At 41.6% G+C, this 125,676-nt stretch overlaps 2 protein-coding genes across 4 annotated transcripts; one reads left to right on the top strand and one right to left on the bottom strand.

Annotated features, from left to right (window-relative positions):
* Positions 1-1,952: 1,952 nt before the first annotated feature.
* On the top strand, positions 1,953-10,209 carry LOC104621708 (rho GTPase-activating protein 21-like; the record flags this gene model as incomplete). The annotated part of the gene is made up of 5 exons (XM_010288257.1): positions 1,953-2,078; positions 2,279-2,320; positions 2,651-2,756; positions 4,527-4,558; positions 7,635-10,209. Coding segments are annotated over 5 exons (2,040 nt in total), but the record flags the coding sequence as incomplete, so codon positions are not given.
* A 7,056-nt stretch (positions 10,210-17,265) lies between these two features.
* KIAA1217 (KIAA1217 ortholog) lies at positions 17,266-117,579 on the bottom strand. Of its 3 annotated transcripts, XM_010288268.1 has the most exons (18): positions 117,390-117,579; positions 99,342-99,540; positions 93,878-93,971; positions 68,826-69,658; positions 60,577-60,681; positions 60,084-60,136; positions 52,867-53,027; positions 45,892-46,067; positions 38,172-38,302; positions 37,787-37,934; positions 35,619-36,120; positions 34,735-34,915; positions 28,898-29,052; positions 28,132-28,278; positions 24,261-24,380; positions 19,091-20,779; positions 18,507-18,629; positions 17,266-17,760 (listed from the first exon to the last, which is right to left on the bottom strand). In XM_010288268.1, the coding sequence occupies exons 1-18, from the start codon at positions 117,490-117,492 to the stop codon at positions 17,266-17,268; spliced, it is 5,415 nt and encodes a 1,804-aa protein (XP_010286570.1). In that variant the 5' UTR covers positions 117,493-117,579. The 3 variants fall into 3 exon arrangements, with proteins under 3 accessions (XP_010286570.1, XP_010286577.1, XP_010286584.1); XM_010288275.1 differs by lacking the exons at positions 17,266-17,760; positions 19,091-20,779; positions 60,577-60,681; ... (1 more) ...; positions 99,342-99,540; positions 117,390-117,579 and adding an exon at positions 20,915-20,970 and having other exon boundaries at positions 18,492-18,651; XM_010288282.1 differs by lacking the exons at positions 17,266-17,760; positions 19,091-20,779; positions 24,261-24,380; ... (2 more) ...; positions 99,342-99,540; positions 117,390-117,579 and having other exon boundaries at positions 18,492-18,629.
* Positions 117,580-125,676: the final 8,097 nt, after the last annotated feature.

Genomic DNA, 125,676 nt, shown 5'->3' on the forward strand with positions numbered 1-125,676 from the left:
CACTCGATCCCCTCATCCAGATCATCAATAGCCATTAAACAAGACCGGCCCCAGCACTGTTCCCTGGGGAACACCACTTGTGACCGGCCGCCACGTTTAAGTCCATTCACCACAACTTTCTGGGCTCGGCTGTCCAGCCAGTTTTTTACCCAGCAGAAAGTACACCTGTCTAAGCCATGAGCTGACAAATTCTTGTGGCAATAACTGCTTACATCCTAAATTTATCCCGAGACTGTAAATTCCATATAATCCCCTGTAGACACCAATAACAGTGTGCCTGGGCAGGGTACAGGTGTATGTTTGTGACCTGAATGAACCTGTTGACAGAGACTGTCACACCAGCTTTGTGCGAAGCCTGGCTTCCTGAACACTGGAGGAATTTTTAAGACTAGGACTTGCTGTAATTACTTGAATGTTTGATGATCGTATAGATGCTGGTTTGACTGGTTTTAAGAAAGAAAATTAATAATGTAAAGGGTGGTAGTTCACCACTCCACGGTCTTAGTCCACCACTAAGATAGCTTTTTGTCATTTTCATGGGATGGGGAGGAGTTAGATTATGTTAAGTGCTTCTGTGCCTGCTATAATCCCAGAGTAAATGCAAACAATAGTATTCCCTTTTTTTACCTCTCAGCTGAATGCAAAGCTGTGTACAATATGGGTGTGCTTATGGATGTGTACCTCAGGGCAGGTAACATGGTGACTTGTTACTTGGCTGCCAATGTGCAGGGTAGAAGGAAAAAAAGTATGTGATTAATGCTGTATAAGAGGAGCCTATGGCCAATTTTAAATAAGTTAAAAATAGAAAATGCCTCAGCTCAGATAAATATGGTAGGTTCCAACATCAGTTCTGTAAATAGTACTTTCTAGTTATATATACACACACATTTTTCTTTCCTATTTATATAAAGAAAATAAATAAACTATAACCTTTAGTGGAATTATAGCTGACATTATAAGGAAGTGATAGTAAATGTAATTTTTAAGTGCAATGCCTAAAGCATACTTATCATTTTATGGTTTTGGTGTGCCGTATAAATGTTGTTTAAATAATAATGCTATAGAATATATAAAGCTTGGTAAGTGAGGTGATAGTATAATTGTATGACTTGTCAAAGGCCACAATTGAAGTCAAAGTGAGCATTAGGGGCTTGTGTCATTATGTTTGCAACTCCCTTCTGGTAAGCACAAGGACCTTGCCTCCTATGTGTTATTGGTCCATTCTGTGTCACAACAGTAAGCTGTAAGTCACAGAAGTACGCAAAAATAGGAGCTAACTATTCTGCTGCTGCTTTCTTGGAATTTTTGTCAGAGATAAAATATTAAAAGTAAATTAAGTGGATGATTAATGTTGTGACCTTATCGGATAACTCTTGAGTCTGTCTCATGAATAGATGTGTTGGATCTATGATGTTGGTTGCTGCTGCCACCTCCGAAGTAGTTGCAAATTGAATGAGCTCTTTGTCAGTAGACATAATACAGTATTTGATTATCAGCTTAATTTTTTTTGTGTGTCATGTAAACATTTTCAGGAAAAAAAAACAGGGAACTACCAATGCATTTTTATTTAAAAAAAAAAAAAAAATCTTAAAACGTCAGTGTTTCTAAACAAAACGAACAGTCTTTATGGAAAGAAAAAAAAAAAAATCCCCTGGAAGTGTAAGGAATATATCTGAGTTTTCCGTGCTTGTGGAGCTGTTTACTTGCAATGGATTAGGGAATGTTAAATTCTGAGTTGCAGAAATGCTGGATGCATTTATTGCAGCTGTGTATAGGAGAGTTTTAGTGTAATGTAACGTTCACCTGAGTCAGTAATATGTTTTTAAAAACCTTTTATTTGTACTTATTTAAAATGGTTCTGAGATACTAATAGTGTAATATTAATGTACTTAGCCCATATTATTGTATTTTCTCATTATAAATATATGATGTCAAAATGTTTCATTTCTTAGATGGAACCAAGAAACCTGGCAATAGTATTTGGTCCAACACTCGTAAGGACATCTGATGATAACATGACACACATGGTTACGCACATGCCAGACCAATATAAAATTGTAGAAACACTCATCCAAAAAGTAAGTGGATGCATTTCATTATTTAAAAAAATAAGATCAAACACAGATCGACCAGCTTTTCTCTTATTGGGCCAGTTTGGGTCTGGTACTTATCCTTCAAACTCCAGGATATCATTTTTAGTGATGTCCATGTTTGATTGTTCCACGTTTGGGTTTTGTGTTTCTTGTGGGGTTTTCACCTTTTTTATTTTAAATTGTAGCATGACTGGTTTTTCACAGAAGATGATGCTGAAGAACCTCTTGTAAGTATTGTGTCATAAATATTTGTGTTCTAATTATCTTAGTTTAGAATCTGCTTCTGCTGCCTCTAGAATGTCTCTATATTTCTTACTATATCACTGTATGGTTTGCTCTTCAGAAGCACGTTTTTAGCTCTCCAGTCCTTGCAGTAATGATTTTTTTAATAAAATAAAGCCGTGCATTTGTTTTAAAAGTGTAAAACAAAACGGGAAAATAAGAACACGTGAGGAAAGCGTGTCCTCAGGTGAATAATGCAATTTTCTAAATGCTGTTGAATCATAATTAACTATTTGTGAAACGATGATGAAGAGATCTCTGTTTATTAACTATAGACAACAGTGCAGGAGGAAAACACTGTAGAATCTCAGCCAGTGCCAAACATAGATCATTTACTCACCAACATTGGAAGAACGGGAGTATCTCCTGGAGACGTATCAGGTAACTCTTGCCCGGACAGTGTTAGTCCGTAGGCTAGAATAGCCTACTCTGTTAACTCACTGTAGCTCTCTCTTCTCTTTTACTAATAAACTGTTTTTCTCTTTTCCAAAAGATCATTAACACTTCTTAGACTTGAATTGTTGATAATCATGCATGATATAATTTGGAAAACTTTGTTGTCTAACAGGAATATAATCGTTAAAAGATGAGGCTTGCACATACTATTTTATTTATTCACAGTAACCCATGCAATCATCATCGTGAGGTGAAGCAGATATGCTGCTGTAAAGTGGTTTGTTGTGATGGCAGAAAGACTGATCTTCAGTGGTATTCTAATATTGCTCCTTCCCAACGTTAGGAATGCAAAAAATTGAGTTATGTTTTCTTGCCAAATGATGGACACTTTTAAGTATGTTGTAGTATGTCTATACTAAAGCTGATTTCCTTCTGTTTATAAATGCCATCCTCTTGGTGTGGCTAAGGACAAGCGTTGCAGGCTCTTTTTTGGTGACTTTTCCCCCCCTCCCTTCACTATACTATTGCACTAACCCAGCATGTTGTATCCCACAGATGTTATCCCTTCACCTCTAGCTTTTGTTTCAGTTTTCAAAGGGTTGCTCAGCACGTACTGAAACAGTCACTTTATACTGATGTTGTAACAGGTGAAGTGGGAGGAGTCTATCACACGGTGATGTCATTAGTGGATTCTGTGATGTCACTGATGGACAGCTGGAACTGTAGGAAGAAGGAGGACTGTTGCCCACACTGTAGCTGCCTTGTCTGCAGAAACCCCCGTTTCTTGTAAATGGAAAAAAAAAAAGTTGATCTGTGCTGTAAATTTTCTTTTAAGAGTATTTTAAACAGATCAATGCTACTTTTTAAAAGTTTTTCTGCTGTTTCTTGTTATCTCTGAAGCAGACCCTGAGGAGAAATAGCATGGTATGGTCTACCAGTCTTTCTAGTCATAAAGCATTAGCCATGTGTCAAAAAGGGGTGTGGCAGGGGGCTCAGCTCTTTCTTCCTAGGGAGAAAGTCCCTAAAGCTGGAACACATCCCAGTTCATGTTTTTAGTCATTGTGCTAGCCCCTTCCTACCCCCTTTGTAATTGTATAATCTTGGGTTTTGCGAGACAGTAAAACTATGGTGTCCATTTTTCATTTCATAATAGTGCTTGTTATAGAAAAGAACAAAACTGGTAGCTGCTGAAATCTAGCTGATTTAAAAATAAAATTTTACCTATATGTAGTCAGAGGTGATAAGAGATGTATAATTGGGGTTTTACACACAAAATATGACTTAATTCCTTCAAAAGCTTACAAAAAGAATATAACTGCATGAACCATGATTTGTACCTAGGGCAGCCAACAGTACTGAGACATTCGATTTTGCTTTGTGTATCCTGAATCTCAGGAGAGTACACAGTACAATCCTGAAAAGGTCTCTCAGCTGCGGTTTTGCAGGGGCTGTATACTTAAAACATTGAATAAACGTTAGTATTTCTGTTTTTTATTTAGAAGAACAGGGCTCCTTTGCCATTCCTATCATTGAGCTGGTTCTGCCTACAATTCACAGCATCCTTTCATGGCGGTGGCTTTCTGTGGTGCAGCTTGCATCTTTGTGAGCTCTGACTATTCACTCTGTTCTGGTTTTTATTTGCTTCACATTTTGTTCTGTGCTTGTCTTTTTCCATAAGTCCAGTATTGTCTATAGCAACAACAAAAATTGCACAGAACTGAGCAGAATTGTGTTCTTTTTCTAATTTTTCCACAGATTCAGCTACTAGTGACTCAGCAAAATCTAAGGTAAATCATTTTGTGGTATGATGTAGTTATATGCTTCTGAAATGTTAGATATTTGCTTGCTTTATTAAATTGCTTATATGCAGAGGTACTACAGAGCTTACGTAGAATTTTTTGAATAAGTGGTAATACTGTTTTCTCATCAAATAGTTTTGAAGCATTACATTGGAGAAGTGTCACTTGTTTGCAGTTAGTTGCATCTGCCAAAGCAGTCAGCTGCACACATAAACAGCTTTGTTTCAAACTTGTAATTGTGAGCGCTTACCTCTTTTGTACCTCATTTAGTAGAGGTAAATGTATATAGTATGTTCCCTGTCATTGTTGGCATACTATTTACTCCCGGACATTACTTGTGTTTCCCTGTTTCACTGAGAAAAGTATATGTAGACTTCAGCCTTTTCTTCCTCGGAAGGTAATAGCTCCTCTAAAAGGAAGCCAAAGGTTGTGGTTAAAGGTTGCAGTGCAAAATCTCCCTAGGAAGTATTGCTGTGCTTGGGAGGGCAGCCTAGTAGTTGGGGGGATAAGACTGCAATGTGGGCAAGTGGTTCAGTCCTCAGTTTAACAACAGACTGACCCATGGACAAATCTTTCAGTCCTTAGGCTGTTGTTTAATAGTTGCTAACACTAGATGTCTGTAGCACTGTGTGAAATGCAGCATGCTCCTGACTTCAGTCAGCTGTGAGCGCGTAATACAGCTTTATGCTGTGCATAAATTATTTATTTATTGTGCATTAATTAATGCACAACATAATTGTGCACATTTATTATGTGCATTCTAGGTGTATCACTGATGCCCCCCTTTGAGCTGAGAACAGGACTTAATGCATCCTCCTGGTTCATTGTTGAGATGCTGCACAGCTGCTTTCTGAGGATGCTTGGTGGCTCAGCCACTGCCTCAAAAAATCCCAACTTCCAGGACACCATGTCGCATGGCCTGTGCCAGGAGAGTGCGCTGTTTGCAGGTTGCCTCTCACCGACCACCACCTGCGAGCGGCACAGAGCAACAGCATCAGTCAGGTCACGGTCATGGGCCTGCGAGCAGCAGTGTGGGATGCATGCAGCTTGCCTGGGCCTGCTTACAGTTCAGCCAGCCCTGCTTGCAGCAAGACACGTTCCAAGTGGAGCTCCAGCTGGCTGCATTGCTTGATATCCTTTGTGGTGAGAAGGACATGTACCTGTTCCCAACCCATGGAAAAAATGCGCAGAGCTCACCCGTCCTTTATGGGGACAGTAGCTAATGCAAGAGCACAATTTGAGTAGTGAGAAGAATTGCTGTGGTCACTTGGAAAATGGTAGGCCCCAACACCCAGTGGTCCATTGCCAGTCAGTTTTGGATTGGCACCTGCCTGCCAGCACAGTGGTTCAGAGCTGTCACCTGCTGTCCAGAAGGTGTCTGCACTGCCTGTGGGCAGTCACTGTGCAGGCTTCTCAGATGCTTGTTTCCCTGGGCGCTCTCCGCAAGACTTAATGTGTGTCTTCTGCCAACCCTGTCCTGATCTGAGCTCTGTATCAAGAACATGGGAGATTCTCTGTCATGCAGCAGGAGGTTCTGGATAACCATGAATATTTTTGTTACTGTTGGTTGAGTAGAAGTTTCTCCCAACTCTTCCCTGTCCACATTCACATGAACAAATTCGTGCACCTTCACTGAGGTTGTCATGGTCAATATAGCCACTGTATTATTGTATGGCTGTTTGACCTTGGCTTGTGAAGTTCTGTAGTGACAGTTTTCACCATTGCCAGCACCTCTTTAATTTCTGAGGAGATGGCAAATAGGAATGACATCTGCACCAAGAAGAAGTTGTTTGAGCGGAAAATACTAAATGCACTGTATCTGTTCAGTGCTTTGCTTTGTATGGTCAGTGCATTTATGCTACAGTAGTAGCCATCCTGCAACAGTTCACTGTCAGATGGGGGCTGTGATTCTGTGCTTGCGGAGCAAAGTACCACCTTTTTGGACAACAGCGGAGTAGTGAGATGGTGACTAGTGTGCATTAGCTTTCCCTTTGTCCTTAAGCTTGTTCTTTTATCTAGGTATCTGGAATTACTAGATGGTCCTTTCAGTAATGATGTCCCAGCTTTTTTTCTTAAAACTGTTACCATGATGATAGCTTTTCCCTCGACTTTTCCTCTCCCTCTCTGAAGTGCTGCAGAGTAACAAACAATTGGGATTTCAAATACTTTTTGAGCATAGCCCACCACTGCTGGTCTGCTTCCCTTAGGTCAGAGAGGCAGGCTAAACATCTGAACGTGGATGTTAGATCAGGTAGCTGACACCTAAGCTGTTGAGTTCTAGAAAGATGTCGGAATTCAGCCCTACTATGTCAGAGGCCTCCGATGAGAGCCACTTCCCTTTTCAGTAGATATCATTGCTGTGTTCTTTTCTTGAAGTCTGTAGTATGTAAACTGCACTGGTCAGCAGCCAAAGACGGGGTGATACCTGCCTTGAACCTCCCGCTTCTTTTAAAAGGTGACAATGGGGCAGTAAGCAGGAGAGCTGCATAGCTGTGAGGTGGGGCTAGATGGTAATGTCAGTGCAGTTGAAAAATACTTTAAAATTACTTTTATAAAATGGAATAATTGGGCTTGTCCCATTTTTTTATTCTGTGCAGTTCTAAAGGCAGATTCCTCAAAAGGCAGGAAGAAGTTTATTTCTGTTAATTTCCTGTATTTGCACCTAAATTAGGGGTTTGTATAGCTTTCGTTGTATTGGTTTTGATATTGAATCAATATGGTTTAAAAACTTAGACAGCCTGAAAGATAACTGAAAAACAGTTTGAGAAATTAGCCTTCCCACACAGGTAAGATGCCTTGAAAGGACGAACTGAAACCACGCTTTTGGGACCTCATCTGTGAAGCAGTTTCTGTTGCAAACCAATCTTGAAAAGGTTGTCTTGGTGTAATGGAGCCTGCTTTATTACTCAACCGCAAACCAAATAGCTGTATATACAGACTAGTCTTTGTCAAAGATAGGCTTTCTGCTCTGTAGCTTGGGATATGTTTTTAAAAAGTCTCAGGCTTACAAATGTTTCTTTGTGATTTCTAATCATGCCTTCTCCCTTTTTTCTTTTTTTAACAGGGTTCTTGGGGTTCTGGAAAGGATCAGTATAGCAAGGAACTACTTGTGTCCTCCATTTTTGCAGCAGCTAGTCGCAAGCGGAAAAAAACAAAAGAGAAACCACAACCAAGCAGCTCAGAGGATGAGTTGGATAATGTGTTTTTCAAGAAGGAGCTTGCAGAACAATCTCATGGTGACATAACAAAAGAGGACATAGCTAAAGGGGAACATGAAAGAGAGAGAGACCTAGGGAGAAAACAGAGGATGTTTGTCCTGAAGGAAAAAGAGAACAGCAGTAAAAAAGATGTGAATGTTGTAAAGGACGAAAAGAAGACATTAAAGAAAGAAAGTATCCTGTCAGAGGAAACTTCACTGCCTTACCATGACAAATGTACAAAATCACTGAATCTCAGCTGTCTGCAAACCACACAGAAAAATAACCCAAAAATGTCTATCTCACAGTCTTCTTCCCAGGTTGAGGAGACAGTGTCTGACTCCAGCACTATGCTTAGCACTTCCTCCCAGGCTTCCCAGCACAGATACTTATGCAAAAAAGTAGCCAGCCCTGAAATTAAACACAATGAGTTTTTAGCAGCTGATGTCAGTTCCATCACCTCAGATTATTCAACTACTTCATCTACTATGTATCTAACTGGTTTAGATGCCAGTATGCTGAGCCCTGAGGTGCAGTCAGTGACAGAAAGCAAGGGAGAAGATGCTGATGATGAAAGAAGTGAATTGATCAGCGAAGGGCGTCCTGTGGAGACGGACAGTGAAAGTGACTTCCCTGTCTTTGCCACCAGTGCTGCTGCTGAAAGGCTGTCCAAGGGGAAAGTTTCAGAAGTGGTAAAGACCAGTCGGAGGAACTCTGAAGAAAGTGAAGTAAGTTGTACTGAGGGAAGTTCAACACCAAAGTTAGAGAGTCGCAGACTTTTTAGCTCACACAAACTTATTGAATGTGATACACTGTCAAGGAGAAAGTCAGCACGGCACAAAACGGACAGTGAGGGTTCAGGGGATGCGAAGAGTGAGAAGGACTTGCCTACTGTGACCAAAATGTTTGACATAATGAAAAAAGGAAGATCAACAAGCAGTTTAGCTACATCAGTCAGAAGTGAGGCTGACAAACAAGAACCTACCTGGAGACTTAAAATTACAGATAGGTTAAAGCTGCGGCTCAAATCATCTGCAGATGACATGTTTGGAGTTGGGAATCAAAAAACTAACTCTGCAGAGACTGCAAAGAGAAAAAATATCAGGCGAAGGCATACGCTTGGAGGACAGAGGGATTTCGCTGAAATAAGTGTCCTGAATGCTTGGAAAGCTCAAGAGCCAAATCAAAGCAGAGAGAGAGAATCTGAGCTTTCAGCTGTGAATCGGTTGAAGCCAAAATGTCCAGCGCAGGACCTCTCAATCTCAGACTGGCTTGCACGAGAACGTTTACGCACTAGCACAACTGACCTTAATACGGGTGAAACTGGAAAGCCCAGGCTTGAGAACACTAGCTTAGCAGATGTATCAAAGGTAGATCTGCCTTTATCTGCAGATTTGCAGGCAGATGAAGGCAGTTCTTCCAGCAGCTTGACTTTAGTCAGTAGAACACCACCTTCGGGACCATTTCAGCCACCAGACCAGGTAAATGGTGAAAATTATCAAAATATGAACAAAAACAACTTCAGCCCAGCAGTTGATGCCCATCCTCATAAACTGTCTGGGACCCAAGTGGTTAGATCTCGATTCTACCAGTATCTTTGAAATGGGGAGATATGTCCACTACAGCAATTCATAACTTACTGTTACACTTCCCAGTAACTGTGTGTGTGTGTGTGTGTGTGTGCGCGCGTGTACATATATATATTTTTTCCTGTACTGTTGTTGTTAGCAGCCTTCATTTGGGCTGGTTTCATCAGTATGCTCTGTGGAACGTCTTCACAGTGCATTACCACAGCCAGAAGAACACTAAAGTTAAAGTATATATATATATATTTTAAGAAAAAGTATATTTGATGGCTGCATACAAATGTTGAACAAAGCATCTGATGCAACATGCTGTGTAGTGTATACATGGTTTTCTGGCTGAGAGTTGGCCTGGCATTAGTATGCAGAAAAATTGTTCTTTTGGTTTAGTCACTAACAAGTGCCTCATCATAAATTCATTTGGTTTGTTAGGGTGCCATATTGTTAAATTAGAGAAAGTTACTACAAACAAATGAATGCATTTTACTGTTAACGAGTTTCATTACATTTTACAAATGTTAACACAGGTGGCTACAGAGCTTCCATTCCTTAGGCATTCCAGTAAATATTGGAGTTTTATATTTCCAATTTTAATACAGATTTTGAGTTTTATGTGACTTGAATTTTTAATCTTTCTGTAAAATAAGTAACTTAAATGTACATATTACATGTGTATCTTTTCTTCAGATACCAGATTTGATATAAATGTTGTAACATAGGCGTGTAGATAGTGGATACTGGATGGAACTGGTTTCTTTTATCGAGAATATAATTCTGCATGAAGACCTAATGAGTCCAAACCTGTATCATGCCTGTGTGCATACCCACTTAAACACTGGAAATAAAATTGTTTTGGTGACTCTTTGCGTGATGCGAATTCATTCTAATGAAAAAATGTCACGTTTCCAAGTTACAGTCAGCAGCTGCCCTCTGGATGACAAACCTGCAGTTGCTCCTGGACAAAGGGTGCTTCTCTTCCAAGTCTGTTGTTTGTGGGACGAGACCATGGAGGTTAGCATATGAGAGGGGTTCAGCTGGTTAAATATTTTCATCTTGATACATAGTCTGATTCTGAGGTATGTAGCAAGTTGTTTTCTGTTTAATACGCTGGTTTTGTAGCACTGAAAAAAACATGTCCGTAATCAGCCCCAAGTCATACAGTGTAAATACCAGTATCTGCCAGTCAAAACATTACTGTAGGCTTGGGCTTTCTGTACTTTTAACTACAAAGATGAGTTTGTACCCTAAAAACCCTTCTGTGTGTGAACTCTCTACCAGTTATATTTTTCTTTTCTTCTATTTTCTTGCATACCTACTTGAAAACAAAGCAGCTATTCATCACTTTGGGTATTCCCAGCTCTTACACCGTCACTTGCTTGGCAGAGGATTAAACCTGTTATCTTTGGTAAATAAGCAATGAACATCACGAACATAGAAAAATTCACTCTTACATGGGTGTCCTGTTACTGAGAAGAGAAGGAATTACAGTAACTAAGATGCATAGGCTGACATGGTTGCAAGCAGACTTCATTGCTTTCCAGAGTGACTGTAACAGTCCTGTGCTTTCATCTGCTGTGTTCTTCATCCTTGTGAGAAATCATCATAAAAATTGGCTGTGAAGAAAAGCATCAGATGTGACAGTTGAGGTCTGTGAAAGTTCTCACCACAATTGCGTGCATCTAGTACCAGTTCACAAAAAAATGAATCATGTTCTTTTGGTCTCCTTTCAAAGTATAAAATGTCTTTTTACCCCCAGAGCAAAGAGGAAGCTGGCGCATCAGCAGCATTTGTGTGAAGTGCAAGGAAGAATGGGTATGTTTTTATGAAACAGACTAATTGATGATGATTTTTGTTTCGGTCCTAATAGTAAAGTGGATCTGAACAAGGGATTTCAAAATACGGTGTTGTGATGCCTCTGTAATCCTGTTCATCAGCAAACAACCATCATCTCTTACTGGAGGCATATTTTGTCCCATCATTAGCTTCAGAAGCTTGTTAAGAGTGTGTTGAGCATCCACAATAAATTGCAGGGGTCTTCTCGGTGAAGCTGTATACTTGCAAAGGTACATAAGGGGTCCTGGGGATCTGGTCTTACTATGAGTTGACAGCCATTTTGATGGATCAAGTTAATTTTCATTTTGTTATGGTTACAGATAACTAATGATTTTAACTCCTGAATCTAGATGCATCACTGCCAACTCATGCTTGAGAATATGGAACTTTCATTGTATTGATTGGAATAGAACACAAGATCTTTTGAAAAATTAGGAACTTAAAAAAAAAAAAAAAATTTAAAAAACACAAAACAGGAATTGTATTGGCCAACAATGCTACAGATACAAACTTAAGGCCTCTGCAGCCTCTGTATCTGCTGCTGCTGCACTGGCCGACTGGCCCACGGAAGCTGCAGAGCAGTTGCAGAAGGAGCTTGGACAAAAGTCAGGAGTATCTGTGGGGTGTACGAAGGGGATTATGGCAGTTCGGACCACCGCTGCCTGGCCCTTTCCGTGGAACGCGGGTCTTGGAGGACATAACCTGGCAGGCGGAGCGGGAGGGAGGGAAGTTCTGGGGAAGCACTTCACTTGACGGGGAGATGCAGGGAGCAATCTTGGGTGCATCGGGGAGAGGAGGTAATTACTGAGCTCCGCCTGAAGAAAGTGGCATGTGGCAGCGTATCTGCGGCTGGGAAACACTGGTACTTCTGCTCTTTGAAGACTGCCAAGATTTGGGGCCACCTTAAATTCCAGCTGGTGCGGCATTTGAGATAACAGCCATTACTAGGAGCCATTGCCATGCCCTGATCTTAACAGCAGCTACTTCAGACCCTTACCTGTGGTGCTTTTCTTTTTCTTTGTGAGGTTTTTTGGTTTTTACCCTCCTCTGGAAGAGAAGGGTGATGGTCTGACACCGGAAGGGAAATGCGTGTGTGCGGTAGCCTGCCCGCAGGTGAATACTGTTGGTGCCAGTATTTCCTCAGGAAGCTGGATTCAGTGGGATGGGCAGCTCCACAGGGTCGCGGAGCAGCGGAGGTGGGCAGGGACCTCTGGGGATCACCTAGTCCTGCCCGGGCTTGGGCAGGCACAGCTCGTCAGGTTTTGGATATCTCTGAGGATGGAGGCTCCACAACCTTCCTGGGCAACCTGTGCCAGTGTTTGACCATGCTTACAGTAAAAAGGGGCTTTTTAAAATATTTAAACAGAATTTCTTAACATTTCAGTTTGTGCCCTTTTTTTGTTTTTTATACTCATCATCAGAAGGGTTCAAACTGGCTTGGAAAGTACTTTTGGTCTGAGGACTTGCTTGGGGCTGTGTAGCTGCAGTCATCAGGAACATGGGTGAGCCAAGATCTGATGGAGAAATAACGGATTAACTGTGTCAGTAGCAAGAGCGTTGGGATTTTTAAAAAGGTTCCAAACAGCAGTTCCTGTTTCAGTGGGGATCAATGGTTTAGTTTGAAATCCCTTTTCTGGGACCTGGTAGCAGTCGTACAGTACCTTCCAGCTTTTTAAGACTCTCTGAAGGGCTTGTTACAGTCCCCGCTAGTATCGCTCACAGCACCAATAATGTGGAATTAAGACATGGCCACAGTCCAGGGAGTTTTAACTTCTTTCATGCTGCTGCAGAGCTAAAGGAGAATCCTTTGCTGAGCTGCGCATGAGGGTCTCTGCCTGTCTGCAGCAATCTGAGGAGAACCCCTCTCTGCTTTGTCCAGGCAGGAGGAAAGACTCACAGAATCATAGTCAATAAGGTTTGGAAAGGACCTCTAAGATCACCAAGTCCAGCCATCAACCCAACACCACCATGCCCACTAAACCATGTCCTGAAGTACCACATCCACATGTTTTTTGAACGCTTCCAGTGATGGTGACTCCACCACCTCCCTGGGCAGCCTGTTCCAATGCCCGACCACCCTCTCGGTAAAGAAATCTTTCCTAATATCCAATCTAAACCTCCCCTGGCGCAACTTGAGGCCATTTCCTCTCGTCCTATCGCTGGTTACTTGGGAGAAGAGACCAACACCCACCTCACCACAACCCCCTTTCAGGTAGTTGTAGAGAGCGATAAGGTCTCCCCTCAGCCTCCTCTTCTCCAGACTGAACAACCCCAGTTCCCTCAGCCGCTCCTCATAAGACTTGTGCTCCAGACCCCTCACCAGCTTCGTTGCCCTTCTCTGGACACGCTCCAGCACCTCAATGTCCTTCTTGTAGTGAGGGGCCCAAAACTGAACACAGGATTCAAGGTGCGGCCTCACCAGTGCCGAGTACAGGGGCACAATCACTTCCCTGCTCCTGCTGGCCACACTATTCCTGATACAGAAGAGTTTGAACTGTGGCCTCATTGCTATAAAAAGCTGTGTTCTCATTTTTAAAGCTGGGTCATTACACTGTCCTCATTAGATAGTAATCAAGCAATTAATTGTGCCAGCCTGCAGAAAGAAGGGTGTAGTTTGATGCATGGCTGAGAGGGGGAATGACTTGAAACAGTCATCGCTGAAGTGGTGCATGCACATGGGGCTCATGGTCATGAGACCATAAAAATCTGCCTTATCGTCTGTTGCCAAACCTGTGAGTTTTTAAGCGTGCAGGAAGAGCTGCCTTGTAGTGGGGATCATACAGATTTTGGCCCTGTACATTTCTAGGCAGAAATGCCCTGCACATGCCTACGCATCCTCTTCTGCTCTGCCTTCCCACCACTGTGGCCTGCCTATTGCAGGGACTGGGTGCTGTCTTGCTTCGTTTTTGCTGCAGCCCACATAGGTAGAGTCAGCTGGCATGCAGGGATGGCGCTTACTCTGCTGTGAAGTCCTGGGCTGCCTCAGACTACAACAAGTAGCAGGAAGGTCCTGCTCCTCACCTTCCAGCTCCTTCCACCTCAAAAGGGAGTTGTGAGGAGCTTCACTTCTGATTTTTCAGAGCAGTGAGGTCCCATCGCATCTGAACCCATGGGATCGCTGCAAACTAAGGAAACTAGATGGCTGCTCATGAAGAGACTCATACTGCAAACGCAACTGGTAGCAGGTCTGGTACCCTGGGGACATGGTGCCCTGCAGGGTTACTTTTTTCTGAAGAGCCTCTCATCTTTAAATGCCCAAGAGCTGCTGAGAGCTGGATCTGGAGTTGCGTGTGCCGGAGCGCCCTGGTGACAGCAAGGAGGCTGGGCTGCTTTTCCACATGTCCCTGCGTTCCTGAAAGCCCGACAGCTTCTTGCTGTACAAAGTGGGATGGAGAGGGTTGAACACGGCCCGGCTCCCGCTGGTTCCAGCAGCGGTGCCTGTGCAGTGGGTTATGTGCTGTCTGAGACTGTGGTTGATTTCCTGGCAGGTGCTGCACCCAGCACTGAGGGTGAGGCACGGAGGTGCACAAAAAGTGGTGGTTGCTGGAAGACGTGCAGGTCGCGGCGTAGCTGAGGCCGCGAGTGGGTGTTGTGTTTGCTCCCTGATGGCGACTCCCACATTCTCCACCACAAGCAATAATTTACCTCTCGAGTACAGCACTGCCTCGCTGCCCGCCGCAAGCCCAGCGACTGGTTATTCATACGACTACCGTCAGCGTCTAAACTAAACAGAGACGGAGAACGTGCTGCTGTAGCCCCTGGCCCGGAGAGGCCATGAGAAGCAGCGGTTGGAGCAGAGCCAGCGCCGCGGCCCGTGGGTGCGTGCTGCGGTGCTGCAGGGCAGAGGAGGGCCAGCACCAAAGCCTGCCGTGAGGGACCCTGCCTGGCTGTACAATGGCTCATGGGGGGCTGCTCTCGTGGACAATCGGGTATCTGGGAGTTGCTGTCTTTCAGTAAGTATTGACTCCCTGGGGGATGTCAGACCAACTGCTTAAGAACAAAAACTTGTATGTCCATCATTTACCTTGAACTTCTATTTTGGCAGTGTGCCAAAAGGAGAAGCATGGCACCCAGCCTCCTGGTGCTCTCTGCCTTTGCTGTCTGTTGTGTGGGGACATGCAACAGCCCTTCTTGGCAACAAGATACGGTATTGGGTCAGGCATGTTCCCTTCAGAGCAAGACAGTAATGTACTCCACGCTTGACAAGGTAGAAGGCACCCTTGGAAAGTGCCTGGTCCAGGGTGTGCAGCATGACAGAAGTTCTTCAGAGGCTCTTCCCACCCAAATCAGCTGCTCCCAGGCCAGGCTGCGGAGCCAGCGCTTTTCTGTACCGGCTGGAAGGGAACTGGCTTCACTCTGGTCGCTCAGCGTGAGCGCTCCGAGCTGCGCCTCACGCTTCCCTGTGGCTTTGGAGCCACTCAGCTTGTCCCGGGCTCGTCCCTCAGCCCGAGGCTGAGGCTCCCGTGTCCTGTGCCTGCCCGGGGCCTGGGCTGGCGCGCCAGCGGAGGCGGTGGCACTCGGCAGAGAGCTGCTGGAGCCAGGCTGCGTGTCACGTTCACCAGGTATGAGCTAACACCTACATTCTTTAATTGCTCCCACTGTAAGGGATGCCCCAGCTGAGGGCTCAGCCTTGAAATGACACTTTTAGGAAACTTCCTTTTTCACAAGGAGGAAAAAAGCAAAGAAGGACCTGCTTAAAGGTAGAAGAGATGATCCTGCATCCAATCAGTCAAAGGTTCGGGTGCTTTATTTTTTTCTTGCTAGTTTTCTAACCTGGAGTCCCAGCAATTAGCTTTTGTCCAGGCAAATTTGGAAGACACCACTTTAAAATCAGTACTTATCTATGGCCTTAATTGGGGGGAAAAAAAGTCAGTTTTTCTCCTGACTCTTTAATTCTTTCAGGTAAACAGCTTAACAGCTAATTGAGACCACTATAAAAGTTACTGTGACAAAATACAAATATATAAGCATGCAGCCCTTTATTTTTGTAAAGATCTTTGCTTATCATAGTTCTGTATATTACATTATGGTGTTATACAAATAAATTTATTTACAAAACCATGAGCTATGCAAGCTTCTTGCTTGTTTTCTTATTTGACTGACAGCCATCTTTTTCAACCCTTCCCCATATATGTTTTTAAGCATGCATAAAAATTAACTTTGGTGTGGTAAAACTACTCTATGTGCCCAGCCACATACAGTATTTATTTATTTATATATATTTATAGATATGTACAAAAGTTTGCCAGTATACAGAACAGTACAGAAGTGTACATTTTAAAATCCACAATGCAATACATTAATGGGTTGCCAGGTCTCAGTAAAATAAAACTGAAAGAAAAGGGTGGATTTAGCGAAGAAAAAAACTAATCGGCACCTACCTATGTGTAAAACAATTTATTTTTTTTTTCTTGGCTTGGCAAATTCTTAAATATAATCTGAACGGCAGTGCAATAGTTGTGTTGCCTCATACACGCTAAGATCAGTCTTGTTCTGTTTCTTGTGTAGAGGTTTACTGTCCAGCATACTACTTGCAAATGTACATTACAATAGTATCAAAATGTTTTGGCAAAAAGATCTCGAAAGGAACCATGACATTTGTTGACAAAAATAGAAATCTGTAACAAAGCTAAATAACACCAAAATAAAAGAAAAATATTTTAGTTTCAGTTTTACAGTTGTGTATAATCACACTTTAGTATATCTCTGTTCACTTCTAGTCCCCATAATGAAAAATAGCTTTATACAAAACAACTTACTAAATTTTTAACCATACATTTTCCCATGCTCAGTACACCGCTGTGCACACGCACTCAAGTTCACTCACACACCTTCACACTTTTTTGTAAGAGGTGCTGCCTATAGGAAGAAAATGCTCTTTTATCGTTACAACAGCAACAGAGTTTTACAAAAAAGCTTCACTCTAATCTAGTGTAGTAATTCAGTATTTAGCACGTGATTAGTATTAAGCCTCCAGCAATACAGCAAAATGGTTACATCCCCTGGTTAAAATATTGGCTGCGGACTCTTTGAAAATGAACAAAAAGCCTTGGTGAACTTGCACGCGTGCTGTGCTTAGCCTTTAGGATGGCTCCTTGGCTGTGGATGGGGTGGACTTGCCGGCATTTCCGTTCTGTGCCTTGTAGCTGGTGAAGCTAGGTGTGTGGATTGTCCTGATGCTCTTCATACCTTGGTTCAGTGAAGTGGGAGAGGTAGAGGAGGGGGGGGAGGTAGAGGAGGAAGGAGGGGGTGGCCGGCCGTTTTGAGTCTGTAGTGAGAACGAGAGATGGTGACCTTTCCCTGGGTAAGTGGGGCTCTGAAACTTGGAGGAGCCGTTAGAGACAGAGGGGATGAGGGAGGTAGAGTAAGTTATGCGACCTGTCTGAGGACCGAGAAGGTTAGAGGAAGGAATGGAGGGTTTAGTAGGTAGATTAAGAGGGTTAGAGCTGTCACCGCTAGAAGCAGGTGCTGAGCTGCTTTTCCCAGAAGTGGGAGAAAAGGCTGGGATCTTAGAAGCAGGTAGGGTAGGGGAAGTAGCCTTATAGTCCCCACCAGCTTTCTTAGCACTTCCATTAGCCTGCAAATAAAGATGGCAGGAGACAGTTTGTCAGAAAGCCAGTAACATGATAAACCATCAGGACCTGGGAAAACAGCCCTACAGAGAATAAGAATTAACAGTTTAAGGCCTGAGCTAAGTCTTGCAGCTGTGGACTGGACCTGGTAGAAAACCAAAGTGCCCAACGAAGAGTGCACAGAGAGAGCGAGCGAGCCAACAAAGCTTTTGTGAGAAGGTGCAACCTACGGGTTATAGACCAGTGACTACATTGGCCATGCTTCTGGGTTATTAACGTGAGAACAGACTTGTCCGGCCGGAGGGTTAATGTGCATCTACTGCCACCTATTACACCAACAGGTTAGTGTCCAAGGCTTCCTGTAAAGAGTCTCTGAACAGAAGCATTCCCAGCTCTCCTAAGAAACCGCCACATTTACCAAAGGGAAAGTAAACAGGTAGTTGTCATCTTAAAATTACAACTGAATACTACAGTTAAAACAAACAAAAAAAAACACACAAAAAACTAAAAAAAAAACCCCAAACAAACAACCAAAACAAAAAAGCGGCAGGTGTTTTATTGCAGACATGCATGCACAAGCATGGTAGAAAGATCAGTAGGTACTATCATGCCCCCAGGATCCAGGATGTCCAGTTAGACCTCACTCGAAAGACAGGCATCCGTTATTTGGTATAATCTCAGTCAGTTACTTGGAGTTTTTAAATAAACAAACAACATGTCCATCCAAACACCAGGTTTAGGGTAAAACTACCTGTCTGTATTGGCGTGGATCCTGCAGCTTGTGCTGTTTGCCTGCTTTCTCCATGTTTCCTTGTCTAGTTTTTGAAGCCATGGGGACCGGCATCCGGCTTGTCTGGGAGGCAGTGCTGGAGCCCTGCGGAAACGAGTGGAGGGGCAGGGAGGGGAGACAAGGAGAAGGTGTGATCAGTACTGCTGCGCTTGAAGAGGAGACTGCACACCATGCGCCAAAAAAAAAAGCCACAGTACTACATGCAGGGAAAGTTCAGGAGCTTCACACCGCAGGTGTTAATTTCCAGAATCAAATGGAGAAAACTGCTCAACTACTGATCAGCCTGGATTTCATGTCAGTGACGCTTGTCATTTCACACAGCGGGTTATTCGACCCAGCTCCCCTGCATTTGCCCATCACCAATCAGCAGCAAAGATTTAAAATAAAAAAACAACCCAACGGTCTATTAGCTGTTAGACACCTTGTGGGGAGCCCAAACAAGCCACCTGAAAGGAAGCAAACAAATCACAAGACCCTCTTGTTTAATGGTGATTATTGCAGATTTTAGAAAGCAGCTGGAGGTTTGATTTCTTGGACTAAGGTACCTTACGTGAAGTGGCTGGGACTGACGGAGGGGGCTCTACGCCAGCACGGCTCTCATCCAGCACTACAAGCTCTCGGGACGGGGTCTCTGGTACTATCTGGGCTGAGAAGGGGACAGTGCTTCCCTCAGAGCTGTATGTGCTTTCAGGGATAGATTTTGGACTCATTTCACTGATGGTGTTTTCCAGCTGCTTTATAGTCTGCTCAAGGCTGTCTAGTGTACGGTATGTACTCTGCCGAATTTCATCAGTCCTAGACAGGGGCACTGCAGCTCCTGGGGGTCCCTCTTGCTTCCCAGAAGCACTTTTGTCACTGTCCTCGGGCTGAGACCTGGTGATTTCAAATCTCTTTGCTTCCTTGTGCTGCTTCAGGGTCCCGTCTTCCTCCTCTTCTTCATAGACTACAACCTGCAAGGTCTTCTTCCCGGTCTTGGTTCCTGTCCGTATTGCCTGCGTCAGAGCAGCCAGCTGCTTTTTAGGGAATTTGAATTTAAATTTTTTCTTAGAATCCTGCCTGCTTCCAAACTGATCAGCAGAGTCCAAGTTTGCTTCTGTGTTTAGCCCATAGATCTGACGGTATTTGTTAAAATTCGTCTTTGTGCTTTCATCCTCTGCAGGAGGTCTGGTTTCTACAAGGTCAGAGGAAGACTGAAGGTTAAATATGTATTGCTTGTTAAGACTCTGAGCTGCTGAATATTCTGTGACTGCTTTTCTGTCATTAACTACTGGTGGCTCTTCTTTCTGGCTCTCAGAGATTTCACGTGCTTCATTTTCTTCCTCCTCTTCTTCCTCTTCTATCTTTTCCTCTGTCATCATTTTCTCCAACTCCTCATCACATTCCTCAAAAATCGTAGAAAGTCGCTTATATGCTGACCTAATATCCATCGGTTCATCAAAAATGATGATGACGGGTTTTTTGTCCAGACACACTACTGGCTCTTCGCTGTCTGCGTTTTCTGGAATACCCTTCTCCGACACCACATCCTTCCTCACGTCAATATTCACTGTTTGCACATCTCCGCCTTTCCGGCTGACTATATCATGAACTTCCCCACTCGAAAGGACCTGGACAGCTGTTTTTGTAATCATGAAGGCGATGTTTTCTGGGGGGGGGTTGTCTTCACTTGGAGAGCTAGCTGATGAGTCTGTCTCTTCAATGCTGTTCACACTGTTACTTCTGGATGCTCTGGGTCTTAGCACAACTTGATTGTAGTTGACTGCAAAAACTTCTTGCTCCTGCGAGGAAGGTTGAGGCCCCAAAGCCTCCTGCGTGTGCCTCATGAGAGGGGCAACGCTGCTGATGGGGATATGCTTGCCTGTGGCCTGCAAGGCTTCACCCTGCGGCAGGCCCTGGCGAGTATCTTGTGAAAGTCCGTAGTTTGGCTTTGGTTTTCCAGTTTCAACAGCTGGAAAATGGGATCCTAAAATATCTTGAGCCCCTCTTCGTTTGTCATCCTCTGGCAAACTGGCACCAGACAGGTTTGTGCTCATATTCTGGAGGTTTTTCTTACAATAGTCTCTACTGTCTACAAACAAACCCTTGCTAAATGTAGGACTGTCATTCATTGAAAAGCCAATTTTAATGTCAGCTGTGCTGGATGAATCAGAACCCAATTCTTCTTCAGTTTTCCCTTCCCTCTTCTCTTTAGGATGGTCACTATCTGTGGGAGATCCTGTTGTAGCCCCATACACCTAAGGGGGAAAGTCGGATTACTTAGTTATTCAGGGCTGTTACCTTTACAGGACTTTTTTCCCCCAAATTAATCATCATATTCTCAGGGGAATTGCAGACCTCATGAACTCACCACTCCGTTTACTGCTGCAGAGGCTTGTCTGAAGTTGTCATCTGATTCCTGTCTGTCTTTGGGGCAAAATTCCAAATTCTGGCAGAACAGCGCATGACATTACTGCTCTGGGCTATGCATGTGGCCAGCATGGGTTGTTACCTAGGGCTCCTATCTTAACAAGGCCTCCAGGATATGCAAAAGCACACTAGTTACCTTGTTTCCAACACAGTTCCACCTTGACCCGCTTACTTTCCAGTCAAAAAAATCCCTGGTTTGTGTAAGATGCAAGTTGAAAAGATTCACAGTATCATCTGATAAAGTTCTGCTGGGACACATCAAAGGGAGCCTGATGTGGGAGGGCTGACAAGCGCTACGGCTTGCTAGCTCACCGGAGAGCCAAATGCAAGAGTCTGGCTAGCCTCGGAAGGAAGTTTCGTACCAGTAAAAGCTGATTTTCAAATTATAACATTTTGCTGCGTCTAATGTTGCTCACACCTGAGCGGCATTGTTCCATTACAGTTAACATGATCTGAGCATTTCTAAATCCTTGTCCCTGTAGCTTAAAAGTATTCCTTCAAAATTACCAGTGGCACCCTGCAGCACATGTGGAAGCGCAGAATGAAACACTGAGCTACATTAATTTATAGAAGCAACTCCAAACAGCACACAGAGAGATCATCCACCAGCTCAAAAGTTGTATATTCCCAGCAATGCAAATTTAAGGGAATTTTTTTCTTTATTTTCAAATGAAGTCGCCTGGAGATGCAGTTTCGTAATACCAGGCTTTTCTTTGGGGCTTGCTTTGTTAAGTGCTAGTGACAGCTTAGGACAAACACCAGTCATCAGCATGAGGGACTGACCAAAAGAGACAACATGCCTGTGAATGAGCAAGAGAGAAATCTACAGTCAAAAGATGGCTTGCCAACAAGGAACGGAGTCTGGCCTCAAGTGCCTGAAGGCAGTGAGCCAAAAGTGTTACTGCTGACATTGCTTGAGACTAGAAGCTGACTCCTAACACACCAGAAGAGAAAATTATACTTATATGAGCATCAAGATGTGCAGAGTATCAGTCAGGAGAGTCACCCTCCCAGCTGAGATGAATGAGTGGTGGTACAGAAATCCACAGGTTGGCTAGTGCATGTACTCCCCATGCACACAGAGGTTCACAAGGTATAGTTTCTACATCTTGTGTGATATTTTCTTATACACTAAGGATTTTACAAAGAAAAACCTTACACACAATCAAAACGCAGGAGTGAGAAAGTCACCAATAGACCAGAGTCACAGTTCATCTCTACAAAGGCATATTAGCAGTAACAAGGCTGTGCAGCTGCTCCATGGATACCTTGACATCCTCGTATTTCTAAATAGGGAGGACCTATCACGCAAACCAGCCACAGCCAGCAAGGCACCAGTGGGCAAGCCGATGCTGTCTGCACTTCATGCTGAGAGCTGGTATCAGAACAAAACCAGGGCTCATGGTCACCTCAGGCCCAGACTCGCTCAGGGGTCAGTGCCTCCCAGGCCCATTACATGTCAGAGCTCCCAGAATTAGGCCAGGCCATTTAATGGCACTTGTTGCCTGCAGATATGCTGAGTTCCCATTTTTTAGCAAGTTCTACTTCTTGTTCCAAGCACCAGTGCAACACCTCATGGTCTCACTGTACAATATATCTCATTTTAGGAACTGTTGCCTTTCTACTAAAAAATAAAACCACAATAAAATTCATTTCCTCTATGAGTTTATCATGACCATAAGGCTCCATATTTAAAGCCAATAAACACTTTGTTATGTCAGATGACAAAACCAGATCTCATTAACCTTAATTTCGTGGACTCTGTGTTATTCCGATAAATAGTGGTTTATGGCAATTATTTGGCAGCACCTTTCAAAGAAACATTTGTGCTACAGGATGTTCAGTGTCTTGAGTGGTGACCCAGGTTTTTGCATAACAATACAATCGTCTCGTTCTGACACCAGTAGTAATGAGGATGAATAGAGATATGTCACACTTTTTTTTTCTCTGTAACACTGTCGTCATACTCTCCACAACAAAGCAATTTTTCCCTTTTACTCATGCCCATAAACTTGTACCCTCACCCAGCCTGGTGTTTGCAGCTTTAGACCAGAACTGCTGTTTGGGCAGCTCGAAGCCAAGTCCTTGCGTGCAGTGCCCTGACCTGGCAGCAGTATCTTCTGGGGGATGTATGGCTTTTGATGCTAATAATATATCAGACACCACCATCTAGGTGTCACCTTGTGCTTTAGAGGTACAGTGCCCTATGCAGATGCAGCTCACTGTGGTTCCAGGGCAGCTGGGTTCTTCTCTGCCTTGGGGACTTAGCAAAGTCATCTTCTCTCTTCCTGCCTCAGTTTCGGTTAAAAAAGCTGAACTGCAATGTCTCCCATAAAATCCTTGGGGAGCTACTCGTGATGCCACATCAGAGAAGATATTACTGCTATTTCCAATTTGCATACACACACAAAATGCATGACAAAATTGAAATGCTGTGCTGAAGAGCTGTGTTTTCTTCCCCACTGTATCCCCCTTCATTGCAAACTGGCATTTGGCTCACAAGCTGTCATGCCTGCATGACTCCCTAAGCCCAGCAATGATTCAATTCATTATTCTTAAACTTACTTAAAAGATATGTCTGCAAAGGCAGAAATAATTGTAGTTTTCTTCATCCTGCACACTGGCTGCTCACTAAGACCAGTCAACTCAACAGTCAACCTCAGTCCAGACAAAGCTGTGAAATTCACCCCAGCTTGGTTATGGCCCCAGACACAGGGCATCACTTCTAAGTCTCATGACCAAAGAGTGAATCTTGGACATTAACTTTCAGAGTAAGAGCAAATTTGGCCCATCCACCTTGACTCTGTCTTCCAGTAACCTGAATGGGTTTTCTGAATATCTAATCACTATTTCTGGGACCAACAAATGAAGCAAAATAAAGCAGAAATTCCCTACAGTGTCTCTTGAGACTGAGAGGAACCACTAATTCACCTCAAGAGACAAGAACAAGGCTTAGGAGAGATGCTTCACCATTCATCCATTCATTGCCAGAACGGCACTGAAGGATATTCTGAGGAGTATGAGCATCTCTTTGGTAGAAACTAATGGATCCTCTTTTAATTTTGATTTCACAGAGTCATAAAACTTCATGCAACCCTTGTATAGTTACTGATGAGACACATACGTAATGTAGATTGACGTAACGTTCCATATGAGCATTTCTGAGCCATACTGAGATAGAAGAAAGGCAACCATTGAGCAGTGGTAGGTGGGGGTTAGAGAGAACAGGACACAAGATATAAGATTAGTTTTGAAGGAAAGAAGGTTATGCCAAGACCGAGTGGCATGTTTACAAATGCCACTTGTTACCTTCTTTTCCTTGTGATGCATTAAAGTCCCAGGCCTTATGTCTTTAACATGTGTATCATTTCTGGACTGTTCAGCATGACTGTTTGAGTTTACATCCATAAAAGAGCACTTCTGGAAAGCCTAGGAAATAAATACTGCAAGTTATCAGAAGACCAAGTAGCTTTTACACAGAAATGTCTGGAGATGACCAACTACAAAGAGCATTTGTTTTTAATGTTCACAGCTCAACAATATTACCTACAAGTTCATGAGATAATAGAGATTTTAGACTATTAGACTAAGAGGAATAGGGCATCCCCTCCATTCTGCCAAGATTGCACTCTAACTCATCATGTTGACCTCAACATTCCCTGCACGGACATGAGCTTGACTTCTGTTTTTACAGATGGGGAGATGAAGGCATACTGAGATGCTGCAAACCATCCAAACTTAAGTAGGAAGCCCATGACAAACTTCAGGCTTGTGTTCCTGGTGACTGATAATGATGCAAGAGCTACATAACTCCACTTTCCCCACACAAACTGTTATTAAAACTTGAAGACGTGGGTCTTTGCCACAGCCCTCACTAATGCTCCAGATGGTGACAGTGTCAACATATAGGCTTGTGGACCACTAGCCTCCCACCGCATGTACCCCAGGGCATGGCCTGGACTTTTCAGTCCTTTATCTTGCTATCCTCTTTCCATTTCTTTTGGGTTTGTCTATCCATCTGGCTCCCAGATCTGGAGGAGCAAAACTGTCACTGCCACTACCGCACAGTGCTGGCTGCAAGTGTGCATCACTGGGATTTCTGCAGGCCTCTACTGGCACGGTCTACCTTCATGGAGATGTACAAGCAGGACACGTCTGCCAGCCAGAGGAATGAGGAACTGCTTACAGGAGTCAAACACACAGTGACATGCAAGAAGATTATATTCTTATACCATGTATTAGGGAAATGATTTAATTCCTGGTAACTCTCATGAAAGTAATTGCACTGATTACAGATTAGAATAGGGCCTGTTCTTTAAATATTGGACTCCTTATATGTATTGCATGTTTGTGCCAAATCAGAAAAGTAACAATAATGAAAAAATCCAGTGTAAAAATCAGGGTGTAGAGTTTCTTCTGGTTTCCCATTACATCCTATCTGTATGTGTTTATAGACCAGAGTACCTAAGACAACATGGAACTAATAGAAGAAGTAGTCTCCCTCCTCATAACACAGGGTATGGACTTTCCCCAGCTTACCCATTTGTGAGACCAGTGATGTATTCTTGAGTTAGACAATCTATAAAGGCATCGTCAAAGTCCTTCAAACTTTAAGTCACAAAGAATATGCAATTTCCCTTGGTAACTGGTTTATCACCTTTGCTCCAAAATATCTATAACAGTGTCCAAATACATTTCGTGCTATAGCAGCTGATTATCAGTATGCCTTTTTCTGAAAGATTAAAAAGGTACTTCCCATGCAAGTATCTCTACATTGTAGTCAAGTCTCTTCTGAACCTTCATATTTGCAACAGCTTTTTCAAATAGGGGACACATGCATACTTAATCATGGATGCAGCAGCCCAGGGCAGATCTCACTGATCCTGTACACAGAGGTAAAAACACTCCCTGTTCTCACATCTACATCCAAAGCAGACATGAACTTTGTAGCAACAGCACTGACCTGGGAGCTCCCATCTACTTGTTACTGCAACTCCTGTTTTTTTCCAAGACATGCAGTTGGGGTCTGGCCTGTATTCCGTTGTTCTTCATGTGGACTTTATACTTAAGTGAATGTGTATTGTGACTATTAAGTGATTGCTATCATGTCCTTGCTCTCATATTCACTAGTTTGAATTAAGCTGGATTAAACAATAAGGATTTTAAATGTATTTCCAGGCTGTTGATGAAAATACAGAGTGAAACTGGGCCTGTAGCTGATCCCTGTGGGACCTGACTACAAACATCTGCATCAAGGGCAGCACTTTCAGAGACAAACAGCTCTCAATTGTCCTATGATTTTTTTTTTTTAATACCCTGCGGTGCCAGATTTTTATCAGAATGTTACATGAAGTTTGAGCAAATAACTGACTGACAAAAATGTTTACAGGTATACAATACAGTATAAGCAAACCTGTTACCCGATCAAAGAGTGTTGTTCGCTTTGAAAGATCTGTGTTCTGTTCGGTTTACTAGCATAACTGTTTACATCTGTCCTTTAGTTCTTCAATGACTGAATCCCATACCTGATTTTCCATTATTCTGCCTGTGATTGGTATCAGTCTAATGAGCCTGCAGCTCCTGGATCAAGCAGTTTGCCCTTTCTAAAACATGGTACCCTGCCAACCTTCTAAAATATATCTGGCATTTTGGTATTTGTTTAAAATGAGGATTTCTTGTCCCCAAAATTAGCATTTAAGCATTCATTCCCTGTTGAGCTACTATGCATATTTCTCCTCCTTAGCTTCCCTCAGCCCCCTCTTTCCAGACCTTGACCTCCACTTCATCATCACCACTGGCAAGGCAGCTGGGTTGCTCTCCTGGGGACAGGAGACAGTGCAACAGTTTCACTGTCCTCAGCTCTCCTGTTGCACTAGCCATTAGCACACAAATGGGGGATAAGGGTAAACCGCTCCCTGCAAACCAGCTGTTTGGAGCACTGGTGGGTGAGAGCCGAGCAAAGGCACAGGGTGCACCTATCACACGTAACAGTTGCTGCTTAATATCCAGGTCTCCTGTGCTGCAAATACTCCCTGGGCAGCACCAAACCCACCTTCTGGCAGGTGGGCAGCAGGGATCATCTCATGTTGTGGCAGTGTTCTGAAATACCCCAACATCAGAAGTTACAGCCAGTTAAGCTGATCCACATTTCCTTTTCTCATATGGGCATGGAAGAGGAAAGAGGGTGCCCCTGGGAAGCTGGAGCTTGCTGGTGGTAGCTGGAATAGTTGGCTTTTACTGCAGCATCGCCATCACCGAACTAAACCGGTCTATGAGCTATCAAGCGAAGAACCTGCAGGAGAGCACTACTTCTACTACTGCTACTTGGGGTTGTACAGTCTGGAGAAGAGGAGGCTGAGGGGAGACCTTATCGCTCTCTACAACTACCTGAAAAGGGGTTGTGGTGAGGAGGGTGTTGGTTTCTTCTCCCAAGTAACTAGCGACAGAACGAGAGGAAATGGCCTCAAGTTGCACCAGGGGAGGTTTAGATTGGATATTAGGAAAAAAATTGTTCACCGAGAGAGTGGTCAAGCATTGGAACAGGCTGCCCAGGGAGGTGGTGGAGTCACCATCACTGGAAATACTCAAAAAGCATGTGGATGTGGTGCTTCAGGACATGGTTTAGTGGGCATGGTGGTGTTGGGTTAACGGTTGGACTTGATGATCTCAAAGGTCCTTTCCAACCTTAATGATTCTGTGATTCTGTGATTCTATGCCAGTGGCAGAGTAATGTACCAGTTATGCAACAGGGAACAGCAAATGTTTCAATGTTCAAACACTCCAGGAAACATTGGACCATAACACAGAACAAGTGAGCACAGCCTGCCAGTTCCCAACTCTGTTAACATAAATGACGGGCTCTCAGCACTGCGGTCTGGTACTAAGTGAGAAATGCTACGCCAGGGACAACCACACCAAATGCACACCAATATTTTACTTGTCCCATCTACACATGCAAGATTCTCCAGTGGTAACAATTGCATTCTTGACCACCCAGCTGCAGACCTCTTGAACAAAATTTGGGCAGTGCTTACAAAACGTGTACCACCCTGTGCAATGAAGTGGGACCAGGTGAGACCGGCAGACCTATTTTCCTTTGTGTGCTGAGCTAGAAATTATGCTGAGGCCCTAGAAGTGATATTGGGCACGGATGTCTTCACATGCAACATAAAAGGCATACCTGTAATTCTGCCATTATTTTATCTCCTTCCTCTTCCTCTTCATCTTTTGCAGCTGATGCTACAGCATGCCCTGTGCTCCGAGATAATGCCTGATCCTCTTTAGGGGGTTTGGATTGTGCTATTTGCCCCGCATCTTCACTGCATTCCTACAGGGGGATGAGAAAGCACGGACAGACAATATAGTTGAACCCTCCTGATGCAAAGCAAACACAAAAAATTCAACACTACTGCAATCCCCCTGTTGCAAGGTCCCTCTTCCTTTTTAAGGAGATTGCTACTTCATCAATTTAAAAGCAACCAATATTGCTGATGTGATAGCATGTTCCTAACTTGGACTTCCCTTCACTTCCTTCAGGAAACAGAACAGATGGAGAAAGGAAGCCCAAACAAACTAATTATTTGCAACATTTCTGTAAAAACACTCTCAAATCTGAGCTGATCTTCCTAATCTGTGTAAGGCACGCTTTTATTTTATTTTTAATCTTCTTACCACTCTAAATGAAAGCAGACTGTAACTTGCCTTCTACATTGCTAGGCGATAAGAGCAGCAAGACTCCTGTAAACAGAACCGATCAAACCTTACTTTTTCATTTGGCCTAACAGTAGTGTCTCCTGGTGAGCAGTTTCAGTAGCTCTCCAGGACTTAGCTCTGTCACAACTTATTTTGTGGTTTATAGACTTGGTTCCCAGGTCCAAGCCTAGGAATATTTCTCTGTGCCAGCCACTCATCAACAGTCGAATTGCCTAGAGTCTGAATCATCAAACCTTGACAGCAGCAGCCTCTTTTCTGGCCGCATAGATGACATCTCCTGATCTCGTTGTGGTTAGTCCTGAACCTGGCAGGTAACTGCGCCGCGGAGGAGGAGGAGGTGGAGACTTGGTCAGTTTGTCATTATCCTGTTCTCCATCAGGAACTTCTTCTGCAAGTAAATAGAGCAGCACAAAGTGAGCATAGGTGAAAGAGAGAAAAAAGCATTTGCATCTCTGCCTCAATTGGAAAGGGAAAAAATATCTCAAAAGGTTCTGCTGCTGAATATATATGAGTAGAAACACGTTTAGGATTCAAGTGGAAACGCCTTGAACAAAAGTAGGCAGTGCTGCACTTGCACAGAGAAACCATATCACTTCACTCAGAAATTTTCAGAAAAACTCTTGTCCCCCGTGTCACTGTGGCTGGGTTCTAGCCCTCGGTGTACAACTGTGACAGAACAGCACACTTCTGCAAATCCATCACTTGTAAAGAAGCATGTAACGTGCAGGTTAAGCTGGGTATCCTGTTACAGATAGTGCCCCTGTAACCTCCTTTGAAGGTGTGGCCACTCACGTGGCTACTAGCAAGACACCAAACCTGGAGGCTTCTTGTCATCCTCTGTAATTGCTTCAAAAACTGAAGCAACCAATGCACATTTCTGTTCTGCCTGGGAGATGCTGCCATCAAGGTGCTAGGAGAGGAGCTGATGGGTTTTGTCCGTCTTACAGTTGGACAAAACTAGCTACGTTCAGACAAAGGCTGAGAGGGAAAATGTGAACATTGCTCTGGAGATGCCACTTCTCCAGTTCAATGAGTCCTCTCATCCCTAAGCAGGGCAGGGGAGCACCACGGGCAACTGCACTTGCTTCTCTTCTAAGACAGCATTTGTTTTCACTTTGCTTACTATTAACTATTCCAGGAATGCACAAGTTGTTTGCCTTGGAATTATCACTTGTATATGATAAGAGGCCTATATGTATATTTTGCTAACCCACGAAGATTCAAATACTAAATTCAAAAGCTGAGAGAAGCTGGCCCTTGCTTTCTGAGGAGAGTCTTCCAAGAAAAAAACAGTTTCTCAAACTGGTATTTCTCCACCACAATGCCTCCCCACCCAGCTGCCATCTCCTCTTCCCCACTGTCACTGGATGACATTTTTTCCAGCAGCAGCATGACATTGGTCACGACCCGTCCCTGTGTGTCACAGGCTAAGCATCATACATGGCAACAGCCACCAAGTTCACACTGCTGTTTACAATGTTTGTTTTCAAGAGTGAGAGAACGACCTTTCTGCAGCTCCTCAGCGTTATACAAACAGCTGGAATAAATATAGCCCAGAAAGATAAAACCTCCTGCTTTTGGGATTACCCAGCTGTTTAGGGCTAAGTATTCCCTCTGGGCAAGTTATGCAATAACTGCCCACTCCCAGGGCTGTGTCAGGCTCCTCCGACGCGCCGGCTGGCCCCTGGGGCTAGACGGAGCCCTTGACTGACCCGGCCTCATCTTTGTTCCCTTCTTAGCTCAAATGTTCTTTGAAACTGCTTAAGCCCAAAGAAATGCTCTGTTGTATTATCTCCCTCCCTGCTTATCTGGCACTCACTTGCAGGACTACAAGAGGAGCGAATTTCCAGATGCATGAGACCACTTCTTTGGTCAATATGTACCACTAAGTTTTTCATGACATCAGATGTACTGCTGCTGTAAAATCAAGTAATTCTCTAAGATGGTGTTCAGCAGACTACAATGTCTCCTTTTAATCCCTACTCCTTTTAATGGGTTCAACCTGTTACCCTCAAACTGGTAGCAGCTCTGACTGCAAGAACACCGAAGATTTTCTCACACTTAATAAGAGCAAGACTGGATAAGAGACATGGAAGGCACAAAGATAGAATGATTCCTACCATCTCCTTCACATCTGTAAGACATTAATCCATCTCCATCTTCAAAATGGGAAATCAAAAGGAGAAACACATGCGAGAGAAACTGTCAGTGAGTGGCAGGTGCACAGGCTATCCAAGGCTAATCCCCTCACACCTCTTAACTGGAGTCACTAAGGAAAGGTTGTGATGAGGTTTGCTCACAGTCAATGCATCACCACCAGGCAAGATGTAAAACTTTGAAGCTGGATTTCTATTTTCTTTACTAAACAATTTTATTTCCTCAATCTAAATGGGAAGGAAAAAAAACTGGAGGAATAAAATTGAGGAAAAGACCTTATTCTAATACTTATTTTTTCTTATGGCTGAGTTCTTCTAGCATATTTACTGAGGGAGGAGTAAATGGACAATTCATGATCAAAACTGCTACTTTACAGAACCTTCTTTGGTGCTTTTGTGAACAAAATGGGAGTTGTTCACCTCCAGCCATTGCACTGGACTGAAGAATACTTCAACAGGCACAGCCAGATTGGAATTAATTTTCCCCACCATACAAATTTCTGCTTGTACCAAAAAAATCCAACATGTCATAAAACGATCTCGAAACAATAATGCCTGCCTTGAGGCAGCCTTTGTAGTCAAATAAGCAAACTGTCTTTAATGGAAGCTACTGATCACTCAGCACTTGCAAAAGTCAGGGCATTCTCACATGTGAAGGCACAAAGAGAGATGAAGGAGCCCAACTGCTAATGTACATGCCAGAGACATTCCCCATATTTTTCACTGAACAATCTTGATAACAAATATGAGTCAGAGTCAAGACATTAGACACAGAGTCATCTGCAGAATTGTGTAAAGTGTGTAATTTTACTTTGTTTTGTGCTTTGCAAGGAAAAAGAGTTTCTTAATTGGGTTCTGTGTGGAGAATGGCTGAGACAACATATTCTGGTAATGTAATCTCTGTGTCTTCTGCAGCAAAGACGACAGAGGACTCCTCTGCTAATTTATGGCCAAAATGTCTTATGCACTATATTAGTAGGTAGGTGGTCTCTCTTTCCTTATGTTGCTCAGTCTTCTAGTCTACAGCAGACTGATACTGAAATTTTCATCTTGAATCATAGAAAAGTTGGGTGGCATGTGAGACATTTAATCAGAGACTAAGGAAAAGTTTTGCTGTTCCCTTAATTTATGTTACTATTACAGGATTCATTATGCACAACAGAAGGCAAATGTCTCAGTCTTATCAAATTTCTCCTTAAATCTGCTGGCTACACACTGTGCAAAACTGTATTCTAGAAGTGGATTAGTTAACTATGTGAGTTACAAAACTTCTCTATTACTGTGTTCTGCACTTTTTAAGATGTCACAGCTCACTGCACCCATATGGTATTTATTTTCACTGACATTTTCTATTTATGCCACACATTATGCAAGATAATTGTGTTGATTGCCAGTAAGCTCACTGAACAGTGCCAGAATTCTAAAATTATTTTATGAGGTTCAACAGAATTTATTTTAAACATGTATGTTGTAAAACATCCAATAAGCCACAAATTGTCAGGGCTAAAGGTGCACCCAAAACAAAATGCTGGATCTTAAAACACTCTTCCCAAATTCTATATGAATTTGTGTACACAAGCACCACGGCATCATTTTGCAACTATTTACAACCTTGGCATGCCAACACCTTGAGTGCAGTGTGCAGCTCTGGTCTCCACAACTCCAGAACGACACAGTGGAGTTAGAGAAGGGCAACTGAAATGAGCCGGGGAAGGGAGCAGCTGGACTAGATGGAGAAACCAGAAAGTCTGCAAGATTGCAATTTGAAGCCCAAGGCACAAGTTGAGACCTCCAGGATATGATCAAGGTTTATCTCCTGCCTTTGTGATTTTATAAAGTGAATGCAGAGCTGTTGTTTGTCAAACTGCAGAACATTAGAACTGTGGGGAACTCAGTGAAGCTGGTGCAAAATCAGTTTAAAACAGATGAAGGAAAGCTCCTTCACAGGATGGGGAGTGAGCTACTGAAGCTTGCTGCCACAATAGTGGGGAACTGGTATAGAGAAATTAGTGGATGAAAGGTCCATAATGAATACAAAAAAAAGGAGGAGGTTGGGATATTCCCTCTAATATTAACTGGAGGTGCTGGAGGAATGCTAGCAAACTGCAGAAGGTGGCCAGGTTCTGTGCTGCCCCAGACTGTATCTCCCATTGCCTCTGTCAGAGACAGGCTGCTGAGCTGGGTAGACTATTGCTTAAGGAGCTGGGTAGGAATTTTGCAGCTGACTCATGTTTGGCTAATGAGGTAAATCTGAGGTTTGGCTGAGGCATCTTCTTTGTTCCTTGAACTTTGAATAAATTCAGACATGGATTTGTATGTTAAATTGTAAAAGAAATAGGACTAGAAGGACACCCCATCATGCTGTTATCACAAAGTAGCTCTACCTATATAATGCTTGATCAATGCTAGTCTAAGCTATTCTCTCCAGTGATGGAGATCTTACATCCTCCTCATTGCCTCATACAGCCTTCTTCAGTGTTTCACTTTCCCTATCATTATGAGGTTTTTCCCTAATACCTAACTTGGATCTTCCTGGTTGCAGTTGCCAACTTCTACAGCTGTTCTACCCACACAAAGAAAGTTGGTCTTTTCTTTTTTAAGCAGATTTTTATGTATTCAGAGATTGCTTTGTCCTTTCTCAGCCTTCACTTCCTCATGCTAAACAAAACCAATTTTTTCTTTTTTGCTTCCCAGAGATCATATTTTTTTAGAGCTCTGGTCATTATCAGCACTATCCTCTTGACTCCCTCCTATTTGTTCAGTCTTCCTTGAAGTCCAAAACATTGAGTTTGGCAATTTCTATGTAAGAGCTCACCACTGCTGAGCAAATTCATGTGTCATGTAGATGTTTCTGTTCATCTCATTATGATGTTTGCCTTTTTTTGCTGCAGGGTCACAGTCTGACTCATGTTGAGCTTGAAACTCAGTATATCTATATCACAGCTGTGGACGGCCAGAATGCTTCCTGTGAAAGCCACTCTCATTTATTCCTATGTATCCATCCACTCCCCAAGACAACTCAGTTATGTAGCATCACAGGTAATTTTCAGACCTCTCAGGGACTCATCCAAAACATTGGTTGTAATTGTAATTTAAGATTATGAAGTTAGCAATAGCAAAAGATCAAATAGGTTTTCCATTTAACATAGGCTAAAGGATTTCTTTAAGCAGATCTTGTATCATGTACAGAGTTTGTGCCTGAGCAGCCTTTCAGAAAGAAACATAGTATTGCTTGAAGACCTGAAATGGCAGAGAATCCCCTATGTTCATAATTAGACTTCAGTGATTAGTTACTCTACATGTTAAAATTTGACAGCTAATTTTTAATAAGGCTTTTTCTAGCTTTAGCTTCCAATTTCTGGAACTTGTCGGAACATATTCTGCTAAGTTCAAAGGCCTCCTTACCCTCAGAAACCTCAGGCATGTCTTGATCTTCTTTTGGTAACAAATACATCTACAAAAAGAGCTTTTTAGGTTTCTGATTGTAAGGTTATTTGTGCTCACACTCTCTGTGGTTCTTTCCAGAGCTCTCTGTAATGCTAAACTTTTAAGTGCAAAACTGAACTCAGTATACTAGATATAGATATAGTATAGTATACAGATACTCTCAGCTCTGTCAAAAGCAAGGTGTACTCTTACTCTCCTGCTCATAAGGAGTCCTTATCTACAGAGGACAAACTCACTCTCTCAGGTGCAGTACGGGGAAACTTGTGTTCAGCTAGTTACTCACACTGGCATCTGCAAAATCACTGCATCCTGTCCACAGGACCTGCATTATTCCTCAAGGACATACTCACAGGTATGATCAAGAACACAGAAATCTGTAAACAGAAACCATTCTAGAAAGTAGGAAAAATAACCTCTCTTTTCACAATATGCAATTCTTTAGCACCATTTACTCTAGCAAACCTTACCTGAGACTTCTAGCTTTTCCACCGCATCCCCTTTAGGCAGGACTGCTGGCTGGGGAGGCATCTCCAGGTTAGGAATTGACTTCATTATATTGGCCTGAGCCTCTTCCAAGAGCTTTTCAAATTCCTTTCCATTATAGTGATCGAGGTTTTGTCTTTTCTCTTCCCATTTCTTTTCAGCTTTCTAGACCAAAACAGTAAAGCACCTATTTATTGCTCTGATTTCTGTTATGATCACTTCTTTAAAAAAAATCCATGTGTAAACATCATAGGTCAACATGGATAGATTCGGTTCTAGTCAGCAACTAGAGGAAATATATTAACACTAATTGTACGCTGGTTCTGACTTCCATTGTGCTAGATATGTCACAAACACATGACAGACTGACAGTGGCCACTGCTCACTAAAGAAACAAAGGCAAAATTTAAATCTGGGTCACTGCCTTACTACATCACACTGGTGATTAAAGTGCATGCCTGTAATGAGACATGAGAGTTCACTTGTGGTTTTTTTCAGCACCTCTGTGTGAAATCTCTGGAACTTCACACTCTTTATGAGGGATATGGGGATTTAAAGAGTGAATGAAATCCACTAATGCAAGTGTTGCCAGAGAATCATATGTTATTGTTCAAAAATAAGGTATTTCAAAAAAGACTTTTTTTTTAATATATAAAGGTTACTTAAACACAGTTACTCATTTTGATTATACTTTATTATCCTGTTGCATTTAAAATCAGAGGGTATCTTCAGAAGTGCACCATGTAGTTAGGCGTTAAGCATATAAACCCCCAGAATGCATTTGAAAAATCCCACCTGCAGTCTCAGGAGTGAGACTGGGAGCTCACACCCAAAGAGAGGACAACTGGTTGAGTAGAATACACCGTACCTCAATTGATACAGCTCGGTTTCTGGTACTTGCACTGTGAATTTCCTCAATGAAAAGACTTTGCATGGTGGTGCCATTGACAGAGACCTGTGGTGCTGGTGTGGCTTGTGTGGGCTGGGATCCTGTTGCAGGCTCTTGCAGGGAGGCTGGTGGGGTGGCTGAGAGGTGGCCGCCTGCCGGCACACCTTCGCTGTGGCTGGCTGCAGTGGGTGAACCCTGGGCATGGTTGACCAGGGCTGATGAGTGCTGAGACTGATGGATGACAACAGGTGAGCTCTGCACATGATGGACTGTCATTGTTGAGAAGGGGACAACTTCTGACTTGACTGATGACACCTGGGACTCTGACGTGATTGCTGTGAGGTTTTGCTGTGCATGTCCCTGGGAATGCTTGAGCTCCTCCTGGTTTTTCAGAGCGTCAGCTGCAGTGGACTTTTCCATAGCAGAGTATTGCACGGCTTGCATTGGATCCACACCCCTCAGCAGTCCTTCTGTAACATGTCTGCTCAGCCAAATTGAACACAACAGCATGGCACATGGTTAGCATACAGGCGAGTATGAGCAATACTTAGCAATAAACATTTGCAAGGGAAAAACACCTATATCAAAAACATCAAAATGGTGGGTTTTGTTTCCTGATGCTCTCAGCTGTGTGATTTTATAGCTTTGTCTCAGAGTCAGGGTCTCAGAGTTTTAGAGAGGCCACTCTAGTTAGGATGTTTTTGCCTTTTGAAATGTTTACAAACCTTCATGGATGTACTGGCACTTTTTGACCAAACCATGTGTTACAGTGGGTTGATTTCAGAGGGAGAATGGAAATCAGTTCACTTAAATTTTATACAATGTATCTAGCTAAACAAGATGTTCCTGGACTACTAGCACAGAAAGTAGTAGTTACATAGAATGTGAGGTAGCAGTTTGGCAAATTGCCAAAACGAAGCTTTCAAATGATACATCACAAGATACTGTTTGTCAAGAGCTTGGAGTAGAATGAGCTGAGGACGTAGACAGTCAACTACTTCTGGCAGCTGGCTGTAAAATGGCTGAGTTTTGGGGTATAGCTAGCCATCAAATGCTATCAATTTTTCCATTACTGAAACAGACTTTATGAGGTTTAATACATAACTTCACTGAAAAAAGTTACTTTTGGTAAAACTTTGGCACCTGTAGCTTACTGGGTTTTTTTCCCAAACAGGGTGAGACAGAGAAAAACTGTAGTCATTTTTAAGAAAAGGAAACTAATATGAAACGATATAGATCTTTATCTACATGGAAAAATAAGTGACAGCTCTTAGACGACTTGTTACATAAACCATTTTATCCATCTGCCCGTACTGGGAAATCCATTTTACATATGCTCCAGGATATATGGAAACAATGTCAACCCTACATTCCTTAGAATAATGGTAGCCACAATAGGCTTATGACGTACATTTTCTTTTCATTGAAGTAAAATTGAGACCACCACTGACAGTTTGGCCTGATTCACTGGTTTTGAGTAGGAATTAAATCCAATGCCTATTGCCTCATATAAATCAGCAGTCCTTTGCTGCCCATATATTCTGACAAACATAGCTAAACACTGGCACTTAGTGGACACAAATTTTATCTAATATTTAAGCTTTCTCTAGCATACTTTCCTGGCAAAGAAACCAATAAAGAATTTGCATGAGTTCACAAACATACTGAAAAGTATTTCTATATTCCAGAATGTTTAGGCTATCTTTATCCACTTACAATCGTTTCCTGTTTTATTTCTTACTGTTACATTTTTGGGGATGTACATCTCAGTGTCAGAGAGTATTTCTACTAGCTTATATTGCTGTAAATGCCTACAGTTAATTAGCTCAGATATGGGACTGATGCCAGTCTGTAAGCTTTCTCATCCAGGTACTTCCCAAATTTGGAAGTGTTGAGTTCAGAGGGAGCTAGTTTCAATCATAAGATCTCGATGACTGGAGCTGGTGGTCAGAACAGAACCACTGCACAGAGTATAGGAAAGGCTAATTTGATTTCCCTTGAGAGGGCGCTAGGAAGAATTTATAAAATACTGCAAGCAAGTTGCATTCCTCAAAATTGCCTAGGTAGAGGGAGGGGACCCAAACCCAAAAGCTGTTCCATCCCTGCTTGAGGAAAATCTTTAGTTTTGAAGAAAAAAAAAAAATCACCTCCTGAGCATGGTAAGGATATCGGTCATGCTGCGCACACGTTTCAGCAAACTGTCTAGCTTGTGTGGTTCTTCCTTTAGGAACCTCACAGCTTCTACCTCAATCCGGAGGATCGCACGCATTTTATTCTGCAATGTCGGGAACTCTCCTGCAAAGACAACACCTGTGAAGCTCAAGAGGAAATGGTAAAAGCCCTGGGGAGAAACATGATGGAGTGAATGTTAAATAGCTGAGTGTCTACCTCTCTCCAGGAGCCATGCAACAAGCTGCTTAATCCCAACTTTAAATCTTTTTGGAAGTGAAAGTTAATGCCCCCAGATCAAAGGCAAAACTGTTCTCAGCCACTGTAGTTAAAAGAGAGTAACCAAAAGTGAAAAGTACATACCTTTCAGGGTGGCAACAGCTTCTCCCACTTGACGCAAAAGAAAGGCTCCATCTTCAACATCTTTCAGTGTAACTGTCTTGCTGGAAGCAGTGGAGTCCCTCTTCAAGTCTTCAACAAATGCCTCCAGCTCACTGGCAAAACAAAGTTAAGTAACTGTACATAGAATGTAAGCAGGACTTTCATACTACAATCAAATATATGCAAATGAATGGACTAAACTAAACCAGAAACCTCAACTGTGGAATCTTTAAATCTGCCACCACAGGATGAAAAAACAGCAGGGTACCATGAGGGGAGGTGAGAATGCTGCCACCTCAGGGCAGCTGCGCTACAAAGGGCAGGTGGGGTGGTGAAACACATCTAACAGCCAGCCCTCCGGGGATGCAAATCCTAGAAGGGTACAGACACACCGTACCACTACATCCAGTACTGGTTTGCACCTTGCATTTTCTCATTGCTGATGACATGCAAAGGAATGCCCAACAGTGAAGTAACAACCCAAAAACCAGCACCAATGGATCCTTGATGCAAACGCCTGTTTATCTGCCGGGTCCTGCTAGACAGGATACAGGGTCCTGTTTCCACTGACAGCCAGACTGAAACAGTAAGTGTGCATTGTGTGCAGCTCTTGCTCAGCATTTGGATTCCAGAATGAATCACTTCAGATGTTTATTCCAACCAGTGCTGTCCCGTATCTCCTCCCACTCCATCTCATGCTTCCTCATCATCTTTCCCAATATTTTTTTCCAGTGCTTGCATACTTCACATAAACTTTCACAATCCTTCAGACACATAAACTTCATTTTTGTTTTGGGGGGAAGCCACTTTTTCCATTTAAGGTTGAGACCACATTGCTTTAGTTGGAGTTTCCACACAGAAGCATACCTATTTCTCAAAAAAACCTGAAATGCGTTATGTGCAACTATACAAACACCCATGCAAATACCTTAAAAGGATCATCTCTTGAATATTTATTCTAAGAGAAATCTGTCTATATTAAGATACCAAGTTTACTAACAGGAATATTCTGAGAAGCAGTTTAATTGCATGGTAGAAAACAATGCAAAGCAAACTCTGAACTGACAAATCGGCTACTCATTTTAACCTAATTTTGGGCCTCATTTCTTAGATCCACTCAGTTTGTTAGCAGTTTTGCAATTGCTGTAAGACAACCAAGATATGGGCTGATTGCCTGAAAAGGGGTAGGGGAAGACTGCCTTCTGCACCAACCACAGGTCTTGCATTTCCACACATTTACCTTGTGCCAGCACTGCCATGCAAATCCAGCAGAAAATTACTTATTTTCAGCCAGGTCACCTCCTAGATCCATCTCTGTGGATAGGTGACATAAGGAGCAAGACAGAGGAGTAGGTGGCCAGTATCGGGATAAAAAGGAGAAAATCCCTTGCAGAACCATTCTGCATTTAGGTCAATTTAAAGTGGAAGCACAGACACACAGAACAATAAATGGCAATACAGTAGTACTTCTGATACACAGAGAAACGGAAATAGTATCGGGATCTGAACACCAAGTGCACACAGCAAAGAGTGCACTTCAATCCAAAGACTAAGAACTTTAGAAACTATAAAACAATTTTGAATTAAGAATCGTACGTTGCTTCTAAACAGATCACAAACAAAGACTGTGCCTTGAGAAAGACTGGGGGAGTCACGATTTCCACGCACAAGCATACTTGCAGGAAACAATCCCAGGGACCACACGATGGCAGCAAGGGAACGTTTCTCAGGATATTTTTCCAGCGGAAGAGGCCCCGGTAATACAGGTATCTGCTGTCTCTGTGTCTGCCTTTGCAATAAAGGGCACAGATACAGTCTAGGAAGGAGCTGGGAAAAGAATTCGGCTTTCTGTCACTCGCTACAATACAAAGGCTCCTGCCCTCCAGAACGGTGCTCTACAGCCATGCATCCTCCCTACACTTAGTGCCCTGATATGGGCACTCAGGCAACAAAAAAGATAAGGGCAGAAGCTCAAATTTGTTCATGAGTGGAAAGAAGAGAAAGGAAAAACCCAGAACAATGTTACAATGTTTTGGTAGGTTTATGATTGTTGGAAATGTAGCGATAAAGGAAAGACTTCCAAGTAGCAGAGAGTGGCTTGCTTTCCTCTTTGTTCTTTGAGCAGAAATGGAACGGTCGTCATAAACCCCTTTGATTCCACACAGTGATACTATCAAACAAGACAACTGATCCTGAAATTACTCAAAGGGTACCCTATTTACACTGCCTCATGTTGCCAACTACAAGGGAAAAGAAACTTCAGCCCTCCAGAGTCAAAGGTTGAAACAGATCCAGTGATCTCCAGAAGTTCTTTTCTGTAACTGGGGAAAAAAATTGGCTTTATAGATTGGACTGAGCAAACCCAACTAAAAAGACACTCATCTTAATGCAGTTTCAGAAGGCTAATACAAGATAAATTATTTTTCTGCATCTGTGTTTTACACAGGGGAGCCGAAGCAACCTCTTATGCTGAGATCTTTCTTTAGGCAAAAAAGCATCAGGGGATCTGTCTCAGATTGCAGTATCAGTAGAACAGGTTACAAAATAAACTGACAAAATTAATAGTAACAAATCACCCAGGCAATATGGTATTTGCCCTCGAGTTCAATAGCAGCTCGAGGGTGAAACAGTTGAATTATCAATGTTAAGTGTCTAACTTCTTGATTATGATTGCTTTGGCACCAGCGTAGTGGAAAGTGTCATAGATGATACAAAAACATTTTTTAAAAGAGGATGGGGCTATCCAGGGAACTGTACTCTGGTGAGACTGACACCCAGACTGGTGTGATTGATCAATAGATACCAAAATAAAGAATAAGCAATGAAGAATTAGTGGACCAATGGATAAATATGCTGTCTTAGGGAGGAATTAATGTGATTTGTGTAAAGAGAAGGTTAAGTCTCACAAATGCATAAAGAAACAACAAAAGCACAGGGGAAAGCTATAACCCAAAAGGCTTTCAGCAAGGTATTTGAGCAGCAGCTTTCAAGAAAGCAAAGTTGCCATGGGACAAGAGAAGAAATTCTCTCATGGATAAAGTACTGGAAGGGAAGGGATCAATGAACAGCTTACTCCATGAACGCAGTTTGCTGGTGGGTTCCACAGGGATCAGTGCTAGGGCTGGTGCTTTTCAACATATTATAAATTATTTAGAAAAGAGGATGAAGAGTATAGTAAAAAAATCTCAAAAAGATATTAAATTATTCAGGTTAATGAAAATGAAAGGTGACTGCAAAGGGCTGCAGATGGACCACCTGATACTAATTGACCAGGAAAAAAAAAAAAAAGATTAAATTAACTCCTAACAAATGTGAAGTAATGCTCATGAGAAAAGGAAAAATAAAAACAAACACAACCCCACCTAAATGCAACAACCTCCTAAAACCCTAAGTTTTTATACACAGTAATGAACTTCGAACTAATACCATCCCTTGTGAGTGAGATGTTGGATTTGTAATGGAAAGCTCATGTAGAACATGAGGACAGGGGGACCACCACCATGCCACTGCATGAAGTCATGGCACGCCTATGTCAGATACAGCCATTGCAGGGCTCTCCTCTCTCCCCATTCCCATCTCACACATGTACAGCTGAGTTAGAAAGGGCATGTAGAAAGGCAACAAGGATGACAAAACATATAGAATGGCTCCTACAAGAAGAGTAACTAAGCAGACCAGGACTTTTCAGGCTGGAAAAGGCATGATCAGCAAATGGAGTGGGGGAGCGTCTGTAACATCACGACTAGCATGGAGAGGGTGAATATTCTGCCATGCATAATTTAAGAGTTTGGGGATTGACTGACAGATGAAAGATTCAAAAACAAACAGAAAGAGGTTCTTTCTACCCTAAAAAGAATTACTCTGTAGAATTCATTGCGGCTAGATGCTGTACACAATCAAGTGTACACAGATCTAAAAAAATGCCTAAGTTAACAAAAAGTAAACAATCCATGCAGAGTGTTGTGGTTTAGCCCCAGCCAGCAATTAAGCACCATACAGCTGCTCGCTCACTCCCCCTGCACAGTGGGACAGGGGAGGGAATCGGGAAAAACTTGTGGGTTGAGATAAAAACAGTTTAATAGGGCAGCAAGAGAGGAGGAAAAACAATGATAACAACAATAATAATACCGACAAAGGAATGTACAAGAACAAGCGATGCCCAATACAGCAATTGCTCACCACTCAGTGATTTATAGCCCGTCCCTGAGCAGCAATACCCATCCCCAGCAAACTCCAGTTTATCTGCTGGGCGTGATGTTATATGCTAGGGAGTATCTCTTTGGCCAGTCCGGGTCAGCTGTCCCAGCTGTGCCCCTTCCCAGTTTTTTGGGCACCTCCTCACTGGCACAGCATGAGAATCTGAAAAGTCCTTGACTTTAGCCACAACTAAAACTTCAGTGTGTTATCAACATTATTCTCATACCAACTCCAAAGCACAGCACTATACCACCTATCGGGAAGAAAAACCAACTTCATTCCAACTGAAACCAGGACACAGAGCTTTTGCATATGAAGATACCATCTCTGACTTGGAAAATCCCTGAGCTATGAGTAAGCCATTAAAAGTGAGAGATGCACTCTGAGCATTTTGCCATGTTCTTATATCCTTTCCAAAGTATCAGCTACCAGTGGCTCTCCAAGACTGCTAAGTGGAGTTTTGTTTTTACTGAGCACAGTTATTCTCCTTAAAAAGTCTGATACTTTTCATTATTTTCTGATAATGTTGGTATTATCATTGTTGTTCCCTTCTTTCTTTCTTTCTGTCCTATTAAACCGTGTTTATCTCTCAATCCACAAGGTTTTTTTCCCAATTCTCTCCCCCGTCCCACTGGGGGAGGGGGAGTGAGTGACCGGCTGCGTGGTGCTTAGTTGCTTGCTGGGGCTAAACCCCAACAGGCCTTTTTGGCGCCCAACAAAGGAATGTACAAGAACAAGTGATGCCCAATACAGCAATTGCTCACCACCCACTGATCGACAGCCCGTCCCCGAGCAGCGATTTCCGCCCCCCGGCCAACTCCAGTTTATGTACTGGGCATGATGTCGTATGGTAGGGAATATTTCTTTGGCCAGTCTGGGTCAGTTGTCCTGGCTGTGTCCCCTCCCAGCTTCCCGTGCACCCCCAGCCTCCTTGCTGGCAGGGCAGCACGAGAAGCTGGACTGTCCTTGACTGCTCAGCAACAACTCAAAACATCAGCACATTATCAACAGTTTCTCATCCCAAATTCAAAACACAGTCTCACGCTAGCTTCTGTGAAGAAAACCAGCTCTATCCTGGCTGAAACCAGGACAAGTAGCCATACCTGTAATATTCCTCACAACATAAATACTTCATTAGTCAATGTGTCATATCATCATAATTTGTCCTTGGTCTGGTAAATTTTAAGGCTAGTACCTACAACCCCAAACGTGTCCTATATGACATCTCTAATGTTGAATCAAAAGACTAGATAGAAAAAAACCTACCCAGTTAATTCTGAGTATGTATTTCACTGTTACAAGTGTGAATAAACACTACATTTAAGAGTGTTGCTTAGATTTCATTAGGTATCTCTGAACTGTAGTCCTGCTACAGCTGTGACACACATGGGCACACTTCTGTAGGCACCATCATGAATAGCTGCTCAGCTGAAAACTTGCTCTGAAATGTACACCAACATTTCTGCTGTTTACAACATGAACCCACCAATATTTTTATTTTTTTATTTCCCAGTGATAATCTTCAAAATTGCAGAAAGGAGAGCTTTTTAAGATGAGATTTACCACTTCAGAGTAGTAAATACACTTTCTCAAGTATTGCAGAAATCCTTAAGCTCCCCTGTCTCACATGAAGCCAGTCTACTGATTTAGTCCTGTGATTTACCAAAGGTCAAGAGGGCAACAGTTGAAAGACTAAGAAATGGTAGGGTTTTTGCCCTGTTGCTTTGTATTTGTTTATACATCTGAACTGGGATCAGCTTAATTGAAATTGCCTATATAGAATGTTAACCTTTTTCTGAATACTGCCCGTGGCATTTGATATGTAATTTTGTGATGTATGCTCTTCATTATTAAGAGCCATCAGCTGTTGAACTGAAAGCATTGTTGTCAGATGTGCTTTTTCTTTTGGGCTCTGATCCTGCAAACGTGCAATTACACAACAAAGAAATCTCATTGGACACAACTGATAAAAATAATTGTTTGTGGTTTAATGTTTGTTTCTAGCCTGTCTCTAAAAGGGTTGAACTAACATTTACAGCCTATGAATGATCAAAGAAAGACACTGTCTTGTAATTTTAAGAAATGAGGTAGCACAGAAGTAGCAGAAACTCTGTGAACAGAAAAAAATCCAAACACTGATAAAATAGAGACATATTGCAATCAAAGTTGTATCCTAAATGACCAGCTGTAACAATTAATGCCATTTGCACTTGACCTCACTCAGTATCCATTTTGTGAGGCAATGCGATAAACAGCCACCACACAAATTGTTCTTTCCACAGAGAACAAACAATCTAGAAACTAGGCAATGAGGTACACAGGAATAAAGTGATGAACAGGAGGGTGATTACTTATGACTACAACACAATGCTATTTAAGACTACAAACCAGCTAAGAGGGTTATATATACCAGCATGGACTATTACTACACGTTAAACTTTTCTTCACAGAAAAAATACACTCCCTTGGTAACATTCTCCTTTGTAGCTGCACCATTTTTATTGCAAATCGTATTCATGTGACAACACATTAATCAACAGGAAAGATTTATTCTCCTTAGCTGTCAATAACTGTACTCCTATGGCTCTTCAATCATCATTTCCAATGATAAGATGACTATAAAATTTCGCCCTATTATGGAACAATTCTTCAGGTGTGAACTAAATGTGGTAATGAAAAATACAGTTATATAGCATCTTACAAATGTGAGTGTTAGAACTAGTTAAATTGTTTATTGATTTCAGCTTCATCTTGTCTCCTGCTGACTCTGAACATAGGCTAAAACAAACAACTGGATCCCACCAGTCTTGGTAGGCCAAAGTTTTTTGGAAAAAAAAAAAATCTTACAAAGAACCTTTACACAACAACAACAACAAAAAAAGGGAAGTATTTTTATCTGCAGTTAAGTGTATGGAAATGCCAGTGGGTAAATTTTAGATGGAGACTGGCATTGCTGACTGTAATTAAACTTCAACCTTCATTTATGAGCTTCCTCTACCTCTTCCATGCAATAGCTGATGCACTTACTATTGAAATCTGACTTTCATACTTAAATCCAAACTCATTACCTTCCTTTGCATCCATTTATTCTTGAGGAAATTCCTCCCTTCCTCCCTCAAGTGTAATACATAAAGCTGAAGGTGAGAGCTAGGGTAGAGGGAGGCTTTCAGAACATGGAGGTGGTCACAGTTCTTACAGTCATCCGTACCTTTACAGAGGACTTCTGAAGCGGTTGAAACTCTTTATATCTGGGTACTCACCCAGTGGGCTGTGCTTAGAAGGACTGCCAGTCAGGACCAGTGATTTGTCAACACAGGCACAGTTTTACAGTCAATATGACTGCAAGGAAACACAGCTAAAACAGCATATGCAGGTGCAGTTTCACTAAAGATTTACTAGTTTTAAGTTTAAAGTTTTAGTAAACTAAAGTTTTCACTAAAGATACTACTTTATGGAAGAAAAAGCCAGGCAAAAGCAACGAATTCTAAGAGGTTTCTCAACCCACCATAACTTCTTTACAATCTTTTCTTCCTCGTTGAGGTATTTCTGCCTTTCTTGTTCCACCAGGTTGCGCTGTCGCTGCACAGGATCTTCAAGCCTCTTCACTGTTTCAATCATTTTGCCACTGATTTCCAGCTCTGCTTTCTTCACCATTGCCCTCAGCATCTCCTGGTTCTGCAGCTGTTGCACAAAAGAAATCAACTTCAATTTTTCCTGCTTGACTGACATCCCTGGCAACTGAATGCACTGCAGAGCTCAGAAATAGGTTGGGATAAACAACCCTACAGCATGAGAGAGTTTTCACCTTCTTCTTTCCCTCTTTAACTTTATCTATAAACATTATTCCACGTGGAAGTGTTGGAGGTGAGAAAAGCCTAAATCTGATTAGCTTCTAATGTGTGTATCTAACTTCCCAAAAGATGTTGGCATCAGTACACCACCTTCAGTGCATAACTTCTGCAAGGATTGTGGCCCCTCTATTCTGCACAGTCCCATATGAATCAAGAATTAATCACGCCTCACAAGAATGCCGGAAGCTTGACTTCCACTTTGCGCTTAGCTTGTAAGCTTATGCATGGCACTGCCCATACATGCCTGGTGGATAATCCCAGACATTAATGACACGGCTGGAACGCACTGCTACTCTCAGAATGGAATTTTTCAGTCTCTCAAGTGTCAGAGGAAAGACTGTGCCATACAGTGTAATTTGGTATAGACATTCAGCTCATCTGCAATACATAAAACCTCCCTTAGCCACCAAAAAGACCCCCTTTATAATACAGTAATTTTCTGAGAATTGTAAAAGCCACACCTTTCTTGTCTTAGCCTTATGTTAAGTATCTAAAGCATTGATTTTCTTCCTGATATTAAGTTTGCAGAGCAAAACACAGCTAAGAAAACAAACTGGACTGTACTCTTCTGTGAGTAGCCCTAGAGCAGCCATGCCCCACACTCACAAAACCAAACCTGTTTGTCTCTTATGCAAATCACAAGATTCAAAGTGATAAACAGGGCTCCATCTAGTCGCAGCTTTAGGATATAGGCAACATAAACACAACTCTGCTAGCCCAGCAGCCTTCTCATACTGTAAGATTTTAAAATCTTAACACCTGTGTCAACTGGGAGATGAAATTCCAGTTTTAAAACCAGCAACTGAACAGTTCTTCTAAAGACATCCTTGATGTCTCCTAAGCATATAGGCTTTACTGCCAAACCACATTTAACATATAAAGTAAAAACCACTACCTAATAGGAAAAATCATAAAAATGGGTTACCTACAAGAGAGTATAATGTATAATGCAACAAAAATTCTTTTTAAATTAATTTAAGAGAACTCAAAGAAATCAGAGAAAAAAAAGCCTTTGCCCAGGTCATTCTTTCCAATCAGTATGGGAATTAGAGGAATAAACTCAACTGTCCCCTCCCAACTCTTCAGTCCTTGTGCCTGACTCTGCCTTCTCCAGCGACACAACTGTGATGAGAGGGAGGGTAACACTTCTTTGAAAGTGTGTGGTGGGGTCTGAGCTGTGACAAGCAGGAGGTGTTAGCTCAAAACTCAATTGAAGATAAGTGTTAGCTGTTAGGGAAAAAAATGAAGCTGGAAAACATTTGAAACAGCACAAAGTTATAAACATTGTCAGTTGCTTTACACCAGACTGGATTCTTTTGAAGATAGTGCATATGTCTGTTTTTCTCCACTATGGGATTAACATTTGGGTTTGATAAATTAAAACCTCTTACAGTGATGTCAGACATCTGAGACACACATCTCTTACATTGTGCCATATTTTCAAGAAGGAAAACATAAATGAATGAATAAATGAGTGAATGAGCATGTAACGCTTCAGTTATACAGTTTGTTCACAGCTCTTTAAATGTGGGGAAATTTCACACAGGGAAGTGACTTGGGAAATGTGAAACAACTGATCTGAGGTCAGTGAGAAGGTCAATAACGGAGTCAGACTTAAATCTCAGATGTCCAGAATTTGTCATCTATGTTCCTCATCCGGTAACACCAACTGCCAGTAATACTAAAACTGAGTATGTGTGTGGTGGGGGAGGTTATGCAATGGCAGGTACACTTTTTTTCCTATTATGGGGATATATAGGGGATCTATATTTATTGTAGTGACACCTACAACTAAGGTGCTTGTCACTTTCATTTATGCAGTGCTTGAACAGTATTAGAAAGTTTCAGTCATAAAAGTTCATCCATTTCTGATTACAAGATTAGGGAATAAAAATATAACTCTGCAATATTTCAAAAAGCTTGTATGTTGAGGACTCCCAAGCCTCAATGTTTAGACTGAGCTCTTGAAGTCTGGGAAATGACTCATCTTGGTATCAAAGAGATGTTTTTGCCATTTCTATGAAAATTCATGCAACACTTGGCTAGTTCTGGAAAACATGGTTTTGTTCATGCTTGGGGAACAGGGACAGAAGATGAGAAGGGAGATGTACAGGTGGGTGCAGAGAGAGAATAGATGGAACCAGGGGAGAGGAGTAATTGTGGATTTAAGCAGGGCAGAATCACCAGGCAAAGGACCACATGAGGCAGGGTGAGACGGAGCAGAGGGGAAGAGTTGTGGGTGAGGAAAAGGAGGCAGTCTCTGGCCACTACAGCACATTTGCCTCCATGTTCTGGAACCAAATTTGATTCTTACTTTTCTTCTGCCACCAGGTATCAGATCTGAGACGCCCTGGTTAAGTGCACACCCCATTTGTCCCTCAGACCACCTCTGCCAGTTACTCTACCAAGTAGAAGAATTTTATGGATTTGCCAGAGTTATGCTGGTTCCACAAGTGGAACTTTTTCTACTTTAAGTTTGCTTGAAAACAAGCCAAATAAACAATCTTAGACATTCACACTTGAAAAGAAACTTTTTTAAAACAGTGTTCAAGTTCCAAAGTCAAGTGCCCAAAGGTAAGGAAAAGCAATGCAGGCTTTCCTGCCACCACCAAAATACAATTTCTTGCTAATTAGAGTTAACTTGACTTATAACTGTAAGCAGCAATCAAACAGAAAGAAATTTAAGATGGTTTTTTAGAATTTTAGCATCCTCTCCTACATGCATTAACCTTGGCTCTCACTCCCAGCCTCACCAGACTCTCCAGATAGCCACCTTGTCCCTCTTCTTCAGCTACTGCTCCAGCCATTATCTATCCCTGCTCTCTTGCAAGTACCCCAGCACCACCTCTGGCACCCACTTCAAGAATAATCTGATAACCAGTTCACTTTGAACCAATTCTTATCTACGAGATAGATAGGTAACTGGAAAACCAAGTATTAGTTCACAGCCCTGCTTCTCATTAGGAGACAAGCATGACCTGTCCAGTGGGAGCCTCCCAGGCCCTGCTGGGAGAGGTTTCTGGGCCACCCACGTCCGCTCACACAACAGTGCACAGCCACAAACACCGACTGACTGCCTGCAGCTCAGGATCTCTGTAGAATCTAATGATCTAATTCCTGAAGTTTGTTACCATACATATATTAAATGTAGTCTCACCAGTTCTATAATGCAGCTCAAAACATATTTGATTTTCTAACTCAAAGTTACACTTGTGAGACTATCATATACCATTTATGACAGTATTATTACTACATTTTCTACCCTTTCCACAGCACTCATTTCCCTGCAAATAATACATTGACTGAAGGAAGAGCATGCATGCATACACATTCCTAATGCTGAAATTTAATCATATCTAAATGCTTTCTCTTAAAGAGTTCAATTAACTAAAGGAAGGAATAGACAAAAAAATCCAATGTACACATAAGCTAATGATATATACCATGAACACATACCCTAAGGCTTGCTTCAAACCTGCCACTAAGTGTTCTCATTATCTGGGAGTGCAGAATGAACAACCCCACTGAATTCATCATGGGCTCCAGTCTTCCCAACAATAAATGCATCCAGGATACAGGCTTGGGTTATAGCCTATCTCTGCCAATGAGGAAACCTCCATGGCATCATGAAACTAGTCTTTCTTGTGTATCCCTGAAAATCAGAGCACTTAAGGAAGATGCTAGTGGAGTAGCAAGAAGTGTACCTAACCTCGAACAACAGCTATGATGCAAATGTCTTTATTTCAAGAATCTCTGGTTAAAATCCAACCACAGACTGAAACAGCCTTAACTTTTTCGTTGCATCTGGTAACTTACACATTTAACTGGTGTGTGAATCAATCAATTGCTGCTGGGTATGTTTAAAAAGAGGACTTTGCCAGCACAGACAAAGGCTACATGAATGAACGGGTCTTTTCCTTCATGTGTTTCTCTGATTCTATTAAGCAAATGAGTAAGAACTTATAGTGATATTACAAATTGAAAACTGAACTATCAACAGTATTAAATATAGTTTTATGTCCTGCTCCTGTTTCTTAGTTATCCTGCCAACTTTTGTGCCTATGCAATCATCATTTTCAGTTCTTTGAAATTGTTTCTTTTAGTCTGTCACTGTAGGAAAAATTCACACAAACAGGAACAAACTGACTGCCAACCCAGGAGAAACAGTGAAAGTGAAAAATATGAAGTACTGTCAAACCTATTATGCAAACAACCTGGAAAAACAGAAAAATACTTTTCCCTTTTATTTAGAATTATTCTCCAAAAAACATAGTGCAAACTTTTTTCATTAGAAGTGTGATATTTCAACACTCTTCAGTTTAAAACACTACCTGTTTCACTTGCTGCCCTACAAACTGTAAGTTCTTTTTCAAAATAATTCCACCCATTCAGGAAAGCCATGACAAAAACTCACTCTCATGAATGTAATTTATACGTAATATACCAAAGTTTCCCTTGAGCTACAGGTTCTTCCATCCGACTATCACAAATTTGCCCACTTCCTACTGGCACGATGCACCAAATTCGCTATCATTTCTGAAATAAGGGAAACCAGCCAGAGTTAATGACCACTCTCAGGATATGTCCTTTTTTGCTTCTCAAGACTTCCTTGGCAGCATTGATTTGTGCAGATGGTACAAGTTTCTTCACTCCTGTGTGCCATAATGCTATATCTGATCAAAAGCAAGGTTACCACCCTGGGCAGGCCATGGAGACAAGGTGCAGCTGGGGAAATGCCACCTCCTCGGTGAGCAGGCCCTGTGAGAACGATGCGCTCACTGCCTCCAGCGCAGCACTGCAACCTCCATCCCACTTTACGAGGCCACAGGCTAAGCACAGCTGGTGGCCAGACCGCAGGCGTTTGCCAAGAGCTGCGTTTGGCACATGGGCTTATAGGACAGAGGGGCTGCAGTGGTTTGTGGCACAAATGTGGAGGAATATGCACTTGTACATAATGTGCCAGAGCAGAGAACCCAAGCCAGAGTCTCAAAATTAGATGGGACCATGATGGCCGGCATGTAGGCAGCACTGCTGGGAACAGGTTTTGAAAGATACATTTGCTACAGGAACATATGGAGAGTTTTAGATTGGATATTAGGAAAAATTTCTTCACTGAAAGGGTTGTCAAGCATTGGAACAGGCTGCCCAGGGAAGCAGTTGAGTCACAATCCCTGGAGGTATTTAACAGCCATGTAGATGTAGTGCTTAGGGACATGGTTTAATGGTGGACTTGGCAGTGCTAGGTTAACGGTTGGACTTGATGATCTTAAAGGTCTTTTCCAGCTTAAACAATTATATGATTCTATAAACATACTCATCCTAAACTGAAAATGTAAATACATGGGTGCTGTATCACAGGCAGAGGTCCCCTGGCTGGCACAACCGTTACCAGCAAACTGAGCACAGGACCTTGCCACAGCATCTTCAGTCTTGGCCACATTTTTTTTACCCTGATGTTTACCTCACTGTTCTGCTCCTTTGCCTCGTGACTGGTTCATAATTCAATTTCCTTTAGTTAAGGAAGTGAAGGCAAAACATGCTCTGAATTCTGACCTGTATTATCATTATTCTGTTGTAAAATTAATCAGCAAATCAATGAAGATTGACATAGTACCATTCCCATATTCAAAACCACCCTGGTCATAATAGCAGTAGCTGCAGCCCTACAATACCAAACATGTGATGTCACTTTCCAGGCAAGGAGGACTGGCAGAGTACTGAAGTTTCCCCTGCTGTCTACTTTGTCTTACAAGAAATTGCTTTACCTCCTTTTACATCTTCTGAGACAATACACAGTGATCTTCAGTTTCCAATTAAGTGAAGGGCTGAAGACCTGTACAGCTGCATACGCTTATTTTCACAGTCTCTGAGATGAGCAGCATATATTTGCATTTGCAGTATGACGGTATGTGTCAACAGAACATTTTGGTTAACTCTTCATTGTTCTTACTGTTTCTTGCAGGTTTTGAGGTATTGATGGGTGTTAGGAAGGTACTGGTAAAATGTACATAAAAGTAGGGCACAACAAACCTTTGCAGCAGCTTTTGAAATATCTATTTTCCTTGCTGCTCAAGTTGTCTGTTCTTCTAGATTCTGTAAATACAGGACTCAAATTCTGGCTTAATGCATATCTACTGATCCTCAGCTACATTTGGGTTTCCTGGCATCAAAATTGTTTATTCACGAACTTAAAAACTGTCTCAACTGTAAACAGTATGGAGCAGGAACATGGCTCTTCCAACATGTTTATACAGCACATAGCAGGGTCCAAACTGTAATCACAGACTTGGTATTACTGTAATATAAATACTGCTTTAATGTCTAAAGTCATCAAACGAAGCTAGAAATGAAGTTATTTCTCAATTGCTGAGCAGCAGTAGTTAAACTGACCTAATTCTCATACCTCTAGGACTATGCAAGTGGCGTATGCCAGAGCAGAATAAGCTTTTGTGTCTGTAATACTTGGATCTTCTCTTTGCTAAAACTTTGCTACTGAGAATCACTCCTGCACAAAAAGTATGAGAGAGAAAGAGGGAGAGAGGGAGAGGGAGGGAGGCAGGCAGGCAGGCAGGAAGGAAAAGGGCATTTGCTGGCAACCCACTTTCCTGGCATTACCCAGATAAGCATACCTGTAGCTGCTTCATCTGATGCAGCTGCAGCCGCAGATCCGACACATTGCGTTTCATACCATGCAGACTGACTTGCATTGATGGGGCTCCAACAGGGTAGTGCATGACAGCTGACTCCAAAGTTCCCAATGCATTCTTGCCCCCAGATAGACTAGCAGCACCTGCAATAAGCAGCAGCACAGGTTGAGCTCACCAGTAAAGAAGGTGCAAACATGAATCCTCTGCCCACTGAATCCACATGTATTTCACACAGATGGACAAGAAAAGAAAATTACAGCTGCCAATGCTCAGTATTAACAGGGGACTGGCACCTTCTTATCCAGTATATTTTGAGGGAAGACGTACAATAACAGAGTGTATCTGTGCTGGAACCTCAGCCATATCTGAGCACTGCATTACCACAAGACTGCTTCCTACCACATGTAGTAGAGACAGGATAATAAGTTATAACTGCAGATTACACAAAACAGAAGCAAATCAAATCGGTGCTGAAAGTAGCTTCAGGATTCTCCTCCCAGGAGCCATCCAAGACCAAGTTGATGTAAATTCACAGGACTCCTGAACTGCGTATTTGTTGATTAATTATCACTGGAGAGAGATTCAAACTGCCAAGTGTGGGGAAAAGGTTCCTATGGAGAATCTTGCCTTGCTGCTTGAAGTACAATTGCATTACTTCTATCAGCTGCCTCCAATAGCTAAAGCATGAAAATAGGAGAAGAGAAATGAAATGATGGTGTGGCAGAGAACTGCTCTCCAGCCATGTGGCATCGACCCACTCCCCTTTAGTCTGTCATTTATTCAGGACTGCATTTACAAGGGAATACAGCATAACACAAGGAAGTGAGCTGAGCCATACTCTGAGAATAACTGTCAGTGTCCTCATAAGACTTTCTTCATTAAATAATGCTGTTTCTCTACACAGCATCCACGTCAAGCTTGTACTTTTCAGTCTCAACTACCTGGCAAGAAGCTTTATTTACAGGGCACTAGCAAATTCCAGCTCATCAGCTAACAGTTGTTATAGCTACTTCTGGCAATTTGTGCTTACACACCCATATTCTTCAAATTTTCTTTCTAATGTGTCCCTTCCCCTCCCCACCGCCAACAGGCAAAATGACAGACTGTCAGTAGGACACACTTCATTTTCTAAGTCCAGCACTATGTAGCCCTGCATACTCTTCTGATCACAGTACCAGATCCACCTTGTCCCTCAGGCTCAGATGGCTCAGCCGGCTGCTGCTCCCTGAACTATTGCATTATGTCATTCCACACTTCATTTTCTTCCTTCTCTATGAATAAAAAAATCTGAGGAAACCAAAAATAACTCATCAATGGATCTGCACAGGGACTTTGGTCATCATTTGTTCCCACAAGCACACATTCTATCAAGTTAAAAGAAACCAAGCAGAAACTAGTGTTGCGAGCCTTGCTTTGCCTATTGAAGGCAAATTTTCAGTGCACCAAAGGGCATTACACGTTATTCTGGCTAGAATGATTATGAACCCAAGAGTGGTAAGTTTTATCCCCACCTTCTCATCCCTGATAGTCTTTTCAACTAGTAAAGTCTCCAAATGTGCCTGAGTGAGAACAGCTTAGCATAACAACAAATTGTTATTCTTTTGCCAACAGGTGTGTATATCTCAAACGTAGCCTTTGCAAAATTCATCAGGGCAAAGCATTTTTAAAGGATGGAAATTATGCCAGACTATTCTTCTTTAAAAATAGGCTAAAAGGTTTCTGAAGAATTACATTTCTTGCTTTACTTATGTTTGCAATTCCTATCAGTAAAAGTACAGGGCCCTCTGGCTGCACCCATGCTATATATGGTGTGCCATGCCATAGGCTACGGAGACATGCTCAGACAAAAAGCTGTTCTAGCCCGGTGCTGGCCATTGTAATGCTCTATCTTACCTAAATGTGCTCCAGCTAGATCTGCTCAGTGCTTCAACAACAGCACTTTTCACTTCTGAGCAAGCTGCTGCACATTTTTGCTATACTCCAGTTTGATTCAATGTTCTCTTGACTTTCAAAGAGCTGCTTAACAGAAAGCAATGCTCAAGAAATAAACAGTCCTTGTTCACTGCCATTCTGTACTCATTCCATGCTTCAGTCTAGTATACGTTAATACTCACCTGTCTATACGTACACTGCAGTTCTTCCTACAGTCAAGCATCTATTTCCCTCCCACATGTGCTATTTGTTGCATTTTTTTTAAAGAAAAGGGTATTTAGTTCATAAACCCTACAGACAGAAACTACCAGAGAGTCTGAAAAATGTGGGTAAGACTCCAAGAGTTCTGATCCCTAGCCACAAATCTGAACTATTTTTGAAAGCACATCTACCTTTCTGCTATGCTTTGCCTTAAGCAAAAGCTCCAAAACCTCAGCCCCCGGCCCTGTGATGATGCAGCCAAGGCATGAATCCCCACCAGTCTCTCCCCCTCCATGCTGGACCCCAATCAATTCACATATTTTCTCAGGAAGGGGTGCCTGCTTTCCTTTTAGTGTAGATGGACTGTGATATGCTTCTGTAACAATAAATGTCTCTGACTCCCCACAAAGCAGCTCTCCTCTTCTGCTGCCTTGGCCACCTCTTCTCACCGTTAGGTACCCTCAGCTGCCATGGCGTCCCTGCTGCGGAGTGTGCTCAGAGCCTGTGAAGCATGATGTGGGACTTTGGAGGGTGTGAAACACCACAGGCGCCAAGTGAGCATGGGAGCGCAGTAAGGATCACCAACTGATTTCTCAGAGATTTTCATCTAAAAGGAATAACAGGGCAGCTGAATGAGGGGCTGCTTCATCTAGGGAGTACAGCTCGCTTTTGGAAATAGTCCCAGGCTGCAGCTTTGCAATTAGATGTACAGCCAGATGGATTGAAGGGAAAGAAACAGTGTTGGCTCTCAGCTTTTTAAATAAACCCTTGCTGGAGCTAGGTAAGGGGGCCTGAATGCAAAAACCCTCCAGAATTCCCTAATACTCTGGACAAAAAACAAATGTTAGCTTTTTTTACAAAGGCTAATGAAACTAGGCTGCTATTTTTAAAGTACAAAGAGAACTGATGTGCAGAAAGGGGAAAGGTTTGCTATTTGCCCAGACTCAGGAAAGTAAGGAACACAACTTCCACTCTCTGACACTTGACCTTTGCTATGGTTGCAAAGACACTGTTCTCCTTCTGTTTTCTAGATTTTATTTTTCTTTCTAAAATGCTAAGATTTTTTTCTGAAGCAGGCTAGGAAAAAAGGCCATCAGAAAACACCCAGCAATGTTTCTTCACAAATTACTCATATCCTTATTAAAGAGCCACACATTTTCAAGCATCATTTGGGGAGACACGTGACAGTTACTTAGTTCTCTTTCCATCCAGTTAGAATCCACTAAAGAAATAGGCAAATACAATGTTACGGTTGCAATTCCATCATTAACAAGCTGTTATGGCCAGGCACTAAAACACCCTTAAAAGAGTAGAATATTCTATATATATTAGTGTGCAACTTCACCTCATTGATCCCAAATGAATTCAGGATCATGTTTTACCTGCAAATGCTGACAGAGTTCAAAGTCTGGCATTATCTATATTTGAATCTGAGGTAAGCAAGCAGATGTGGCCAATGTTTTAATTCACAGATCATCACAGCAAGAGTCACGCATGTGAAAAAGGCACACAGATACGCAGAGATGACAAGACAGTTCACAAAGTGTGAGGAATCAAATCTGAGTGCTACATGTGTAATACTTCTCCCTGCTGCCATCTCCCTCTTTTGGTTTGCACTGGTGGTGTTAGTGCAGGAAGACGTACTCCTTATTCCCTTTTCAGGAAATACTGAAATGTCCTTCTTCCTCTTCCAATAAGGCAGCAACCAGCAAAGAACTATTGCTTTTTTTGGTGATCTGTGATACAACTGATCTCAATTTAATCAATAAATTCAGGATTTAATCTATCAATCTCACCACTTAATGAACAAAATATGACAGAAAAGGTGAGCATTTCTCAGCATATTTGTTAGCAATCTCAAGGATACTCTTCCTAGTATGGTTTGTTTCTAAAGTGACATGTTGTTCCTAAGCAAAGAGCCCCCGATGTCATTCACTTTTGACGAACTGAAGAAGGTTATAAGGATTCAGTCATGGGATTTCTCCTAATATTAGTAGAAGAGACACAGCCAGTCTGTGGAAGGTTATTGCTCTTTGAACCCATGAAAGAACTGATCCTAAACCAATAAAACATAAGAAATGTAGACAAGCATGACCGTTACAGGCTCATTTTCCCAGTGAAAAAACATTTTTGTTTAGGCTCTTTAATATTTGAGGCTAAAGAATCCACTACAGACTGTCAAAGCAAAAACATGTTAAATACAACAATGTGGATTATGTGAAACATTAGAGTATTCACAATCAAGCTATATAGAGTTATCTAGGATTTAGAAAATTTGGGTTCTTTCCCTTCCCAAGTGAGCTAGTTCTCTATTTTTTGCATGAAAGTCTCCTATCATTGGAACACATACTATAAAATACAATGTTGGTTCAACATTGATGAGCCAATTTTATCCTGCACAGATGTTTTATTGTTCAGGATGGGAAGCAATTCAAGTTTCTGCTTACCAGTGCTCTAGAAAGGACTGCTCAATCAACATTTTATACCACTTTTTCTTTAAAATAGATTTTGAAATTGCTAAAACTGGTATCTTAGTGCACAGTTGTCAAGTGGAATTGTATACTAAGAGAGTCAACTTTCTAAATGGCTATACTTAATAAGGATTGGGGTGAATTGAAGAACAAAACAGCGGTCAGCAAAAGTGTTTCTAGACGCTGCTGGCACATTTAAAACCAAGCGTATTTAGACATAGTAGAAACATTTGGTAGCATATTCTGGCAGATTGCTTAATTTTCAAGTAAGCAGGGAAGGCATTGACTTATTAGACTCTGTCACATGCAATTTCAAAAGCAGTTGCAAAAGCAAAATATTCTATTATACAGGAATATTCTGTTATACAGGACTATTCTATTATACAGCAGTCTTCAATAATAGCTGATGTGAGTTAAAATATTGTAGTATATTGGGGTGAGTATCACACCTTGTTTCTCTTACCAGCTACAGTTTAATTTTGTGTCTGAGTCATGCTGGAAGGACAGGATTTAGGGGTGCAGATGCTGGAGTTACAACTATACTTTACAGCACTGATAGAGATCCTTGCAGACAGCTGGCTGCATGACTGGCCCCACTGCTCTATCCCCATCTTCCCAGTGATCAGAAAGGCATCTATTGCACAACCTGGATGCTGGTATCCTTACTCACATGCTGGATATGGGCATCACCATGTGACAAAGTCAATGTTTCTGTCAGTACGTGACAGATGCTGATCTGGTCTTTTGACAGTAAATTACACACACACACCCCTCTGCCCCACCATGCTTGGACATGCAGTTGTTACACGTAATTTTGCCATTTCAGGGACAGGCCTTCTGTCATATGACAAGGTGAGGAGTCTTTGAGAACAACAGTGCCAGGAAACGGCTGCTGGTCAGATGAACCACGCTATTCTGGTGGGCTGGGCATGACTCCCACACCAAGGAATCCCTAGCTGTGCTTTGTGTAGGGCTGTTTCCCCAATGAATATTATTTCATTTCTTATTTCATTGAGAGCACATTCACACACACACACAAATCACTGAATAATTTAGGTTGAAAGGGCCTCTGGAGGTCATCTGGTGCAAACTCTCACTCAAAGCAAGGCCCACTTAGATCAGGATCTCCAACTCAGTGCTCCCTGCAAAGTACTTCTCTGAATTAGTACAAACACAGGGAAAGCAGAAAGGCTGAACAGCAATACAATACAAAGAGGAAAAAAGGCAACGTGTGTGCAGATTTTGGTGGTTTCATAAGTACTTTGTATGAGACAAGGCCAGTGGAAGAGGGAAATACCATAAATTCTCAGTGTATAATGACATTGAAATAAGGAAATGCCTAAGAGCATTTTGAGGCTGTTTTGAAAAATGATAGACTTTTCAGTAAGTTGTCTGAAACTGATAAATTACAACTTATTTCTTCACAGCCTGATGTATCGCTCTCCCCATCCTGGGCCAGCAGGAAGGGAAGAGTTGGAAGGGGACCAGAGAGTGGCTTGGGAGCAAAGCTCCAGCACCAGAACTTCAGCTCGCTTGCTCTTGCATATGCTTGATAATTTCCAGGTCTGGTTTGGTTTCTGTCGGTTAGAAGGACGTACTGCAATTCCAGATAAACAGGAATCCTGAACGTGAACTAACAGCTCCAACAGAAAGGCTAGTTAAAAGCATAGTAGATTTGCTAATAAATGTGTGTGGTTTACTACCTGCCGGAACACAGACCTCCCTGTGGGAACAGCATTACCAGGAAGCAGGGAACTGCCTTTATTTGCATTCAGTGCATGACAAAGGGTGAAGAGGAGGCATATAAACACAAGCACACCCTGCAGACATCTCCAGCAGCAGCCCATACACAAAGAGCTCCAATCACATGGAGATTTTCTCTCACAACAGCCTTAACTCCATCTTTTAAACACTTAACAGCTCTCCAAGTGGGAAGCTAAAATAAGACCAGTTCTTATTGGCTTCATAACTGATGCTTGCTCAAAACAGTTTAGCTGCATGCTAATAATTAATAACAGAACAATATGGCTTAATTAGGGAAAGTGCTATTTTGCTGACTACTAAATTCTTTAGTGCCACTTCAGGATATGGTTTAGTGGGCTTGGTGGTGTTGGGTTGATGGTTGGACTTGACGATCTTAAATGTCTTTTCCAACCTTAATGATTCTGGGATTCTGTGATTACATCCATAGCTTCCTACTGACAGAAGAACCTTAGAGAAAAGTTCAGGTGACCAGAATAGGAATGAAATATTTAGCCTTCTACAGCAATTCGGATACATCTGGGGTTAGTGACAGATATATACTACAGGCGGGATGAGTCACTGGAAAATTCACCATATGCAGAGACTCTGTATCTCATTTAAACCATCCAGCACAGGTGTGAAATTCATTCCAAAGACCACCTCAACCTATCAGAAATTCCTCTCTTTAACAAAGATGTGAGCAACTCTCATATCCTGAACTTGAACTTCAGTTCTGACAGTACAGCTATGGGAATTTAAGGAAATTTGACATTTCCATAAGTTGGGATGGTAGTAATGTTGGAGCTATTCATACACATGAATAATTTGTACATTAAAAGTGAATTATCTTACCTGCAGTGTCAATGCTGCTCTTGCTGGACACAACTTTCAACATCATCTTCTCACTAAGTAATAAAAAGAAAAAATCATAATTTTAACTTACTAACAACAAAATCGTAGTGAAGTTTATAATCAGCAACTTAAATGGCCTTGTCTAGCATATATATTTTTTTAATTTAAATCACCAGTAGTTTGTCAGTTGTTTTTTTTTTTAAATCAGCTTTTAATACAAGTTAAGCAAGGAATGGAGTTTAAGCAGTAGCAAAGTACAGAGATGTAGCTACATTAATTCTTTTTAACACAAAGAAGAGTAATGCAGTTAATCTCCATCTATCATTTGGCATATTCTTCCTCTCTGCCTAGCATTCTCATGGGGATGATAAAGATATTTTAAAATGATTGAGCATTCAGTGTTTTTTTACTATTACATTCAAATATTATTATTTTTGTTGATTGATGACTAAAATCATTACAGAGAAACAGATTTAATGAATTCTTTTTTTACCTAGAAGCATCTTTGCTATTACTTGTATTTGGCCCTTTAAAAAGCGCAGACTGAACAAGACCAGTTAAACTGGCAATCTGTTTCTCCATGGCTTGTATCCTCTCTCTGTAAGACAAGAGAACCGTTTGTTAAAGCCAGATATATTTGCTTTCAGACTTGTTTTTCTAGGTGAATGATTACCACAGGATTGGAAAGACACTACAGAGTTTGTGCAAAGGCCCATGGGTACCAGTTTGCATATACCTTGTTGCAGCAGCTTACCGGATCTCGGTTTGGACAGCTTTTGCATGGTAACAGACAATAAAAAAGATATCTGCTTGGTTAAAAAAGAACAAACCAAACAACCACCCAGATAATAAACTTCTAATGATCTCATGAGACAGGCACCTAAAACAATCCGTTAATGGCTCTTGGAACCAGTGAAAATATTTTTTCTCAGCATTACATATATTTTTTGTCTTTCACTTACACTGGGCCAGTAGTTTTTCCTGTGTATAAGGTTTCAGGATTAAAGACTTTACACTTCTTGTTGTTACTATTTTTACTTTCCCCAAACTCAGGAATTTTGTCTGCAAAGCATTTAATCTGCCCAAGCTGACTACTTCCCAGCCCAAATCCTTTGCACCTGACATCGCAACTGTCCACTTTGGAAAGCACAGCAATGTGACAGACCAGGCTCAGGACACCAAAAGCAGACTGTACAGCAACATTAACGTAAAACAGATTCGATTTTATGCACATATCCTTAGAAATTCCTAAAAAGCAGAAGAAAAGAGATGAAGAAGAACTGTAGTAAGTATGGTCAGTGTTTTCCATAGGTGCCCAAGGCCACTAAACAACACTGACTTTTTTGGGATAAGAAGGTTAACATTTGTGCATGTATTAGTCAGGTACCAGGTGACTTCCTCAGAGGGGTCCAGAACAGCCCTTTGCTCACACAGGTGTCTACTTTCACATGCCTATATGTCAATGACACATCACAACACAGACACACATCAATAGGGACAGGACCTTCTGAAAATGCATCCCTATACGCCAGCAGTTAAGTGACTGGGGACACACACAAAAGCAAATCCTAACAGTGGGCTGTGATTTTTGGAAGATGACTGGGAACAAAACTTCTCAAAAAGCAAGTGACTAAGACCAGCAGTGATGACTGATGAAAGAAGATGGGACAGACACATGCAGCCCCAGACTCGGCCTGCTGCAGGGGCCATCCAGCCACCCTCAGCTCCGGTTGCCATTTGGTGGCCAAAGCAATAATGCCAATAAATAAGGGCCACAGAAACTCAAATGTAGGTACCAATACCAGGCAAAAGCAAGCTGACATGATACAAAGCAAGTAACCAGCCCAGCTTGTAGCCAGCCAGATTATCCAGACTAATTATTTCATTCACATTCAGGGAATGAAATGAGGTTTGCTGGGATAGCACGCAGATACCATAGCCAGGAGCAACTCCAATACACCCAGACATTGAGAAAACAGGGTAGCAAAACAAGTAATGAGATGCTAACAGACACAAGGAGGGAAGAAGAGACATGGAGACATCTCCAGCCGGCAGACATGTTCTTACTGCAATTTAATAGAGCGTGTGCGTCTTACTTTTCTGTCTTCATGTTGAAAGGTATTTTGAATGGTGATGAGAAGACTAGTGAATCTGACCTAATTCATTTCAAACCAAAAAATATGTTACAGAATTTTCACTATTGTAAGTTTTAAAATAAGAAACTGGTTCAGGCTACAGTAACCTTTGGAACAAAAACAAGTACTAAAAGCCTGGGATAAATATATTCTAACAAACTTTAATGCAGCATTTTTGACACTTAATAATGAAAACATTTTTTTTCCCAGATAATCATCATAAACCCTTCCTGGAACTAAACTCAATTGAAAGTCTATCTGTTTTACCAATTCATAAATATGATGTTTTTTCCACCCCACATTCGATAATCTGGAAACAATTTTCTGCTTCAAAAGAGATTATGGCAACACAAAGCTGATCTTGTCCTTTGCCATGAAATCTAGGAAAATATGTTGTTAAAAAGGAGAGGGATGTTCCAGAGATAGGAGATGATGAAAAACGAATGAAATACTGGAATCATTTGCACAGAGCACATTATTTTTCATATGGTAAAAGCATTAAGAATGTGAAGAATCTACATGTGCTCTGGAGTTACTCCATTAAAGACAAGGCAGGATTTTTCCTGTAACCGTTTCATTGCAATACCCAGACTCGTTATGGCCATCAGCACCAAACATTTCAAAAACAGGTGTCTGAAAGGAGGCGCCTGTTAGGCATTAAATAAAACGACCTGATTTTCGGAGACCTGGCGGTCTGACTGATGGTGGTGGGAGGCAGCGTGCTCCAGCGCGGGCAGGGAGGGTTGCGGCCAGCCCAGTGGCAGGGCCATGCCCTGGGCTGACGTGGCTGGAGGGCTTGTGGCCCAGTCTTGCTGCCTGCTGCATGGCCCCAGAGGAGCAGGGAGAGGCTCTGCAGCCACCCCATGCCCTCCAGCTTCCCTGTGAAGGGCTGGAACAACCTCGGTGCCAGAGGGAGAAAATGAATGCTTTCCTCAGCCTCTGCCAGGCCGGAGTCTATCAATCAAGGATGCCGGCAGTGTCGTGACAGTTGTACATTTTTGGTTTGCAAGACTGTATTCTCTACCTCTCGCAGTGCTCCCTGCAGTGGAGAGGGAAGGTGGGGGGAACAGCCTGCCCTGCCATCCCTTCCTGCACCAGGCAGCCCGAGGTCGCTTGGGTTGGGCAGGCCGAGGTCCCCACAGCACGGGGCAGGCTGGCACTCTGGTGACGTGGGGCAGACCAGGGTCCCCAGGGCACAGGACAGGCCGGCACTCTGGTGACAAGGGGCAGGCCAGGGCCCCCAGGTATGGGGCAGGCCGTAGAGGGGGGACTGCACTAGGAGAGAGGGGCAGGCAGAACAAAATGCAGTGGTGCCTCTTTGCCAGCGGTGGTAGCACAAGAAGGACAAACCCCGTCTCTGTTCCCAGATTAATTTCCCAGATAAATCTGCATCTCTCCACCACCCAGGAAGAGCAGGGAGGGTCCCTTCTACAGCAGTTGGGAAAGAAATGGCTATTTTATCAGCCTGAGCACGGAAGGGCATTGTTTCGCATTGTTTTCCTGTGAATGCTGGGAGAGTCAGAGGTGGTAGCACAGTGGGGGAGGAAAGGAGGGAGCAAGGTCAGAAGTGACTCCCAGCTCCAGCCGGCCTCTCAGTCAGACTTGGCTTTGGCTTCTCACAGACCTTGGCCAGCAAAGCAGGCACAAGCCGCTCGCCAGCCCTGCTCCCCCGGCAGCCTGATACCAGCCAGCCCCAGGTACATCTGGGCACTCGGGCCCTGCCTCAGCATCTCGCTCCCCACATTCAGCAGAAGCAAAACCAGCCCTTGCTTCTCCAGGATCTGTGTACTGAGACATCAGATTTCATCACCAGATTTCCTCCTCACAGTCTCACAGAGGTTTCATGTCATTCCCTCTACTGCAACTAACTGGAAGTAATCCCAAGCAGGCTACAGCGTGTTGCTGAATTGGTGCCCACTTCTCACTGTGATGCTATTTAAGTGTGACTTGCATGTTCCTTCCCTTTCCTGGGGACATCTTTAATATTCATTCATCGCTGAGAAGTTACTTCACACAGACACAAACTAGAAGTGGGCTGTGTAACTGTTCCTGCCCAATCCCAGGCTGTGCAGTGCATCATCCATAACAGACATACTCAAATACCATCCGACACCATGAACTAATTGGCACACTATCCTGGAGAAAGATTTTCAGTGACTTCATATTTTATAGTTAAACCCTGAGTGAAGTCTGTATAGTAATCAAAAGGAGGATCAGAGACAGGGAAAAATACATTTCTTTCTATATTACCCGATGAGAGAAACATGTCGTTAGAAACTTTCTCATCTCACTGGGAAAAAATAGGAAACAGGAGTAGGTTGTCTTTCCCAATGGCTTTCCTAGAAGCACGTGAAAGTGGCACAGTCAGACTTTACCCCAAAGTCCCCTCAAAACATCAGAGGGAATATCCTGGAAGAGTGTGAAGCAAAGAGCAGCAGAACTCTTCTGTACTTTTCTCCCAAGGGAAACATACACACAGGTGAATATTTCAATCTTCTAAAAATAAAGTTAAATTCAAACTTTCTACAGCTTGATGCTAAAGGGAAAAGGGAAGCTCTGAAGTACTGCCAGCTGTGATACTATTTGACAACTCTTATCCAAGAGCCTGCATCTCATCTTCCTATGCACAGTTCCCTCAACAGAAGGAAGCCGAAGCACAGTTTACCTTTCCTCCATGCTCTGTTGGTCACCTGCGTTCATCTTTTTCTGCCTGGTTATTCAACATCTTTCAGAAATTAAGATGCAATTTTGGCCCTGTGGAAAGTGTCTGAGAGGGTATATCTGCTAAGTCCACCCTTCTTACACAATTCTCAGTGCATTGCTGATGAAGTCTCCCACTGTCCACAGCTTTACAGAGCATAACCATTTTTTTCCTAATGCACAGCAAGTCCATCCACACTTTAACATATCAAACAATAAAGTGGTTTTGTGATGGGAACAATATCCAATAACCTACATGTGGTCATTACACTTTAGCCTTGAACTGCAAGCCACAAATCATGAATGTGATCACATTTTTTGCTCAATTCCACCATCATCTTTTCTCACTAATGTGGCATAAAAAGAAGAGGACAAAAGTTGTGTTCAGGCAGAAGAGAACCACAGTACACTCCTGAAATGCTTTTGGAGGAAAAACTTTGTATAGGTCTATCTTGGTATTCTAAAGATTGTATTTTAGTGAGTAGCAGCATTTATTATATACTTATTCAGCACTATCAAATAACCTAGAATTTTGCAACACAACGTGTGTTTTAAATGCAAAGAATGTAATTTAAATGGCATTTAATTTAATGCACTTTTGGGTAAACAGCTTCTTTTCCAGTTTATCAACATTTAAACATTTGCTTTGCCTGTAGTAACTTCCAGAACTGTCCACCATAACTACATGAATGGGCCATCCAAAAATATGATAGCAAATCACTGTTTAAACAACTTATACTCACTCACAAAAATTTCCTCATTCTTCCTGTAAACCTCAGATTTAAGGGATGATGACCCCCTGAAGATGAACTAATGCACCCTGCTACAACTTCTAAAGTTTTCGTGCATATGAATACTAGCATATTTTATTTTTTTAAATCTCCATGAACTTGTTTCTTCTCACTATTGTAAAAGAGCTTTATATGGAATGCTCCTGGTAAATTAATTACTGTGAGAATTTATTCCATGCTTTATACCACAGAAGTAGCTACCTTGAAAATACCCGAGGTAAAACAGATACAAGAAAGAATTACATGAAGCAATTAAATCCCCCTCAGCTCTAGCTTAAATAACAGGCTTGATGAAACTGACTTCCGCAATGCAAAACTAAATGGGAAACTCCTAAAGAAGAGATCTGAAATACCGGTTTTCATCTTTTGTAGACCCAAGTCTGCTGCAGTTAACATTCCAAAGGTAATGAACCCATTTTCTTCAACAAAACCAGAATATGGTCAATGAGAGGTCTGATCTGCTATAAGTACCCAACATATTCTGATAAAGCACATGCATATCCTACTTCAGCCCTGGACTGGAAAAATTGAAGGAGAATTAACAGGGGAAGAGAGATTCAGTTTAACTTCTGGCATTGTCACTATCCATTTTAATCTTTTCTCTGACTTACACTTAAACTATGCATTGTCCTGAGGTTGTGACAGTGCTACTTTAAGGTAATTTCCACATAGAGATGGCAGAAGAGGTGTTTTCTCTGTTCTCAGCACAGTCCACTAGGGACTGAAGGAACAGTGCTAAGATGATGGGTTTAATGCTTGCAGGATCCTTAACCCACTTCTGAATAAGTCAGGACGGGGAGTCTGTCTTGTCACAGTGCACAAATGCAGACGACCTCCCTCCTCAGTACCCCCAAGGCTAACATACTCCATCTGCCCTTTTGCTGCTACCCCCCCACAGCTGACACCGTCTGCATGCAGGCTGACCGAACACACCACCATTCGCTTTCCGTGGCCTGGTTTTAGGCTCTTTGCACAGTCACCAGCAAGTGGATAATGTGCACGACAGAGCAGCACACACCTCATTTCTACCACACCTGGAAGAAGATAAACTTAGCCCCAGATCTCCAATCTCAAAAAACATTCTTACTCACAGAAGCAAACCCAGCAGAACTGCTTATGGGTAAGTCCTACACAAGAAGGTGCAGGATACTTTTCTGCCATTCTATACATCCTCATTCAGGTGCTCATAAAAACCTTGTAACAGCTCAGCCCCTGCTGAAGCAGAAAAAGAGCACCTCAGCCTGAATATCCTTAGTGTTCCTTGTTTAGCTTAGTACAATCTCAACACTGTTTGCTTTCAAAGTTTTTGAAATTATTACAAAGGTGAAATAAGGCTTAGAGCATTTTGTATCTGTAGAACTCAAACCCAATTCTTAATATTGCAGTGGTTAGAAAACAAATCAATTTGCATTAATTGCTTTTGGCATTTACAATTATTTTTTAAAACACAACCCATAAGGGCAGCTTTCAGAATGATTTTTTTTCAGTGCCATGTGGCTAATACACACCATGCTGAATTTTAAGGTCATGTATTTATTTGGAAGTGTAATTATGCAAATGCTATTTTCATCAGTGTAAATATATTCTGGGACCAGAACTAAAACTCTTGGTGCAAAGCTCGCCTTAAGAGCCTGCAGAACTGTCTGTATAGTCGTTCTTTATATATTCACAAATACACAGCCTTGTGCCTGTCTCTGTAGCTGAATGAACACATGACATGCCCAGAGAGGAGAGAGAAAGTCACACAGACTGGAAAGTTGAGAAGTTGTTGGTGTCTTCCCTTATTTTCAACCCCGCAACATGAACCTTGTAAAATTTTTGATCCGCAAGCTCTCTCTTGGATTAGAATTGGCAAATATAGTTCAAATTATTTTCTAGTTGTAATAATGGAAGCTTGAAATGAAATTTCAGGTACCTGCATCTTTTTCTTGGAAATAGATACAAATCAGGTTTCACTGACCCTAGATTGCAACATGCCCTAACTCATATCCTTGTGTCAATGTAACTACAGAGCTATAAGCCTGTAATTTTTGTGGATGGCTGGTTTTCTTCTGTCTTCCATTTTCTCCCCACCAATGGACTTCACAACACATTCTTTTTTCTGGCTAAGCATGGTCAGAGGCAACTAGTTGTTAAGCAAGTTGCTCAGGTGGAAGGGAGGTTTGGGGGCTGTACGAAGCTCTGTATCTCCCCAGTGGTTAAGGCAGTCAGCAGTTACCTTTGGCCTCTGTGAGCTCAGCATTTTCCAGCTATTCATCTTCACTTCCCTAAAGAGCTTTATAAAAGTTAACAGCATAAACAATACTCTACGGATTAGCACAACTCATACAAATACAGAGCAAGCAACTGGCAGCATAATGATTTTTCTCTCCTAGGGCAGGGTCTATGGCAGGAGAAGCCTTCACAGACCTTTGTGTAAATCTGGTCCTTAAAAAGACAGGAGAGATCATTGTCATAATTGTCAGTGCACAAAAGTTAACAACAGTCAGGTCACCAACTATTTGTGATGATGGAAAAATCATTGGCAACAGCATTTGCGTTTCAATTTCATCGCTGGGACAGACTTGCTCTTCTCAGCAGTCTCCCCTCAAGGAACAGTATTACAAACAACTGTCCTATTTTAATGCAAATTCATGTTTTACAGGAGATAAGACAGTAATGATAAATTCTTCCCATTTCCTAACACTAGATGAGAAAGCTCCACTCCATAAAGAACCAAAATTGTAATATCAGAGTGTCATTCTTAATAAGGGTGAAATATATTCCCTTATTAGCAGGAACAGAACATCATTTGTTCTTGTAACATGATCTGGTTGTCTGGAAAGAAAAATCATAGTTAATCATTGTATTTTATTATATTTTTTCCAATGACTGAAATTTACACAAATGAAAGTAAGTAGGGATTCATTCTGGGTTGACAATACTTTTGGATTAATAATGGGTGGTGCCGCATCTCCTCTAAATTACTAACTACCTTGACAGACGGCTAATAAACGCTGCAGCCCAGTGCAGCAGCCTCCTACACATCACATTGTCCCCTGGGTGTTAAACGACACAAGATGCACAGATTAGGAACGTTTTCCATTTGCATAAATTAAGCCCCAGCTCTGCCTTACCTTGTCTCCTTGTCCTTGGGCATCACAGGTGACCCATAGCCAAAAGCCTGCTTGTCAACTGGGGAGGGCGCCACTTCGGCCATGCCTGGAAGGCCGAGGGCACTCCGTGCTTTCGCGTCCACAAACACAGGCGGTCCCGGCTCCTTTTTGAAGGACTGGCGGCTGGGGGAAGACCTGTCAGGCTGGATGGTGTGGGGGGGAATGTGAGCACTATGGTGAGGATGAATATCGATCATTCTCATGTCAGCGACCCTGTGGGGTGACGCTGGAGGCGTCTTAGAGCCGAGAGTGGGCAAGTGGCTCTCCGGGTACTTTCGTGACTTTTGTCTGTACAAGGACTGCTCCAGTATTTCGGGCTGCATAGAGGGGTTGCAGTAAGTGCTTGATGACCTCATGGCACTGCGATGGTAAGCTACAAAGTGATCGGGGACATCAAGGGGGTGTCCGGAGTGGGGTGCAGCCACACTCATCCTCCCCTCGTGAAACAAGTAGGGGTCACCGTACAGACCTTCATTTCGGATCAGGGCAAGGTTTTTGTTACTCATGTCCTCATCTGGCTTCACGTCCCGTCTCTCCAAAATGGCGCTTGGGCTGGGCGATATCGAGCGTGAGGCTGGCACACTGGAGAGCCGGTCCCTGGGGATGGTGGCGTTGCCGGGCACACCCATGGGCCGTCCCCCACCATAGGGAATCCTGGACGGAGAGGGAGGCATGGAGTGGGGCACCGGGGTGGAGGGCGGAGAGCTGGGCATCGTGTGCGGAGGGTGCGTGGCAGAGCCGGGGCGGGAAGCACTTGGGCCATCTCGGCCCGTATAAGCAATTTCCCTCTGCATCTGGAAAGAAAAGGAAAAATAAGATATAAAATTACTGAATGAGCAAAACATGATGTGGGTTGTCACAACCTTGGCATCTACAGCTTGAAAAAGGGGAAAAAAATAAACCCTCAAGACCAAATAAATTGTCACATCCATAAATAAAACACTTTGGGACCTCAGTGCCTAAAGAAAGTAACACCTATAAACAGCAATAAAGTGGGCTGCATGTAAAAGGAATATGAGAGTTTTAAAAGTGCTTTTACTTACACAAATACCATCTTACCCTGATCTGATATTCACAGTTACTGAAGCTGAAATCAGGGGTTTCAAAGTACGTGTAGCCAGTGACAGACTTAAACAGTTTATTGATCAGACACACAGGCTACAGTTCACCAATTCCAAACCAGGAGGAAAATGGTGATGCTCTGGCATCACAAATAGGCCTGAAGTCCTTAGAAAAGAAAAATAAATATTACAACCAATTGGCCATTTGTTTCAATGTGGGATTTAGCTTTTTGCTAATGATTTGATGTGGTCTTTGTTACACAAAGGATACACAAAAGAACATAGAAGAACAATACACACAAATATTTATTGGCTGTAAGACACTCAATTTGCATGAAAACAGTTAGCCCCTATAAAACATGTGCCATGGGTTTCCTTCATTGCAACCAAAGATAACTGAGCTTCAGACAGTCTGTGGAGCATGCGTGCAAAAAGTCACCGAATATTTGATCATAGTTTCATAAGCAGCAGCATCAACTGCCAGCAGTAAGGAATGAGCAAGCAAAGACAAGACAGGGAAAACTTCCATACCAATGTACCAGTGCTTGGTTAACTAAGGCGTTGGCAAAAAAACCTGTAATGAATACATGTGCTTCTGAGTCTGTAGCATCTCACTCTGCCCAGCAATGAGCTCTGTAGATGGCTTAACACTGTCAATGACAGACACAGGAGAAATTCTCCCTCTAGCAAGCATCATGTGCCTGCTCTGGTGTTGTTAGGGTAAGGTGGATAAACAGGAAGATGAAAAAGTCAGCTGGGTTCCATCAACTACATAAGAAAAAAGTCACAGCTTCTAAAATTTGTTTTGGCAATTTCAGTTACCCTATCACTTCCAAGGGATTGTAGAAAGTCAAGTTTCATCAAGCCCAACTACATGTTCCTGAAGTTACGCAGCACATGCTCAGTGCAGTGGAAGTTGCCAATCTGAAATCTTCACCATTTTTCTCCCTTCTCACTCTTTGATTTGACAATATGACTGGATTCACTGCAGTTACAGTGATCCACGGCTGATGAAGCAAGAAATTATATTATATTCCTGCCCCACCACAGGTTTTTCCACTGGTAAGGGAACTGCAACGGCGGTATATAAACAATAGCTGTTCTCATCACAGCAGGCTCCTCACTTGGGAATTACAAATGACGTTCCCCAGGGCCAAAGATCAAAAGTGTGGAGTATCAGGTATCAGAAAGAAGAAAGGAGATAACCTGATTGTGGCAGCAGCAATAACAAATAAATGTAACAGAACAAAGGAGCGTGCTGGGGTGGGTCATAAATGAGCCAGACAAAAGCCATCCAGCCAAAGGGGAACATGGGATAATTTTTTTCATTTACACAGAGAATTACTGTAGTCTGGAATTGAAAATAAAATATAATGAAATAGTATTAATAAAATTATCAGTGGGCGTTCAACATAGTTTTCTATCGGCTTGAAGAAACACTGTGACATACTGAGCTGCATTGTGTGTTCAGACTCTGGACCTGGGCCAGGAGAACAAAAGGACTCCTACTGACTCTGAGCGGCTTTGGGATCATGCCTCCAGGGATAGGCAGCCATAGTCATTTTGCACTGAGAGAAGAGCCCAGAGAAAGAAAATCCTCCTTGGTTTCTATTGTACAAGCTATACCATGCCCTGTTTAGTTTCTTCAGCTAAAGCTACAACAGATGCAATAGTATCTGGCACAGAAACCATAGGCACTGGGATATGCAGGGTTGCAGTGACAGGAAAATTCCATATTACCTTGTACAGAGGATAAAATTTCCATGGGAAGCTTTGAAAGCAACAGGTTTAATTTCCCCTAACTTCTGGACTTCGTATTCCTGTATATGCTTATTCATTTCTCATAAGTCTAAGAAACCTGTCAAAGAAAAATTCCTATTTTCCACCTTAACGTATTGCCATATGTTAAGATGGACATGAGGAGTTCAAATATGGGCCTGAGCTATTGCTCAAAACCCTGTGTCAGAGTACTGACATATATAATGCTATTTACTTCTGCTTTAAAATAGCATTTGGAGTACACAGCCTGAATCAAGACCCCATTAGGCTGGGCAGGGCACTAACGCCTGGGCAGACAACCCCTTCCTGAAAAAGCTCACTTTCTATTTTAAGCCATGACTCAGCCCCTGGGTGGAGCGTGCAGAAGGGGAGAGTAGTCGGAGACACAGAGTCCAGGGTGCCCAGGGCAGGTGCCCAGGGCAGGGACATGAGCTGGTGCTCGGGAGCCAGGCAGCCTTACCAGCTGGGTTACAGTGTCTTCTGCCACCTGGTCAATACTCTCTCTTTCCTCTTCTCTCTCTTCTCCAAAATCTCCAGATTCTTTGCTAATGGCAACTGTAAAAATGTGAATGATGGTCTCTCCTTGCTTCTCTTCTATACATCTTTTGTGTGATAGTCAAGGCACACTACTCTCTCTCATATATACCCTACTTTCTGTGCTGTTCTTCTTCTTTTGTCCTCCACCACAAAACTCCCATGTTACTCAAGGAAAACGTACTCTAATATGCAGGCTGTCTTGAGCCATGTGTTCTTGGACTTCAACTGCATGACTCGGGGACAGAGAAAGAGGATATTGGGCCTTTCTGAGCCTCTAAATACTAGGTGCTACCACAGTCAATTGCTTTGAGGGCAAAAGGAAGACTATTTTTTAGTGCAAGCACAGGATCATGTGCTTTTTGACTGCAGGCATGTAGTACCTTTGCCTGAGGGTGTGGTTTTCTTTAGCACATAGCTCTTCCTTATTCTTACTGCCTGTAGACTTTACATCCTTGAGATAGAAACTTGTCTTGTCAATCCTTAGGTTAAAATATGGCAAATGGCTAGTAACAATATCTGTATAAAACATTTGAAGAGAAAAGACATCACTGAGAATTTTTCACTTTCTGTAGTAAAAAAGATCACACCATGTTTAAACATCTGTGGAGGTTTTTGGTCAGTCTAAAAACATTTAAGTCTATTAACATACAGATTTGAATTTTTTTTTTAAACAGAATAATAGAGACGCTGAAGAGTGTCTCTATATACTAAAGAGTGAACTTCATATAAAACCAGTTATGTTCTTTATTTCAAAACTAGTTGGCATACTCAATAACTTGCTATATTTTGACTATGACTATATGCAGAAAGGCAGCAAGCCAGCTATCCACCCACCCAAATAGATGACCTTACAAAGACTCTTGCTGCTGGTGGCTCACATTAAGGGTAAGCAGACCCAGTGTCTCTGTGTAGAGCAGAATACAAAGCTTGCGCCAGCTCCTGGCCTCTCAAATAGCACTGAAAGGACAGAGTCATGGTATCACAAGCCTTATGGATGGCAAAAAGCAAACTGCAGTTACAGTCGTTCAACTGCTAGTGATTTCTGCAGTTCGATCCAGTCTCTCTTGTCATCCATCACCAGGACTAATACTACACTATGCTGATCTTTATTCTAAATTTGTTACAACTGTCCTACCTTATAGGTCACTCTTGTGGTCTGTCCCAACATGGGCATCTCACAATGAAAAAAACATCCTTACTTCTCTCTCTCCAGTTGCCTTCAACACATCATTTGCACCTGCGGCGCACACCAGACAAGGCACGTGGAGCCGTGTCCGCACGCACACCAGGGCAATGCCAGCTAGCACTAAGCACACCACTGATTCATCGGCACCACACCAACCCTTCACCTCACCACACAGCTGGGTACCAGAGGTACAGCCTGACTCACGCCATAATCTGCTAACATCTCATGGCAAAACGCGGGCAAAGGGAAAAGTGGGCCAGAGTTTCTGACCTGGCAGCCCTTCCCATTGCTCTCCCAGGCCTCCTCTACATCAACAGAGAACATAGCAACTGGCTTTGCCCCAAGGATTTCAGCCTGCCAAAATACCTACATGGAGCATGTTCCCTAGATGCAGCTTACCCATACACACTCTCGGAGACACCCCAGAGTCCCCAGCAGACTCCATTAATCACCTCTCAGGCATGTGAAGCTATTACTTTTCTTACTCTCCTGTTGACACCCTGTGTTTCCCTGAGGAAACTGCACCTATGCTCCTCACGCTGGCTCACCCAACAGTAAACAGAGGACACCCGCAAAGAATTTTACCGAGAGCTTGGAGAGTCTTTGATGAAAAAGCTACGGAAACGCTAAGTACTGATACAAACTGATAAATTAATGTGTCTGGAAAGAGACCTTTTATGGAACTTACTCACCAGAAGAAAATCCCCTAAAAAGTGAGGCAATCCTTCACTTTTCTAATCAGGAAGGACTTAATTAATTAAGAACCCCAAATCCAACAACAATACAATCCATTAGTTTGTTTATTCCTCATAAAAATAAATTGACAGCTTTACTTTTGGGCTAGTTGTACAAAAACCTCAGTTTAATCAGTAGTTGCACTATATGATACCACTTCTGTTATGACTGATCTTTCATTCATGTTGGGTTTGGACAGCTGAAAGCACAAATCTGCTTTTGCAAAAAACCTGTCATATACAGTTTTAATATTTCTAAAATAATATAATTTACAGTAAGAAACAGTGCAGTTGAAAATTACAGAATTGGTAACCAGTCTAAAAACAAAATTTTTAAAGTATCTCTACCATGACTACCTGTCTGAAGCAAAATCCTTATGCTATCAGACATCACTGAGAGGTTGTCACACTTGTCTGTTCTTGCCTTCTCATACTATGCCTTTTAATTCCTATAAATTTCCCCATTCTATTGGGTCATTGCAGAAAAAAACCCCAGGCTGGCTGCAGCTGCAGGTTCCTTCAGCTGCCCAATGCCATATTTGAAAACTGCAAACACATTAGCATGATTTTTAGCTTTTCTGGTCAGGAACTTTCCAATGAAAAATACTTTCAGCAGACAATGCTAATCCAAAAGACCTGAAAGGTTTGGTAAAAACATCAGTGAAGACAAAAGTTGGAAAAAAACCACCCAGCAGATTTAAGTCAAACACTGACATTATTTTTTATCAGACATCCCTGTAGTGCTCTAGAGCTTTGGCTTTCCAGATTTGTGGACCTGGAGCAACTTGGTCAGAGTCTGCCCCAGGGTAGGGACCCTAGCTTTTCCACGGTCACTTCAGCAGAGTGGGTACTTGGTAGTTTTGGGGTGATCTTCTAGAGCAAGTCATGCCAGGTGTTTCAATGTCCATCACTCCTCAGTAGTGCTTCCAGACTAGAAGTTTATTTGGCAATTTTGGCTAAGAATGGCCCCCCCAATGCCCCGAAGACAGAATTCAGACCATGAAACAGCTGATCTAGCCTAAGTTAGAGACTTAGCCTCAGCTAAGTCTGGGCCCACAGTACAAGGCTCTAGAAGCTCCCAGGGTTCACAATTGTTTTTCATTATGGGAACCACATGCTGGTAAAATAAAACTGATTTCAAATGTTCAAACTTCCCATGAATGGGGAACTCTAAGACCCAGCTAGCTGCTCTTAACATGTCCCAAATATTTCCATTGTTTTATCCTGTATAATTTTCCAGACAAGGAGTTGCAGAACCCCCTGAGAAATCTCAGCATTTATTATAATAAACTTCCTATTCTTACCATGCATCTAGGTTTCAGTTCTTTAGCTCCTTTTGCAGTTTTGGTATATGCCCAGCTGTAAAATCTCTTTATTATGGTAAAAGGAGAGTTGAGCTAAAAACTCAGAACATCCATTAAACTGCAATTTTCTGGTTCTTGTGACTGATTACACCAGAACAGAATACTTAATTTGACATATATGGACATGGGCAAGAGAATCACTGGATTTTTCTTCTTCCATTTATGCGCTCAATACTATGATTTTTCTTTTCCTTGATCAACACGCTGCAGTCAGCCAATATAAGATGTTTCTTAGGATGAGCCTGTGATGGTAAGTGATGGTGAATCCACCCAGTCCTCCAGTTTCTATGTTCATAGGCTTTTTTTTTTTTTACCAGGCTCAGCTTGGCTAGAAGCTGACATGAACAAAATAGGAGAACCAGAAGATGATGTTCACCATCCTAGAAGGTGGAATTTAGAGCACATAAACATGACCCTCAAGAAAGGAGGCATCCTGAATGAATCGCAATCGGGTGTCATCACCATACTACTCAATATCACTGCGACATTCAGTCTCCACACCTTTCTGCCAGTTGTGCAGGTGTACACAAAGGTTATGGCATATGCACTATTTCATCCTCAAGAGCAGAATTTTTAGAATACCATATTGTAACTGCCCATACACTGGCTTGAAGGTCAGCCACAGCATCACTTCCCTTTCCATGCCATAGAGCATCAAACACATTCTTAACATTATTGTCCCTGATGTTATACCTGTATCTTTAATGCACACTTGTGCATGAACCCAGTCCCCACAGTGATCCAAATGTTTTACCTCAAGGTATTTTACATGTCTCACTATGTCCTTTTATATCCCTGACTACATATAAACTTAATTCATACCATATCCTGAAGTTCCCATGGGGAAAACAAAGAATACCTAGTTCACTTTTTACTGAATGTAAAACAGATCCATAAAATTCTAAGCTAACCACGAAACAAATTTAATGGTAATATCAAAAATAATATTTGATTCCTTCACCTTGCCTTTAAGTCAATGTGTATGCTGAAGATGGATCATGCAAACCAGCAGAAAGGAGATTTTCAGACCATATCCTACACAGTCTGCTCTTTCAGGCATAATTTCTTCAGCCATCCTGATGCTACTCTGAGTATTTGTTTCTACAGTTGAAAACACTAGCACTGGTATTACATCTTAGACACATTGTTACCTACGGACAAATAAAGCAATCTTTGGTAAGATTTTTGCTCTGAAATAATTAACGCCACTTACTGTTATTTAAGGAAATCACCTGTTTGGCTACAGCAGTGAGATGAACATTTGGTTCCACTTCTTCTAATAAAGCACTTTTTGTTTTCAGTCTTGAATCTAAATCCTCAGTCTATGGTATAATATTTTGTATATCCGTGCCTTCTGGGAAAAGGTTTTGAAACAGTAAAAATGTTCTTTCTTCCCTCTGCTCACAGCAAGGGCAGGCCATCTTGCTTTACCGGGTCATCTAAGTAATGCTGCTTCAATAGACTGAAGTACTTTTCCACATGACAAGCCTGCAATTTCTCCTCCCCTTCGAAATTAGTCACTAAATAACCTCCTTGGCATGTCACCCAGTCACAAACTGTGCAACACTATGTGATTCAATCGCTCAACCATTTTTCAGTGTGTGCCTATAAGATGTATAGAACGAGACTAACATTATGGAATGAAGCATAAGAGAGACTCACAAAGGGGAAATCCATAAATAAAATAGTGAGCAATCTCCATTAGGTGAGAGACTGCATTTCAAAGGCAACAATATGAAACACATACATATTAATTCCCCAACAGGTGAAGACCTCCAACAATTTAGTAAACTCAATACATACAATTCTAGTAAAAAATACAGCAGTTAAAAACCTTAGAAGCTTTTCACATACACAGAGTGGCAGCAGCGTTTAGTAGAAGGAAGCGCAAGCCCCTCCCGTGGAGGAGGCTGTCTACTCATTAACCAGGCACCTGAGCCGTTTGGCTAACCTGAACTTTGGGGCACCCATAAATCGATCTCATTGTTATCTCTGCAGAACCCCACGGTAGCCATTATGATTAGGTTTTTGGGTTTTTTGTTTTGTTTTAAAAAGGGGCAGAACAGAGGAGACAAATGTAAAAAAAAAAAAAATTAGAACAGAAAGGATGCTTCCCTCCCTTCCATACCCTCACCCCAAAAGATGATATAATATAGAAAGTGTCTTCTTAAAAATACAGTATTTACAGTCTAAAAGAGATGGCACTTAATCATACGGGAAAATCTCATGACATGAGCATTTCCCAGTCCTGCAGTTATCTTCTGGTTTGGGGGGTGGGTCTTCTGCTGTTGGTTTGGGGGTTTTTTTGCTTGGTTTTGTTTTTATGCAAGTAAAAAAATTGCCTGTATCATCATGACTGGCATTCAAAAGAAGCAAAATACAATTTAAGCATATGACCATGAGCTAATATCACTGTAAGGAACCAGTTGTAACGGGACCTTACTGGAGTAACATTTCTGTTTCACAGTACTGCTCTCAGTCTCTCAGCCGTTAGTGAGGGAGGCATCATTCATTTCCGCTACAAAAGGGCACTCTGACACAAAGCATTTAAGGAACAGCACAAAGATCAGAGCAGATCCGGTAGCCAAAACTGAAAATCCAGGTGTTCCGCCTCTTACTACCCTCAGCCCAACAGCAGAGAAGTCCTCCAGCTTTGTAGACAGCTGCTGTATATTCTGATTTGTAATATACATTGTGAATTTGTATGCCATTATTGGTCTTGACCAGAACTTCACAAAATTTATACGTAGTGTAATATAAACATTTTTTTCAGAAACGTAAAAAATACTCATTTTGTCTTAAATGTTTAGTTTTCAGTTTCACTGTAAAATATTTGTAAACATTATTTTTAATAAATATTTGCAATAGAACTATAATAAAGTACTATTATGGCATAGAAACAATGTTAAACCTATTTATTTTTATTTCAAATTTAATCAGTCAAGGCTTGTTTCTTGCAGTAAAGGAGTAAAGCAGTATTTACCATTGAAGCATCTGGTTTATATTTGGCAGGTTTAACTAACCAGTCAAGCATCTCCTTTTAATGAATGGATGTATATACTTGACCTAGTTAAAAAGCTGCTTAAGTCTGCTGACCAACCAGACTCAAAAACATCAAGAGTAAAAAATATAAGCAAATTATCCTAGTATACTTTTATGCCACACATGCTTTCCAGCAGTTGCAGAGTATATTCTTCCATCCATGTTCTTCCTTACAGGCTAACAAACCTGCAGTAAGAAATCACATTATTATGCTAATATGCAGGATAAAAAAGACCACTATATTTCACTACAGCTTATCTACAATGAATTGCAAGCTGGTAGCATGCACATTTTCAGTAATTGGACTCTAGTATGATAAAGTATATCCCAGAACATCAGACATACTATAACTAGTTCTCCATACATCTGGCACTATATGCAAGAGTCTTCAAGCACATCTGATGCATACAAAAAGTTTTTCGTGAGAGGAATGAATCTTCTTTTAATTCTAAAATACATCAGGCACAACATCATAAATATTGCACAGATATATCATTACCAAGACTGTAATTTAATTTGTAGGTTCTAACAATGCATAGAAACCATTCAAGCATCACTTTCCATTTCAATTACTTTATCAGAGCCCTCAAGCCTTGTCTAACTAGCCATGTATTATCCCATGTTTAATTACTTGCCATATATTTGTTTCTAATGTACTGTACAGAACAAGAGTTCCTTTTCAGTTTAACCCCCTGTATAATAGGGGTTATTATACATGCATGCCCCTAAGAGTCACAACACCCTGTGCTTCACTGAGATCAAGCCTGGAAGTTGAGGTTAGCTTATTACTTTAAAATCAATGTTAATGTCTATGTTAATGATCGGCCCAAGTTACCACTGAGCTACATCGCCAGTCACCCTACTTTCTTCTACATTATTAACAACGTTCGTTTGTCAGACCTTTCCAATTTTCCCATCACATTAATTTATTTTCTGTTTGCTTCCCTCAGTTTTAAGTGGAAAAAATGTTAGAGACACAGCATCAGTAAAACACACAATTATAAAGCCAGAGAATATTTTGAAGTCTACTGTGGGGCATACACATGTGACATAGACATAACTTATTGCTTGACTGCTGATCAAAGTTCTTTCTGTTCCTGATAACAGCTCTTTTGGTTCCTATTCCCTTAATAATATTTTCATGGATGGAAATAATTAAGCAGTTAATGCCTTGTACTGCTGTAAACAACCATTTCCTTGACAGAAAACAGGGAAGCACTTACAGGCTGGATCGCTTGTCACTAACTCAGGACTTGGTTTCGTACTCAGCACCCTGGAGCAAAGCTTGTGATGGAACCTGTGGTGTTTTGCTTAAATGCAACAAGTTAGTTCAGTCCAGCAAAATCCAAATGGGAAGACAGTTTGCTGCTGATGGCTTTTACAGCTGTATTACAAAAGAACCATTATTTTCTCCTGGCTTTTTTTGGTTGGGTTTGGATTTTCTGGGGGTGTTTTTTTTGCCAAGGAAGGTCTCATGCCACCTCACCAGTCCTACAGCCCACCCAGCTTCTAATTCTGATCCAAGAAACCAACAGTGTAGGAGGACAACAACCTATGTATGGAGCTGTCTGCAGGACCTCCTAAATCACAGAATCACAGAATCTCAGAATCACTAAGGTTGGAAAGGACCTTCAAGATCATCAAGTCCAACCATTAATCCAGCGCCACCATGTTCCCTAAACCATGTCCTGAAGTGCAACATTCACACGTTTTTTGACACTTCCAGAGATGGTGACTCCACCACCTCCCTCGGCAGCCTGTTCCAATGCCTGACCACCCTCTCAGTAAAGAAATTTTTTCTAATATCCAGTCTAAACCTCCCCTGGTGCAACTTGAGGCCATTTCCTCTCATCCTATCGCTGGTTACTTGGGAGAAGAGACCAACCCCCTCCTCGCCACAACCCCCTTTCAGGTAGTTGTAGAGAGCGATAAGGTCTCCCCTCAGCCTCCTCTTCTCCAGACTGAACAACCCCAGTTCCCTCAGCCGCTCCTCCTAAGACTTGTGCTCCAGACCCCTCACCAGCTTCGTTGCCCTTCTCTGGACACAATCTTCAGCCTCTGATACACAAGACTCTTTGAAGGCAGCCAGAGAACCAGCAGCATCTTTTTTCCTTCTGCTCAGGCAAGCACCATGAGAAACCTCTCCGTGTGGTTACCCACTTTCTGCAATGAAAGGAGAAAGACTGACCTCTAGTTTTGCCTCCAAACATTCAGCAGAGGAAGAAAAAAGTGGTCATATCCAATCCTGATCCCAGTCTCAGATGCTTCCTCATAGCAAAAATGGGGGAGCAGAACACAGGCCCCCACGTTGCTGTCCTTCACAAAGGCACCGAGGTGACACACACCCCAGCACCCAGTCAGGCTGTGCTGGTGCCACCCTGTGCTCCACACTGCTCTCCATGACCCTGAAGACTCTTTCAAACTGGCCTCAACTTTCCCACATCAGGTCTCCAGCCCACTGCCCATATTTATACCTACAAGGATGTGTGTGGTGTTTCCCTGAAGACTGAAAATCCTACAGAAGCTTTTTGAATTTGAGAGGTCAAGCTAAACAAACAGGGAGAGAACAGAACAGTTCTGGCTGCCTGACACATACTGGATTTAAGATTATGTACAGACTACACTATCTTCTCCTAAACATACACATTGTTTGTTATTCCCTCTGTTTACTGATTCCAAAGGCATGCAGTGAGACAGATATGCCTTGGGGTAGACACAAGCACCATAAAGTTCTCTTATACTTATTCCAAACTCCCTGGTTCTTAAAAAAAATGCAAAACAAACAAAAAGCCCTCCCACACCACAGAGCACATAACTACTAGCTAGAATGAACCACTATAAAGGGGACAGGCAGCTCTACAGCTTCACTGCTGGCAAAGCAGCACACTCAGTAGAACAGCTGGAGCTTCAGTGTGGAGAAACCTGTACACGAAGCCTTTGAACGAGCACACACGTGAGCATCTGAGCTCCAAGAGAACAATGTTTTATTGTAACATGTATAGTAACATTACATATGCATACATACATATATATTTTGCATACCAGCAGTACATTTTTGGCCTATCCTTTGGTGATGGCAGATCAATATAATCAGGAATTTTAGATTTTTAGGGATTAAAAAAATTGAAGGCAAGCAAGTACAAGTGGGGAATCCTGTGCTGGAAACTCTATAAGCCTCTCAAAATTTATTTTAAGTTTACTAGAGCAAATATAGCCAAGTCTCACTGGAATCGCATGAAGAAGGTTCTGCAAAACTGAACTATTACGTCAGGTCTGCAGTCTGTCTCTCTACCCTATAATTTAAACCTCATGTTTCCCCCCTCATTTCTCTACTGATTTAAACAAAGATATTTTCCTAGCTATAGGAAAGTATCACAGTATGTATCACAGACATATATGCGTTAAGCACCTCTCAAGAGTTAAGACAGCACTATTAGTTGCTCTGTATCGAGGGTTTCTCTCACCTAATGTTGCATTAAAAGACAGTCAGCCAGGCACACTCCAGAGTCAGCCCATTCCCTCTACAGCCAGGTGGGAGAAGCTGCCTTCGGTCATTCCTACCTCCCTCCGCTGACTGCAGTGGGCGGCAATTTCTACCCTATGCTTTATAAGGGTTAGACTTCTTTTTCTAATTCTCTATAGTGAGCCTGCCCATATGTCTTTTCATTTAGCTCACTATGCTCTGGTTTTTATCCTATTTTCTTCCTTTTTTTTTCTTCTTTATAAGCCAAGCTGAGATACTATAACTAGAAGGGATAATGGCAGCTTCGTTCCAGCTGCTGCTTGCTAGTCCATGCAATGGACTTTGCGGTGATCCACCTTGGTGGATCCAATGTGGCCTGTGGTTCCTGTTTGACTAAGCTAAGGATTAAGGGTCTCTTATATAAGAGACAAAAAAGACAAAACAAACAGGACTAATAATAATAATAAACATTATTATTAATAATAAACATTATTTATTTATCAGACCAATACAGAAGCACCTCCACTTTTCATTCTTCTCTTCCTCTGTCCTACATTAGCACATTTACTTATGCCTAAACTTTTCAAAGCCTAAATGTAGAGGACTGAGTTTGCAGCATGAAATGTTTCCTGCTTAGTCCATATGTAATGCAGAAATATTAATAAAAAATAGAAAGAGTCATATGCTGCAAACATTTAACTAATACATAACTCATGACCTGGACCCAATGATCTTAAAGGCCTTTTCCAACCCAAATGATTCTATGATTCTATGACACTGGGAAGAGATAGAGTAGGTAAAGAAGAATTATATGGGAAGGTAGTAGGGAATTCTGAGTGAAGAAAGAGGAAAAAAGACTAAACAAACAGGGAATGAGACAGGGTGAAGGAGAGTAATAGGATTTTTTGAAAGAGGCCAAAGATGAAAGAGGGTAATATTGGAGATGGAGTGATGAGAATTAAATAGGGAAACAAGAAAGGGATAATAAAAAACAAAGAAACAAAACCAGGAGACTTAAGCTAGGAGGTGAGGAACTGATGAGAAAAAGAGGACTTAAAGAGACTATAGCATATGAAGGGAAAATCAACAAAAAATTCAATGAAAGAAAACAGAATGAGAGTGGAAAAATATGAACTAATGCAAACTTTCTTCAAAGCTAGAAGATTTTGCATTGGTTCTTGTTATTACAACACTGTAGCCCAGCACAGCAGGCACGGGAGGGAGAGGGAGAGAGAGAGAAAGGAAGGAGAAGAGGGAAAAGAAAGAAGAAAATACATCCAACATAAACTTTGGGTTAATATTCTGAGGTTTAGTGTGGGTTTTGGTGGTCAGAACATGATGGCGGTTTTTAGGAAAGAAGTGAGCAGCGCACTCCAGGTAAATGCCAGCTGGAGTGACTCATGAATGGTTGAGAACATGGGCAAAGAAGCTACGACCATCAGTTGCCTTTGCAGTCCACTCTCATTCAAAGCAACGATACTTGAAACGAACTTTAAAGCTACAAATAGCTTTTGAAACCTAGCACTTAGTTCATCCATTCCCAATGTAGATCTAGTTAAGGTTGAAAACAGCTTCATCTCCTTCAGACATTGCAGAAAATAACAGGTCTCTACAAGTCAGGCCTCAGTGCAGCATCTCCGAGACTCAATGTGCAGTGGGACTGAGCGCTGAGAGGTAACGCTGAGGTGGCCGAGGGGTAATGCTGAGGTGGTTGTTGCCCTTTGTACACGTCTGGTCATTAATGGGGGACAACAGAAATTCTGGTTTGATGAAATCATCACCAAGCTCTAACAAGTGGCAGGACATGTCATATGTGTGTACATGCACATGTGCATGCAGCCCCTTCTCAGAAAACTTTTTCCTGTGTCAATTCCATCATGTTACCAACCCCCTGACCATGCAGACTTATGACCCCAGCCATACCTGCACATCAATGAGCCATACCTGCACATCAGGCCATCACAATGAGCCTGACTCAGCGCAGTCCCATGAGAGCTTCCACTCTAGCCACGCTTTAGGCAGTCTGAGCAAAATGATGCGCAAGATGCAGCACATTTTGCATTGGCCTGACTGAAATCACAGTGCATCTGTGTGGAGGTTTATTCCCCCAGTAACATTTTATTGTTTGAGCTACCTCCCTGCTACCAGTCTGCATTACTTTATTCCTGCTTGGCAAGACAAACATCCAGATCAGTGAACCTAGCAGGCACTCATTTCTGTGTATTTATGAGTGTATTTCATTTCCTACAAACAAATGGAATGTGAGTTTAAAAAAAAAGTTAACATTATCCAATTAAGCAGAGAGAAGTTAATAAATCTCTCATGTTTGATTTTCCTATGCTTCCTTAGTGTACTTTCCAGACAGAATAGCGTGGTGAGTACACTAAGAAACCTCTTAGCATTTCAGCCAACATTTTTCAGGGTGTTATCACAAACGACAAAAATATAAACACACTGAAACATAACACATTTCAATCCTAAAAAGGTCGGATTTACATAATTACATCATTGGTTTGCCAATATCCACATTTATCTCATCAGTATAGCATGGCCCACCCATCCCATAAGCTATTAGACTGTTTGGACTGAACATATAAAAGCTGTTACTGATTTTTTTTTTTAAAGCTAACATTATGACACCCCTTGTAACTAGTGCTGTATTCAAACCAACTGTTTCTTTTGCTTTCAAACCAACTGCTTGTTTCTTTAGCTTTTCCACCACTGCTTTTTAGGTAAAATGTTCTGAGGACAAACAGGAGTCATGTAATTCAGGACGATGTAGAAAGCATTTCGCCCCCCCTCCCCATTCTCCTTGAAGAGATCAAGCACATCACGTACGTAACATAGACAGCCACCACCAACGCAGGGAGCCAAACCCTTCAGACCAGTCTCAATTTCAGCACTTCCTCAGGGCACCATGGAACTGATGGGGTCAACCCTTTTTTTTTTCCAAAAAAGGAAGAGTTTCAAACACGTACAGTTCTGGTACAGATCAGCATTTTTATTTGGTTTAAATATGCTGTGTATCAGATTTATGTTCTTTAAAAAAAGAAATACTGTTAGTAACTGCACTAATAAATCAAAATAAATGCATGGCTTTCTGACTCGCTGTCTAATGACTCAGTTCTTATTTTTGTTCCATATTTGTAACTCTTCTCACCGTACTGAAGCCAAATAAAACTGAACAAGTTGATATGGTCAAATGAACATAAAAGAAAGCATAAGCCTTGGTCTCATCTGGCATTACCAAACAACTGAGTCAAAGTGCAATTTCTATTACAGATATATGGAACAGGTTAAGATGTAAATAATATAAAAATGTTATAAAACAGAGCTGATGATAGTTAAAAGACCTAAGCAGCACGTTTACACCTGTAGCCAACCGTTTCTTCTAATATAAGGACATAGCAGATCAGAAGAAATAAGTTGCTGTGCCGAGTTTTGGAGTTTGCACTATCGGTAGGAGAAAGGGTCACAGAAGCCTTATATATGACTGGATTTTACAGTGTAGGTGTCCCAGCTTCACTGCATCTCACACCTAAAAGGCCCAGCAGTATTTGTAGTTGCAAGTACATCCTTTGCAATGTTAGAGGTGCTACGAATGCCTCAATCAAGAGTTGTCTTAGATCACAAACTTCTTCCTATACTGTTTGAGTCCTACTTTTTCTTTTCATTTTACTTCCTTCTATCAAAAAAAAAAATACAAATTGGTCAGCGTGACTGAAGTAAACAACCTAGTTCATCCAAGATCAAGCTATCTATAGTAAATATTAAGTGATTGAAGGACTAGCCATTTACCCAACACACCCTTTTGGTCTTTTCACTTAAGTCACATGGAGTTCTAATTTATAATGATGTAAGGAAGGCATATATTCACACAAAAAATAATTTCAGCATCACATCATTTCTCATGGAGTCCTGTTGCCTGCTGATACTTGTAACTGCCTTGCTTTTGCCAGCTGAGGCTTTTTTTAACCCCAGATCTTAACATTTATCCAAGAAAAGATATTTTTACTGCTCATATTTTCAGAAGTCTGATTAGTTTTCCAGAGCCCTTATTAGAAAACGTGCAATCCAACATGGAGAAGAATCAAGGTCCTCAGATACGTAGCTGTGTTCTCCTAGACACCAGGTACTGGTTCACCCCTCTTTGTTAAAAGGAAGATAGGGAAAGAATTAATTCTCTTTAGTATTCATTAGGCTTATCTAGAGGCAGGTAAGTAATAATATACTGAAGTGAACACTCAGTGAAAAGCAGAGAATTTGGGTCATGGTCATGGTCATGACCACTTCATGGTCATGAAGTATCACATTTTGGATTTGTGAAAAACTTCTTGGGAAAGCTAAGGTCCTGAATGACAAGCAAATGGCAGGTTTGAAGAAGAAAAAACATTGCTTCTAACTTGGGTTCTAGGAACCATGGTACCAAAACATGCCACAAAGTGATATTTAATCCCTGTTGGAGTAACAGCTCATTTGGAAAGATAACTGGAAGTCATAAAGCTTGTCTGGACTTTGGCTTACGGGACTCCAGCAATTCAGATAAGTCACCTGGTTTACAAAGGAGCTAAAGGGGGACCTCCCCCCTAGTAAGGGAGGTCACAGCCATGAGCATTTTTATCATCTGTCAAGGTGTTTAGGGAGCTCTGGCAACATCTGACTCTGCCAACTACTTAGGAATTTCAAGTAAAGAACCAAATTAGTGCAAATTGTTCTACCAAAAGCAGTGAAAAAAAAAAGCGTAAAACATCTAAAGATTTGGAACAAGGAAACATTATGTAAAAAGAGGTGGAGTAAGAATAAAACCAGAAACTAGTAGACAATAAAAATGGACTTAAATCTAATCCTTATGTTTTCATTCAGGGCAAGCTCCCAGTGAAGGCAGAGAAAGTTTTGCCTGAGAACCTCAGACTTATGTGAGAGATAAGTCTTCTAATTTTAATGAAGGGCTGAAGAGACCTTCACACAAGATGGATCATATGCCATTAAGTAACTTCATCAGCTCCAGGGCAAGCTCTAAGCAAACCTCAACATGAAAGGCAGGCTAGCTTGAATACAGGCCTGTTAGTGGGAAATAAAGAACTCTCCCCCTAAAAATTCCACTAAAACAAATTGTATTGTGATTGCAAGCTGATCTGTTTCCACAGATGAAACCCTCTGGGAGTTTCCAGGTAACTGGTTTGTGATATCTACCATATGACACTCCTCTTCGAGTAACCAGAAGATTATTGCATGGATGCGGCATGTTCATGTTCCTTAAATGTTTTAATATCAAGAACATGACACTTTCTTTCAACAGCCAGCTTGATATAAACTTAAAATCCATCCTCATTATTTGAAAATTAAAAAAAAAAGATATATTTCAGAATGTTGGTATATTAATAGGATCTACACAGTTATATTCCTTACACATAATGTTTGTGAAATAAATATAATACACCAAAGCACATAGCCATCATATTAAAAAAGCCACAATGCAGTATCCATCAGCTGTAACACAGGATCTGTATCTTTAAATAGATCAACTTTTTGCCAGAAAACATTTGAGATTTATATTGTTTTATATGTAGCTAAAATAAAAACATTGTTTTTTGCTTAAAATTCTATCCACTTTCGCACTAACTTAGGCTTTATACAGCAGTAGGTATTGTATATCAAAGAACATATGAATGAAAGAGAACAGGTACACTTACAGTCTTTCATCACAGTTTGATATGATGCAGCTACTTCTCAGTGTCTGCACCTCTGTAGTTGCATAAATAATTGGCAAATACTGACAATCCATTCAAAGCAAAAGTAGTAAAATCCGCATCAGTAAAAAAAAATCCAGAACATCAGAGACTTCTTTTATATATTTTGTTCAAATCTCAGCAAGATTTGTAATGGCAAGCTGGAAAATAACTGTCTATGTTTAATATGTGAGCTTGAAACTAGACATAAAATCTGAGAGTAGCTGGTGATTTAGAGAGCAATTAAACATTTATTTTCTCGTATAGGAAGTTTGCCTTACTGATCAGTAAGAAGAAACAGTTTTCATTGTTCATTCTTATTTAAATTCCTAGTTAATCTGAAAACACCTTTCAGTTTGGGGGAAAAAAAAGAAGAAAAAGAATTATACATCTTTCATTATTTATAAGCATCATCTTACCTTACATGTCTTCGTGAGTTCTGTTTCTAGATGACTTTGGCAGGTATTTTAATCAGAATTAGTTTCAGCAATACATGCCATTACATGTTCTCTTTAAAATAAACTGCTTTTTCTCTTTTCCTCAGACAAAGTATGTGGGCTGAAAGAGCTGCAGCGTCTCTGTTCAAGCGATTTCATGGACACTCAGAGGCTGTCCTTCTACTGTATGAAAGTTAAATCTCAGTAAGGAAGGCATTTTTCCTGTCCCGGAAATCAGTATAACCAAAACCAATGCTGAGCTAATGAGAAATGTTACTTCCATGTGTTCTGTTTGGCAGACACTGCAAGTCATATCAAGGAAACACGTGATGTTTATAAATACAATATGGCTCATGTTGTCATAACCTCTCAATGAGAAAAAGAGCATTAGAAAAAGCAGACAGCAAAACAGCAGGAAAGATGAGATTTGTATCATTTGGAAGGTCTCTATCAGATAATAGAGGTATTAGCGTTTGCTTTTTCTTTTTTCTTTTTCTTCCCAAAAGAAAACAAAGTTTTATAGTAATAGGATCAGTAAGGCAAACACATGGCAACTTGTATAAATTCTGTCCTATAGACATCCTCGCACTAAAATGCATTCACCCAATTTATTGCTTGAATTCTTTTCCAATAAATACTTTTGTTCTAAATACCCCTATATAGTTCAAGTATTTTTTTTAGCTGTAGTATGCAATGAACACATATAATTTTGGCAGCATTTTCAGCTTTTATGTCTGTTGATGTTAAGATCACAAACAATCCAATGAGAAGAAGTTAAACATCTCAGAGAAGCTGGATGTACGTTTACAGGTACCTTAAAACCACAGAAGGATGATCCTGCTTTTATTATCTATCTGTCCTGCAAACCAGCACTGACTTTGAGGCTCCTTGGATGCTTTGAATTGTTGGGGAGTTGTTTGAAGGAGTTTAGGACTTGTAAGGTGTTTTTAAGTTCACATACTGCATCTAGCTCTAGAGAGTTAAAAAGTTAGCAACCTGCTAGCCAGGCACTTTCAGGGGAAAAACGAAAAGTTGCTGTTGTGCAATTTCAGTTATAAAAGCTACTCGGCACAATCGTTTACTCAGCTTATTAAAGGACTGCCTCATTTTTACTGTACAACTCATTTTAACTCATCCCCTCTCACCTTGGCAGCCCAAACCCCCATTGCTGCCAGGAACATCATCACCTTTTTGCCATTCTAACTCCCAGAAAATGTGGAGTTTGCAGGTACTCCCCGCCCCCCGACTCAGCTCTGACTCCGCCTGCCCTAATTGGTCTTTCTCGGAGAAACGGTCTCTAAAAAAAATCCAAAACACCTCAAAGTGTACCTTGATACACCAGCAGCCACAACTAGCATTCTTTGGATATTCTGGCCTCACCCACCCAGCAGAGGTCTGGGATAAAACGCTGACCTGCAAAGGTCTGATGCAAGTTGGGGAATTAAGCAAAAACATGGTAGGTCTGGGGCATTTTCAAACAAAGTGTAACCCACAGACTTTATGGCAGGTGGTTAGGAAGACCAAGATTGCCAAGCAAAATAGCCACCAGTTTGTTATGAAGTAAAAATCCCCTCCTGATTCTCAAAATTGGCAGACAGATGAAGCCCAGAACAAACCACTGCATAAACCAACATTATTAGCATCCAGCTGTGCCACCAGAAATGCAGACAAGTTGCAATGACAGAAGGGTAAGATTATAATTTAGGATTCTTCCCCTCTTAGCCTCTCCATACGAGGAGGGTGTAGAGAATGAGGACAGAAAATACACTGTGCACATTCAGTGGGGGAATCACTTCCATTTGGAGTCACCAGGGGCTCACAGCAACAACCCAGGATAAAAGGAGCTATGACACTTCCAGAGAAATTCAATTCATTCAGTAACATATAAAAATCCACCATCAGTTTTTTAGTGTCATCTATTAACATTCAATCTATACACCACCACTAAATGGAAGAAGAGGAGCAACTTGGACACTACACCTAGTAAGCCTGAGAAAGGCTTTTCCCCTTTGAATCTATGCAAATCACAAATGTTAATTCTAATGGCACAGACCAGCATGGCTGTGTACATGCATTTGCACTGGAATGCAAAACAATGCCAGAGAGAATAAAAAGATCATCTAAATATTTCGATATGAGATGGTATTTTGTCAAAAGAAAGTACTGTTGCACAGAGAGCTTGAAAGTGCCGATAAATATTACAAGCTCAGGCAAAGGAATAAATTAATGAAATGCAGCAATGTGAAGATACATTTTTCCAAAGAAAACAGCTGCTACAGATTTTCAGCATACATTTTGGGAAGGAATAATAAAAAAAGGAAGAGCACAAACACAAATAGTCAGTGAGATGGCACTATGTGGCTACCTCCTGCTTGAACAGCATTCAGCATGGCAGACATGTCAAACAAACCATGCTCTTCCAAGATGCAAATGGCCATGGCACAGTATCAGCAAGCAAGGCAGGCACTCTGAAGGATTTCAGGAGAAACCGTCCTTTAGAGCTTGCTTAGACCCCAAGCAAAACTCCTTTTCTCAAACATCAATCCATTCAGAAAAATGCATGAAACGGAAAGAAGACCAGGAAAATTAGAATTAAGGGACATGAAAGCTGAGTGGTCTGATAGGAGACCTAAAACTCACAGATCCCACAATCCTCTCACATATTTTGAGTCTTCTTGTCCATATGGATAATACTTAATACTTCAAGTGTTACTGCCAAGTCTTATACAGGTCTCACATCTGTTTGGTAGTTAAAACAGGTGTCCAAGCTGGCAGCTAACATTATTTTCTGAGATTATTTTGGTTCTGTTACATGGAAATGATTATAAATCACATGAATAGAAGCCTGATCATCATCAAATCCAGGAAAAAAGGTTCCAAAGGGACAAGAAGGCAAACAGTAGAAAAATCTGTAAAGGCAAAACTTTCCCAAACCTCAAAAAACCAAAGCTTTAACTCACATATGGCAGAAGATACAATGACACTCACAGTATCACCATGGGAAAATGTACTTACAACAGCTAATTCATGATATTCTATACATTGTTCTTTCAACCAGTCTGACAATAAGCTGCTTTTCTGTAGGTTTGTTGAAACAGTTAACCACGATGCAAAGCACAGTGGTTACAACAGTTACTCCCTACTTACCACTGTATTGAATTTAGCACTCATATATCACACAAAATTGAATTTCAATTTACCCAACGCAAAGATGCACAAGTACAAAAGGAGAGATGAGAAGCAGAGGTTTTTGCACAATCTTTTGGGTACCATGTGAAACCAGCACATAAAATGTACATGTTTCTCGCTTCCTCCCCCTGTAGTCTTACTCCGTTTAATCTTGTTTGAAAAGAGGAATAGATAATCCATCTGCTTATTGCTGGTTGTCTCCCCTAACCTAATAACCTGTGAACCTGTGGCCAAATTTCAGATTTAACCAAAAGGTAGAAACCATTAGACTACTATGTCCCTACAAATCTTGCCAAATTAGAGATTTGCGAGAAGATCCTACAATACTTCTGCCAAACAGAGGAAAAGCTGCAGTGTGTGCTCCAGCTTTTTAGACTCCAAAGGATGAGCATTGGAGAGAGCATTATTACAACCCTCTGCTTTGGGAAAAGCCTCAGTTAGGAACTGAGCATTGCTGCACAAGGAAAAACCCAATCAGAAGACACATATCCTTAGACAAACAGGTTGGTTTATTTCTGGAGCTCAAGAAATCTCCTGTTTCCATGCTCATAACTTTGAAGAGCAGAAGTTCACATCGATCAAAGAGACGACTTTTTGCATGCTTCTCCACAAAGTCCCTATGAACATCCTGGCTCTGACTTCATGTCTAAGACCAGAAAGGCAAGAAATTTGCCAATGCAAAGGAAAAGCCAAATGAGAAAATATTTGTTTTGTTGGATACGCAGAATTTCAAAATGGCATCGTTGGCATTTCAGCAGAGCAAAATACAATATTCTACCGTGCAAACACCACTTCTGCAACAGTCATCATTATGTCACTGCTATTTTGGAGTTATGGATGAAGAGACGTAACTCAGTCATAACCAGGAAGTGTCAAGTGTGCGTATCTGTTGTACGACACAGTATTTTAAAATAAGCAATACAAATTATTACAGTTTTTGCACAGAAGCAGCACCTGTGTCCAAAACAACTCTGTTAGGCAGTAAATGCCTGTAAGAGAGCCAAAGAAGTAATCTTTGCTTTTGAATATATGTAGTTAACACAGTAGTTCACCATATCTGAATATAGAGTACACAAATAAAGCCACAGTAGATACATTCAGCATCCATTGCACACGCAACAAGAGCAGTATAGTATAACTTTTATAAAGCCACAGTGAAATTGTTACATGAGTTAATGTCATAATGTACAATGATAGTATGTCATGCCTTTGAATAGGAATGAGATGTATTGGATACATCCAGTTACTGCTATGGGGATATAACCAGAACTGAAGAATTTCAGGACCTTAAAGAAGACACTAAAAACTATCACATCAGCCCTTTGAAGCACATCTATTTGCTCTCTCATGTTGTGTGTGCAGCAGTGTGAATAATCAAGTAATTAGATTTCTGACCTATCAAAAGAACCATTTTATAATTGAAGTACATAAATGAGAGGTGGTTGAGAATAGTGCCTGTAAATAAACTCTTGCAATCTTTCTAAAATAATGAGGTCCTAAACTGTTGAAACAGCAGAAGTACTTACATAAAATATTAATAATAAAGCAATGTGCCATGCTCAGAATTGATAATGAAACCAAGAAGCAAATGTACAATTAAGCAAATTACTTCACAGGAAATTTTCTGCGCAGCTGAATCAGCTTTGGAGCACACATAAAAGCCACAAAGCAGGTAGGACAGTAGTAGCATTCCCTTCTGGCCCCATCAAGCTCATTTGTTTGTACTGTTTCCTGGGGACAGATCTAGGGTGGATGGGGAGGAGATGAGGTTGTGATCTCACCACCACCACCCCCTGCTGCAACGTTAGCTGTGGGTAACATGGTGGAAGAGGTGCCGCACAGCCACATCTCCTGCCCTCTCGGCATCAAGGTGGGAGATTATTGTACAGCAAAAGATAAAGACGGTGACAGAGAGAAACTGAATACGTTTCAAACACCTTCTCTATAGATTCCCAATACAAAATGTTCACTTGAAAATGCAAATACTACTAGTCCTTGTTCAGTACAGGTAGAAAATTTTGGAAAAGACGAAACCGTTTACACCACAATGGGTGTTTATTGGAATTTCTTATTGAAATGGTCACTTACAAAGTGTTTCAATAGACTTCAAGCTAGGGACATCTGCTTAGCTACTGCAAACCAGTCCATGCTGAAGCCTTGCTGGAGTGAACTAACACCATGTCATAATTTGCTGTAAAGGGTTTGGAAACACAAAATAAGAAGTTGTATAAACTCTGAGCACTGTGTCCTGCAATAAGTAGAGGCTATGTTTTGATTCCCATGCTTTAATGCTATTAAGAACAAAAAAACAGTTAGTGCTCAGGGCAAGTGCTTGGAAAAAGCAAAGCAGTTAAGACACATTACAGTACCCCCTTCTGTATACATGCACCCTCGATTTTATGAATTGCTGTGTACATATTATAGCTAAGAATTTAAACAGTTAACATAAAAGCTGAAGGAAAGAGGAGTATAAATGCAGCACTAGTACTTACCCTTATATCTCCATTTACAGCTCTGGAAGTGTGATTAAATGCGTGTGCAGGATCTTTGTTGTAAACTTTAAGGAAAGATCGGTCTTGAATATTCCTGGAATCAAAAGAATCAGCAATGATAACAGATGAAAGTAGTTTTATTTACTCTGTCGCCCGAAAGTTTCAGGTAACAGACAAACATCGTAGGTCCGCAGCTGACCTATAAGAAAAACCTAAATGCCATAACTTAGACACACACAAACAAACAAAAGCCTACTTTGATTCTCTTTCCCATGGGAAGTATCATTCTTTTGCTAGAACTCCACACCCATACAATTAGATAGTGTTAAGTTTCTTTCAAGATCCTGCCATAGAGTGAAAACACTTTGAAGACAATAGAGCTTCAACATTTACACAGCACTCAAAAGGATTTAGTTAATATTTACATGTTTTATTGTGTACTCAGCCCACGTGAATTTTTGCTATTCTAAGAAGCAAGAATATCAAAAGAAAAGCAGTCTTTCTAACTGTAATTATTCTTGAGGCAATTCTAATTATCAGCTTGTTCACAAACCTGAAAAAAAATCCACAAAAGCTAAAAATTCAGTAGCAGATAAATCCTTCCTCTAAATGTTATCTATAATAAAGACAGTTTTTTAAGGGAAAAAATAGGAATTACAAAAACAAATAAACAAGCAAAAGTTTTTATGAAAGCTACCACAGAAATTGTTTAGATGGGAAGCCCTAAGAGAATATTTTTGTTTAATTAGGATGCAACACTTTGTCACCGATTGGTTCATTTTTCAACTGCTACTACATTTCGGAAAGAGTTAGATTACAGTAGTTTGCTATTTTGTTTCAAAACCTACCTTCCAATAATTTTATGGCTTAGACACTTGCACTGAGTTCTGCTGACTTCTTGTTCACATTTAATCAGTAGCAAAGCCTCCAATCTACGCTCACTTACACCCTTTCAAAGCTGTGATTCCTTTCATTTCCCAGTAGTGATCTCTAGAGAATTTACTTACACATGTGACTGAATTCCTTTCCTCCAGGTGCAGCTACAAGTCTAGTGAACTGATCTTAATCACTGGGATTATCATTTAAAAATGAAGGAAAGGATTCTTGGGCAGGTCCAATTTCTTTCTTACAATGTCATATTACAATCAGTGATTACTTTGAATGGGTAACTAGTCAGAACTTGTGCTGCTGTTGTAGATGTCAAGTAGTTATTAAAGAAACCCTGCAGCTTAAGAGACCGATCCAGTGCCTTCTGTTTAAGAACTGTAGAGCTGGTGAGAAGTTTAGTATTTATGAGTGTTTACTTGTAGGCTGCATAGGAAAATAGCTACCTTGCGGCAAGTTGAAGTTCTTCAATTATTTATGGTAACATAAACTGTTTTCCATCTTGCAAACGTGACCCTTTCACTTTGAGACTTGCACTGGGAGTCTCAGTTACCATTTTCTGCCTCAGAGGAAATATGTTCTGGAAATATGTTCTAAGCAAGCTCTCTCATCTTCAGTTCAAGAAATGCTATATTATTAATTTTAAAAAAAATTATCTGCTGTCTTTCTGTCTAATGGCTATGAAATGGTACCTCAACTAACTGGAGTTTGTTTTAAAAGCATTCTCTATAAATATTTCTTGTAGAAACATGACACTTTAAAGTAAAACATTGCTGCAAGGCAAAGCACCAAAATACTAGGCATTTGATCTCTGAAATGAATTCTATTTCACCTCATGTTGCTATTCTAAGATAAACATTACTGATAACAGGTATGTATTACTGTACTTTTCTTATTACTGTTATTTGCATTACTGTAGCTCCCTGATGCCCTTGGCGTGTTCAAAGGCCTCATTGATCTGTGTGTGCTGTATAAACACCCCAGGAATACAACCTCTTCACCAGCTTACAAGGTGAACAGAAGACACAAAAGACAAAAGGATAGCTGCAGAAAGATAAGAGAACAAAAAGAAATGAGAAGACCACAGTCTCTCCAGCCAAAGGAACAATAAACAGATCCTGGGACCACGGGCATGCTCTGAGTAGGCAGTGCAACAGTAAGAGGGGGAAGGAGACCAAGGCAGTGGCTTTGCGGATGTCTGTGCAAGACGCCTTCCAAGCGCATTAGAGGGCTGCCTGAGAGAGAGCGTGAAGGCACTTGTTTGAAAATTAAAGACATGCGGAATGAAAGTTGGCATTATTCACCAAGTGGAAGCAGATGGCACTTGGTACTGAACAAGAAATGAAAAGTAGCATTGAAGTGGGCTTGGAGGAGCCCTCATAATGAAGACAAGTAGTTTGTATTTAATGAGATGGAAAAGATACAGCCAGAGGACAAACGAAAAAAATGCATGTGAAACAGACTGCTTGTCAAACTAGGAGAATGATCTTTGTTGCTTCATTTGAATGGGTAAGAGTGAAGAACATTACCTGTGTCAACTGCCAAGAAAAGACCATTACAGCAGCTGCTATTAAGAAGCTGATGAATTAGCTGAGTGTTTTTTCATGACATGGTGGGAAAGGAATGACTGCATCACAGGGATGTTATGCAGAAAAAAATCTGAAATCTACAGTGGATGAACAGACTTGAATCACTTTAAGAAAAGGACCAGGTTATGGGCTTAAGTAGAAAGATAGTGCTTTGTCCCCAGTGATTAAAAGAAAAAGAAAGAAAAGGGGAAGGCGTGTGATGGCCTAATAAAGGAGAACATAAGCTAGGCTGAAACTAACAGTCCGTGAGACTAGATTAAAAGAGAAGATCAAGATTTTAGTTTGGATGAAGTTTGGATTTGGAAAGTCATACAATTTTACAGGATTAATCACAACCAGCTCAAAATGTGGATGTAAAAATCTCCATTGATTGGATAAATCCCATCCTAAAGGACAGACAGAAATATAAATGGAAGAGTCACCCAGGTAGCTGATAATTCAACTAATCCACCGGGATAAGAGATGGATATAAGATGATGGAGACAGGTACAGAAAAAGAAAAGAAAGGAGGACAAAGCCCTGAAAAAAACACAACAGAAAATCAATGTTTGAGAAGAGGACCTCTCAAATGATACCTGAAAGGAGAGGAGAGAGAGAGGAAAAAATCAGGAAAGATCAGCCATTGAAACAAAGGGAGATCAAAGTTTCAGGAAGAAAACATTAAAAGTACATGAGAGGTCTGAGAGAAAAAGGGTGTTCACAAAAGCTCACCATTTGGTGACTTTGACAATTGCGATGAACAGTACGGAACAAAAAACCAAGTTGGAATCAGAAGAATAAAACCGTAGACAGGTTGGAAATGGGTCTAGGACAGAATCAGAAGAGTAAATCTCCAGCCAACAGTTGTAGTGACTGCTCAGTGCAAGAGAGAAATATGGTGGTGTGGGAAGTAGAAATGTATGTTGTGTTTAGGGACAGTTTTGTTGGGCGCACAGAAACATGTTTGAAATGTAAGAATAGACACTTTAATAAGTTAATAAAAAGACAAAGCAAGGGATGTGAGGCACAGAGGAACATGAGACAGCCTCCGAGGGAGGTGGAAAGCTTAAAGAGTTGACTGAAACACCTGTGTTTAAGACACGGAAGAAAGAAGAGAATTGAAGGAAGACATGGCAAGCAAAGGAGAGATAAATGATACTTCATTTGTTCTCTGAGAGGAAACACTGGCAAAATCGTGAAGAGTAAGAACAGAAATGGAGAAATGGTTGTGGAAATTATTCAAAGGTGGTGAAAATCCAGCTGGTAGTCCATATTTTGGACTTCATTAAGCTGGAACTGCTGAGGTTTCCTCAGTGAGAAGGGTGGCAGCACTGAAGGAGGGAATTTTGTTATGGAGGAAGTCAGCTGGGTCATGGGATTTCCTCTAGAAATGCTCTACAATGCAGGCATAGGAGCAGAGGAAGCAGATGTTGGGATTGAGGCAAGCCTGAGGTTGGCAGAGTGACGCCTGCAATTGGAGCAAGGGAAAAAAAGGTGGAGTGGTATTAAGATAATCAACGAACACATTTTCAAGGGCAGGGAGGAGATGAAGTCATAAACTGTTAGTCTGAAACTCACGGGAAGATGGAGGGATAAAGTGAGAGAGGAGCTGATGGGCCAGATGATGGTTGGCAATAATGCACTTGACAACAGAGACATAGTAACCCCTTATCTTGATTTAATCAGTTGATCTGATCTTGTGAATAGACTGTTTGATGTATAAGAAACTTGAGCACATGATGAATGATGATGCAAAAAATCAGATGGGTCTTAATATAGTCATTACAGTGGCCAAACAGGGGTGTGGGAGTCTGCAAAGCAAGGAAGATAAAAAACCAGAAACTGAAATCCAAGAGGCTGGCTAATGACAAGACACTGGATAGACAGCCTGAGGAGAGCAAGACAGAGGTGAGAAAATGGAGTGTGGTGCTGCGCAAAGACTAAGAGGAGGAATGGGAGAATTGGAACTGGCAACATCAGAAAAGCTCTAACTTGCTTTTTTAACTACAGTGTGATATGGAGAAGCACCTGAGCCACGGGATCGTGAGGAGAAACAAGGCAGCAGTGGACAGTACACTTCTCTTACTTGCACATCATTTTCCTGCACTAGTGGCAGACTGGCAGAGAGGAAACACCTTTTCTGCTTTCTCCTTCATCTTCTTATGCTCCTCTGTCCATTCTTTTTATCACGTAACTTCTTATGAAGAGGATGGCACAAACGCCCACCATATTTCCTTGCAGTTTTACAGAGCGTAACATGTCTGAGGTGTGCCTGAGAGCTTTGTTGCGTCATGATTTGGGACTTTCTAGGGACCCTGAGAACCTGGTCCTTCTGCTCAAAGACCACAGACATCAGGACTGAAGGAACATGGTTAATTAAGCAGCTGCACTCCCACAAAATAAAGGATAGAAAGGGGCACCCAGATGTTAGATCATTTACTGACCAAGCTCTGAAACAGTGAATGAAAGCGACTGCATTAGTTCCTGCATCCTGACATAAAACAGGAAGGTGGTGGGGCAGCTGCAGCAGCAGTCATCAGTGCCACAGATCTTTGGCAGTGTTAGATGATGCATAATTGGCACTGTTGTGAGGACATCGGTGACATTCATATTTGTAACTTCAGGCTCACAAGGATCAGGCTTTGCACTACCAGCAAAGAAAAAAACAGTTTTTCTGTAAATGTTTATTTTGTGTTTCATATTTTAAAGATTTATGTGTCAGTTAAAATTCAATGAAATATTAAATATGTGAACCTGGATGTATTACATGAATACTTGAACAAGGTGCACCATTTATCAATGGTTTATGCAACAGATATCGCACCTACAGCTGAAGATAGTGTCAGACCAGACCACCCATGTTACTCAAATACCACTGAACATGCCTTTACGTGTCAGGCCACTGTCTGTCAGATACTTATCAACTCCACTCCTTTTTATTCTGTAAGTGCACTACAAAAAAAAAAAAAAAAAATCCCAAACCCAGTAGCTGTAATTCCATGTTTACTTACCTCACATCACACAATTCATAGTATATGTTTCTGCTCTCATCCTTGATGTAAATGGCCACACTGGGCGATTCCAGCATTTTCATCGTCAGCTGCTGGGGGAAGGCACTTACAAAAAGGGCACGAATTGTGTCTGTGCTTGTGATTTCATTTGGCATCCTCAACTGTTTTGTTTCATCTCCATATTGAAGATATAAAACACCTACAAGCAAAATATAACAGGAAGTTACATATTCTCAAGTGCACAGTAATGATCTGGGCTTCAAAGTCCATGTGGAACACAGACCAAGCCCATAATGAGAAGTGAAAAATCAACTCACACTCCTTACTCATAAAGCACATACAACATTTTCCTTTTCAACACACTACCGGAATAGAGCATACAAGAGTGATATGGTTGTACCTTGATAAATATGCTTGCCCCAGTACTTGCTGAGAAGCCTTTTACTATTCTTCAGTTAGATAAACCAGAAGTTTACCTAAAGAAGCTAACGGAAAATCCCAAACACACCAACTCGGCTCTGCAGAGGAAGGTGTTGGTAAATCACAAGGTACTTTTTTTTTTAAAGCAGTTGAGGAAGAACCTTATCCTTTTACAGCATTCAGTTTTCCTTAAACATAAATTTTGCATTTAGCATTTACCCAACAAGAACCCCAGAAAACAGATTTCTATGCTAGCACTAGGAATTGTATATTCACAATTCAATTTGCTGGCACTATATAGTAGAAATCCCCAGGTGAAACTCCTAGCAGGAGTAAAACTGAGGTCTGACACAAAAACAAAAGCAATTTTGGATCCTTTCAGTTTCACAGCACTGTTAATAGTCATCCTTAGCACTCAGGGAGAAAAATGAGTAATCTAAGATGCTGAATTGCAAAATATGGACATTCTTATTCACTCAAGACAAAAAGAACACCATTCTGATATAGCTAACTCACTATTTTCAGGAAATGGGAGGCTGTGAGATGCTCAATAATGGAAAAAACATGGACAACACAGACTAGGAACTCAGTGAAGGGATACTAGGAAAGCAAACTTCCAGTTCTCCAGGGAGTTAGTCAATAGGACCCCCTGGGAAACTGCTCTCAAGGACAAGGGAGCAGAACACAGCTGGCAGATCCTTAAGGACGCTTTCCATAGAGCGCAAGAGCTGTTGATTCCCAAGTGTAAGAAATCAGGAAAGAAAGGCAAGAGGCTGGCATGGTTGAGTCCGAGACCTGCTGGGCAAACTAAAGGGCAAGAAGGAAATGCACAGGTGGTGGAAGCAGGGACAGGTATCCTGGGAAGAGCACAGGGACACTGCCTGGTTGTGTAGGGATGGGGTCAGGAGGGCCAAGGAGCAGCTGGAGCTGAACTTGGCAATGGATGCAAAGAATAATAGGAAGGGCTTCTGCAGGTATGTCAGCCAGAAAAGAAAGGTCAAAGAAAGTGTACCCACTGTGATGAGCAAGACTGAAACTGGTAATGGATGAGGGTAAGGCTGAGGAGGCTATTCCACTCTGGTGTGACCCCACCTGGAGTACAGCATCCAGCTCTGGAGCCCTCAGCACAGGAAAGATGTGGACCTGTTGGAGTGGGTCCAGAAGAAGGCCACAAAAATGATCAGAGGGAGATGGGTTTGTTCAGCCTGGAGAAGTGAAGGCTCCGGGGAGACCTTATTGCAGCCTTCCAGTACTTAAAGGGGACTTACAAGAAAGATGGGGACAGACTTTTTAGCAGGGCCTGTAGCAATAGGACAAGGGGTAACGGTTTTAAACTAAAAGAGGGTAGATTTAGACTAGATCTAAGGAAGAAAATTTTTCACCCTGAAGGTGGTGAACCACTGGCACAGGTTGCCCCGAGAGGTGGTAGATGCCCCATCCCTGGAAACATTCCAGGTCAGGTTGGACGGGGCTCTGAGCAACCTGATGTAGTTGAACATGTCTCTGCTCATTGCAGGGGGGTTAGACTAGATGACCTTTAAAGGTCCCTTCCAACCCAAATGATTCTATGATTCTACTAAGTACCTCTTCCATGATGCCTGTGTTGGCCCTGCCAGGGCTATGCTTACTGCCACATAGCCAGCGGGTGCCTGTACTCCACTGTCTGGTACTGCACAACAAGTGTGACTCATTAGCTTTGCTACAGCCCAGTCCCAGCCCAGTCCCATGCCATCCCAAGCTACAAACTCCTCCAAGGACTAAAGCACTGAGCCATCTCAATCAACAGCAGAAATCAGACTGGGCTTCATGGAGTTGATTAGCTCTGACCATGCTGGGCGTGGCTCTTAAAGACCACCAAAAGGTCTTCTCATGAGCTCTCCAATGAGGGAAGCCTTATTGGGACCTGCACAGCAGGAAACAGGCTGCTGCAGGACTGCAACCAAAGAAACTTCCTGGGATCCACAGCACTAGAGAGCAGATGCAGAGGCAAATGCTCAGCCAAACTACTTTGGGTACAGAGGAAATGGGAACTGGTAAGCCCATCTGAGCATTAGGTGTCCAATCCAAGGCACTTATGTCCTGCCTGAGCATGGATTGCTGAAAGCACACTGTGCTCTTTCTGAGCCTTCTCAGGTGTCTCTGTATAACACTGTATTGTGCCTGAAAGAAACAGCTTTACTCTCTTGCTATCTGTAAGAGATGGAGCAGGTATAGCTTCTGCAGTGGTGTAAAAAGACAATAAAATGGCAGATCACAGAATCACAGAATGGTTGAGGTTGGAAGGCACCTCTGGAGGTCATCTGGTTCAACCCTCCCACTCAAGCAGGGACACCTACAGCCACTTGCCCAGGACCATGTCCAGACAGCTTTTGAATATCTCCAAGGAGGAAGACTCCGTAACCTCTCTGTGAAACCTGTGCCAGTGCTCAGTCACACTCACAGTGAGGAAGTGTTTCCTGATGTTCAGAGGGAACCTCACATGTTTCAGTTGGTGTCTACTGTCTCTGGTCCTGTCACTGGGCATCACTGAAAAGAGCCTGGCTCTGTCTTCTTTGCACCCTCCCTTCAGGTACTTTTATACATTGATGAGATCCCCCTGTCGTGAGCCTTCTCTTCTCTAGGCTGAAGAGTTCCAGCTCTCTCACCCTTTCCTCATAGCAGAGATGCTCCAACTGAGTTAATCACCCTTGTGGCCTCTCTTTGGACGTTCTCTAGCATGTCCACCAGGATCCCCAGATCCTTTTCTGCCAAGCTGCTTTCCAGCTGGGTGGCCCCCAAGTTATAGGTGCATCCACTTTGCAGGCACTTAGCACCTCAGAGTGAGGTGAAGGAGAAAAAATGTAGAAAAGACAGTAAAAATACCGCTGAAGTTTGTATTTCCACTAGCTGTCTGAGAGGCACTGCCACAGCTAAATGCTTGTAAATGGCTCAAAAGCTATCTCACCGTTGGAAAGTATTTGGAAAACAGTATCAGATTTGCTCAAGAATTAGTGATTACAGAAACATTTACACTTAATTCCCTGCAGCTCATGTAGATGTACAATCAAGGCAGTTTTACACCACCCAGTTCGGATGTTGCTGGTGACAATGGTAGGACAGCATTCAGGCTGAACTATTGGCTAAAGTCTTTATTACATTTTCAGGCAGACTTTGGGGCCTGAGCAGATTCTGTGCTGCCATGCCTTTGCATCTACCAATAACCAACACAGGTAGACTAAAACTAGGCAGAGTAGTTCACACAAACTGAATTCACCACAGTAATTGCAGTGTCGATGCACCATATGTTGTTCTCCCCTGGCCAATACAAAGAGGAGGGCTGGGAACACAAGGTCCTCAATGCAGTTACGATCAGTCATCATCAAATCTCAGCAAATCACCAAACTTAGATAGTAACTCAGTGATTCCCACTTGAAAGTCATCAGCAATGGGATGGGCAGTTTATGGTGCTGAGATACAAACACTGGGCAAAAGCAATGGGAAGAGCTGAGGTCCTAGAATACAAAGGCATTTAATGAAAAGAAGAGAAGGCATTTAAATCTAAGATGAGCCCTCTTTCCCCTTAGTCTTTAGTATTTTTGTCCCTATATTGTCCATAATTGCTACAGAGGAATGAACACATACATAGTCAGATGTTCCGACCATCAGTGGGTAGATAATTGTGCTTGCACGTAGGGAATGAAGATGTTAATTTTTCTGAATATTAAACAGAATACTCAACATTACCTAATCATTACTTACTATTAGGTTGCTTTTATAAAATGGAACTGTTAACATCATTTTCCTACTGTTAGCAAGAGCTGATACTTTTTCTTTCATTAAGATTGCAATCAGACCCTTTATGAATCCTACTACAAACTTCCATTTTCCTTTGGCTGGAAAAAATGTTTCAGACCAAAAAGTAACTAGGTTTCTTTCAAAGACTGAGGAGAATTTTTGTAAGAATTTTATTTTTAATGCCAATATTTAATGAGTTATTAAACTATTTTTCCTTTTTTTATCTTAATTTGAGACATAATTTATTCCTTTATGTTTTTTAGGTAAAATTTTTAGTGTTCATTCAAATATTCTATGCAGCTAAACATCCTTTAGAATTCAGAAACTAACTAATTTTGTAAAAAAATTTAAGTACACATGTTTTTAATGATTGTATTTATTTCACTGTTCCAAGATGTGCATAAACATATTCATTTCTGATGATAGCTTTCTGTTCTTCGGAAGAACATAAGGAACCTTCTATATTTTGGCATTTCAAACTTTCTTTGATTAAATGGCAAAAAATTATTTTCTGGATAAAAATACAGACTTTGCATACCAGCTTTTACAGTTGTGTGTGACTCTCTTTTTCTGCCCAGTTTAAAAGTTAGGGCAGGATGCAGAAAATGCTGGTTTTGCATCTCAGGCCACTAAAAGCATGCTGAATATTGAGCTACTGAAACCATTAACACAAAAGAAATGGTAGACTTGAAATATCTTCCTTATACACAAGTCTAAATCATTTCAGAACAGTCTTGACTCTGCCTGTCCTCCAATACTTCCACAAAATATTGACCCAAAGCAAAATTACAGTTGTCTTTGGGTCTTGGATTTTCAAAGCAAATATGCATGTTATCCAAAAAGATCATGCCCTAAAATACACAGGTTTAACATACAACTCAGAGAAATGTTTTGGCCACAATCTCACTGTAGGGGAGAAAGACATTTTCAAAGGCATAATAAATTGTATTTTCCTTACGCTCCTTTAAATCACATGCCCTTAAAAAAAAAAATACTGGCTTTCCTCTGGAGTCGTCTGATCCATATCACGATACAGCAGTGCTTTAGGGCATTTCCTATTTGACGAAACTAACTGCTGACTTCTAAAAATCTCATCAGCATGACAGAATAAAGAGACTCAAAATCCATTATTTCAAGTCATTGACGTTATTTTTCTCCCACACATTGCCAGGCTGAAACCCTGAACACTGGCAATACCCACAGACTCAACTTCATGGAAGCTGCTGGAGCTCTGAGGTTTGTTTTACCTTCAGCTAAAAAATTACTCCCATGGAGAATTAAAGCAAGGAGAAATAGAATATAACTCAGGCACGGCTTTTGTTAGGGCACAGCACATACGCCAGCAAAGCTGCTGGAAAGAAAGTTAAACACAACAGATGTTAACGTCTCCATGTACCCTAAAGTCCCTCTTGCACTTACGCTTCCATGGATTTACCTGAAAGATGAAGATTGTGCCGAGTTTTATAAAATACAAAGTGAACGGGACTGCGAGAGGCCCTGCTACTCTAGGAAGGCAGGTATGAAGATCAGTGTGAACGAGGGAACTGTGCAACTGTTTTGAAAGTGCAAGTCAGACAACACTGTGGCTACCACTTCTAGGTGCTCCTGGTACTGAGGTAGGTACTGGTAGGTACTGCCAGCCCTGGGCCTTCCTGCCGCCAGGAAGGAAGCCGTTAGGCTTCCCCTCCGTCAGGCTGGTATAACTCAGCTGCAGATACACCGCTGGAATCTCTGATCGTTCTTCACCGTACGGGCAGTGGGCCACGGCACTAAACACAGGCCTTCGCAGAAGACATCTACATGTAAGCCAGGCCTTAGAAACTTAAACCTCTTTACAAACGGCTTCACAACATTCCTGTCAACAGAGAGGTATGTTTTATAGTAGGGGAAATTAAACACCCAAGGGGTGAAAGGACGTGTTCAAAGAAAGGTTTACAAGCATAAAACCAGATCTGATGATGATCATGCGAACACACCACATGATCACCCTTTCCTTCCCTGCATACAGAGCTCTTTCAAAAACAGATGACTTTGCTCTCCCTTTACCAAGAGCCAGTGACAGAAAGACTTGCAAAATAGTTCATCATTTCTCTCAGGGCTCGTCTACACGAAACGCAACACAGCACGCGGAAAGACGCGCTGTTAAGCTGGTGTACGCAGGCAGCACCTCCCTGCACGAGCCGAACCTATCAGCGCTGGGGTGACAGGGTGCCCGGAGCAGCCATGCTGCACCTTTAGCCCAGCGAGCACAGCTTCGAGGGCTGCCCGGGCTGCGGCGGCAGCTCACACAGACACACCGGAGGCACGGCATGGCGCTCGGCTCAGACATTGCCACCGGGCAGTAAAACCTGAGTCTGCTGAGGGCGTGCCAACACCGCGTGATGGCGAACCACACCCGAACTCATGGGGTCCAGGCTGGCTTTAGAGCAAGGAGCATAACCAAAATGGCGCAGCACTGTACCCATAGCGGTAAGATCGTAACTCCTTAGTCACAACTGGTGAGGGTTCACCCCTTACAGCAAAAGCTAATGTTATGCAGGCAGTGTGACACCACCCAGCTCGCGTCTCTCAGCACCTCCATCAAATACACGGTGCTGACCTAACCCTGACTGAGCACCACGTTATGGTGGTTATATTGCTAACAACGATCTCGGTGCTGGGCAGCTTAGACGCTTAGAAAAGCTTTAATCACAACTCACTTTTATTTACAGAACAGGAGTTATCCTTACAAACTGGTTATTTAAGAGAGAAAAACATGAAGCACACAACAGCAAAGGAAAGTTATATACCTGATAAATCACAAATAAGTTAACAAACATGACTGAGTCATCTTCTGTGACCTTTACAAATATCAGTTAATTCTCTCATGCCACGAATTTTAAATGGAAAAATACTGGTACTCACATAATCCTCTCATAATTCTCTTCTCATAATGAAGAAAAGAAAACTGAGGCAGAGGAGTTAAATAACTCCTCGATGTTATGAAATAAAATATAGTCACAGCTTAAATTGGAGTACACGGGGTTCTTTCCTGTGAAGCCACAGGAAACCCTCTGTGTAGGCAAGACATCTTGCAAATTTCTGCACTGAAAAATCTTACTGACATTTGGCAACACCTTAATCTATGGGCTCCCATCTGAAGAGAAGTATCAACTGATGATAATACCGGATTTGGCTGATGGTGGGTGCTTGGGTGCTAAAGTATTGAAACCTTCCCACAGAACCAGAAATCACTGGCGTGAACAAGGCACTGCTACTCTCTTCTGACCCAGCCACTCTATGTATCCTCTAGAAATTTTGTGTCCAATTTGAAAATTTCGAGTAATTAGTGAAGCTGGTTGGACTACAGCAATCAAAAGCTGAATGCCTTGGGAGCTCTGGAATTCCTTTAAATCAAACGTGCAAAGCTAGGTGTATCTAAACAGTGGGAAAATATGTATAGGAGGCCTTCAGACCTTGTTGGGTGAGTAAAAACATCAAAAAAGTATATTAGGAATTAGTACAGGATATGTAAGGAATGGAAAATCAGATAAACTGCAAAGCAAGCTTTATCTTAAGGTGAAGAAATAAGGAGTACACAGTGAGAAAAGCAGTGAGAACTGCCAGAAATCAAGCTGAGCTATGTTTTGTAAAGTAAATTAAATAAAAAAATGTTGAGTTAGACGTTGGTAAAGTTGTCATTAGATTTGTTTCACTCTTTACCTAACAATCAGTTAACCATATCTCTTTGAGATGATGGCCACTCTTTGTCTATTCATGCTGGTTTAGCTTGATCTTCCACCATAAGTCCACTGAGTCACTGGCTCTGTCTGCACTTCCCCTATGCTGAAGTCAGCAGCAGTGCCAGCAAGCAAAAGTGAGAAAAGGCACCCTTGTTTCTTCCTCAAATTTATGTTGAATCATTAGTTGAGATGTGCATCAGTTTTAAAAATTAAGGATAACTTTTAAGATGTTCATGATAGCTATTTTTGTTGGGACACTTCAGGACGATCCAGAGAAGATCACAATAAAAACTGCCAAGCATTTCCTCAAAATCCAGTTGTGGGTTTTTTTCTTTTCTTTTTTTAACCTAAATGCCAAGATCATGCCTATTTTTCTTTGATTTTCATTTGACAAAATTGTAAAATATAAGGCTGTAAGAGTTGTTCTCCGTCATGTCATGTTCCCCCTCGGCTATCAGATAAACAGAGATAACACATCGTTGGTATCCTTATCATCAAATTCTGCAAAAGTTATGAAGACGCAAGCTTATTACAGTAACAACTCTTGCAGTGTGGAAGAAATTCCTCAATATGCAGTTCTTTCTTTCCACATCCTCAAGACTTGTCTCTCTTATTTCACCACACACATTTTCAGCTCGTCTGAGGTCACTGCCATGATCCTTGTGGTATTTCTAGCCTGAAGCTCTCGTACTAGTTTCCATTAGCTACTCCCTGCTGATAATCTGTCCTCCACATTCAGAAAATGTCTATAAATATCCTCAGCTGTCTTCAAGTACTAAGAGAATCAAAAAGTAGATCTTTTAATGCAATAAAAACAATTACTTATTTTATATAATTTTCTTCCAGAATAGCCTGAAGAGTTTTGCTCAAGGTATTAAGTTGATAACAATTTCAATAAAAATAGTAACTGTTTAATTTAGTCCAGTACTACTTCTTACTGCTATTTCATCCTTTTCTGCTATTTATAGTGACTTGCTTGTAATTTGGCAATAGATTTGTTACCTAATGAAAAAAGACATGGAGTATTCAGTAGTCACATAAAATTTCTACTGAAATGTTATGAAAAATAAAGATTTTAAACTGTCACTCAAATACTAGCACTCTTCTACAAACAGATACATTTAGCTGGCTAAGAAGAAAAAGTAAAAACAAAAAAGAAAATGGACAACTTTTTTACCTAAAGAAAAAATGGTATTTGTCCTATCTGATTGCACATAAAACCTGTGAAACAGCCTATTGCCAAAAGACGATTTTGTCCATATACCAATGTCAGGAAGTCCATCAAGTGTAGACAGTTTCTTCTATCATCTAGAGAGTTTGAGGGCACATTACAGTTTAACCGAGTTCCCCAGGTGGAAAACAACGTGCTTGGATGACTTTTGGACAATAATTGCATCTATACCCTTGCTCTTGCCAGAATACCCCAACTGACCAACAAGATGACTTTGCCATATCCCCAACCGACAAAACAATGCCAATAAACTCAGAAGAACACAAAAATCCTATGATAGTTAATGACAAAATATAAAAAAATGACAACTGAGCAACTCAGGGAGATGAACTAGAAATTTCATGTGTACCAGAGCTATTTTACAGAGGGCCCATAGGCTCCACCATGCTGCATTTACTCCAGTTCACATTCACCAATGTTGTAGTAAAATCAGAGAACTACACATGAACAGGACATGCCTACGCAGGCTCTAGCAGCTGCACTGCTTCTGCCCACCAGAAGCTGACCTCTGAAGAAGCCAGTAAGCCATGGCCAGCCACCTCCCAGCCAAAGGTAGTAAGCTGGCTAGTACAACTTCAGAGGATGTGTCTGCCAAAGACTATGTAGACTTGTTAAGCATCTATGGATGCTGTAAGCAAGTATTTTACATAGGGACATTTTTGTTAGCAACTTTTAAAGGGCCAATAGCAAAAAAGACAAGAAAACATCAATTAAATTTCTTGGAATATATGTTCTTCCTCTTGAATAAACACAAAGAGAGAAAGATCCTACCCAATTGCATTTCCTTCCTATAAAAATCAGCTGTATCAAACACATATTACTTGAGTGGTGACAATATTTACAAACCCTGATTTTTAGAATTAACCCATGTAGAACTGATGCGTTCAGTGCTGTCACCATTTTAATACTCTATAGTCATGGAGTATTAAAGTCACACAGGCCATACATGACTTGGTAGCTTTGCTGCATCTATTGAATTTTCTGTATTTACTGTAGGAATTCTCTTCAGTACTTCTGAAGTTACTTCATTTCTAAAGAGTTCACTACTGCCAGTAGCAAGTTTAGGGTTTGAGCCATCAGTATGTAAGAGCACAGCTGGTTACAGCATCACACCAGAAATCCACCTATCTGGACTCTAAAAAGCAGCTTGACTTTTTGTTAAGATGTTAAGGCCTACATTAAACAGGATCTTGGACCAGTGAGCTTAGTTAGCGTGGTTAAGGAGAGGAACACCAAGAGGCCATTTGCTGGGTTCTTGTCAGTTTGTCATTATCTCTTTTGTACCAGGGGAATAAAAACTGGTAATAATACTCCATGTGCAACATCACAAATGCTGTGAAGAGGGGAATAATCAATTTCCTCAACCTGCTTGTTGTCAGACCCTAAGTCCTTTCTGCAAAGCTGCTCCCAAGCCAGGCTGTCCCTGCCTATGTTGTCACACAGGGCTGTTCTGTCCCTGCTGAAAGACTTCATTTGCCTCCATGGAGCTTCATGAAGTTCCTGCTAGCCCGTTCCTCTCGCTCACTGGCGTCCCAGAGAGTGGCTGTCTGACTCTCCAGCATATTACAAGCTCTGCCAAACTTAGTGTCAGACTTGACCCTGCTGAGGGTTCATTCCATCCCAACAGCCAGGCTGGCCCCAGAGTCTACCCCTGAGGAAGACCACTGAAAACCAGCTGCCAGTTAGACTTTAAAGCATTAAGCCTTACACATCTTGAAGGCTACCTTATCTCCCCTGTATAACTACAAGGATGCTATGAGAGACATGTGAAAGACCTTGTTAAAGCCAAGATAAACAACATTCACTGCTCTGCCCTCATCCCCACAGCTGGCCTATTCATCACAGAAGGTAATTGGGTAGAAGCAATGTTACCAAGTGCTTCTCTTTTATGAAACAGTTGAGTAGTTAAAAATTTATCCAGAAGGGCTCCCATCTTGAGAGTTGCTCAGACCATTGCCCCTAATATCCCAAGAGAGTGCCCTAATCAGAATGCTATCAACAAGCCTCTGATGCAGTGATTATCCTCTTATCCTGTTTAAATCGGGCTACTCTATAGCCTAAAATGCAGAATAGAGAGAGAATGAGAAGAAAAACAAGAGACAGCCTTACATGATACCACAGAGATGATAGTATTTCCCTCTGAGAACAGAAACCTGAACTCAGGCTCAGCGTAGTAACCATGCATTAGAGTCACTACCTAAATATATAAACAGTATTGGGAGCAATGACTAAATCCAAGAGCTGTCCTCATTCAGGGACTTGCTGTCAGCACTGGCAGCAAATCCTAAATACACTGTGCTGAGGGACAGGCTAATAGTACGCTTCTCTGCTTGGCCAAAATCTCACGTCTTGCAAACCATGGAATTGCAATACACTTTTTTCTTTGTATGCCCTTGTGCAAATGGAAGGATCTGGTGTTTGTGTGACTTACTGTATTAGAGGTAGACTTACACATTTTACCTAACGTGAAAATTATATCAAATTTGTCTAAACGATAGCTCCTGTGCCAGATACAACCCATGGGACAGCTCCATCTGGCCTCCTACCTTTCCTCTGAAGGGTAGTTTGGCCTGTACAAGCTATTCCAGCTGCCAAATCCCTCTTCCAGCAGACACCAAATGCTGAAAGCCCAAATTGCTGCTGTTAAATGAAATAAGAAATAGTGGTAAAGCAGGACAAAGACATTGCACCTTCTGTGCTGGCATGATTCGAGTAAAGAGGAAAGCTATTGCCACCTTGTCATAGCTTTATTCAGTTGATCAGTTTGGACCCTAATTACTCTACCTCTCCCTTTATCTTCATCGCTTTTCATTCTGGTTTATTCATGTTGCAAGGTCCTGCAATAGGAGTATTTTCTCACTATGTGTATTACCCAACATGGTGAGGTCCCACTTTTAGTCAGGGTCCTTTAGTATTACTGCAGTGCAAATAAATAATAGATTGCATTCAAAAAACATTTAACAGATATAGCAGTGACAGATACAGACTTGCACAGCTAATAGTTTTATTTAGCACACCACACATCTACTCTAGTATCACTGCAACAAACCCATTGGATCCATGCTGATACAGCCTGTTGCAATGGATTCAAATTCAGCTCCAGTTTGACAGAGCATCTAAAATATACTACTTATCAGCTTTTTAGTGGCAGACAGAACGTGCTTCTGTTGAAACACTAGGTACTAAATAAGATCTTGCTTCTTGGAAGCATTTTTTTTTTTCAGGTACACACAAGACATTCTCTTCTAGGAGGAAGAATGTGTTAAGCAAACAATAAACGGGTGCACGAGTGCTAGCCTGGGAAGGCCCATATTTCACTCTTCCATATAGCTGTCTTTCACAAATCATGTAAGGACAATAAATGAAACAGAAAAAACTCCCAGCACAACTATATGTCGATATGATTGTTTACCTTCGTTTGCTCTTTTGATGCAAAATATTTCAGGTAAGAGGTGGTGGGGTTTTTTTTTCTTTCGAAGTCCAAAAACTTCAGCTATTTGAAGAAATAGGAAAGAAGATAAAGTCTAGAAAAGTTGGACAGGAAAACTACTGTTACCTTGGAATATTTTAATTTCCCAGGATCTGTGTTTTAACTCAATAATTGGAACTAGTTGTTTCAGGCTGTTTTCTCCTGTAGACCTGACAGCTCATGATAATGTACCTGACCATGACAGCAAATATTTACATGACTTTTTTGCATGTTGGCTGCTTTGCATACACTGTAAAAAGACAAGATAGGGAAAATTTCTTTAAGATGACTGAATACATTAAAGCTACAGTCAGCCTTAACTTGAGATGCAGTTCCCAGGGAGTTCCTCTCCCACGAATTAAACTGAAGATCCTGCTGACTTCATTAGGCTTGAATCATGCCCTAGGGACTCTGAGAGGGCAGTGCCATGGCTAACAAATCACAGACTTCTCTTGTAAAATCTACGGCCGTTCACACATCTTCTGCCTGATTTAACATGCCTATTTTAATTTCTAGCTCATAAATAGTAAATAACAATTAATTACCACCAATATAATATACAAGTCTACCTTTAGCGTTTATATTTTTCTGTGTAAGTCTTACAGTACATTGCATACATACATATAGAGAGTTAGTTCTACCATCAGGTGACAGCAACCAAGTCACTATCCCTCCCTCTGCAAAAGTTTTCCTATGTGTAAAATTGTAGCTATGGCCCTGACTCTCTTTTAATAAGTTTTGAGAAACACCTGCAAGAAATGCTACAAAAGATCCAGGTGTTACTATTATAATCAGTAACAGCATTTCCATAGAAGGTGGCAGCAAACTAATTAATCAGACACTAAAATCTGCACCTGGTAAAACTTGGTGTTGGGGGGCTAACAAATAATACTCAGAATATTCCATGACAGTTTAAGACCATCTCTGTGCCAATCCTTAAGCGGTTCTGTAATCTTACTCCTGTGAGGCAAAATAAGGCAAATAAGGCAAATAAAATGTAAATGCTGGCAGAATCACACAGCTCTGCAGAGGTCCTTCAATGCCACCTAAGTTTAGGCACTGGTTTGCCAGCAAGGAGCCAGTCATCCTCTGCTTCTTATTCATCTGGACCAGAAGAGCCAGGCGCCCTGGCTGGGACACCGAGAGAAGGCACCTGCAGCCCGCGAGCCATAAAGCTTCGTCCTCAGCAACTTCTCAAACCCAAATCCTTGTGCATTTATGGAAATCCCTCCTAATACCAAATTCTTCCTTGATCCAACCCTGCACATACAGCCTGGTCCTGGGGGAGCACCCACAGCTGTTACTGCAGTCAGAGGTTGTAATCACACCTTGCCTTTCGGGGCTGCAACCGATCGTGTCAACCGCCCCGACTGCTCAGTCACCACAGAAGATGCCGGCGCCCGCCCTTAGAAAGGATCAGGCCCGTCATTTGTACAGATGTGCCACAAGAGAGAGCACAGGTGAAAATATTTGTCACTCTTCATTTTGCCAAGGACGGACCTCGCTGAGGTTGAGCCGTGACAGCAGCGAGTGGCAGCGCGGGCACAGGCTGGCTGCTGGCGTAACCTCGCTGGGCGCTTGTCAGGTTCTGCTTCCTCCAGGCAAATTGCAAGTGAAGTTTGCGGAAAGCTTTTGAGCGCTTTCCAGGTTTCAGCTGATTCTTGCTCTGACAGTTTTGCTAGATAATTTTTTCCCACAGTTATCTCACTGGAAAAACTCCCAGCTTTCAAATATATATTTTAAAATACATTTAATTTTCTCTTGCACAGTGAATTAATTTACTTTAATATCTCGCTTTGTCTCCAGGCTGCAGATTGATGAGGCAAGTGCCGATTTCCGATGGACTTCTTAGCCAAGACAGACCTCAATTTTGAAAGCTGTGGCTGAAATTTTAAATGGGCCCACAACTGGAATATTGTTTTCTAGGTCGACTCCACATGGCATGTGATAGCCTTGCATGTCAGAATACCATGTCCTATTAGATTAGTCCTGACTGACAAAACCATGATGTTGGTGTAATCAAAATGCATTGCAGCTATTCCTTCTCAGGCTCCATCTTAATTCTGACCACAATTTAAAAATAAACTGACTCATACATAGTTAGTAAAATAGGAAATTATAGAAGAATTAGAACTTCAAATAGAAAACATCAGGTTTTTAAAACAATGGCATTGAGATATTAAATGTAAAATTAATAAAAATTCACGAAAGTTGGTCAATTTCCTCACTGAAATGATGTCGGCTGAGGATCAAAACTTAATTTGTATTTAAATTAGATTAAATTAAAAAATTAATAGAGATGGAAAGGGAGGTGATTATACATAGCTTTTTTAAAATCATGTGAACAGAAATATTTTCATGATGCTTTTAAAATTGCAGTTCTACACAGTTTCCTGTTTTTTAAAAAATAAACACTCCCCTTGTACTGATGGAGGTAAAAACAACCCTAACGGGGTCACACTCTGCGAAGAGTCTCAAAATTAAAATTTCAGAACATTGCTCATGATGGTGTTAGAATGCACTGGCAGAAAAGACTGAAAAGGACATTATTGTAAAAGAAATGCATTAAAGAATAATAAGCTAAAACTGAACTATTTTAGAATAATTTTTTTAGACTGTCTTTTAAAACAAACTGTTTGCTATTAATAGTTCCTGGAACAACTTGAAAATGACAGATCGCAGGGTGGTGACAATATATTACCTCCTATTTGGCTAATATGATGATCCCTTAAGCCACACACATAGCTGTGACCCCGCCTGCAATGCAAGTGGGAAAAGGCTTATTTTGCTCCAGTTTCAAATCTAAAAACTCTCAACTCAAATGCTTCATATTACATTGCTTTTCTTTTTCCTGCATTTTGCTTGTTCATGCTGGGATAAGCCAGGGGTTTGTCTCTAGTGTATGAAAGACGGGCTGAGATAGGGCACCTTGCAAGGTCTGAAATCCTGGCCATTAAATAAAACAGTACATCTTCACGTGACCATCCTCCATTAGGACCTGGACAACATGCTTCAGTATATGCTACCGACACTTAAAAAAAGGATTTAAGAGTGGACTACTTAACAGTGCGCTTGTGCAGCTCGGGTCCTCTCATCTCAGCAAAGATACTGTTGAACTGGAAAAGGTGCAAAGAAGGGCAATAATGATAATCAAATGTCCAGGATGGTTTCTGGGTGAGGAACAAGTGATTAAAGCAGCACTTCTCAGCCTGGAGAAGAGATGACCTGAGGGAAATGACAGGCCTACAAACTCAGAGACGGCTCAAGGGGAGCAGATAGCGATCTAATGTTTGCTGTCACTTCCAACAGAAGGACAAGGGGGCATGACATTAACTTAGAGCAGATAAGCAAATACAAAACAAAGCAAGAGAAAAGCGATTATTGGGCAGCAAACCAACAAAACTTGCTGCCAAAGTCACAGCTACACTGCTGCAGATGCGAAAAATTTACATGGGTTCAAAGGGAGACTGAACAAATACCTGGAGGAGACATCTCTTGAGGGTTAAAGAAACAGGCAGAAACCATAACCACGAAATCCCTAAGCTAAAGATAGCTTGAGGCTGGGAGAGTCCTCAAGGGAAGGATCATGTATTGCATACCTACCCTGTTCTTCCTCTTGCCTAGACAAGCTGCCTATGGTCCCTCTTGGGGACAAAATACGGGGCCAGGCGGACTATTGGTCTATCCCAGTACAGCCCTTCCTATAAACCTACCAGGTTTATTTGTAGTGATAAGCTCTTAAGTCTTTTCCAGAAACAGGGCTGTTGTATTCTTTTCAGATGTACACACTGACAATGAGAAAGCTGTTTCTAGTTCAGCTTTTGGGGGCAAAAACACTGCAGAAAGCACTGGTGCATAGCAGGCCACCCCCTTTGATGCCAACAAAAAGCCTCCTGAAAGCTGTTTATCAATTCTCAGCTCACACCTGAAACAGAAGTTCAGAGATGAGATACACTATGTGGCCTGGGGTAATCGCTGAATACCAGCCAGCACCCACGTGCTGAGGCTGGACTGCAAGTTGCACAGGGACCCGCAAAGGCCCAATCCACCTGACATCACATTGAAGCAAATATATGTTTTCCAGAAAATCTCAGAGTGAAGCAACTCATTCTGAGGACACCCTAGCCAGCAGTGACATATAGACACAGGTGAATCCTCTGCATGTATAGTAAACACTACATGCTTGCTCTTAAAAACACCTCTATACCAAAAAAGTCTTGTCCAGGTAGGAGTCTTCAAAATTTCTTCCCAAAGAGCCTGATACATTGGTGGCCCAGTGGGCCTTGGCAGGGCAGCAGTGCCACTCCAGGAGGTGACACGGGCAGGGATGAGTCCCCTGTCCCCAGCCCCACTGCTCTACACTTGCCAGCTCTGGGGGTGGCAGGGACCCCTTCCAGCCCTGTTTTCTTCTCATTTGTTGTGCTTGTCAGATATCATAATAATGTTCTTGACAAAAACTGTCTTAGATTGTTGAGAAACAAGTAAACCACCGTGACAAGCTTACAAGCATGGTATGATTTACAGCCCAGCCTTCGGTTTACGTCAGTCTCTATGTTGGGAGATGAGTCTACAGGAGAGCAGCATTTCAGTTTATTACCTCTGAGCAAAAACCTGCCTTCCTCAGCAATCCGCATGCGAGTTAATGCTGCCTTCTTGCAGCAGCTTAACTGCCCTCTGGTGTCCTCCCTCAAAAAAACAGCCTTTACTCGTACCATCCATCAGCTGAGAGCAGTCTCTGGGACAAATTCCACTCTTAGAAAAGGAGCTCTGGTTCACAGCTGGGCTTAATTCAACCCCGAGATATGGGAAGAACGCAGGAAGCTGAGTCGTCCACCTGCACTAACGTATCACCCATGTCAGCACGCAGATGGAAAGGCACTGCCCCAAAGTGAAGGGCATGTCTGTCAGCATATCCATTCAAATCCTCTGCCTGGAAAGCTACTGCCACACAAATACCAAGTCTTTTCACTGAGAGCTGGACCTGTCAGGCAATAATATCTCTAAGTTTCTTCCAGCCAGGTCTGGCTTTGAAGAGATAAGGTAAAACCCTTGTGTCTCCTGTCTGAAAATGAGGGTGCAATCTTGTACTAAGTTCACTGCCGCATAGTGTACAGGCTTGTCAAAAAGTATTCGCAATGTTGGGTTTTAACTGTTAGGCAGCATTTCATGTCAGGGTCTGGATCTTGCTCCCCATCAACCATGTTCCCACCACACTTTCAGATCTTACGAAAATAATTTCACCATTCCCCCAAGTTACTCAATACCCTATATTGTGCTGATTTCCAAAGAACAAAATACTCAGACACTAAGACACTAAAAATAATGTGCTACAAAAGTCTTTACTTTTTTAACTATTTAAAAACTATTTTAAATGCACAAAGGGAAAACACAGGCTAGGAGCAGAGAGGAGAAAGACTGAAGCAGGGTCTTACCCAGTGATCTTTCCTTTGTTTGGTTTGCCGACCGCACCACGGGAAGGCTTGCCCGCGTGCGGCTGCCCCTCGAAAAGGGGGTTGGAGAATCGCCCTCGGACATGGCCTCTAAGGAATCTGCAGATGCTTCAGAGAGGTGTTCTGTCTGGTCACCCAAATTGGGCTGTGGGCTCTGGGACGGCTTTGGGCTTCTTGTCTGCAAAACAGAGCATTTTATTATTGGTCTACTGAAACTGGAATATGGGGGGAAAAAAACAAAGAGAAGACGGAAGAAGTCCAAACTTCTTTAAATACTGGTATGCTGAAGATCACTTCTGTGTAGGTTATGTAGGAAAACAGTGTCCTTGGGTATTTTGCTATGGTTTTTATGGTTGTACACCCACATTTCAAATTTTCTTGCTAACAAGGCCCTGAGGATAAGACATGTGCTGAGGAGATATATGGTAATGCCGTTCCTTGCTGCTCAAACAACCACTATAGCATGGGCATGTCCACACACACGGTCTTATGTTGACAAGTCTACTAAGAAAGGTAGTTCCTTGAAAAGAATTACTGTGATGTAGTTGTAAGCTATCAATCAACCTCGGTATATTCTGTTGTGCTGTCTATGAAAGGTACAGGTCATGCAGCAAGGCCAAAATAGCCATCCAACATTTCTAGCTGAAACCACAAACAATTATCTTACTTTTTGTTGCATCAGCATAAATCACAAAGGTCTTCATTAACTGACCAAATTAATTATGATTTTTACTGGGCAACCATACTAGTAAATTGCTAAACACAGTATCTGGAAAAAGCCTACTCTCTCGGAAGGAGGGAGAGATGGTTTCATTTATGCACTTCTACTGACTCTTCATTGTATGATCTGACTAATAAAACCACGCTCAATAGGAAATACAACGGCCTGAAGATATTTTTGCTAACTGTAAGTGACATTGTAAGAAGTGGTTTCTTCAAAGAGAGGTTGCTTTAAAAAGCGTACTCAATACTGTTTAGTGAAACTCCCTCAACCAGATGTTACTATTACGTTGGAAGAATAATTTTCCAGCTTCTTAAGCAAACTCTGTATAAAACAAACTAGAACAGACACTGTACAAGCAGAAATTCAAAGCAAAGAAAGCTTACCCTGCCCCAAAACCAGTATGTAAATATGAATTTTATAAAGGCCTATAATCAGCACCAGGCACAAGATGTTGTAAAACATATATGCTTTCCTCTTCCCTATTATTTAAGGTTAGATGCTAGTATATTAAAAATCCCTTGTATTAAAATCAACTTCAACTCTAGGTTTGAAGATGCTGTCAAGATCCAGAAAAGGTTTTGCTTCTTCTGGAAAGCCAAGATGACTTATCTTGCTGACATCTGGTCCCGTCAGTGGTTTTTCAAGTGAAATGAGGTGAGTGTTTCAGCAATAGCATGCATCACAAAATACTCCCTATGTGACCTTGAAAGTATGAAGAACTTTAACTTTTATTAGATTTTTTGTCAGCTGGCTATAGAGGCCTGTTGTTGCCAAGTTATGCAGTTGCTCACAAACTACAATAAATTAGAAATACCTCACAAGAAAGCTAAATCCTCCAGAACTTTTCACATTTGAAATGCTAATATTAAAATATTAGGTATTATCCAATGTCCTGCAGTGAAATTGTTCAAGAGCATTGAATTTTTGCAGGACTTAAAGCTAAAAACATTTGTTCTCAGCGAACTAAAGTATGCTTTGAAGTGTCTCTGACACCGTCAGCACTAGCCTGCAGGTTGTAAATACAGGGGCTTCTGCCTGAAAATTTACAGAGGTGACAAGTGACCTGCAAACACAGAGGAAGAATTTGATTAGTCAGTACTTCTTCATTCAACTTTCCAATATGGCTTGGGAACCATCACTGCTGAAGTATTTTATTTACACGGGCATATTACAGGAGTACTACCAAGCCAAGTCATTACAGCTTTGTAGTTCCTTGTATTGATTAATAACTTATCTGTATGTATCCATTAATAGGGAGCTAGAAGGCATATAATTCTCACTTTCTAGAAAAACATAACTATAAATAAAACAAGATGCAAAAAAAAGCAACAAAATCAACCTGCAGAAGGTCTTTAACTTCAGAGTTTGTTGTGAAGGGGATTGTTTTTGTTACTTTACGAAAAAAATATTTTGATAATATGAATCAAGCCTATTTTGCTTTACTTTTGCTTATTTTTGTTTCTCTTTCATTTGAATCCCCAGATGTCATTTGAGACATGCACTTGCATGTATATAGTTTATCAACACGTATGAACAGGTGCATATTTAAGCAGTAAGGGGATACTTCACCACCAGAAGCAAGAGGCACAGTTTCAGCTGTGCAGTAGCCCAGCCTGCCCTGTCAAAGCGCAGGCGGAGGGAGCCAACCTCAGCAATGTTGTGTGTCTTTGGTTGTCCCTGGGGCAATTCTTTAGGACCTGACATACAGCATCTCAGATCCCCCTGGATGATAACGCCAGCATTACTGTGACTAAAAAAGACCCCTTTTGGCAGCCCTCATTCCTCAGATCAAGTACTGCAGCCCCAAGAGGTATACTGGAGCCTTCTGAAGCAAGGCAGAGTCACATCACGGATTCTGCTCAGACATGAAGCCCAGTCCTCCTCTTAATATACATCAGTGCAAATCCATAGTAGTTCCACTCTAGTAAGTGGAATAATACAAACATAAAAACAATGCAAGCTATTAATGAGATCTGCCATATATACACATACCGTTTATGAAAGGCTTCAAGCTATTTGTCATGCTCAACTCGTGTAAACATTGCATTTCAGGAGTAATTCTGAATTTTAAACAGATTATAAAAAAATCCTCAGACACAGCAACAACAGTGGCTATTCAAGTAACTGAGAGATATGAGTGTACATTTGCTAGGAAAGCATTTTTATTATTGGCAATGAGCACTAGGCTTGATGCTACTTAATAATCAAACGGATTCCTAGGCAGCACTTCTTAGGAAAACCAGCCCATGCAGTGGGGAGAGGACAAGCAACACTCATGGAGCCATAACCTACAAGGACTTGTAAAGACAGTTGAAGCAAGCAGGGCAGAAACCTTCAGCATTATCTAACCCTTGTAATAATTATTCAGCGTCTTCACTCCAACATCAAATAAGATAAATAAGACAGATGGAAAAGAAATACTTAATAAATTGTACCACATATATTTTTCCATAGAATGTTCACTAACATATTTTTAAAATATTCAAAAGCTTAAAATAGTATTTCAGGAATTGTTCCTTTAAGTACTTTTCAGGAATTAGCATGCGGTATAAGCATTTACAAAATAAATATTCACCATACAGCCCGTGTTTCAGGACCCATCAAAACCCAACTAGAGTCCCAGCATAGACTGCTGCTACTAGAGTCAGGATGGCACTGTAGCTGCATGTTGCATAAATCCAGTGAAAGTAATGAGCAGGACATCACTGGGCCTGGGTGGCTGCCTTTTTAATATATCTGCTAGCAAAGGGCAAAGAACATAATACCTAACAGAGAACTCAAGACATGCCCACTAACGAGTAGCGCTATCCAAAATTAAGACACTTGTAAACAGATGCTCCACACAGGCACACAAAACCAAGGAAACACTTTCCAAGCCACACCTCTGGGATAAATGCCAGAAAACAGAAGGTTCAGAACCAGGCAGCGGGTCTCTCCCTTTTCCCCTGTGCCAATACTAGTTAGGTTACAATTTCCTCAGTCAGCCATGGTCTCCCCTCTCTAGCTATACATTAGGAGACATACCCCTGCGTGCTGCTTTGTGCAATAGGCTTCATTTTTTAGCCAGGTGAGTAGAACTGAACCTCCTTGAGGACTTCTCTGATAAAAGATCTTGCCTATGCTAGCTCTTGGTAAAAAGCTCAGCAAAAAGGAAAGATGAAAATAAGGATGAATATTTCTGATGAAAACTTACATATAATTACATAGTGCTTTGAGAGTACTATTTTATTTAGGGTATACTATTTTATTTACAAGGATATAGATCCCTGTAACCTTCTCAGGATATGTATTTAAGTATAACACGCGGAAGTAGCAGTTACAGAAGATCCAATATTTTCCAACTACTCTTGGGATTTGATCAAGAATTAAAACTGTGGTCAGTCATGCTTCATGACTGATGTCTGTCTATTACAGCCTGTCCGACGTACGCACTTCCAATAGATCTGCTTTACCTCTTTCACTGACTCAGAAAAAAGTCAAAAAAAGTGCAAGGCTCTTCGAATGCAGTAAAATTTCAAATAATTAGGAGTGAAATCAGAAGGTACCTGAATAAGGAAAAGTACAATACTGCTGAGATGCCAATGTAATGAGCAGTCACAGGGCACCAGAGATGTTTCTCAAGTGCCATGTGTGCCTCTGTCCCTGGTCCTCTGCTCACGTTTGCCCCCACTAATCCTCTTATCCTTTTGTTCTACCTGGTTTTATGGCTCTGCTCTTCATAACATCTTCCATGCTCATTTCCAGGTGTTTTCCATCCTAAACTATATAACTGAAACCTTTTTCCATCTTTTCCTTTTTAAAATTTTCTCCTGTAAATTTGCTGCACACATTTTCACAGACAAAAAAGAACTAAGAAAAAAATATGATGACCTGAAGAAGGATTTAATTTCATTTCTTGATCAATTCACACTTTTTATTTCCTATCTCCAGGAACTTCCTTAGCCATTATCTTGGCAGAAACTTATCTCTTCAGGAGAAAGAACTTACCATACACATCTTCGAAGTTGCTAGCACTCCTGGCAGTGTACAAATGGTAAACAAAGACATTAAAAAAGAATACAGCACTAGTAAAATAACTCTTTCCAATCATGTGCTCTAAAGAACACACCTAGCATGGGGAAAAAAAAACCTATTTGAGTGTCTTCTTGACATTTCAAATAAAGAAGTAAAACAAAAAGAAAAATGGAAACCTGCTTTTCTTGACCTTCAAGTAAACTATTTGCCCTGAATTCAAGTAAACTATTTGCTGAAGATGGCTACAGGATATGTGACAGACTGCAAATATGCATATAAACAGGCTGTGTTTAATGTATGATGAGTTCCTTAACTCTGAAATATTGTCACAGCACATAAGCTCTTATTACTGCAACGATAATATTTCTTCCTCACATTTGTGTCAGTTCCAAATTATGGTTGTCTGAAGGAAGGATCTGCTTTCTCCAAAGATACAGAGTCTTTGGGGTCCCATATTATCACAGCTACAGGGTGTTACTTGTCCAGACATGCTATTAGTGACAGACTGCTGTTGGAGAGAAAGTGAATACTACCCACATGTTCTTATTTTTAAGCATTTATTGTAACAATGTTTTCCATAGCACTTTCTCAGAAGTTAAATGCTTATACACGTCTATATAAACTAAAGTTCATATTACACCTATGCAAGGAGTGCATTTGGATACTCTCTCTCTCACTGGGGGAACTGGGGGTGGGGAGGTGATTCAGCATCTGAATGCAACATAAACCCATTCTTCATGACAAGCTCACTTTCTCCGTGTGTTATTTCACCATTATGAGATGGAAAAATCTATGGCATGTTCTGTGCAGACACCATCAACTGGAGACAGTACCACGCCAGGAGCAGGCACATGCTGGCATCCATGCTCTCGAGAGCTGAAGAGAGCAGGCGGGCAACTGCCCACTCAACACCAGGCAAACTCTGTAGGAGTTATTTATACTATTCCCTCTTGCCCGCTCACGGGCTGGTGGATGTCTCTGGCTTTTATTTCTGCATTTCGAACACAAACGCTTCACTGTTTTCTGTTGAATGAATGGCGACGAGTTACAAAGCCGGTTCTTGCTCACAAGCACCCTCAGTTTGGGGGCAATATTAATTTCTATGGTATGAACGGCCTGAAGTCTTTCCTCCTTGATAAGGAGAGACACAGTGCCTGAGCCATGGTTGTCCACCATCCCCAGCACTGAACCAAGGTACCCCACTTGCCTGCAGCCTCCCTGGCTTTGAGGCACGTTCTCCATTGGATGCTGCCCAAGCTCCCGCTCAGCCACGGCGCTGCTGGCCTCCTCCTGCTGCTGGCAGTCCCGAGGACAGCCTGAGCTCACCATACTCACCGCAGGAATAATGTAAGCAGAGCCCAAACCACAGCCCTCCCCAGGTGGCCTGCAGCACGGTAATTAAGCAAAGCAATGAACGCAGTGTACGTGGACCTGAGGCATAGCCCTGGTGCAGATCTCTTTGTGTTCTGAGGAAGGGACAAACAGACCCAGAAGAATTTTCCCAAGGTGGAAGAAAGCGTTTCCCTCCCCTCCCAGAATGAACGAGAAGGAAGGGAAGACAACTCAGCCAGTGGCAGCAGCTGCCACAGGAAGGTCCTGCACTAAAACCTGGTAATGCTCAGCCACAGCTAGGCGTTACCAGAGCCCATCGCTATGCTGGGGTCAGGATGCCACACCGACTGGTTACTTTACTCAATTCTATGAATTTATCTGAAAGCAAAACTCCTCTCTGTTTATGACAGGATCTTTATCGCCACTTTTTGTATTGGGTGATGCTGACCTCAGTTTCTGTCACCTAGTGGAAAAAAAAAATGTCTAATGACATGTCAGAATTTATCTGCCATTTTTTAGGTTGGAATGATATTCAAATAATCCTAAAAATCTGTACATTTTCCCAGGACCCTTGCTAGCTCCCGTTGGTGGCCAGCTGCATGCTCCCTGCTGTGGCAAACCGCCAAAACACATTTCTTTTAATCCTGAGTGCTGTGAGTCACCGAGCAGGACATCCAGAGGCTGCCGACCGCTGCTTGCCCTTCGCAGGACCATGGCTCGCTCTTCAGCAGGGTGATCCCCAGAGTTAGCAGAGAAAGTTTTTCATGAAACTCTGTTATAAACGACTGACATGAAGCAACATTTTCAAACTTTGGTTTCTAACTGTAAACGCGTAGATAAATTGAAGCCTGTTTCAGGCTTCTGAAAAAAAGGAAAAGGAAAGCTATGTGTTTACAGTAAAGATATTCCTTAGAAGCAATAAAAGCTGTAGGTGCTCAGCACTTACACTGCCAGACCTCTTATTCAGATGTTTAATTGGAGGAACTTGCATTTGAAAATGTTGCCCTAAGGAACTCAGCAGCCCGTCTAAGAGCAGCTTAATTGGTCCAGACAAGTCCAGACTGAAATATGCAACATGCTGTGGCATCTTGTTAGAATATCAGAAATATCAGAAAAACCCAAGCCTTCCATGCTAAAGTGTAAAAATATTTCTCAGTAAGTTTCTGTCCAAATCCAAGGTTTTCTCTTTGAAAAAATGCTGGCCTGAGATTTTAGGGTAGAAATTGAAGTAAAATGATAGACAAAACTAATAGTCACCCATTAATGATCAGCAAAAAATCACACTGAATGAAAGAAATATTTCATTTTAAAATAAAATCGTGTAACACTATGCTTTATGCTAATGCTTTATGACATGAAATATTTATTTATATGTGATAGCCAAATTTAAAAAGTGACTGATCACCTCACTATTTTTCCCCACAAAGGCTTCTATGGCTCCATCAATTTTGCTCATGGCAAAACTTGTTCTTTCACAGTCTCTGTCATATTCTTGCATCATAGCTTCAGTTTATTATTACTTTGTTTAAATAAGTTATCCATAAATTCCAGCCTGGACACCAACATTTGTCTTAATTAAAATCTTATGGCAGTTTCAGTTGGAAGCTATTTCTCTTTTCCCTCCTAAAAACCCTACTGTGAAGTATTCATGAGCCAGCATGACCCCTTGTTCCAGCCGAGAGATGGCTGCATTTCATCAGCAGCGGGTGAGGTAACTCCTACCTACACAATCCCTAAAACCATCATGAGAACTCTGAAGATTAAAAGGGGTGATTTTTAAAAAAACTGTCATTATGCTGATTAAAGGGGAAAGATCCTTACATGCTTAAAACCACATGCAAAAAGGAGGCGGGGGGGTGGAGGAGGGAGAATATATACCAGATGCCTAAATGTACCTAGGGGATAGTGTGTTCAGATTCAAGAAAATTATTATCTACCCATCCCTGTTCTCCCACACATGTCCCTACGGAAAACAGGAGAAGGGTCTGTTTTTGTGCTGTCTGTTTCCCAAAGCAAAGCAACACCATGCAGCAGTCCTGGAAAAACCTGTTTTTCTGTGTTTCTACAAGCTAGAAAGGAGTTCTTAATTAACACGCTATTTTAAAAATAACCGAAAAGCAAGCCATCGACGGGGAGGCTGGCGAGCGGGAGCGAGGTCTTCGGGGCAGGGTGCGAGCTGCCCGCTGCGGGGGCCGGGCC

This window comes from Phaethon lepturus, unplaced genomic scaffold (assembly GCF_000687285.1).
Source record: "Phaethon lepturus isolate BGI_N335 unplaced genomic scaffold, ASM68728v1 scaffold17760, whole genome shotgun sequence".
NCBI classification, from domain to species: Eukaryota; Metazoa; Chordata; class Aves; order Phaethontiformes; family Phaethontidae; genus Phaethon; species Phaethon lepturus.

Excerpts from the sequence above, each read along its gene's own strand:
- KIAA1217 (XM_010288268.1), bottom strand. The coding sequence starts at position 117,492 with ATGTCCGAGGGCGATTCTCCAACCCCCTTTTCGAGGGGCAGCCGCACG. Across the intron at positions 60,137-60,576 it reads AATAGCAAAGATGCTTCTAG|TGAGAAGATGATGTTGAAAG; the intron begins GTAAAAAAAGAA and ends TTTATTACTTAG. Across the intron at positions 34,916-35,618 it reads ACCGAGCTGTATCAATTGAG|AAAGCTGAAAAGAAATGGGA; the intron begins GTACGGTGTATT and ends GTTTTGGTCTAG.